The sequence below is a fragment of the Platichthys flesus genome, chromosome 14, assembly GCF_949316205.1.
Source record: "Platichthys flesus chromosome 14, fPlaFle2.1, whole genome shotgun sequence".
Lineage (NCBI taxonomy): Eukaryota > Metazoa > Chordata > Actinopteri > Pleuronectiformes > Pleuronectidae > Platichthys > Platichthys flesus.
Genome location: NC_084958.1, coordinates 11476791 through 11614515, shown reverse-complemented (window position 1 = coordinate 11614515; position 137725 = coordinate 11476791). Strand labels below are relative to the sequence as shown.

Genomic DNA, 137725 nt, shown 5'->3' with positions numbered 1-137725 from the left:
GCGTGTGACTGCAGCGCCATCTGTTGGTGGTTGTGGGGGGAGGAGAAACCCTTAGGAATGATCAGGGATGTTTATTCCATTACAGGCTGTTGGATATCTTAAGGATGAGGATCTTCAATATCCCTCCACCATCTGTCAAGAAGAGTTTTGAATATTTCTATTTCTAAACCCTGGAAGGACACCGGGAGACGCAGGAGTGTGTTCCTGTGTGGAAGCGTGTTGAAGCAAACAAAGAGGAGGCTCATGACCCGTCCTCCTACACGCTCCCTCTCTCTCAAAGACGCTGGTGAACAATCAAGCTTGAAATCGCAAATACACTCATCTCCATTGATCCAGTGGGGTTCTCCCTCTCTAACTATTAAAGTTGAAGCATGAGACGTCCTCCATTTTCTGTTCTTTTTTAGGTTCTGGTAAACCTTTGTTGATAAAAGACCAACAAGGAGCACTAAATATGACGTGCTTGGCTTGTTGGTTGCTGTATGTGTGTGCGCCTGCATTTGCATGTATGTGCTTGTGTGATTCTCCGACCAGGGCCTGTCTCCATCTCGCTTTGTGTCTTCGCAGTTGCTATGCCGAAACCATCTCGATCCCCTCTAAGGCAATATAATGGACCCAGGAAGAGCATCTGGCGCTTTGAAACGCCAAAGCGATCTCTCTTGCTTCGACCTGCCACTCTTCCCCCATCGACCATAATACGTTTTTCACGTTTCATTCTCCCCCAGTGCCACGACAGACTGCGCAATCACAAAGACCCAATTAGCCGAGAAGGGGATCACGATTTCGCCCGGGGACCGACAGGCCAATCGCGTTGGGTTTCCTGCGGCGAGGGCCTATGGGCCAGTAGCACAGGTGGGTGGGACATGGCTGCGGGGCGGAGGTTACGTGGTGACATGGATGAAGAGCGGTCCGTTGTTTCTGGTCATTTGTGTCAGTGAAGTTTTGATTGATGATCTTCGGGATGTTTTTCCCACTCTCCCCTGAGATTCCCAGCTCTCTAGAGGGGGTTTCCACAACGGGCCCCAGGCGTCAAACCCCTACTTTCAGTTTGGCCCTTAGCCCTACTCCACACACACACACACACACACTTCTTTTTTGTTTGGTTTGGGGCCCCAGATGGCTGCTGCCCACACATCTGTATTGTAAAGCAGTAAATATCCGGCCTTGCGTGTGTTTAAGTTAACATATGCCCAAACGTGAACCTGTATTCATAGAGGCACTGTACCTCCAAGATTGTAATAGTGAGGAGGAAAATAGAAAGTACATACAAAGTAGCCAATGCATGTGAGCGAGAGTGTAAAGATAAAGCCCGAGGGACGGTAGGTGTGTGGGCGGCTGAGAGAGATGAACAAAAGAAGCAGAGAAGAGAGATGAGGAGCGGCGCATTGCCAGGGAGGATTTGATTGGGTGGGTGCATGGTGGTCGTGTAGGGTGGGGGGAGTGTTGGGTGTTGCAAAAGGATATTCCCTTAAAGCCTCGCTAAGATATTCCTGGAGCGAGTTAGGCTTTCATTTGGCTCGCAGTCTTCGCTTGCATCGCAGCAGCAGCTCGAATCTCTTAATATTCGTAACGAACAGGTTGATATTCTTCAGGTTGTGTGACAGATAATAGTCTTACTTGCTAAATCTGTACAGTGTGAGTGTGTGTGGTCGAGCTCCTCGGGTCCACAAAGCGTCATTAGCATGTCAGAGGCGTTCGGTTGGGACCCGACTCTCCTCATAACAGCTGCTCGTCTGGAGAATCACTCGATTTGTGTGTGCGTATGCATGTGGACGTGCGTCTGTGTTGATGCACACATGTGCCCGGTATAAACAAAGGAAGAAGCGAACAGAAGGTTTCATCAATGACACCAAAACACCAAAAGTGTGTGTGTACGTGTGTGTCCTATTCGTGTCACTGATGATTGAAGAAATCTCCATCAACATCTTGCCTGTGTGTGAGTGTGTTTGGTCCCGGTATTTATCATGTTGTGGGGACCTAAGTCTGTTTACAAAGACAAAAAACAGGTCCCCAAAACGTACATCAATCAAGTTTTAAGGTGGCAACATGTTTGCAGGTTAAGTTTAGGTTTAGTACAAGGTTAGGGTGAGACAAGTTGTAACTATGGTTGGGTTATTGTAAGTCTCCATCAGTGTTAGTCAATATAATGTCCTCTGAAGCCATGGAAACATGACTGCTTGTTTGTGTGTATGTGTGTGTGTGTGTGTGTGCCATGCGTGTCACTTTGATGACTGAAGAAATCTCCATCAACATCTTGCCTCAGAGTGTGTATGTGTGTATATATGTGTGTTTGTGTGGTGTGCTACTGCATAAACATGGTGTCGGAGTGTTGAGATGCTCCCTCCATCCATCTGTTCTGCTGGCATTTACACCTTCGCAGGGCTACAATAGAGGAGAGACGGACGGAGAGAGAGAGAAAGAGAGAGAGAGAGAGAGAGAGAGAGAGGACGAGGAAGACAGAGATAAACAGCCGACTGATATTGTCAGTTTTGTCAGTCAGAAACTTGGAGGAATGAAAACTGTCTCAGGTCACCTGTTGAGCTCCGATGCTCTGTTCTCATGTGATCTTTGAACTCTACCGAGGGTTTCTTAGTATCTATGAGCGGATGTGTGAGCGTGAAGCTGCTTTGTGTCTTCCTGTGGATGTGGTTGCGAGTTTTCTCAGTTTATGTTTGTGTCTTGGTGGACATACTTGTGTGTGTGTGCGTGTGTGTGTGTGTATGTGTGTGTTTGTGCGTGTGTGTTTCAGAGAGCTGTCAGAGAGAGAACTCATTGTTCTCTTCTTCCTTATCTAGCGTCTCGGCAGACAGCCCGTGCTGTTTCCCCCTCAGCGATGTGACCTGGCTGTGATACCGCCCTCGTCTCTGCAGATAACAGACCACCCTAAAAATACTCCTCTTTCTACCACTTTACTATCTTCCCCTCTGTTCTCCTCACCTCTCCTGGCTCACTGTATCCTCAGGAGTCTCCCTGGGCCAGGAGTTAGCTCTGCCAGACTAAAATACCTCTGGGCGCCTCCGAATGTCACAGGGGTCTTTCAATTCTCCATTTCCCCCCTCTCTACTTTTTATTGTTTTTCAGTTCTCGATGTGTTGGCAGCCGTGGATGCTACTGTGTCGGCTTGAACAGCAGAAGTGCAACTTGGACTGTTACATCACAAGTTTTCTTATGATTTTCCACAATCATTCCTCATCCCCCCCGCAGCTACTTCAGTCACCCACACTCTGGACACACAGGGCAGATGGGATGTAGGAGGATACGGTGAGGACAGAATCTGCCGGGCTCACATAATCGTACATCAAGTAATTCACCGAAGCTCCTCAATAAAATATTAAAGAGTGCATTGTTTTCTGTGCCTCGTGGGCCTGACAGTCTGGAACAATGCTAATTATGATAAACTAGGTATTATTTTGTAGATCAGGGTACAGCCAAGTGCTCTGAGAGCTTTTCCCGTCTCCCTCGCGGCCTGAACCCTGCTCTGCGGTGAAATGCTCACTGACAAAACCCCTTTCCGAAGTTTGGAGGAAGTCTCTTGCAAATTTTAAACCGCTTTTATTCCAAGCTTCTCTGCCACGTTTGACATCTGGGGGTCAGAAAGCTGTCGTTTATATTCTTTTCTTGATGTGCGCGCTTGCATCCATGCCTATGTCCTAACCCCAAACCCACGCAGGTGACCGGAGGGGGCCATGTGTGTGGGTGGACAACTCAATGGTGAGCCCCTCTCTTTACCCTCACCCACCCCCCCTCCCCTTCCCTCTTTTCTTGGTCCCTGTCCACCAGTGTGAGTGCAAAAAGGAGCGAAGGGGGGCCGATGAAGACAAAAACACCCACTCTCAGCCAAACACACTGGCCGAGATTTTGCAGCTGCCAGTATACAAACTAAGTGAGACAATAGAATAGATGAAGAAGTAGCTTCTGAAAGATAATTAAATGGATTATCAGTAGAGAGAGTGTCACGCTTTAAGGGATTGACTGTTTAACCTGCTCTAATCAAAATGTTATATTAACAACAGCTCAGATGACGCATGATGATGATGCAGCAGTTTTAAAAGTAGTCATTAGAAGTGAAATAAATTCCCCTCAGCTAGAAGGCGCGTTTTAGTCTCTTTCAGCTTGTTGTTTTGGTTTCACAAAAGTGAAGCCAAAGCACCTCAATCGCCCCCTGGTGGCTTGTGGCAGTGCATGTCATAAACCCAGCCTCCTCCATGTTATTGGAAGGGAAATCAGTCAAAGTACATGTCAAATAAATAATTCTCAAACATTGTTTCTGTCATGTTAGATAGTTCTACACTGATGTTTGTTTTGCTCACGATTGGTTGAGTCTCTGCATCGGCAGGACCTTGATACCGCAGCTCCGCCCCCTGATTGCTACTGCGCACCCCCGGCTCCACGTGACGTATCTGCTCAAGAAGGCAGCATTTGCATCCGGGCTGTTTTGTCTTCTTTTCAGGGGAATGGGAGAAAAAGGACACAAATTATTTATCTTTACATACGGTCTGTGCTTCAGTTTCTCCACTCTCATCAACTCTATTTTTGAAGCAGCAGGCAGCCATTTCTAGTTTTAAAAGCTTTGATAAACACATTTTAAAGCCATTTACCAAGGTAACTAGTGATATGACACAGAGAATATCTGTGAGGCTTCCTATTTGTGAAGCTGAAACCGTTCAAAAAAAATTAAATGACAGATTATCGAAATGATTTCTGATTATTTTTCTGTTGACATACAATAATAATGATAGTAAAATAGGCCTGATTAAAACAGTATAGGTCTGCAACCTCACATGAAGATGGGAGTGTGTCCCTGTGTCTCTGTGCATCATTGATTAGATGGTGTTTTAGATGAAGTCTTCAACCCAGATCATTACCTTTGTCTTCATCAGTACAAGCAGTAAGTCACACAAACATGAGCACAAACACATGCAGAGAGGATGAAGCAGAAGCCACCAGTCATCTTAAGAGCACATTATCCATTACTGTTTTTCTGTTTGCTGTGTGGGTGAAGGTTTAGGTGACTGCTACACTGTCACTGTTAAAACTCAAGCGTCTCTGTCACTGAATGACATTGTACATCAGTGTGATAAACTTATTTCACACGTTGTGATATAAATAGTCTGGTTTGCAATATCACATATAACCGTAGCTGTCCCTATTGTTAAGGCGTCAAATAATCAGTTTGATGCGGGACATTTGCTTGGCGTCCACATCCATTCCAACACTGCCACCCTGAGGGAGAAGGTGGCAGCGGCTGCTGTAGGACATCATCAGACGAGGCATGAGTTTGTGTGATGTGCTAAATTGAGTTGTGTGGGCCTGACTGACACGTGGGAGGACAGAGGATCTCTCAAGGACGAGACAAGCTGGGCAAGTCATAACGAGAACATAATGAGTGATGATCTCACACTCTCACAAAATGACAAAGCACCAAAGCGTCAAAACTCATTTAAGCGTGTGGATGAGACAAGGTGACGTTCAGGCTGTGACACACAGTAACAACACTGACGTGTAACTGTATCAGCTCAATCTCTTGTAGACACAATGGAAATGCTCTAATTAATCAGCACAGAAAGGATTTGAACAATTATTACAGGGTTTGTTCTTGTACGACTGTTATGGCCATAGTGAGGCATATGATGATGAACATAAACAAACTAGCAGCAGTAAGTTGTTATTATTATTTCATTTTAATTTGATTCATTGCATTATTTATTTCCTTCCTGATTAGTTATATTTTATTATAATGTAAATAAAGATCCATTCATTGAAAGTTGGTTAAGTGTTAAAAGCAAACCCTTTTAATCTGTTTATTTTTTGTAAATCTTGTATCACTCTTAATTCCACTTGCATCCTCACATACTTAAGGGATATAATATAATATTTGATCTGATTTATATTGAGCTCTATTTTATTTAACTTATTCTTCTTATTTTTTATTTTCTGTGACCTTGCTCTTATTGCCAAGCTGACTTGTTCTTCTGGTCCAACACTTTTCATTGTTCCATTCACCCTTTGTTAACTAACGTTTAAAAATTTGAACTAGAATTAGTTTAGCTTGAGCAACACTGAGAAAAAAAAATCTAAAGTGTCAACAGAAATGGGAAGACAAAATAATCAATGGAAACAGATGAGAAAACAACTCACCAGGTGATACACGGTACCAGTTTGGGCCCCTGTAAGGAGACTGATCTGCTCATGTATCAATGGACTGACATCATCTCCAATTCTGTGTAGAGAGACAGTAGTTTCCCCTCTTTCAGTACATAACATGTTAATATCAAATTAACTTACAGACGTGATTTACCCATCATCCAAACCATTTTGTCATTTTATTTGATACGTCTATTGTGGAAAAACAACTGAAATATTGAAAGAGAAGGCATTTATTCAAACTACATATTTTCTCAACATCATAATGAGAACCACACTTGGCACATTAACCCACGAGCTTAACCCCTAAAATGTGTCAAATTAGGTCAAACGATTTAAATTTAATGTTGGGTTGCAGGAAATAAAAAACACATTTCTGGCATGTTCAAACATGTTGCTCTTTTCTATAAAGCAGGTTCCAGCAGGACTTCTCACCTCTCACCCCTCTTAGGACTCAGTTAAAGCTGCTTGTCTTCATATAGAGAGCCTGCATGTCTAGTGCAGATATCTCTGTCCCACTGACCACCTGTATATATCTCTGACCTCCTGACAGCACCAGTAGTTCACATGGGTCTTCTGAACAGGGCTCACTGGTTGTCCACTCGTGCCTGACACGAGGTGATGGTTCCTACGAAGTTGTGGCTCCAACTCGATGAAAAACTAATCCTCCATTAACCGTTGTTCAGTGTAATGTTTGCGGTTCTGCTTGTTTTTCTGTTACATTTATAACTCTTGTGCTCATGGTTTTATTTAATAATTGTACTTTTGTGAAGCAATTTCAGACTTTGCCATATGAAACTTTCTTTACTAAACAAACTGTACTTCCTGATCTACTCATCAGCCCTGTCCCCAGTCGTCTCCACACTTTGACGACAAGCATCTGTGTCCCTGAGGGTCCTTGAGCAAGACACTGAATCCCTATCAGTGGCCCTCGTCTGTGGCTGCCCTTCACACTTTCAATTTCCCTCTGAAAAGGGCAAACCGAAAAATAGATTTCTCCTTCAGGGATTATTTGAGTATCGCTCAGAACGGTGTGTGACGAAGAGGCACAGGCGGATTCCTCTCCTCCATAACCAGCCACTTTGCAAGAATATCAATCTGCAATCGCGCACTGTATGTAGTGCGTCTGCGGTACCAGGAGTCCCACGGCGCCTGTGCAGCACCATGAATGAGGCAGAAGCTTTCAATGCACTTCACTCTGCACGAGGTTTTGATGTTTATAACCACTGCCACTTACATCTTGTGTAGTTTTTGATGTATACATATATCACACGCTTTACATTTACAATTTAAGCTCACGTGCCTATCTGGGTCAGCTGAGCAACTTTTGGAGTCAGCTTTCTGCAGCCTAAGTAGGTCAGGCTAACAAGGAAGGGGGGGTTTGACAAGCCTCTCATACGCCATCAGTTCACACCACAAAACAATCTCAAGACTGCTGATTATGTGAAACACCATGACTACAGCTTTAAGCTACATGACAATGGACATCACCGTGACTTTTTGATACCTCTGGAAACACTAATACACCCACCCCCCCTCCAGATAAATGCAACATTCCGTGCCATTAATTCAATTCAAGCATTGTGTTGCAGGAAAATTGCTTGAGTGCTAAATACACCACAACTTACCGTAGCTGTGGAGGAATCTAAATTAAGAATGCATGACGATTGGAATCTGTTGTGCATGTGCAAAGAACTAAACAGTGAGTTTATTAACCCAAAAAGCATACATATAGCTGAGGGCCCACAGACATTGTGTTAACCAACTGCATCGTTGCACCAGTTTCACAGCCGTACTCTCGATGGCCCACATAAACAAATCTTCATGTCGAGCCTGGATTTGTAATCAAAGTGCAACTTCTGCACCTATGGTTGCGATGATGTAATAGTGGGTTTCCTGTCCTCGATTTAGGGGCCACATCTTATGAAACATGGGTAGTGTCACATTGGGGTGTGTATATATAAATGTGGGGTCATGTATTCAGTAAGTTGTTCTGCTGTGACTCTGCACCGTCAACATGGCTCCCAGAGGGACGATCACCATGACAATGGCTCTCCTCTGCTTCATACTGGGTTTACTCAGTCCAGCTCCAGCTACCTGTGAGTCCATTTCATCACATTTGACTGCAACCGATCAGATTAGAACACAGTTTATATATTTTTCTGTAGGATGCAATAAACTGAACTCCGTTGTTAATGATGTGTTTTGTGTGTTTGTGTGTGGCGGTGTTCCCAAATGAATAAAGCCTGTTGCACAAGCTACAACAGGAAGCCGGTGCCGTTCCAGCGTATCAAGGGCTACAAAGAACAGACCATCAAGGAGAACTGCAACATGGAGGCAATCATGTAAGACTCCAAACCTTTTCATCTCCAGCCATGCAAACACCAAAATCTGGCGAGTAGCACGGCACAGAGCCAAAGCCGTCTCCGGTGAATTTTGCACCTTAAAAATGAAATAGTTAGATATGATAATCGCAACTTTTTATCATCATTTGTTCCAAATCTTTTGCTTTATCTAGGATTAACAAAATCCAATTACTCAATTTTTCAATAGGTCTCAGCATCAACCCCTTTTGGGGTACTTATAGAAACGTGTCAATATTACCAACCATTGTCGTAATATTTAAAAGTCCCACACAACATGAAATATTTACCTCGTGCATTTGAGAAATTTGGCTCACTTGGGTGAACAGAAAATAAGATTTTGTAATGACATTTTTTTTAATTCTTCCAAATAAGTTGATAAATATAGTGTCTGTGTCTCTATTTTGAACCATCAAAATAAAGCATTTAATCGTGTTTATAATAGTATACATAAATTCATAACTTTAAAGGGGAAGATGTTTGATCTTCTGCAAATCTCAATAAATCATGTTTACAAATCATTTGCTCCTAATCTGTCTAGTCTCTATCTAACATCGGCAAAATCCAATCACACAATTATTCAATAAGTCTGACCATCAAACCGGAATATGGATCAAAATGTGTCAATATTTTCGTCATAATAAGATATGCAAATTGACAAAACATTATTTTTAGTAATTTTATCGAAAGTTTCTTTAACACTGCAACCACAAAGTAAATCACTGACTCATTTCAGAAAGTTGGTTTCCTTAGATCGACAGGATACGTGTTTTTGTGGTGAAACCTTTGTGGTTTAACTCTTCAGAATAGTTGAATAAAACCGTTTTTTGTATCTGGATTGAAAGTAGAATATAAAGAACAAAATACAGCTCTAAAGTATAAAAACTCTGTCTCTCTGTTGCAGTTTCTACACCATAAAGAACGCGATTTGTGTGACTCGGAGAGATGCGTGGGTGAAGAAAAATCTGAAATTACTCAGGTATGAGATTCTTATCCTAGTGTACATTCCAGCTGCGACAAGTTTCTCTGAGGGTGAGGAGTTTTCTGTTGTTTCTATGTTGCAGCTCCAAACTGAAGAGCATGTCCAAGCCCAACTCAGCTGCAACTCTGAGGAAGAAGAAGACAAATAATGACGGAAGCGGCTCTTTCTTCAGCAGCACAGAAACATTCCTGAACAGCACTGAGAGTTTCTACTAGGACCAAAGAAAAAAGGATTGTGGCCTCCGGGGTGTTTGAGAGAAATTGAAGCCACTGTAATCAAATCCTGTTGACGATAGAATCTCTGAAAAAGAGATGTTAATTACTTTTGCTTGGCTGAACATGTGCGGGATCAGAAATGAAACTTCATTATCATGACTTGAGAACCTGAGAGGAACAGCTTTGAGGCAGCTGGTGTAGATTAAGTTCTTCTGCCATTTAATCATGTTGAAGGGAGCATTTCTTCTTCTTTTTTTAATCATGCCTTTTCTGAATATTCATTTCCTTCCTATATGCGAATCTGCTTAACGCTTTTATTCCTATAAACAAATAAACCTTTGTGAGAGTTCTCCATTGTCGTCCACATTTGTTCATTCAAACAACGTCTCACTGAAATGTGCCCTGTAACTTTGAATGTCGCCAAAACATTATTTTACAACAGAATCAATTAGATGTTTCAAGCCATCATATGACATCTTGGCAGAAGACAACTCTTGACGTTAGGCCCATGACCGAGTCGATTGCTGCTCTGCATCATGCGTGTTTCATGGCGTGACTTGTGTGCCTGGATGCTGCCGGCATGTGTGCTAGAAGGTGTGTGAGAGTTTTTTCCGATGAGCTGTCCTGCCCTCGGAGCCCAACACATGCTAATGCACGACATGACTGACAGGGAGGCAGCATCTTGTGCTATTTCAGATCAGCTCCCCAAGGGGTTTGGTGCTCCAGACAAGGTGACCCCACTCAATGACACTCTCCTTTCAAGGAAGCTGCACTGCAGTACCTTAAAGTCTCCACCAGATGGGAGTCCTGATCTGTGCCTTCCAATGGCTACATTATGACGATGAGCACAGTTACTGCTGATTTCCCCAATTATCCAACACTGACAACGTGTGTGAAGGTGAAAATAAACATTTATTGTGTTTGCAGCAAACAGAAGAAACATTTGACCGTAAAACACAGACTTGATTTGTATCTCATAGAATGAAGAGACATTTAAATAATGCTAATTATAAATATTAAATACCATTTGCAGAGTGACACTAGCAAACATTTTTAATATGTTAAATTAATTGTAAATAAATTGTCTATAGATAATTCTAATGGTGAGTAGTGCTTGTCCTTGGGCTGGAGTCTGGTGTGACAGCAGTGATCTTCTTTGCTCTGCGGGCCTGACTGTAAAACACACCATGAAGAGATAACAGTTAAAAAGCTGTTTGACATGTTCCACAAACATCCAGATGTGGTAACTCATGACTGAGCAGCATTAAGAGTTGATATTGTAGATGGACTCAGATGTTCGACTCACTCTAGCTCCCTGATCTTCTCAGCCACCCAGTCCTGTTTCCAGTGGCTGCAGATGTCTCCCTCTGTCGTCTCGAATCTGGGAGATGGAACAAGAAATGATTAGTTTCGATCGCCAAACCTGCTTTAGTTCAAGACATTGCATCAACTGTATTAGGTTTTAATTATTACTCTCTGTATGATAAACCTAAGAGGTGGTTCTTACATGACAGCGCGGACGCAGGGCAGGTTCCTCCGCTGGATCCTGAAGCCGATGATGGGAGCGGAGACGTTCGCAGTACTGACCTTGGTGCAGCACTTGCTAAACTTCATTTGTGCTTTTGAGGAAAACAAAAAAAAGAAAATGTTGAGTCTATACAGTTTGATTTTCCTCAGAATATAAACATTTTTTTTGATGACCAGCAGAGTAGATACGGTGCAGGATCTCCAAAAGTCAACTCACCAGAAACTGTAGTAGCCATGGCAAGGATCCCAACGAGGACGGCCAGGCACGCAAGTCTGTTGTTGCAAAGCTGCATGGTCAATGTGAGACGTTCCAGAGGTTCTTAGCAGGAGATGCAGTGCGATGGATTTAGCAGAAAGAGACTGATCTTCTCAAACTCGTCCTCCAGGTTTTAAACCATAAAAAGAGGAACCAAGGCCTGCTAACAGGATGCATTTTCTCTCTTGGCTTTCTGCGATGTGTGTGTGTGTGTGTGTGTGTGTGTGTGTGTGTGTGTGTGTGTGTGTGTGTGTGTATGTGTGTGTGTGTGTATTTGCGTATGTGTGTGTGTGCGCGCATCAGGATGGGGGCATAGAACTCAGTTGCTGGAAATCTAGTTGTTCATTTCCTTTTTTGAAATTTGATCATGAAATGGATATAAATGGAAAAGAAATGTAACTTTAACTGTGGATCCAGTACAGATATATATTTCACTTATTCATTCAGAAAACCTAAAAAGCTGTTCAAATAAACATATTCACGTAGAAATAACACCACGTTGTAATCCACTAATACAGGTAATCGATTACAGCAGGTATAGACTACTTGCATATGTTTACTGGGACTGTGTTCAAATTATCATACTTTACTGGTGAATTGGGAAAGTAGGCTGCCTGTACAGGGCAACGTGAGATAATATAATACAAATCTATTTTATTTCATGTGTTTGACCTGTGAAAGAAATCGCTGGAGGAATGGTTATATTTTAAACAGTTGTGTTAATGTATTGTTTATTATAACTATCAATTACTTTTTAAACAATTTATACTACTAATATAATCTACAATCTCAATAGCGGTAAAACAGTACATTTAGGTTTGAATCCTGCTGATCTCAGCAATAATATAAAGGCCCTAATCATGTGCTAGTCACTCTACCCAGTGTGTCATCTCTCTCTCCGGACATCCCTGATCTTTCTCTGGTGTTGACCTTGCCGGTCAGGACAGCAGCAAGAAAAGGGGAAGGAAGGAGATCCCAAAGCTTTCCGGTGCAAACCACAAGTTTCTGAGCATCCTCCTCCCAGATTTGGTGATTTGTCACTGCAGTCACAAGTCTCAACTTGTTCCGCTGTGATTCAACCACACCGAAAACGCCTATAATGATATTGCAAGAATAACCTTTTCCTTAACACAGCACTGATTTCGAATTAGAATAGAGCTTCAGGTTCATTGCAGTGGTGCATTAGTAAGTAGCCGCCTTCACCCCCCAAACTGGGTTTGAAACACCAGACAGCTCTGCCTTTTCAACATTTTCAATCAATTGTATTACATAGAAATACTGTGGTGATGCTTCCCATCAAATTGTTCTGTCACTGTCGTCCAGGTTCTGTTAGTTCAAAAAGTTGCGGAGCTAATGCCGAGACTCTGGGGATTGTGTCACTGAGTCGTTTTGCAACCAGGTTCCTAAAGAAACGGAACTTATGATCTCAGACTTTTCCCCAGTAGCCGTGGGTGATGTCCAATGCAAAATTTCAAAAGAAAGTTATCTCAGTGACCTCTGATCCTCTCGGGAAGATACCAAACCACGTTTGCTTCATGTCACAGAAATGAGCAGATCATGTTGAGAAGATCAGCTGATAGCCAATGGGAAAGAGGAGATGAACATCACTGCATAGTTTACATGGTTTTAGATTTCTCACATATATGTTTACTTCAGCTTATGTTTCTTGATAATAAAGCAAACCTTCATATTAGTTTTATTGGAATAATCCTGTACTTTTTACCCATGCTACTAGAGAAACTATTAACGTACTTGAATAGATTCAGTGTAGCACAAAAACTGGTTAACACACTGAATATTACGGTAAAAAATAGATTTAACATTCATGAATAACCTTGAGAGGAAATTACCGTCCTTATCAATGGAAAATCCTTAAATATACAGAATTATGCTATTTAAACAAGAAGGTCTCAGAAACGTGTTCACCTTCGTCTTTGTAGTTTATATTTTACTAGATATTTTTCCCAACATTCTGTCAATTTTCATTTTTATGTGACGATTTAGATTATTTGTTTGCAGTAAATACATTTGATGATAATCTAATATAAGATGGAACACAACTTGCATTAAAATATGCAAAAAAATGACATTATATTCATCTGTTTTCAAATATTCTGGAAGACGACACTGTAATATAATCTGAATTAATGCATTTCAAAACAAACAGCTGTGAAACTACCAGCCTCTGTTGCCAGACGTGTGTCGGATTATAGTGAATAGATGGTGATAGAATACATAGTGAATTACACAGACATGACTTTACTGGTTTTGCTTATTCCTCTCTTTTCTAAATGGAACAAAAAAAAATCCTTGGTAGTGAAAAGCAGAAATGACAACTTCAAATGAGGAAGGAAGCAGGACCAGTGTGATCGGCTTCACTGTGCTAATGAGGATTATGACGATGGCAATATTGTGAAACCTGGTTTACTGTTACAGGATCTTGTCTCTCTGGATGTGTGCTGCCGGCTGGGCGTCGCCTCCGGCTCCTTCTCCTCTCGGCAGCCTGACTCCCATCATGGTGCTCACACCTCGGACAAACTTTGCTTGACTCTATTTGATATTTAAAAGTCTTTATTTTTGTGTCCGTCCGCCTGCACTCCTCAGCCTCACGTTACTGGTGCAGCTTCCCTTCGCTCTGTGTGGAAACACCGACCTGTTCCCTGGACTCTGATTCGACAAACAGCTCGTTTTGAGTTTTCTTTGTTATCCGTCAGCCTCTCCCTTTACATTATCTATTCAAGCACAACAATGACTGTGCTATTAATAATTGGTGTACACCTTCAACTAGTAGAAACCAATATTCTGATATAAAGACAATAGTCTGAAAAAGACACTGCCATCTACACAGCATCTTCTGATAAATTGAACCTAAATACAGTCAGAGTCAGAACAAGCAAATTAATGTGTAGTATTTGGATCATTGTCGCATCATGTAGAAATGTTCAAACGCATCATAATGTCTCTTTTGTTTGAGTTTTCAAATCATTTTGCGATATTGACAGTCATCACTTACCAACAGGTTCCAATATAAGGACGTGATTTTGGCGTGAGACATTAATCAGACAATGCTCTGTATGTAAATGGTATATGAATGGAGCACTCGATTAGCAACTCATGTAAACATTATACTCTGAATAATTCAAACAGTCAGGATATGGCTGTCCATGTCCGTGTCTCTGCAAAGTTTTAGTTTACACTTTCTGATCTGTGACAATCGAACCATTTTGATTTTTATTTGTTATTGAGTCCAGTCAGGGTTGCTCCACTGCATCATCATCATCTCCTATAGCATCATCCTGACTGGCTGCAAACTGATGGAGCAATAGGCCACTCGACTTGGAAGAACCATCCTACCTCAGCACTCTGCGGCACAACTAAGGGATATCAGTGATTTAATCCTGACTCATAATAATGGGCTGTCACAGGTTAGAGTCAATTAAACATAATGGACCATCTAGAAAATTCCACTTACACTGTCAGATTTAAAAGCCCCAGAACAACTGCTTTATCAGTGAGGGCTGTGAGATAACTTCCACAGTGACATGGTGGCTACAGGAGAGTCAATTCCTGATTGAACTCCACCTTTTACTGAACTTTTCTCTATGTTATGTCATTTCAACATTCACTTTTACTAAAGGATTGGTTCTTGTATGTGATGATCCACCCTGTGAACCTCAAATGGCCCATGATGGCCAATGTGTGAACGGGTTTCATGAGTGTTAGACAAAGTGTGAGATTTAGCATCGCTGTATGTACATTGTAAATGTCAACTGTAGTACAAGCTCTTTGAGTGTTCATGAAGAGGAGGAGAGTGCTGAATAATTACAGCCCATTTACCACTCATCTGAATAAGAGAGACTCATTCACACAACCAGCCTCCCACTCCTTGTTAGCTCTGTTGGACGCTGATGGAACTACATGACTAGAGCCTCTATAAGGGACAAACACAAAGTACAGCTGAACATAACATTATATCACATGGCTCACTTTTAACCTAATGAAACATTTCAATAATTTGCACCTAGTTTGACATTAAGAAATTCCCAGTCTGTAAACAAGTCTCTTCTGATCTGCTGCTTCTTACATCCCAATAACATTAGTCAATGTGTATTTGCCCTCAAAGAGAGGTACTCATACAAACCAGTGGCACACATTAGAGAGCATATATCCGCCGAAGGCAGAGCAGTCACCTAAAGGTCAATCAAGCTGATCAAACCAAATTTCAATGTGCACGGCCGGAGAATTTTTTTCATAATAAACAGGAGATGGCCTCTGACGACTTTCATCGTCCTGCTTCTTCAATCGAATCACAACATTGACAATGCTGGACTCCACAGGTTGCATCTGTTAATATAACTTCTGTCTAAGTGAAGCCATCAAGAAGGTTGACTGCACAACCAGGAAGTCACCAACAAACCTTCTACACGTGGAAATGTCTCTGCTGTCAGCCTCTTCCTCTAAACAGGTGACCACAAACAATGTGGTTAGTGCAGCAGCTTATGTTGTGCACTGTTTGTGTGTGTGTAGCCTCGCATATGCATGCCTGCAAATGCCATGAAACCAAAAATGTGGTATGTTTGCTCTGCCTGTAAGCTCTATGTACACAGGTATACACAAGCGTCGGAGGCTAAACCTCAGAAGCACAAGGAAGCTTCCATGTTCGAAAGTGAGATTTATTTCTCGAGTGTAGGAACACACCTTTACCTTTGCACAAAAGGTCTTCGAAGATTCTTTCGAGATGTTTTAATTGTCAGAGGACAGCACAGTTTCTACTTTATTGAAATCATTGGCTATTTTACTGACAAAACTGGAATGTGGGGGAAAGTGTCACTAAATATAAACTGATCCCTTTAAAAAAACATAAATCTATTGAGACAGTAATACCATACAGATTAATCATCAAGTCGCAGGTTATAGGAAATTAATACATTATTATTTTGAATTTTAAATACTAGTACAGGTGCAAAGCCTATAATCCCTCCACATTGGAAATGCATTGACTCACACAGACCACAACTTTTTGAGTAGAGGGCTCAGGACCACTCCACTGTGGGAGGAAATATGTTCTCTACTTTCCAGGCGTGTGCACATCTGTGGGCGCAGCACACTAGACGGTTTTAAACTGATGTGTGTCGGTGGGTTTAAAAAGGACTTGCAGAGCAAACTACACACCATATCTTTTTTTAGCCCGACAGACACAATGTCTCTTCTCAACTTTGTCTCACTTGTACTTATAGCCACCATGCTGTCCACAGCCTCAGCTCAAGGTAAGGCCAATTATCATGCTTTTATCCATGTGAGTTTTCATGCAGTTTTTTATAATATGGTTCAATGTTCTTGTTAATGTCAGATTATGACGATTCATTTTTTGTGTCATGTACACAGGTGGGATCGCCAGCTGTTGTCGCAAAGCTTTAAGCACTCAAATCCACAGAGACCTTCTGAAGAATTACTATGTACAAGAACAGCCAGCGTGTGCTCTACATATAGTTGTGTAAGTCAGCAAATCTATCGAGCGTTGGATTAGTGAGCAAACTTTGTCTTCACATAGTCCCAAAATGTTAAATGTAGAATATTTACATGCAGTTGTCTTTATTTCAGGCTTAGGGTTGAAATCTTTGAAACAATCACCCCCCTCAAGAAATGTTACAACCTGTCACTGACTGGATGTTTTTCTGTGATGTGATTTTCAATAGCTTCACCACGCTGAAAGGCAGAAAGATCTGCTCTGACCCAACCAATCTGTGGACAGAGACAAGCATGGCCTACCTGGATGGCAAGAATTGGCAGAGGCAGAATTTGACCTCACACCGCCGCCGCCGACGCCACTGACCCAGCGTCCACCCTCATGCTGAGAAAAAGGCCACTGAGTTATTTCAGAAAAAGTAGTTGAATTAATTTGAATATGATACTATATATGCCTATCTATCTAATTTTAAATTCTATGATGAATATCTGACCTTGATGTAAATATGTAAATAATTTGTCACATTGTTCATGGTACAGTGATACTGAGAATCATTAAAATCGTCAAAGTGCAATGGCTGTTCTCTTCTCATGTTTGGAAAGGCTGGGTGAGGTGAGGGGAAGTCAATTCTACACATGGAACCTTTAAGTGGGGTTGTATGAAAAGGAGACGGGAGCCAGTGGAAGAAGTATGATGAGGCCTCAGCTAAGAGGGGATACCACACTGAGAAATAATCCTACACTGAAAAGCATCAGCAGAATGAACTTCAATTATTAAAAGTAAAAGTGACTGGAGTCTTGTAGACTAATGAGTGTTGCATCATTCTATAATGTCTAATTAGGATTTCACTACGGCAAATAAAAGCTCATTTTAAATGAATTTAAAAGTATTTTGGTGAAGTTTAATCTATAAAAATGCATTTTATCTTCAAAGTTCAACGGGGCTTCTGGCAATGGTATTGAATATAAACCGGTTCTCACAAAATTGCTGTTGCCATGGACTAAAGTAATAAGCCAATCTCCATTATACCCCCTATATTCTAAACTTGGTATTGCGACTTTATCAGAGTGTTCTTATCTTAAACTGTGTTTGTTTGTTATTTCGCAGACTTATACAAAAACTACTGCATAGAATACCACAAAACTTAGTGGAAGGATGTGGTATGGGTCAGGGACGTCCCTGTTAAATATGTGGCTATGGATCTGTGGGCGGATCCGGGGGGGGCATTTAAAATATTTTCATTGTTTTGTCAGAGAATAATTCATTGATCTTCATGATACAATCTGGCATGTTTAGTGTTATATAATTATAGTATATTTGTATAATGTGTTGTATAATAGTCTAACAGGATGTGAGGTTACTCACTGCAGAGCTTGCTCTCTAACCGCAGACACAACGTGTTAATTCCACCCTCATTAAAGCCACTAAATAGAAACGAAAAGTACACACTCTATAGACCATGGCTGAGTCATTCACAGTGTAGTCAGTTACATGTGTTCCACCTCTGCTAATGGCCTCAATGTTCCACCGCCCCTCACTGCGATGGTGTGAGGGGCGGCATGGTGGGCTCCAGGCTGGAAGATGGACGTTGTTGGGGCTTTCACTTCACATGTTTCCATAATTTGTTGGCGCTAAAAAAAGCTGCTAACATTGTGTGGGTTGTCAGTGAGCTACAGCTGGGGACGATTTGACGGTGGAAGGTTTGAGGTTGATGCACAGTTTGCTCAAACCACAGTGTGATGGGTTTTCCCCACGGCTTGCCTAGACCTTGGAGGCACATCATTGCCTCTTGTGTGACGAATATAAATGTTATTCAATGTTAATATGAGTGTGAACACACTGCAAATGGGATATAAACCTGTGGGTATAACATTATCAGAACAACAACATATATTTCGCATTGACCAAACTTATGATAATATGTTATCATTCCACTTTATCTAATGTGGTATAGTTATTAATCTTATGTAGGTTTCATGCATATTCATGGCTTTGTATTGTATATGAGAGTTGTGTTGTATTTTTTGATTATTATAATGTATTTTAATGATGAGTTATTAACTTGTTATTATTGGATAATCATGAGTTTTTTGTACAGATAGGTTTTATGTCAGGTTGCCTTGTAGGATCTGGCTAATGAGCTTATACAGGTAACTTTGGCTTATTAACAATATTTTGTCTCTTGAATAGTGAACACTGTCTCTCAAATAACTAGTAACTATGGTAAATGGTAAATGGATTTGTATTTATATAGCGCTTTTCTAGTCTTGATGACCACTCAAAGCGCTTTACACTACAGTTTCACATTCACCCATTCACACACACATTCATACAGTGCATCTATCCCAGCACTTTGTTATTCTATTGGGGCCATTCAGGGTTCAGCATCTTGCTCAAGGACACTTCGGCATGCAGATTGTTCAGACTGGGGATCGAACCACCGACCTTCAGGTTGGAGGACGACCACTCTACCCCACAGCCACAGGGCTGAACTATGAGTAAATTGTCATTATAAGTGTCAAATATTCTGTCCAAAAAAGTGTCATGATAGTGACATTATTTTACCACTATATTAAAGTACACAATGAGGAGTATAGTACATGACCTACCTGAACATGAATAATTCATACAATCCATGTGAAACCTGTGGTGTGGGAGTATGAGGAGTAATCATTACTATGATTGTGTGTGTGTGTGTGTGTGTGTGTGTGTTTGTGTGTGTGTGTGTGTGTGTGTGTGTGTGAGTGTGTGTGTGCGTATGTGTGCCCCAGTGATATGTTCAGTCAGATGTGTGGAGTTGAGAGAGGGGGGCGGGAGATTCATTGTCCTGAAGCTAAGAGCAGATCTCCAGTGTACACATGCTGTACATACATCTCCATACGTGTCACTTCCTGTCTGTATACATGCAGGTGTATGTCGGACCCTGACGTGGGTTTATTTGTAAGTCACAGTGGCTCCTCTAATTCATTTAATGTTGTAAAATCTTCCTTTAAAATCCTTATGAGTAGTTTGACTGTCAATTTCCTCCATGATCTTCAGATTCTATTCAGATGAAACGTTGCAGCTGAGATTGTTTGCTCATTTAAAAGAGTCTGTTTCATTTCTTTTAGAGCAACAACCTCAATTAATCTTAAAGGTGAGTCTAAAGCAACACTAATTAATTTCTTGGCAGCATGAGAATATCCCAACAGGCCGTAAACACAACATTAATATATTATCTCCCAGTTAATTTGCCAAAGAGGTGAGCAAAGGGCTTATGATTTAACCATCCACCAGACATGGAGCAACATTAGCATTCATTTGGAGTCATGTTTATGGCCACTTGATGAATGTACGCCTAATATTAACTCTATTATGGTTCTGTTCTGGTTTCAGCCGACTCCTGAGGGAATATGTGGGTCTAGAGCAAATGTTCACCAGCCGATGTCTCCCGTTTAATTCTGAGCAGGTTAAAAGTGGTGTTTGTTTGTTTTGTTTGTTCAGAAATCTGATTTCTAATGTGGCTTGAGATACAGATATGAGAGATACAGCGAGAGTGATGCAAAGTGAAACGTTGAGCTAAAAGAAGATAAAACTGTCACTTTATGTTGAAGGGAACTACCTAACTACCTTTCGCCTCAACAAGGTATTTCTCTATATTCTTTAAATAAATCTATCGATTGGTGCGTCAGTAGTCCTGTATTGTGCATCACCTGGTTTCCCCCCACACTCGTATTAGACAGTCCTGTAATGTTTCATGGTCACTGACGCATAACGGAACGATTTTCTCAGAAGAGAGGACACAGTTCTGCTAACTCTCTTCTGCCGGATTAGCCACAGACACATACATGATAATGCTCGATCAAACAACGCAGGATGTGCTGCTGGTACGGCAGACTCTGTTTCAAAGAAAACCACACACTGAGACACAAGGGCATTAATAAAGCACACACAGAATATCTCACGCATCCCTCAATACATCACTATACTGAACTTTGAAAGTGTAATGGACATTTTTTTTTGTTTTGGCTGAAAATGTTATCTTCATCTTCCACCAGTAAAAAGTAGATTGATTTATCGAGACGGAAAGATGGAAAGACAGACAGACGGACAGACAGATAGATAGATAGCAGGGACTGGTTCCAGCCTTTGTGTTAGTTTCTGTTACGCTGGACATCTTTATGAGTTTCCTTCCCGTACACTTTGTACATATTTGTTGCATATTGACGCCAATTTAGAGTCAAATAATCTTCCATAAACACAACAAACTATTTGCTCAGAAAGATTTTATTGAGAAGTGACAGTCAAAAATATTTTGACGGGCATACGCACACGTTTACATAAGGAACAGTCAACACAAACTTACATAGGATAAGATAAAACTTTATTAATCCACACACCTAGGAAATGCAGTAAAATCGGTGTGGGGTTGGCATCTGGAATCCAACTAGAGACCAGAGTCCTGACATCACAACTATATATTCTGTATGTTTAATCATGATAATAATAGATTTTAGTTCTCTTTGCTGTTAATGTTACAAGCAGGTTTGAAAGACGCCATCAGAAACATTTCCCCCTTCTCCCACTGGACTTCAGCCGCCACCTCCGCCTCCTTCTTTTCCTGCCTTGCTTCACTGGTGCTTTTGTTGTAGTGGGGACTGTTGATGCGAAGTCACTTGTGGATGCCTCTGTATTCGGTTGCATCTCAAGAAACCCCTTTGCCTCATCCATCTTCACTGTGACTATTTTTGTCCAATCGCTCTGGGGGTCGGAGGCGGATCCCTGTGTATTCTGCTCTATCTCAAGCGACCCTTTGGCCTCCTCATCCACCTTCACCGTGACTTTTTTTGTGGTAGTGGGGACTGTTGATGCAAAGTCACTTGTGGATGCCTCTTTATTCTGTTCCATCTCAAGCAACCGTTTGGCCTCATCCACCTTCACAGTGACTTTTTTTGCCCAGTCGCTCTGGGGGTCGGAGGTGGATGCCTGTGTATTCTGTTCCATCTCAAGCGACCCTTTGGCCTCCTCATCCACCTTCACCGTGACTTTTTTTGTTGTACTGGGGACTGTTGATGCGAAGTCACTTGTGGATGCCTTTTTATTCTGTTCCATCTCAAGCAACCGTTTGGCCTCATCCACCTTCACCTTGGCTTTTTTTGCCCAGTCGCTCTGGGGGTCGGAGCAAATTCTACTTCCAAGCTCTGTCTGGAACCTGCAAAGGATAGTGTGAGATATTAATGCAGTTGTATTGCTTTATTCATGTTGATTTTAGTTTAATACTAACTTATGATTTATTTAAAAGTTCAACAAAAAATATGGGTTTTTTGCACGCACTTGCAGTTCCTGTTGTTCTGGTTAATGCACAGTAAACTGTTTTCCAAGGGCCTATTTTCCATTAGAAAGTAGACCCAATGAACTGCGGACACTATTGAGATTATCCAAAACTACAGCGACACCTTCTAGAAAGTGGTGTTGCTATTGCAATTTATAAATATAATCTATAATATCTGAAAACCTGGAAACTTGGTATGAAAACCAAAACTGACATTGTGTGTGTGTGCGTGTGTGTGTGTGTGTGTGTGTGTGTGAAACTTACACTATGGCTGTGACAGGACAGACACCTTCCAACTGAATTGTGTAATTCTTAATTTTCCTTACAGGGACTCTGGTGTTGGACACACCAGGACAACAGTCGGACATGGGTCCATGCACTGCGCGGGACACACACACAGAAAGAAAGATTAATTTCCCACTGACAAACTTTCAGATCATTCACTCGATTACAGTTTACAGATTACACTTTTTTCAGTACTTACTTGCATGGGCCGAGCTCATCCATGTGATGAAGCTGAGAATTGGCAACACCACGATCCGTCTCATCTTCAAATTGGCACCGTGGCTTTGTCCTTCAGTGGCCGAATGAATATCGCTCAGCGCAAATATTTACAACCTGACTAAAACCCCAAAAATGTCTCTGCTCTTATACACCACCAGCCCATCCGCCTCTCTCCCCCCACCTCACTTCCAACCCGTCACCACTGAGGTTCGTCACATGGCCACACAGTGGGGAGAGGAAACAGTGAGTTTTGCCTTTCACTCGCTGAAGGTGAGAAAAAGACCATTCAACCACAGTCCTGCCCACGATGCAACACTTACGACTGGCGCTCACTCAAAGTACTACCTCCGAGGTGTTAGTAACCCTATAGACATACATACAGAAACTTGTCCGTTTCCCACACTCACTCTGAAAGCCACAAGCTGCCTCCACTTTAACACTCTCTGACACACCATACAAGGTTTGGCACCTGAGACATGAACTTATCAAACATGTTTGTAGGTTTAACTCGAAATAATTCAGTAGTCAGCATAATCCTTATTGTCTCACCAGCCACAGGATACTGTGTTTGACAGTCCTACAAATAAGTTGTTTAACGTTATTTTAATTGAAATGTGCAGATATATATTGTGATGTGAACACTGGGGCGATCCATCTTTGTATTGGTGCTTCCAGACATGCACTGTACTGCGGACATTTTCCTGAAATTATGAACCAGACAGTTGCTCTGGACATTCTCTGACACCTATTCTGCCAGCTCCCCATGCAAAGTGTGCCCATGTGAGAATACAGTTGGAAATGTCCAGAGAATTCATAGCGAGTGAGTGAGTGTGATGATGTTTCTGTGACGGATTCCAAAATGATGGAATACAAATAGCTAGGGATAAAAAAAGGAGTTGCCATACACGTAGAAGACACAGACGCAGATCTCAATTTGGAAAAACATAACATACTATGGGAGGTTTTCGCTTTCACTGTGTGAACACAACATTAGCAGATGTGTATCAGCCATAATGAGTGAAACCACCACATGACGGTGTGTATGGCCTTTACTGAGAGAGATGGCAGACTTTGATTGTGATGAGACAGTTTCCGTTTTTCACCACACTAGAATTTTCAAGTAAAAAGAGTTCAGGTTAGATTAGATTTATATAGTTGGTTAGGGGCACATGCCGAGGAAAGAAGAGCCAAGCATAGGGGATTCAGAAGGTTTAACACAGCATTTAACCAACTGTAAAGCTGCAGGCAAACTGACAGTTGAATGCACTCATAGAGCTTAAACTGCTTAAGAAAGAGAGGATGGATTAAATGAGAAATGGAGAAGAAGAGTGAAATCAAACAACGCAGGAGGTGCTGTCAGTATGGCAGACTCTGTTTCAAAGAAATCCACACACTGAGAAACAAGGGCATTAATATAACACACACAAAATATCCCACGCATCCCTCAATACATCACTATACTCAACTTTGAAAGTGTAATAGATGTTTTTTTTTGTTTTGTCTGAAAATGTTATATTCATCTTCCACCAGTAAAAAGTAGATTGATCGATCGAGATGGACAGAGGGATCGACAGTTAGATAGATAGCAGGGACTGGTTCCAGCCTTTGTGTTAGTTTCTGTTACGACATCTTTATGAGTTTCCTTCCTGTACACTTTGTACATATTTGTTGCATATCGACGCCAATTTAGAGTCAGATAATCTTCCATAAACACAACAAACTATTTGCTCAGAAAGATTTTATTGAGAAGTGACAGTGAAAAATATTTTGACGGGCATACGCACACGTTTACATAAGGTACGGTCGACACAAACTTACATAGGATAAGATAAAACTTTATTAAACCACACACCTAGGAAATGCAGTAAAATCGGTGTGGGGTTGGCATCTGGAATCCAACTAGAGACCAGAGTCCTGACATCACAACTATATATTCTGGATGTTTAATCATGATAATAATACATTTCAGTTCTCTTTGCTGTTAATGTTACAAGCAGGCGCCATCAGAAACATTTCCCCTTTCTCCCACTGGACTTCAGCCACCACCGCCGCCTCCTGAATTTCCTGTTTGCTTCACTGGTGCTTTTGTTGTACTGGGGACTGTTGATGCAAAGTCACTTGTGGATGCCTCTGTATTCTGTTCCATCTCAAGCAACCGTTTTGCCTCATCCACCATCACCTTGGCTTTTTTTGCCCAGTCGCTCTGGGGGTCGGAGCAAATTCTACTTCCAAGCTCTGTCTGGAACCTGCAAATGATAGTGTGAGATGTTAATGCAGTTGTATGGTTTTATTCATGTTGATTTTCATTAAATCCTAACTTATAATTTATTTAAAAGTTCAACAAAAAGTATGTTTTCTTTGCACACTCATAGTCCCTGTTGTTCTGGTTAATGCAATGTAAACTGTTTGCCAAGGGCCTATTTTCCATTAGAAAGTAGATCCAATGAACTGCGGACACTATTGAGATTATCCAGAACTAGAGGGACACTGTCTAGAAAGTGATGTTGCTATTGCAATTTATAAATATGATCTATGATATCTGAAAACTTGGAAATTGGGTATGAAAACCAAAACTGACTGTAGGTGTGTGTGTGTGTGTGTGTGTGTGTGTGTGTGTGTGTGTATGTGACACTTACACTATGGCTGTGACAGGACATTCATCTCCAAACTGAATTGTGTAAGTCTTAATTTTCCTTACAGGGACTCTGGTGTTGGACACAACAGGACAACAGTCGGACATGGGTCCATGCACTGAGCGGGACACACATACACAGAGAAGATTAATTTCCAACTGAAAAACTTTCAGATAATTCACTCAATTACAGTTTAGAACTTTTTTCAGTACTCACTTGCATGGACCGAGCTCATCCATGTGATGAAGCTGAGAATCGGCAACACCATGATCCGTCTCATCTTCAAATTGGCACCGTGGCTTTGTCCTTCAGTGGCCGAATGAATATCGCTCAGCGCAAATATTTACAACCTGACTAAAACCCCAAAAATGTCTCTGCTCTTATACACCACCAGCCCATCCGCCTCTCTCCCCCCACCTCACTTCCAACCCGTCATCACTGAGGATAGTCACATGTCCACACAATGGAAAGAGGAAATGAGCTTTGCATTTCACTCGCTGAAGTTGAGAAAAAAGACCATTCAACCACAGTCCTACCTACAATGCAACACTTACAACTGGAGCTCACTGAAATACAACCCTCGAGGTGTTAGTAACCCTATAGACAAACATACAGAAACTTGAAAGTTTCCCACACTCACTCTGAGTGCTGCCTCCACTTTAACACTCTCTGACACACCATACAAGGTTTGGCACCTGAGACATGAACTTATCAAACATGTTTGTAGGTTTAACTCGAAATAATTCAGTAGTCAGCATAATCCTGATTGTCTCGCCAGCCACAGGATACTGTGTTTGACAGTCCTACAAATAAGTTGTTTAACGTTATTTTAATGTAAATGTGCAGATATATATTGTGATGTGAACACTGGGGCGATCCATCTTTGTATTGGTGCTTCCAGACATGCACTGTACTGCGGACATTTTCCTGAAATGTTTGTAGGTTTAACCCAAAATAATTCGGTAGCTATTGAGCTCAAACTAAACGCTGAGCAATAAAAACATCATTCATAACTCTATTTTAAAGATGTATGGAATGCAGCACACGCTGCACGTTGAATTTCAACCCTGCACTGTGCATTTCTCCATCACTTTTGCAGATAATAGCAGGGCTATTGAGGCCTGCTGTAGTGTGCAGGAATAGTCAGGTAAGTTTTGATGATATTACTGGGGAGTTATATTAGCATGCTGATTGAGGATTGTTCATCTGTCCATCTAGCCTCTTTCTATTCATTTATTCATCAATTGTAAAACATTTTTAAAGACGATTCCAATTGTTTGGCTAATTATTTATATCTCTGGCATTGCATTAGTGTTTTTTTACAAGCTTTTTTCTCATCTTATTCTACAGAACAATGCCACATGCACTATCTCATGTGTGGAGACATTTCACCCCAGCCACTGTAGAAGGAAAGGCTGTGTACATTTGCAAATACTGTTGAAAGACCTATGTTAAGAATGACACAAATTTCCAGAAGCATATATTCAATTGCCCAAAGTTTCCTCAGGGCTTAAATCCGCCTGTGACAAAACAAAATGTTTTTATTTATGTCTGTATATGACGAGGTAAATCCAGTTAGTATAAATTACCCACACAATTTCCAGTTTATTCCTGTTAATTCCCGGTAATTCCCGTAAATTCCAAGGAATTACCAAGGAAAGTTTCCAACTTTGAATATTCCCGGAATTTTGCAACCCTACTCACCAGCCACAGGATACTTTGTTTGACAGTCCTACAAATACGTTTTTTACTGGGGCTATCCATCTCGGTAGTGGTGTTATTAGACATGCACGATACTGCGGACATTTTTTCCTGAAATTATGTCCAAGACAGTTGCTCTGGACATTCTCTGACACCTATTCTGCCAGCCCCCAGGTAAAGTGTGCCCATGTGAGAATACATACAGTTTCCGTTTTACACCACACTAGAATTTCCAAGTAAAAAGAGTTAAGGTTAGATAAGATTTAGATAATGTCGAAATCAGATTTATATAGTTGGTTAGGGGCACATGCCGAGGAGAGAAGAGCCAAGCATAGGGGATTCAGAAGGTTTAACACAGCAGTCAACCAACTGTAAAGCTGCAGGCAAAATGGCAGTTTAATGCACTCATAGAGCTTAAAACGTTAAAGAAAGAGAGGATGGATTAATGAGAAATAGAGAAGAAGAATGAAATTAATATTTTTTAGAAGGGGTGAGGGCACTGGACACACAAAGAGGCAGAGAGATAAGCAGGAGCACGATTGAAATTAAATAATTAAGAAAAGACAGACTCAACAGGTGTTGGGCAGCGCAGTGGTTCGACCCGTCAACTAACAGCAAGAAAATAGCACCTGATTGGCCATCCACCTGCTGTCAGTGTGGAAAATAAATGGTACTTTTATGGCCTTGACTCCCTCATTCAACAACAACAAATCCCACACGTCCAGCCATTAACACCAGTGAAAACCTGGCTGGTGTATTCCTGAATAGAAAACACACAGATACATAAACTGACGACCATACACACACACACAGGTATATGCAGGCACATGCAAGCAAGCACACACATGACCTATGCCTGGACTAATGTTCTCAGGCACGAACGCACACACATTTCTCCACACCCAACATCCCAGTCTCATCATTTTCATCCCTGTGGCTTGTCGGAGGAGAAAATACCTCGGTGGATTATTCGTTCCTCTCTTATTCATTAGTTGTTGTCCTGGGCAGGAGCCAGGGCCGCTGGTCCGCTGACAGCGTGGCTGATTGGAATTAGTCTCCTGATAAAGCAAGAGAGTGGAACGTAGCGTCGCAGGAAATTACAATCAATACTGACTCTCATATCCTCATCCGACATTGACTGCAACTGGGAATGAGAAGCACATTGTCCGGCCTCTGCACGTGGACAGGAGGACGTGCACAGGGACTGTTTTACGGCACACAGACTTTCACAGAGGCCCTCGTCATTACTACGCACAGAGAAAAGAAATGAACAGAAACCCCCCAAACCGCAGCTTTCTAACAACGCTGTGTGCATTAACACCCACTCGCGCACACGCCCTACATCATGCTTGTGCCCTTTGTTACTTTAGAAATGGGGACAGACTGTGGCAGAGAAGAGAGCTTCCTAAAACGACTCATAGCAATCACCCACATACACACACACGCACACACACACACACACACACACACATGCAAGCAGGCACCCATTCACACACACACACGCACCTTAATGTGATTGGCATATCACAAATGAGACCATTAATTAAAGGAATGTCTCATCAGATGAATATATTTGTCCGTCTCTGTTTAATAAAGAATCAGATACAGACAGATCAAGGTTTAATTTAATCCTTTATACAAAACTGAGGAATTGTATTGATTCATTTGGGAAGATAAGGATATGTGATTCTGTCTTTTTCTTCTTCTTTTTTTTGGTAGAATTATAACCATCAGACAGTCTGATTAACTTTCTCCCTCTCCTTACTCTCTGTGTACAACTTCTGATAAGTTCCACACCAAAAAGGAAAAAAACTTCTATAAAGGCCAGGTATGCTGTTCAGAGAGCCATGTGTCTGGGCTTTGAGTCAGAAAGACGCCGGTGCCTGAGTGTGACGGGCCGAGCGTCTGTCTGCTGGACGGACTTTTGTAAAGAACACCGCACTACGGGGTCATTCTCAGAACTGGAGAAGTGTTGGGAAGAGCAGAGATGTTTTTGATATGTAACAGTGGAGCCATACAGGCCGATCAATACACCGACCTTTCTCAGACAGATTGCATGATGTTCTGCCCGGGCCCCCAGCACCATGCAGCCACCAGAGGTCCATCAGACATCAACACAGCCGTGTGGGCTGTATGGCCAGCTCTCTTTTACGTTACCTGGGGGCTTTCGTTGTGCTGTGTTCGTTTTATCTCTCTCTCTTTCTGTCACACACGCAGAGACACACTGCTTATGCAAACCTGTGAAAACAGATACGCTTGAATGAATCCAGTGAGAGGTGATCCTCAACAAATGAGGGTCTCTGACCTGTTCCCCAGGGCCTCTATAGATAGATCTAGCGTATTTCTGTTCAATAACAGGAGATGAACAGAAATCCCTCCTGGAGTTGAGAAATGTCATTTGCTTTCCAATTAATACTTCAATTAACTAAGTCATTTCCAATTCATTTCCTGAAACCGGTGGAGTTGAAATGAAGCTGACCTCCTGGCCCTGTATCAATCTCTTTGCTATTGACCCCTTCGTAAAAAGCCTCAATTGTGGATCAACCGTCCATTTAGGAGAGGCGTCAATAATCGACTTTAAAACGTGGGCCGTATTAACATAGACATTAGCATAGACATTGCTCTCATGGCTCTGGGGTGATTTGAATGTCTGTGAGAGTCAGTGACCCGCCCCTGTGCCTCCGGCTCACGGTCCACAGGCCGCAGAAGCGCGTAAAGTCTAATCAATAAGCGCTTTAATTATAGCGGCTCTCCGCCTGCAGTTCTTCACGGTTGGGAGACGCACAGTGCCACAGCTGATCCAGCACCATCATTTCAGACGGAGTTGGTTTTCACCGCCTCAGTAATCTGTCTCTTTTGGCCAATGCTATTATAGACAGCAAATTGTCCAGCCCTCTCCTTAGATTTGGAAAAAATGTGCCGATTAGTTGGGAGGCGGGGGTCATTTTGTTTCTATTCTGTTACTGCTTTGTGTTGCTCCTGTGGACCGGACCTACTTTCTCAAGCAAAAAGTCGCACAGACGAAATTGTGAAATCAAGTTTGTCACAGTTCATTTACCTTAAAGTGTATTTCAAAAGATGAAAATATTAAACACTGCATATTAAAACCATAACATTGTGAAGCGTGCAATGGCGTGTATCAGAAATGTTAGGTCCCCATCACAAAAATGAGAATGAAAACAGAAACAAAATGGGAGCAGCTCCACTGCCAAGTCTTGAGACAGTCAGACTCCACAACGGTTATGTTCTTTTTATTATTCTAACAAAGTGTCACTTCTTTTCAATAAATGATTTAAACACGAAAAAATCTGCTGCTCCAGACTTTGGGAGCCCTAATGCTGCTCGTGCACTAGATGGCGTACTTCCCCTGTAGTGAGTGACGGGGGAAGCCTGCGCTTGACAAGCTCTGGGAGAGTCACCCAAAATTAGCCCAGCAGTCTGGAGTGGCAAAAATACAACCACTGCATCCCCCAGGCTACAGCTGACATTATTCTGCTCTTCATGGTAATACAGTAAGTTGTGAGGCTAAAGAGATAAACTGTCAGCTGTCCTTGAATTATTGAGGTTTCCCATTCTAGACACTACATCGCTTGAACGTGGGCCGCCAGTTTGATCTTGTGGGCAAGTGACAGAACGACTATTGTGTCTGGACGTCAGTCTTTCACTGGCGGTGGCATCTCACACGAGGATGTGCCAGAGGGACATTTTATGTAGACGTTCAAAGAGGATGTTTCCCTTTTACTCTTCATCTCTCCATCTCTCTTTTAATTTGTCTGCTTTGATCAGCCAGTCCGTTCAGTCCACCTCACCCTGTTGCTTCTTGTCACATGTCCCATGATCGCCCTTTTCATCCCCACCACTCCCCCCACCTCTTTGTCATTAGGCCCACGTAGACCCCACACTCTTTGAAACTTTCTTCCTTCTTCCCTCTGTGACACCCTGCTTTTTCGTTTCTCTAATGGGTTAAGCAGGGTCATATCAAAGCCCTAATCCCTAAATGTGTGTTTGAGTGTGTGTTTGTGTGTGTGTGTGTATGAGAAAAGCATGGCCTTCCCTGCTTTAGCTAGATTATTCAAAGTTCCTGACCTCTGGGTGGTGAGAGGGGCCCGTGTTTGGAAACACAGGCACTTGTCTTTGTCTCCCGAGCCCAGCGGGGGAGCTCGACGAGGGGCCTCTCTTGTCAGGCGAGTCCAGGGCTGCACTCGGCCTGCTCTGGGCTTGAGCGTCCGTCCTCTGATCCTTGCCACCACCATCTTAATATTAATATGTCGTGAATAAGCAGACAGCTGGCTTGGCAGGCAAGTGCTCCCTGGATGCACACACTCAAACACACACATCTACACACACTCACACACACACACACACACAAACAAACAAACACACAAGCAGAGGATGAGTTTGGCCTACGAGAAAAAACATTGATTCTGAGCCCCCTCACTGTGAGTCAATCTGCCCCCAATAGACATTCAAGTGTATCTGCTTGATCTGATGTTTCCCGATAAGAGAGATTCCTCCCAGGGTGTGTGTACGTGTGTGTGTGTGAGTGTGTGTAAGAGATATTGATTCCAGTCTGACATGGCACGATAGATCCCGGGCAGCTGCTAAGAGTTTAAATGAGCCAATGGCATATCATTAAAGCTCATGATAATGTCAAAGGAGACTTCGGAGAAGCGTCTTTCGACCTAAAGAGAGTGTGTGTTGCATTGCTGGTTGTTTTCTCTCCTGGCTAACCTCTAACTGTTAAAACATCCATATAAAGGTCAGAGGTCGCAGGGCCAGAGGTAAAGAAGCCCTGCTTTAATTGAAGACTACTTGATCGATCACCCTCCATTTGATCGGGGTACAGTGGAGTCGACCCTATGGCTGCAGAGGTCCAGCTCTCTCTGAACTCGCCTACATTTCACTACACATCAGCACATGTAAACAGGGAAACCTGCTAACAGATGAATGGGCAGGGGTGAAAACATAACCTCTATGCCAGACGTAATAATAAGTGAGACAGACCGAGGGAGAGAGGATGACACACACACAGATGACCAGTAACCTCAAAAGTTCCATTTGAAAAAAAAGCAACAAGAGAGTCAGAGATTATTATAGCACAGGAATACTTCTATAACCTTCAGATGCTACATGATATTTCTCTATTGATGCAGCATGTCAGCACAGAAGAGCATCAACTTAACCTCTCACACACAACTCCGTGTGACCATCGTAAATCCAGAGAAAGGATTCAAGGCCACGACAGCACAGCCACCACTGAGCTGAAAGTCCGCTTCTGTTTCAATTAAATTTGACCACACTGGGCAGGATTTTACATACACACAAACAAACACAAACACACCCACACACCCACACACCCACACACACACACACACACACACACAAACACACACACAGGTTTGCGCAACTAACCTTATTACGATTGCATTGATTGCCTTCATTGAGGGCAGCCTAACCCAAACCTGACCAACTTTTGCCCAACCCTAACCACAATTCACACCATGCCACTAACCTTACAGTTTTTTTCGATTGCTTAAGCACGATTTTCAAAACAGGGCCTTGTGTTTCAAACACTAAACACAATCAGCACAACCACACACCCAATCAGCAGAACACCTCAGATCCTTTGCAAAACAAAACACTCTTGTAAAAACTATACACTTATTTATCAAAACCATATTTTTTTGCCATATGAACAACACACGCTTCATATGACTTAATTCTGCTTGAGCCAGTTACACACTGCTGTTGCTAACCTAAAACACTTTTAGCAATTCCAGTTCTCAGTGATTAGAGTTCTATAAGTGAAGTGCTCTGAGAAAGTACAAATATACAATAAATTCACCAGACACTACACAAGACCAATGCTGTAGACTCATGAAAATATAATTTATTTCTCTCCATATCCCCAAATCAGTCAACATGTCAACATGGAGAATCACAACAAAACATGTCCTAGTTTTCATGCTACTACAGGAGGGTGCATAACACTGTAAGCTCGACAAATATCAGACAAGCAGAACATTCTGTGTCCAGTACAGGTTTCAATGAGGGGTACCTGAGCCTGGGGCCGGAGATCGTAAACCCTCCACCGCCATGCCGAGAAAAACTCTTTGATTGGGTTTAGAGACGGAGAGTGTGGTGGAAGGTATGGTACTGTAAACTGTGGATGGTGTTGAAACCAGTTCTGGACCAGAGCAGAGCGGTGGAATGACTCATTGTCCCAGATGACAATGGATTGCATCTGGCGCATGTGGTTTACTGCTGTGACGATGTTGTGAAATCGGTCCAAACATTTGAGAATGTGAGGTGTGTTGTAAGGGCCCATGTTGTCATGACGGAGGAGGACCCCATTCTGTGTAGTGGCAGCACAAAAGGTGATGTTACCCCCATGTTGCCCTGGGACATTGATTATAGCCCCCTGGCCAATGACATTTCTGCCTCTCCTTTTTGATTTTGTCAGGTTGAACCCGGCCTCATCTATGTAAATGAATTCATGCGATTTCCTCAGCATCCATCTGTAAAACTCTCAAAAATACAGTGAAAGACAAGATTGTGTAGTTCAGCATAGGTCTGGAATACAGTACATCACACACAACATCATTACCAATGCCACAGACGCAGCCTTCTCCTCCTCCGTGGATTCCCCCTCTCACCCTCACTCTTCTTCTTTTTTTAGCACAAGCTCCATTTTGGTTGAAAACAGGTGAACTCAGCTGCTGCATTGCTATCGTGCTTAAACCTGATTGGTGTGTCTACAATTAAGCAACCATGTGTTTGAACACCTGATGGCTGCGTTAAACCAATTGGCCCATAGGGGTGGTCATTTGACAGGCAGTGCTTAGGAATTGCAAGGAAGTGACATCTTGATATACTTCTGTGTTTAATGTACACAAGTGTGTTTAGTGTTTTGCAGATCACTGTGTGTATTGTTTTGCAAAAAGTGTGAAGCTGACATTGTGCTTATAGTGGTGCAGATCTGGGCCCATGTTTTGCTCCTTGAGTGTCAAGTTTGATAATTGTGTTATACTTTTGATTTTAGTGTTTATGCAATCGAAAAAAAACTGTAAAGCTGGGGTCGGTTATCCTGGATACGTGAAAAAAAGCAGGCTACGCTTCGGAAAAAATGATACAGAGGCGCTCCACTCCCTCCAATCGTCCCTCTCGTCAAAGCTTCGCCCCGAGACACATGAACGTGCACTTTACCTGACAACTGCTGGAAGCAGACTTTCCATGACTTGCTCCCTTACTTCTGGATATCGTTGCTGCTTCAGCAGTGCATGTCTTCCCTGCCGAGGACTTGCCAAGTCATGCACAGTGAGAGCAGGGGCAGCCAATCATTTAATACCGTCCATATGTCTGTTATATTCCTGATTGCTATCGGGATGATTTCATCGTATAAATTAAACAGTGTTTCAGAGACGGCTTACCTACCCTGCCTTGAGTCAGGACCGAAGTAGTGACGCTTGCCTCATAAGGACCGGGCTTTGGTCCTGACAAGGTTTGGGTTAGGCTGGAAAAAGTCCCAAAGAGGGAACAAAAATGAGTTCACACACACACACACACACACACGCTTCCAGATGGCGGAGGTGTGTGGTTATGAGTGGCGTTACCACAGGTAATGTGATCACAGCTCAGACGGAATGATGTGTTTATATCATCCAGACTGAGACAGGATGGAGGGAGAGTGGAGAGGAGGAGAAGGAGGTGAAGGCAAACAGGACGTTGGAGGGAGAAGTGGACGGGACGAGGTGAGAGGGTGTAAAAGGATCAGAGAAATGCATACAACCGGGGGGGGGGCGAGAAAGAGAGTGAAATGGATGACAAATGAGGGGAAAGAAGGGAGAAGACAGAAGAGGAGGGAGAATGCCTGTCAATCAGATTATGAACCAATCATTTGACAGAGAATTGCTTTGACCTGAAACCTGGCGGATCACATTCGCTGGTGCACACACAAACACACACACACACACACACACACACACACACACACACAAACACACACACACGCTCACAGATGCACTCAGCATCGTTTCACAGTTGCATGGAGATAAATGTGTCTCGCTGGCATCCAGTCTGGTGTTAAGTGCACGTATTAGGGCCTATCAGCATTCATGTATGTGCGCCATGTGTGTTTGTGTGTGTGCGTGTGTGTCTGAGAGAGTAAGTAAGTGAATGAGTAACGAGTGAGTGATGGATGGACGATAATGCACATTTACTCCTTCCCACAAGGGCTCGAAGCGCTTTCGATGTCTCGTCTGGTTCACACAGACACACTGACACAGAATGACGCTCCGCACAACGACTCTTCTCCTATAAGCTCGATGAATCTCTCCGTCGCTCCTCTCTCTCTCTCTCTCTCTCTTTGCGTTTGCATTTCTATATCCCTTATCTACAACCTTTGCGTCTCCCTCCCTCTATCTGCCTCTCTCACCCCCGCCGTGTGTCTCATAGTAATGGAGCTAATTTGTTTAGCACACAAAGAGTGTCCGTCCATTAGCGCGGGCCTGTCCGTGCCGGGAGAGATGGTGACAAATCACATCTGCTCTGTGCAAGTCATTTTGTCAACACACACTGAGGCTGAGGCTTTTTTTTTTTTATTGTTAACTTTGAATCCAATTGCGTCACGTGACAGGGTCTGTGCGGCCTTCAGCCACTTTGAGAGCAGCGGTTCTCCTCCGCCAGGCGCTGACAGACATTCACCGAGGCCACACCTGCCTCTCCCTCCACTGAATGAAGTCAGCGCAGCAGGAGCTCCGGCTGCCTTTGTGCTACCTTTAAATGGAGTCGTTCTGTTTAGACGACTGCTGCTGCTATTTGACGCCCTGAAATGGGTAAAAAAAGGGGTAATTTAATGCAATTTTCTGGTTTGGTTTGGTTTTCTTTTGTCTTGGTTTAATTTATTTTACTTTACAAAATGATTCATTTCGACTGAGCTCTAATGTGGGATGAAAGACTTTCTATCAGCGACAATCTACTCCTCTACCCACGATGCCTTGCAAACTTCTGACCACTGTTACAAATAGGATTAGCGGCCTGTGAGGCAGCAGCGACTGCAGGTCATAATAAGACTCAGTAGTGTGTAGTGTGTGATCCATATGACAGTGACGCCTAAATCCCCATTCAGATTCTCCTTGATCTGAGCCAGCCCATTTAAAGCACTGAACAAGCAGGAAATGATTGAGCTCTGAGCCGGGCATCTCTCCGTCCTCGCTCTGCCAGCAGACTGTCACCGTTTGGGCAAACTCCAGTTACTCATGATGACTCCATTCTTCCCTTCATCCATCTCCCCTTCTTTCTTTTAGCACTTTTTGATATGATGTGACATCGGCTGAATAAAATGACATAAATTCCCTGACTTTGCTCCCACTTGTCTCAACCAGCCTCAGGACGATTCATAAAGATACTTTCCTGCTGTTGTTCACCTTGCCGCCGGTGAATCTGCGTGCCTTCTCGTCATTGGCTAATGGGGCGGCTCCGGCAGGAATGTGATACGGGAAGACAAGGTCAGTTTTCATTGATTGTTAAATCACTCCTCTGTTTGAGAAGGACAGGACTGAGATGGTAAGACACGGACCGCTCTCCCCCAGCAGGCTTACAGTAAATAACCCTCGGCTGGGCTCAGCTGTGCCAGACAACATTCACTTTGCCTACGAGTCAGCAGTTTGTCTAAATACATATATATATATAGTATATGTGTGTGCATGTCTGTGTGTGTGTGTGTGTGTGTGTGTGTGTTGGTGAGTGTGTTTATATTTTGGTTCCTATAGATGAGCAGACATTTTGGAACAGTGTGAGCATCCTCCTCTCTCAGCTTGTCTTTCTGTCAGTCTCTCTGTTTGTTTGTTTGTTTGTTTGTTTGTTTGTTTGTTTGCCTCTCTGTCTGCGTAGCGGGCCTCAGTCTCAAGGAGATCACCCTTCACTTTTTCCACTCTTTTCTTTGAAGGGAGCGCTGGCTGAGTTTCCTCTTTGAATAGCTGTGTTTACCCTCTTCCTCCCGCCCTCTATCCCTCCGTCTCTTCCTCCCTCCATCTCCCCGGATGAATGGCTGTCTGGACTGAGTTAAAGGGTTTCTGGAAGGCTTCAGAGGACTGATGTTGAGATATTTTGCGAACGCTCTCTATGAACTCATTGCATTTTAAGATTGGTGGCCACTGTAGAAAACCGTAGCCTCGCTTTCTTTGGCTGTGTTGGCGCCCTGAGCTGCACCACAAAATCAACAAGTTCACGCGGGAAATCGAAGTATATGTATATGTGTGGAGAGGTCGGTTGTGTTTTTGCAGATGGTGGCCTTGGAGACTACTGGGTGGGGGGGATGCTGAAGGGGCTCTCGGCCCGCGTGTGCAACCGAGACAGGGAGACTGACGGGGGCAGGGAGGGCTTTGTGCACCAGCCCTTTCCCACACTCCCTTTCACCTTTTTTGTATGGCAGCACCGGGGCTCTCTGACATGACGAATCGCTCTGCCTGCTTAGCTGAGACCATGGCAGTAAAGGAAAGTGAGAGTGGAGAGGAAGGATGGTTGAGTGTGTGTGTGTGTGTGTGTGTGTGTGTGTGTATGTGCACGTCTTTGTGTGTGTGTTTGTGTGTGTATGTGCGTGCGTGTTTGTCTTTTAATCTTCGGGCCTGAAACTGCCTCCGCCTCGCGTCCTCTATCCTGCAACTCTGCTCTCCTGTCACCAGTCTGGAGCCGAGCAGTCGAGGCTTCAACACTCCACAGCGGATGGGCCAAACGCAGGCACACACACTAACACACAATAACGCACATGCTCATATACACACTAATGCCTCTGCCCAAATGCCAGCACCAAGCTGTTGCCCATAAAGCCTTCAGTCTGTCACAATGGAGACATTACTACATGAGTGAGTGGCTTTGAATGGGGCTAAGGGTGTGTGTGTGTATTTAGAGTGTGGTGGCTTCGGGGGGTGTTCCTGGCAAGGCAGACGACCCTGTCATCACCTCTGCCCCTCGTCAAACAAGCAAACGGTGCATGTGCCCCGACACAAAACACTTGCACACACTCCCGTTGCGCCGCCTGTTGCACTTATCCAAGTTTGTAACTGTCCTCGGTTTTTCTCATATAGGGAGGAGCTCCGGGTATATATATTCACTGTGGTTGTGTGTTTGCGAGGGAATAAGAACGAGAAGTGTACTGTGGCATGGTTAGCAGACCGACACAAAGACTCGCTGACCCAGCCATAGGCCAAGCAGGGTGAGGGCTGAGAATGTAGAGGTCGAAAAGAGGAGGGGAAAGGAATGAAAGGGAGAGTCTTCCTAAAATGAGTGAAAGGCTATGGGAGGAGATCACTTCCAAGTGGAAATGCATTTGTAAAGTAAAGTGAGGAGGGGGAACGGCGCAAAACCACAGCGGCAGATGCAGACAAAGTTATGCACACGAGGGCACCGGGAAACACGTTTCAAAATATTTGTTGGGGGCGACTGTAACTCAGCTCAGTGTCGTCGAGCCTTGAAATGTCTTTATGCAAAAGCAGTGTTTTACACCGCCGAAATCACCCCTCCACGAGGCATGAGGGATGTGTGTGTATGTGGGGGGGTTGTGTGCTGGAGGGAGTGACACAGGCTTAGGGGGCCATGTCATGCTGTCACTGCTGGAATGCATGACAGCAATGTTTTTGTCGCCCGTACGGATGAATGCAGCGTCATGGCAGCAGAAGAAGAAGGAGAGGAAGGGCTGAGGAGGAGGAGGAGAGGAAAACAGACTAGTACTTCCCCCCCCCCAACACACACACACACACACACAAAACTGACACACACTGAATGAGGAAAATTAGGTCATCCAAGTAAAGCCATTGCAGGGAACAAATCATCATCATAATTGGACCCTTAACAAATCTGTGGAGGTGGCTGCTTCACACACATGCAAGAAGGAACACAAAAAAGCCGATACACACTTCTATCGCTGCACACATGGCCGGGGGGGGGGGGTGGGGGGGTCTAAAACTGAATTTCAGCATAAATCTGAGTATGTTTGACAGTTTTATGGCTCTTTCAGGAGCTTCATTTGGGACAGACGTGTGATAGAAGAGCGTTGCCCGTGGTAAATATAATTGTGGTCACGATCTTTCCATAAATCATGGCGCGCGTTGCATCACAGTTGCCGGCGGCCTGTTGGGAAATAAAACCCCCCAGTGCATCAGGTGACCTCTGGGATCTCTTTATCCCGTTCTCTCAGGTGGGCCGGCAAGATAAATACTGATTTAGATCCGACAATGGGCTCTAATTTACCCCAATTTCTATCCAGAGAATGTACACGTAGGTGTTAGGATTAAATGAGAAGCTTAACATTACGGGAACGACGCTCATTTGCTTTTTCGCCAAAGCTCCCCTGAGAAGAATGATACCCCTCTAATGCCTGTACTGCCGGGGATTGGCCACAGGAGCACTGTCTCGTGTGGCTGTGTTTAAGAAGTGAAAGATTGAAAGGTTGACCTTGCACCCTCACAGCTTTTCCTCACACATTTCACATGACAGGCTGTGCGCATTACTTATTCATGTTTTAAGACAAGTCCGCGCGAGACACACCAACAGCCACGTTCACATTCCCGACGTCCCAGCTGCAGTCAAATACATGTAGTGTAGGCTGAATAAATCTCCATAAAGGGTTTGATTGGGAGCCGTTGTGCGTGTCAGCGTTGCTTACTGCCGGTCACATCTGCAGGAACCATATCCACAACTGGGTGAAGACAGAGCGAGGCGAGCCGGAGCTGACACTAATGCTGTAATTGGCTCGTGCCCATGTCGCTTATCAAAATAATTGACAGTATTTTCTACAGTGAGATGGAAGTGTTTGGACTGGCGCCTCCCACTGTTGACTGCCGATCCAAACAGCACGAGAGGCCTGGTTTTTGTTGTGGTTTCCAGAGAATGTGGTTCTGAGTGAAACTAAATAAAACACAGTGGAACTCTCTTAACCGCACGGCCTGTTGTAAAGGAGTTTAACACAGAACACTGTGAATACAGCTTAAGTGTGGATGCCATGGTTAGATTTTCAGTGATTAGAGTCATGTCAAACAGTGTGTCTGTTCCTTATGCGTTGATGGAAACACAACTACTTCATGCCCTCGTTATGAATCCATCTAATGATTCCAGAGACCACTGTTTGTCGGACTGTAGCTCTTGTGCCTTGGGAACTGTTTTAATGGCTTCACACTTGGTTTGTGTATTGTTAAGAAAGCGCAGTGTCACATTTGCTCTCTTTTTTTGCTATATCCGTATTTCTTTTTAAATGAATGGGCTTTACAGAATTACAGAATTAGAATCCTATAATCCCATAAGAGGTTTGATTTTGCTGTGACATATATACTTTATGAATTTGAGGCTCCACTGTGCTTTCAGGATGGCTCTGAAAGAGATTACAGCATTTTCATTGAGTCCTTGAAGCCCTGACCATTGAAATTCGCTGTTGTTTTCTAAATTGGAGGGCAAATTATACTTTCAAACTTAAAATCACTTGTTCAGATGCTTTTCTTTCTCCTTCTTTTTTTGCAGTGTAACCCGTTGCAAGGAGTCTCCAAAGACCAGGCGGCTGATTGACAGACCTTGGCTGACTGTGGACCCTCCTTCCCAGCGTCTCCTCCTCCACCTCCTCTCGCTCTCTCCTTTCCTCACGCTCCCCCTCTCTTTCTCTCTCTCCCCACTCTCTCTCCTCAATCGCAGGGCTGCGCTCACCGACTCGACACCGCCGACAGGGATGCAGCGAGGGCGCAGCGCAGCCTGAAAAATGGCACCACCACCACGCGTCCTGTGGATCTATCCATCCGCTCTCCTCCTGTACTCCCTGCTCCTCTTTCTGTCGCCGTGCCGAGCCTTACGGAATTACCCGGAGAATGAAGGTGGGTGTCCTGGACCTGGGAGGTTGTGTGAGTGTGCGTGTGAGCGTGTACACATAGATGACTTTGGGGCTGTTGTGCGCTGCGTTGGCTGACGAGGAGCCCCGATCCCCGCGGCTCCACTTGCCGGGGAGAGCGCGGCGCGGAGCGGCGCAGAAAGTGCTCGGCTCCGGTTATGAATGATGCATAAAGAAAAAGCGGAGATGGAGGGAAGCAGAGGAGGGGGGAAAACTGTTGGTCACGTTTTTTCTTTCCCGGGAATATTGGAATTAAATTTGCATGGCGTATATACACACATGCATCACTGACATGCTGAGGATGGAGAGGGCTGATGTGGACAATTTTACTTTCTGACATCTGGAAAAAGCTCCACATCTGTCTCGCTCTTCTTTGTTTTTCTTGCATTAAAGCAGCCTAACTTATAATGATTATGCCAAAGCAATATTGACCTCTGTGTCACAATGCTTCTAAATTATAGATATCTTCATTATAACCCACTGATAGATGCTCTTCCCCTCTGCTGCCGTCTACAAATGAGGAGCAGCAATTACATTAAATTTGTCACACGCTGCTGCTGAGCCTCTCCTGGTTATTGTATTAACATCGATGCTGTGCCTGAAATTAGCCAATGCATTTACTCACTAACTACTCCTGACTGCCTGCTGGACTGAGACATGGGAGCTGGCTCCAGATGGGCACTTCTAAGTGGAGAAAGGAGCACAGCAGTGCATATTCAAAATGTAACTGGTCTAAGGAGCGGTGGGTCTTTTGTGAGTGCTTGTTTGTTGCTTCTCGTGCTGTCAGGCGGTCTGACTGGAGGTGATCCCAGCTTGACTTGACTGTCATCCTGTGAAGCGTTTTCATTCACAGCTCCAGTCGTGTCCCTTTGTGCGGCTCAACAAGGCTGCATCCCCTGTCATGAGCTGCACGGTCGCTACCTTTCTCCTACTTTCACAGTACATTAAACAGTCAAATGATTTCACATCAACCCCCCACGCGCACACGGGACAGCACAGGCCAGGCCACACTCAGGTTGGAGGGGACCTCCTGTCTGCCTCTGGCTGACTCAACTGTGTGTGAGCTGAGTGTATGTCACAGCCCGGAGGAGGTCACAGAGAACAAAAGCTCTGGAGGTTAGGTAGGCAGCGAGCGGAGAAGGAGGAGCAGTGCGCTAACAGCAGGAGACACTGCATGTGAGGGAGACACTAACACACCGATGAAATATTCATTCGAACGAGCATGAATGATGTAACCCCCTGGAAGCCAAAGGAAACTCCTGTTGATAGGGATAAACGCACAGGGGGCCTCTGTGAGCTGCTGTGCACGTGTGTGTCTGATGTTCAACTTGAGCATTTTTGAGGTGACTGACAGGTCAACAGAGTTTTCAATGTACACTTTTTATATTGTGTGTCCAGTGTCTTTGTCCTCCCCCCTCTGGTCATTTATCTGTCCTGCTGCTTCAGCCTATTGGTCTAATTGGCACTTTTTTAGCCAAGCCCCTGACTTGTGTGTGTGTGTGTGTGTGTGTGTGTGTGTGTGTGTGTGAATTAGTGTTGTGTGTGTGCCCCAGTGGGACAGTAATCCAATGAAGCCATTTTTGTCCGCCGCTCTACGCTCTGCTTTTACCTCTCAGCCTGCCAGTTTTCCTGCTGTGACTGCACGCTTAGCTGAGGGACTGCTTTTCTTTTGTGCCAGTTTGGGTGTGTGTGTGTGTGTGTGTGTGTGTGTGTGTGTACCTTGTGTTAGTCTATGAGTGTGCATATTCCCCACCCACGCATTTCGGCAGTCATGTTATTCCAGGAAATCCTCCCTCTGAGTCTGTCTCGTATAGCGAAAAGTGTCATAAACGGAGAAATACGACTCAAAAAGCTAAATTAAGAGCACAGTGCCTTTGATAGAGCTGATAGTGTTAGCAGCAAAATAGTGTTAAGCTGTCAACAAGCTTAGTTTACTACATGGGCTTATTGATCTGCTCCGAAATTGTTGGCGTTTACAAGAAACACAGTTATGAGGGTGGGCTGGAACACTGGAGAGAATTGCTCCGAATTGCTGCTAACTGTTGACTTTGGGAACACGATCTGTGGAGGAAATGGGCTCATTCATAAGTTGTTGTGATGAAGAGCATCCTCTGAAGGTCTTTGTTGCCAGCAGAACAGGGAGGAAGAGGAGTGGGGTGAGTTTCTGTGAGCCAGCAGAGGGAGCCCCACACACAACGAGCCCCGGCCCTGGGGGCAGACTGATGTAACAGCTGGGTGGACGCTCACAGGTCTCTGCTCGGTTCCCGTTTGTCCCGCTGTCCTCATCCCTGCTTTACCCTCCTGATAACCCAGTGGAACGACAATTGTCTCCTCTTTCTCTGGGCCTACTTTTTTTCCTGCTCCCCCTCCGGTGCAGAATCATGCTGGGGAATAGAGCAGATTACTTCCTTCTATTTATCTGTATCTAAATATACCTCCTCAAGCCTAGAAAAACACAGAAGCATGATCGGGGCTCTGCGCTTCCTTCAGCTGCAACGGGATGTTGACTATGAGGGATGCAAATGAATGTTTTAATTCCTTCCTCTGCCCAGGGTGAGGGATGGGGGTGAAACAACAGAGCAGGGAATATATTTAGGGTTCGGTATCGTTGGGGGTTTTTTCCGATAAGGGATGCTAAAAAGATGCTTTTAAAATGGTACTGGTGCTTAAACGGTGACAGATGCAATACTGTTTTCTTTAAAACCCTCTATATAATAAGAGCGGCTTTTTTGTTACCGATGCAAATTGGAAAGTTGGGACGACCGCCCAGCCAGCTGATGGCTCCTACAAGCGAACAATCATAAAATCCCACTGCTTTCGAAAGTGTCCCATGTGTCGCCAGGTGCTTCATTCAGTTTGTCACGTTCCTCCCTTTTCAAACTTTTGCCCCACGTCCCAGTGTGTGTATTATTTTTTAGGGAAATAAACCCACATCTCTGACCGTTTAGCTTTAGGATTTTTGTTGTTGTGTCATCTGGAGTTTGAGGTAGCTGCTAGATAACTGTAGGTTAATGTTACGTGCTTCCAGAGCCGTGTTGCCACCAGTTAAGTGTAATGTAACTAGGCCTGTGTGGGGGTGTTAATTTTGCCTGTATGGGTTGCAGCTCATAGCTCAGGCACCGAAATAAGGCACCGAAATCTGCGTTGTGATTCTGCCCTATAGGAACCGGCAGTGAGGGATTGGGGTTCCCTGGCCTATTTCAGTTTTATTACAGTTTTGAGATTTAATGTAATCTTGCAACCAGACATGTATTTTTATTGGACTGGCCTCAGGATGATAGGTTGGAAAAGGCTGTATTGCTTCGTAAGGTGAACATGAGGGTGAGCAGCCAGCAAGCATATGTAAAGCATGTCCTCTACACACACACACACACTCTCATACACACGCACATCTTATGATTCACACAAGATCCTGACTGTGGCATAATGTTCGGTTAAAGGTCGCTTCCAGTTTAATTGCTTTAATCTATAATGGTTGCTTGTAGTTATCGGCAGAGCCATATCTCACGTATAGTGTCTGTGTGTGTGTGTGTGTGTGTGTGTGTGTGGGTCCGAGATATTGCTTTGCTCCCATGTAACAACCGTGACCTTGGACAGAAGAGGATATAGATCTCCGCTCTCATCAGAGAGCAGCAGAGAAGACAGCAAGCGCAAGCACCCTCCTGTTTTCTTTACTACCGCCACTACTCCATCTCCAATCCGGCTTTTTTCCCATTTCTGCCCTTCTCTATTTTCCATCTGCCTCCCCCCCGCCCTCCATCTCCCTCTCCTTGGTTGGTTTCCCTCTTGTCGTCTTCGTTTCTTTCCCTCTCTCACGCTGGTTCCTCCGCTGATCGCCAAACAGTTGGACAGGAGTTGTGAGCTGCTGTGTGTTTTCTGTAATGGGGTTGGGCTCTGATATCTGCTTAACACAGGCCCCGTGCACAAGCACAAATGGGCATATGAGCACATGCACACACGCACAAATGCCCACATGAACCGATCCTACTCTAATACACGGCTGGGGGGCAGTTTGGTGGTCTTGGTCCTGAGAAGAGTGTCACGTATTCCCGGGGCCGGCTGATAGATGGGGTTATAAATACAGCTCAGTGACAGAGAAGGATTCTGCTGCGAGGGCTTCACCTCACGGATTGATTGCGTGTGCGTGTGTGAGAGAGAGAGAGAGAGAGACCGAGAGAGAGCGACACAGTCTCAAATGATAAATAAAAGACAAAAAGACAGATGCACCAGAGAGAATCTGTGAGACAAAGTGAGAAAGGAAAATGAGAACAAAGACAGAGGAGCAGATCAAGACAAACTGAATAACCCAGCCATCTCTCCGTGCCCTGCTGAACAGAGCACCAATAAGAGCGCCCTCAGAGCCATTGCGTTGTACATGACGGTAGTCAGTGGTTGCTAAACATGGCTTCGTAGTTTCTCGTATTTTTGCTTTCCTCTTTCTCGCAGAGAGAGATTCCATACAACTCTCATGTTTGTCTTTGAGGTAGTTCTGATCAAGTCATCTGTTCAAGTGTTTTTCAGACTTTAGCTTTAATCAGTTATTTGATGCTATAGAAACGGGCTAACACGTCGTAAATGACTTTGTTGCTTTGGCTGACTCGCGATTGGTCGAGCACGTGTGTTGATGGGACCTCGCCGCTGTGGCTCCATCCCACGATCACTACTGAACAGACTCTGGCTCCAAATGCACAGGACGCCGGTGTTCATATCTGACATATTGTGGCTTTTATTCTGGACAGTGGGAGGAAGTGGAGACATGTTGCCCATCTTCAGATACAGTCAACGGCCAAAGGGTGAAGACTTATTCTTACTTGTTATCTGTTTTACCAGTTTTTTGTAGTGTACTTAGATTAATATGCAGACCTTTTTAATGTTATGTAGTCAGTGTGTACTGTAATTCAATTATCTTCATTCAACAAGCTGCCATGACAGAAAGTAACTCAACACAATGTTTTCTGTTCCTTTGTTAGAGTGGATGTACGTGTGTGTGAGTGTGTGTGAGTGTGTGTCAGTGTGTCAGTGTGTTAACTAGCTTGAATAGAAGTTGGAACAGTTTTTAGGCTCGGCTGATTCCCGTCAGATGCCGAGCTCATTAATGTCAGAGAATTCTTCTCTCAGTGTGTGCTGTCTGAAGTGAAGTTTGGATGTAAGTGGGTTTCCCCCCCACCCACCGCCATGTCCGCTGACCCCTTCCCCCTCTGAACAAGCCCTTAACTGCTGGTCCAGTCACTGATCACTGGGCCTTGGCCACTGTTAAACACACACACACACACACACACACACATGCACACACAAACACACACATTCCTCTTTTCCTGGTTTCCTCTCACCCCTGCACCTCCTGACCTTTAATTTGGCTAAATTGAATTTGGTTGTTTCCTTACCTCACTCCCCTCCTCTTTCACTCCCTCGCTTTCTGTTTTCCTTTTGTTGTTAGGCAGCTTCACAAACAAACAGCCGAGGATTCGGGTCAGCTGTAGATGGGTTTGCTGACCAGCGCTCCAATATTCTCTCCGCTGCTGCTGAAAGGCAGTGAAGGTATTACGAGAACAAAATACATACAAATTTTTAAAAGCAGATTTACCTGAAATATCCATGCAGTTAGGCTAGCCGTTGATTTTAATTTTCAGAATGCTTCAGAGGTTCTCCTGACAAAAGAGCAGTGGCACCTTAATGTTGTAGCACTGCAGCAGCTGGTGCATCCAGAGACCTCTGTTCACATCTTTTAAACACGGCCAAGATCTTTTCCAAATTCTTATTAAAGCAATTGCATAAAGTTAAACACTATAGAGGGGGTGGATTAGCATACAACCTCAATTAATAATTTAAGAGACATTCTTAAAGATGCAATAAATAACAATTCGTCCTGTCATTCCTTCAAGACCATCAATGTTCAAACCCAGATAAATCCCAGAGTTTATTCAAAGTAACAGGACGTTTCATTTAAGTTCACTTTTTGCTGCGTCACACTGTTCCACTGTTTGTATTGATCACAAATTTTCATTGACGTTAGCTGCGTAACGTGAGTAAAACTTAAATACATTACCTCATCCGTGAACATGATTTGTGTGAGGTCAATTTTCATCGACACACTACTGATGTTGAAAACAACTCCCATTATAGTCATCAAACTTGATCGTTATTGTTTTTGACTGAGCGACCCCTTTTGGCTGAAGTTACATATTGTATGTGTAACAGTCCAAAGCATTTTGAGTGACGGTCTCCCCCATCCTTTTACACTCCCATGTTTTACCAGTTTAACTCGTCTATTTACTACTTGATGCCGTCCACATCACTGCAAATTGGTTTAAGTTTGATTTTATGGATGCAGCAGGGCAGTCGGACAAAATTGCTGGACGGGCCATTACTGTAGGTGTGGTATCGACAGGCACTGAGCTGTTTGTGTGTGACTGCGTATATATTATGTGTGTGTATCGACAGTAGCAGCCTGCACACCTTTATCTGACACGTGATTTCCTATCCGTCTCCATTGCCATGGCACACTCCAGAGATTCCAGGCCAATTTACCCTCATGTGACCAACCACTGTGTGACAGCCATACGTCTGTGTGTCTGTGTGTGTGTGTGTGTGTGTGTGTGTGTGTGTGTGTGTGTGTGTGCGAGTGTGTGTTCTTGTCCCATCAGAAAGATTGTCTTAAGAACTAACGGAGCACAAAGGAGTGGGGAAAAGCCCATGGTCAGAAAAACATAGCTGTTCCTTGTCTTACTGAGAAAAACTAAATCTTTATCTGTCATTGCTCATTTACTCTTATCAGTCCTCACCTTCTACTTTAAGTCACTTCTTTGGAGCGATGCATCACAGTTTAGAGAGGATGTACAGACTGGGAGCTGTGGTTTCATTTCTATCAGGTCATTTCTGAACTCTAATGTGTGTGTACTCGTTTTTGGTTCCTTCTTTAGGACTTTTTCCAGCGTAAACACTGACCTTGTCAGGATCAGTAGACCTTGTGGGGACCAATTTGTGTGTGTGTGTCTTTTTGCCCTTCATGAGTTGTTGGTGCACTGGTGGAAGGAGCTTATTAAAAAAAAAAAAAAAACAAGTGTCTGGATCTGACTGGATGTCACAGTCCAACACTGTAAGCATTCAACCAGCATGCACAGACAAACCCCCCCCACACACACACATGCACGCGCGCATGCACACGAGCACTCCGGAGCCTCTTCAAGCGACAAACTAGGGCAGCCCTCTTGTCATAGTCTTCTGTCAGAAAGGCATCTTCACTCCTCTGCACGTGTTATATGAAAAAGCAGAGTAGGCTTGTACCCTCTTCCACAGTGGAAGGAGGAGGGGCTGGGTTCTCATTGAGGTACAGTTCGTCACATACATGAATGTTTTCGCGCTCAGTCTGCCTCTTGGGTCGACATAACTTTTTTTTTTCAAGGCTGAAGGGAATACCATTTTCAATAAACCATGGCACATTCTTTAAAAAATTCTCTAAAGCAGCAGCATTGAAAAAGTGCGTCATCGAATTGTTTTCCCTCTTGGACAGCAGCATAGTCTCTCTCTAAATAAGTCTATGACTGTAGGTGTGTAAGTGTGTGTTACGCAGAGTAAATAAAAACAAGAGTGAACTGATGACAGCTGGTTTGTAAATGTCTTCTGATACTGAAGACGTGATCTAGTAAATGTCCGTATCGTAAGTTATCTAGATGATTGATGAACCGAATCCAGGTATCTTGATTGTGTGTTTTTTTGACTTTCCAATATTCCCACCACTCTTTGTTTTTTCACCAGTTGATGATTAACCCTCTCTGGTTTCTAGTTTCCTGGAGGCTGCTGCATTTATTTCTTTGATCTATTTAAAATGTTCCATCATTATCATACGTGATGAAAGAGGAAAGCAGCAAATAATTTATCTTCTGCATTCATCAAATTCAGCTTGACGTTGTTTAGGAAAATATTGATTCCTTATTTCATTAATCAATGAAAATGTAATTTTTTAAACTTTGGTTTTCAGTCTTAAGACAAATGACATTCTTTTTTTTTAATCTTTGTTTATTGTTTTATACTTTATTTATCATACATCATCATGCTTTCTTCACTTGTTTCACAAAACCAGGTTTTTATACCATGTAATAATGCAGATTTAGTATATTTAAAACTTTATATTTCATTTAAATATATGTAATTTAGTCTGGCTTGATGTGGAATTTATGTTGTCTTTGTCAAACTGTAAAGGATCAATATAATATTTCTCTGATCAGAATACTTAAAATAGTAAAAAGCAGGAGCAGTAGAACAGAATCAAAGAATAATTTCTATTAAAATTAAATAATCGTAGACAGCAGACAATTTGCCGACAGCGATCACACTTGAAGAAGTATATTATTTTCACTCTTAAATCGTGAACCTCATCCCACCCAAAAAAATCTCACTGTGAGAGGAAATTGAAAACATTGCATATTGGGATTTGCCAATGGCAGGAGAAACACACCCGACATTCACATACTGAGGAAATAAGTGAATATTTTACATCTGCAGTTCCATTCATTAAATTATGACAAAGGATGTATCTCATATCTACGATGTGAAACAGGCCATGAGGTAGGACAGGAAGGATATACAGCAGCACAGAACTTCAATGAAATGAACAGCGGACGAGAGCGCCGGTGGAGAGAGAAAACTGGAGGAAAAAAGATGGACTGAGAGCCTCTGGTGGTTTGTGGATGAGTGGAGAGAGGACTGATGGAAAGACAGCATGAGAGAAAATGTTGCGAGTCTCCGTTCGACACCAGTTTGCTCCCAAAGTTCAGAGCTCAACTCTTCTCACTTCTTCATCCTGCTCTCCGTCGGCCTGTTGTGTTGCCCTGACAACACTCTCCCTCGTTGAACTGCAATCTCAGTGGAGTGGAGGCAGAAGAGGCTAGTGAGTGTGTGTGTGTGTGTGCGTGTGTGTGTGTGTGTGTGTGTGTGTGTGTGTGTGTGTCTGTACAGTTGTATATTTGACCAGAGTAAGTTATCTTCACTGAAGCCGGCTATTTTTTCTAAAGAGGTGATTTCAGTCTCCGTAGTAATGTCAACCTTTTGGGAAATACACTCAACTTTCTTTCAGCAAATTAGATGAGGAGATCGATACCACTCTCGTGTCTGTGCACTAAATATGAAGCTTTTAACAGGATACGGTTAGCCGAGCTTAGCATATAGGCAGCATGGGAAACAGCTAGCCTGGCTCCATCCCAAGGACATAACCTCTTTTAACTGCAACTTTAAAGCTTACTAATCCATTATCTAGTTTGTTTAATCCATAGAAAGGCAGACTAGCTACCCACACTCTCCAGTCTGGAGCTGTGTCCCTATTCAGGGGCCTCCTCCGGTCTACGCAGCTCACGAAGGAGGCGGCCTTAGACCCACAGTGTGGTTTATGGTCTATATTTCCTATTTGCTTCACCAACTTTGACATTACATAAATAGCTACACTAGCGACTGTTCTTTCTGCAGCTCAGCTTCATCACCATTCATTGCGTTATGAAACCTGGGATATGTTGAACTCAGAAGGGTCCAACCATTGGAGCCTTGGTTGCTTGGGAATGGAAGGATGCATTTGTTGGCCGCAATTGAAGGACCCTTCGAAACCTTTACTCCAAAGCAGGCGCTTCTGAAATGAGACACTGCTTCATGCTAAGCTAACTAGCAGTGGGCTGAAGTTTAACTCAGCATACAGATGCGAGAGTAGTATTAACTGTGCTGTCCAGCTTTTTATTCCCAGAATTGAGGTTCATTTTCTCTTCTGATGCTAGAAATACTGTGCTCATAGTTTATGTATATTGTTGCCCTTTGTATTTACGTCCAACATTATTACCTATTATTTTGACTACTTGGTACCATTATGTCCCTTTGAATGTGTAGAATTTAAGTGAATCAGTGGTTTTAATTTTGAAAAGTAATTACAAAAAGATGTAAATAACAATCTTTAAAAACTCACAAATAAAAAAAATCTGGCTAATCTGAAACACCATCTACAAGATACCATGATCAGCATCCCATCTGCATTTCCCCAATTTTCTCTTCACGTTCATTTACTGGATTACTTTCTGTCACAAGAGGATCAGTAAGCTGAATTACTGATTTAAATTTAATATTTTCTGCTCTAAGCAGAAAAGATCTTACGAACTCATTATGTAGTCTCATATTGTTCTCTATATTGAGTCTGCGTGGTGGTCTTATTGTGCAGCCCTTTCTCTTCCTGGCCCTGGCACCATCCTAAATTGTGTGTTTGTCAGTTTTGTGTGCGAGTGCGAGTGTGTGTAAGCATCCCGGTCTCTTTGTGCGCCAGTCTGGTTGTTGGCAGCGGCGTTTGATTCTTGGCAGGTGGATCACAGCTTCTTGCAGCCCAGCTGAAGCAGTGAGAGAGAGGGAGAGAGAGAGAGAGAGAGAGAGAAACAAGGGAGGAATACAGGGAGAGACAGACACCCCAGGGGGAGGAATCAGGAGTGAGAAGAAAAGCAGACAGACACAGAGAGGAGATGGAGAGACAAAGAGATTGAGGAAATGTTTTGTGTTTCTGTCTTTAGCTCTGGGCGCAGTAGAAGGTGCCGGTTCAGCATATTGCTGCTTCCCGTACAGGAATTTCTTTCATTCTCATAATGTAAACCTCACAGTTTGGTGCTGAAGATCGATACGACAGCGTGTCCATCAGGAACCAAACAGCTCTCGCACTAATCAGGCCACATGTGCACGTGTATGGATCGGTGCATTGATGTCCCTTGTTAGAAGCTTAGGAAATATTATGAGCACGAGGGCCCATGTGTGAACTCGTTTGTGTGAATGTGTTATTTTAAGATAGAGTAGATAGATAGATTTTCTTTTTGGTTTCTATTGTTGTCTCTAAGTGTTCAATTTTGGAATGTGCTCCACTGTGAGTATGAGATATCATTTTTAGCTGCTCATCATATGTGTGTGTGTGTGTGTGTGTGTGTAAGAGAGAGAGAGACTTGTCATTACATCGAACATGAGCCAGGCTTGAGTGAGTGAATGATCAGCTTGGTGTTTTTGTTACGGGCCGAAGCAGGCCTGGCCCAGGCTTAGATTTCTCTCTCTCTCTCTCAAACACACACACACACACACACACACACACACACACACACACACACACACACATATTTCCCCTGAAAAGGAAAGAGAGAGGGTAAGAACTTTAAATTTAGATGGATGGATGGAAAGTTACAACTTCAGCACTAAATAGAGTCAAAGAGATTCATGTCTGTTTAAGTAAGAATGCTTTGTATTTTGTTTTTGTCAGACACAAACAAACAAACAAACACATACACAGACACACCCACACATGTTTATATATAACCTATATGCATTCTCGCTGTGTCAGCAGACAGGAAGCTATAGCTTATACATAATTGATGTGTCCAGTCATTGATTAGTGATAGTCAAGTGATAAGTGGTATTGACAGGAGGTGTGAGGAGAAGAGAGAAAGTGTCAATGTGTAGTTTTATGTATGTGTGCGTTTGTGTGTTTTCCCAGTGGACTGCAAAATGGTTTGAGAACATGTAATGGCCCCCGTCACACTTTGGCTTACAAGGCAGTTCTGTTAGGCCCGTACATTTTCTACACAATGAGAAACTACACAAGCAAAAAAGTCACTGTAGATGTGTCTGTTTGCCTGGTGGATATGTGGTGCTCCGTCCATTGAGTCCATAAGATATTAAAATCACGGCAAAAGTTGCAGTGACACACATGGTCAGTGAGTACAAAGTTAACCAGGGTCCAATGAAAACAACAGCAGTGAGGCCTGTGTGTTACCTTGAATCGTAATTTCGCTGAAGACAAACAAAATAAAGCTCCAGAAATAATATTTACCTAATTTGTATTCAAATATCCTAAAATCTGCATGGATACAATCAAAACTATCGGGGAGCCTAGATACTATTGTCATTTGTGTAAACAATAAAATGAAAAAACTATCAAGCTTGTACTTATCCATAGCCTACTCTGTGAAAAAAACATTTATAACAGTAATTGACTCACAAAGGCAATAACTGTTATGATTGAGTGTATGTGAAACAGACGATTTGACCTAATACCTGTTTATAAGAAGCTTTTACCGACACAAATAGGAGTGTGTGTTTTGTGCACCTTTGGGCCCTGAAATCACATATTATTATACTATTATGCCCAATTTCCGTACGCCACTCCAAATGCACATGAGCTGGTGAAAAAGTCTTAATGGTCTTTAGTTTGTCTGTATACACGCGCGGACTGGAGGCTGCCGCTGACCTTTCCCTGCTCAGCATCTCTCCTCCGCTGTTTCTGTCTCATCCCTCTCATTTAATCTATCGCTCTCTCACCTCGGCTCCGCCACGCAGCCTCTCTCCCTGCTTCATTACACCGAGTGCACTATTTTCTGGCTGTTTTCTCACGCGGCCGCTGCTGTGTGCGAGATCGCCAGGACACGAGCAGTTATGTGGGCTGTTACACGCGCATACGCACGTATACACTAATGCAGCATGACGTGCCTCCCTGCTGCCATGGTGTGCTGAGCTGAGGAGAATGGCTGGGATTCAGTTAGGGCTGATGAACAGCGTGAGTGCGAGAGGAAAAAGAGGGATAGATAGGAAAAGAGGAGGATGGACCAATTTTACAGTTCTTTGTTATACCTACAGGCAGTATGGATACACAGAGGGGCTTGTAAACAGCCATTCTCTCCCTCTCTCAATTGAGCGATTAGTCTCATTTATATGCAGGACGGCAAACTGTTTTCTTTTTATTCAAGTAGTTTTTTCCAGGTCACTGCTGCATTGGTCCCTCATGAAATTGGAGGGAATATGCACGTGTCTGAATTTAAAACTGATGCCGTCACGTTGCATCGTGTCAGGTCAGTGGCCCAGGTGGCTGATCTGTGATCTGTGCCTTGAAACCATAGGTTCAAAGATTCCAATGGCGAGAGGATAACCTGGGAGAGCTAGAGGGAGAGAGAGAAGAAAGAGATAAGCAGCCGTCTCTGCAGATGGATACTGATTAAATATTGATGGTCAGCGGTGTTGAAGACTTGATTAGGACCTGACTGAGCCAAGCCTCAACAAGCGCGCAAGCACACACACAAACACACACAAACACACACACAGCTGCTTTCAGACATGAACGGGACTCTGCAGATCCTATTTTCTCTGGAGGGCGTGCATGTGTGAAACCAAATGTCAGAGTTGGCGCTCCGTAGTTTCTACGCACTTGATCCACCTGACCTCCCAGTATTAAGTCTGTAGAAATCCAGTAGAGGTCGATGTGTGAACACACAGCCCACGAGCGAGTGAGGGGGGGGTTGATGATGCTTATAACACGCGACAGACGCAAAAATTAAAACAAATATCTCCCGTTGAAAACACGTTGAAGACAGAGACGAAGATGTCAAAGGAGTTTGTGGTGATAAGAGCAGACGATGGTCTAGGGTGCTGGAAACCAGTTCACATGCGCTCAGCAGCCGAGTTTACGCGTCACTTCCTGTCTCTGTCTGCTGCACCCGGCTGCTTCACCTCTCGTCTGAATAATGTGGAGGATTTTATGCTGTTGTAAAAGTAGCTATGCCGAAAACCTCACGCTAAACTCTGAAGCCGATTCTCTGGATTTTACCAATAGGTAAAAACAGCTTATGTCTAGTAAAGAAAGAGCAGAAAAAAGGTATATACTTAAATAAGAATGTTAAAATATCATTGTGACGTCAGTAACTTGTGTATCAAAGTTTCACCGACTGTCCGGGTTGATATTCCAACTTGAGATGGCGTTCATGTGAAATGTCCTGTTTGGGAACTCAATTTTCTGATTATTCCAATACCACACAATTCTACTGCTAACTTTTATCAACCTAAAACTAACCTGAAAATATGTCCTCATGTTATAAGGACATGCTTTTTGTTCCCATACTGCGACTTTATAAAGTTTAGGTCCCCACAGCGTCAGTCATACTTAGACCACACACACACAAGCAGGCACGCACGCACATACATACACACACGCTGGTCCTCACAAAGCTGTATAAGAGCACACACACACGCAGGTGGAGAACCGCACACCAGCGTCTGAGCAGGTTTTTATTATGCCTCCCGCTGGTCAACCTGCCACCTTCTCTCTCACGTTTCATTCTCACCTTCCTGCATCCTTCTTCCACTTCCACCTCCTGTCACTCAGCAGATCACACACAGGAAACGGGTGTAATCTGGATCATATGTGCACATACACCCCCACCTCTGCACATGGTGCTGGGTGACAGTCTCCTATTTAAGTGGTATTTCAACAAAATCTTTTTTCGCAGTTGTAATAATCCATTTGTAGGTGTGTACATTGTTGTAAAATGTGTGTTAAGAGGGTTACTGTGTGTTTTATTAGTAACATGAATTGTTACTGACCGATTACTACATGTGGTCTTGCTGATACATTTTGTTTACAAACAGTGTCTGGATAATCCACACAGTTGGGTGAAGTGTTCACAAAATGCACAGTAGATTTTCTGTTTTATAGCCAATGATTGATTAATAAAATGGATTCTGACCATTGTAACAGCTTGATGTGTTCAGTCCAACGCATGTGTCTGCTCATTGGCCTGAAAGGGTGAGGAGAATGAGACAAAAGCACTGTTTTAAGCCTCACCTGGAAAAGGAATATGATTGTATTGAAAATGTTAAATATAAAAATACAGGCAGAATTATTAAACCCTGAATGTGTTTTAATAATTATCTGGTATGTTTTATTCATTCTGAGGCCATATCAGCACTGGAATCCATTGTTTTAATGGACGTTTCATGAAAAAAACGGTTTTTCAGGCTCGCGGTGGTCGAGAGGTTGATGGTGAAAAGAGAGAGCGAGGTTTTGGGCGGGAGTCACTTTATGTAAATGCGTGTGAATGCACCTTTTAAATAAACTCTGGCCTTGGTGCCTTGATGCGGCTTCAGCGACGGACTCCGTGTCCCCTTGAACCACAGCAGCTGCAGCACGACTCTAGTTATCTGAAAGCTGAAATTATAGGTTCACCAGTGTTTGTGATTCTGCTGCTGTTTTGACTCAATGCAACAAAACACGCCCCTTGTATGAAAGATGGAAACATCTTGGAGTTTTACATGGGAGGTTTACACCCTAAGGTTTTATGATGCAGTGGAGACAGACGCATGTTATTGTAATGTATGAGTTTCTTTTCACTATGTTAACATGCTGGCTCTCTCTCTTCCGTGTGTTTTGCAGTTACGTTGCTGGACTCCATGTCAGCTCTGGCCGACCTGGGCTGGGAGGCTTACCCTAATGAGGGGGTGAGTGTTCGCTGCACAACACAAACACAAACACAAAAACAAACACAAACACACACAAAAAAAAAAACCTCCTCTCTCTATGTTGGAGCTGGCATCAGAAGCATACATCTGATCAAAGCTTGCAGGTTGTGTTGACTCGTTGTATTTTCAGGGAACAGGCAGCAGCACTGGAGTGTGTGTTTTAGAGAGCACTGGGTTCTTGAGCGCGCCTTGCTAAATCGGGAGTCTGCAGGGGGAATTTACAAATTATTTCTGCTGCGCTGAGAACGCCGTGGCACCGGAGCCTCCATTTATTACGGGTTGTGATTTCTCGGGGATGGAGTGAAGGGACGGGGTGGAAGGCTAGATATTCTTACACGAGAGGACATGACGTGTACATGTTGTGTCGCTTAAGTATGTGTATGAGTGTGTGTGTGTGTGTGTTTGTGTGCGCGAGGGAGGTTATGTAACTAGCCTTTTGCAGGTATGGGGACCAAGGGAGTGCAGCCAGCATGAATCGGAAGATAAAAACAGAGAAGTGAGAGGAGAGGGAGGGTGGAGAGTGGAGAGTGGAGAGTGGAGAGTGGAGAGAGGGAGAGCGACAAAGTTTATTCAATAAAGAAATAAGAGCGGGATCTGAATGTCACTCTAGCACTAGAGCTGTTGAATGGCACTGAATTAATTCTATTTCCCCTTGAGTCACACTTCCTTCGCCACTATTCAGCGTCAGTGTGTCAAATTGCAGGATGCCACACGCAGTTTCATGGCTGTGCGCAGCGGAGAAGAGGCAGCTGAAGCTAAGCGAGGTTTCGTTTTCTCAGGCAATCAAGGGTATCAAGTTCACCCGGTTGAAATGCGCTGATTGTGGAGCCATGCCGTGGATGTTGGTGTATGTGTTTCTTTTTCTTCCTCACTGAGGCAGAATGTGTTCCATCTGTGTCTGAGCGAAAAGGTTCAGTCTAAATTTTTGACAAGTGGATTACCCAAGTTAGTCTTATAGAAAATATGGTTACGGTCGGGGTGGATTAATCATGGCTCGGAAAAGGCACATGTGTTGTTAGTTTACCCCTCAAAGATGTGTGTTGGCTAGAAAAGTTGAATATATGAAATGAAGCCCATCCTGTATATCTTTATTCATGAACTGTTAGCATGGAGGGGATCTGGCGTCTCCTTCCTGAGGGTGTAGAGAACCTGAGAGGAGACACAAACATACACACACACACACACACACACACACACACATACGCACACGCACATGCACACGCGCACGCATACACACAACTCGTCTGTTAAATAAACTCCACCAGCATCGACTGAGACATAAGAAATAGTTTAGTTTTAGTGTCTTTACTTTGGGTTGAGGCTCTATCAGCTGTTTAATCGCACAGAGGAAATTATTTAATTGGTTAAAGCTGTTTTTTTTTCCCTCTATCATGGTTGCTCTCAATTTGTGTGTGCATTATGGAAACCGGAGCTGATGTTATCTTCCGCCAATAATAATGATCCTACCGCTTTGTTTGTGTTCGTTCGCTGCCAGTTTAAAGGAGACAAATGCAGAAGGCTAAATTGTCCGAGATAACCAGCTGCTCCTGTCTCTTCGCCTCACCATGACTTTTCCTGAAAATAAAAAGTTGTGTCACTCAGAAACAGCCAGAAGGGAGACAGGCCTAAAGCAACTGTCAAATAGGAAAAGATGAGAAAGCAATGAAAAAAAAAACGGTTTTATATGAACCCAAGTTTTATCATCACTAAAATATTTTATTTTTGTCAAACTAAAGATGATCCCTCTACTCGTGATTTCTGAACAGACATCCCATCTGATAAACCAATAAACCCCTTGTACTTTTGGCTCCTTAAAGGAAAAAAAACTTATCAAAATGCAGAAATCACAGACTAATTGAGGCCAAACCTGTTGCACGATTTTTTAAGACTGTGATATATTAAATGTAAGACCAATGTCAAGTGAGACAGATATTAAGGAATATCAGAGTCCCAGAATAATTTACAATCCCGATAGTTGAGGTGAAGTAACATAGGTATCCACCGTCTCAGCCAAGCTTAGTCTACTGAAGTAGATTCTGACCAAGGTATTTGTAGACTTATCATTTCCTTGGAGTCTTGTTTGTAGTTTTATTAAAGAGTGCAAATATCTACAATTGAGAAAGAACTACAACACAGTGAGCCAGACTATGCTCGTCACTAAAACATTCCTCTTTGTACTTTTTAAATTAAATATATTGATACTGCAGGTCAGAAAATGAATGTTGTTGTCATCAAATGCTCCTTGGATCAAATGTAAAGGAGGAGAAAAGCGATGAGAAAGTGATGCACTGAGAGTTGGTAGGTGCAGAGGCTGTGAGAAGGTCTTATGTTTCATATCAAGGGGATTATCTAGTTGACCTTTGGCCCCTAAACCTGTGGATTGGACCCATCGAAAGGCAATTCCCACCAATTCCAGACCAGTGTCTACGTGAATTAGTCGCAAACCCCACTTGACCCCTGAAGGTCACGTTTAATCCACACTGTGCAGGGTCGGATGTGCCTGAGAGTGGAGCGACCCACTTCTGTCACCGGGCAGGGGTGTTCCTCATTGGGGACACAAAACAGACCATCTTAATGATCTTTGAAAACAGGAGGCCCCCACAGCATCTCTGCTCCCCCACTGACCACCCCCACCCCTCTTCCCCTTGTGGTTCTTCACCTTCCATCTCTGTTTTCCCCTCCACTCGTTCTGTCCGCCAGCCTCACCGGGCCAGAGATCGGAGGCCAATTATGGCCTGGTGGGTGTGCCCATCAGATGATTGCAGGAGGAGGGATATTATGTTAAGCTGGTGAATGGTTGAACCTAACCCCAATCTGACGTCTCTGCTTCACTTCAAAGCGCTCAAGCCGGCCCCGTGCTGATTGGCTGAGGTGATTGAGGGTTCAGAGAGGAGGGTTTTCGTTCTGAATGTTAATTAGCGTTCAGCCTGAACCAACACAGGCAACAGTTTTCTTTGTGTATTTGTGCGTATACGGAGGAGAGCTTAAACTCTTCAGCCTATCTAAACATCTTCCCACTTGTGTTTTTGGTGGGCCTGCTCTCAAGCGGCCGGTGTATTATGTGCAAACAGACGGGCCAGCAGGTTGTTTTCATGATCATAAACACACCTGTGCTTTATACCAGGCAGAAGTGACAGTGAACAGACCCGCCGACACGGGAAATAAGTCACTCACCAGGAAGTGGCAGTAATCCAGCCACTCCAAACTCTGCCTACAAAGAAATAAACAAAGACATCATAAAGCCCTCTTTATCCCTCAATGACTATTCCCATAAATGCTTTAATCACCAGTCCCTGGGGACTCAGCTTTGTGTGTCTGTGTGTGTGTGTGCAACGGTCCTGTGATGTCCGACTGGTCCCAGCTCTGCACAGATGGGTCTATTTAGCTGCCAGGCGCGCCTGTAATTTACCAACATTCATTCATCTCTCCCTTCTTCTCTCTCTCTCTCGCTTTCTCCCTCCGTCTGGTGTTTTGTTCTTTTAATTGAATCGAGTGTGGTTGATCTAAATGACTCACAGTCGCTGTGTGTGCACAATGTCAAGCAAGACTCTAGTGATATGCCGCGTATATGTAATCTTCAAACTCTGAACTGGCTGTCAGGGACATTTGTGTCAGCTGAGTGCAGCAGCTTAAACAACTTCCCCCTCCGCCTCCTTTTCCTTGTTCTTCTTCGTCTTCCCTTGTTTTTTTTTCCTCTTTCTTGTCTGTGTTTGTTTTTGAGGGACTTTTGGGTCAGAGCTGGCTTTGTTCAAGCTCCAGTTCATACACAGTAGACGTTTCGTCGAAGGTGGTAGAGTTTAAAAGCATCTCAGAGTGTCAGCGAGATTCTACATGAGAAGGTGTGTTTTTTTTATGCGGATCTATTTTAGTGCTCAGGATGTAGAGTTGAAATGCATCAAGCTTTTGCTGGGTTGTGGGGCCGTCACATCAGATTAACCTTGAGAATCCTACCTTAGCTTGGACTTGTCTTAAAGTTTTCCTTTTCCCCTTTTTTCGCTGCTATCTTTGCATTTTATTAGCCTGTCTTCTCCCTTTTCATTCTTTTCTTTATTTCTTTCTCTTTGTCTGGTTTCATTTGAATTTTAGGACGCATTAGGGAGGACAGGTAGATTCCTCTGTGGGTCCTTTGCATGTATCTGGTTTGCGTGTGTGCATGCTTCAATGCATGCAACTGTGTATGCACAATGTGTTCATACTATTGGGAAGTATGAACTGGTATTATGTATTTACATGATTTGACTCCTGTCAGATCACATGTGCTCATCACTGGGGAGATTAAAGTTTCAGTATTAAGACGATGACAGGAGCTCAGAACAAAGATGGTGGTCCTCTCGACCCTCACCACAACTTCATCTAGTTTGTTTCTGTGGGTTGTGTGTGTGTATGTGTGCGCGTGTGTGTGTGTGTGTGAATCCAGTTAGCTTAGATCAGATATCTTGAGAAACTGAAACCACACTGGTTTATTTTCCGTTTCTTTAAGGAATAGAAATGTTCTCTTTTTGGTATGTTGATACATGTGTGTGTGGTTTCATATGTGTGTGTGTGTGTGTGTGTGTGTATGTGTGTGTGTGTGTGTGTGTGTGTGTGTGTGTGTGTGTGTGTGCAGATAGAAATGTTTTCCTGCTCATGCGAGAAGTGTTCTCAATTACTGCCTTAGCCAGAAGTGGAAACAGATGGTAGCAGATGACGGGAGACAAAGTAGCTCTGTCCTACCTACTCCCTCTTTCTCTCTCTCTGTGTGTGTGTGTGTGTGTGTGTGTGTGTGTGTGTGTGTGTGTGTGTGTGTGCGTGTGTGTCTGATACACACATATACACACACACATACACACACACACACTTAAGCACTAAATCACCCATTCACTTTAGGAAAACATGCTCACTCTATGCACACGTGCAACATAGACAAAGACGGTCCTTCAGTCATCTTGACACAGATCATCACTCATATTCACCCAGACATGAAAACAGAACATGCAGGCTCAGTGTTGGTTTCCACTAAACCACAGTTCAGTGAACTTGGGCCCAGTTTCTCATAAGCAGTACTTGGACTGGGATATCCTTTGTCTATTGACTACCTGAAGTGAAATGATCTTTCAGCTGAGTGCTGCTGTTTTCAACTTGAATGTCTGTCTACCTAAAGCTGGACTTAGACTACAGGAGAGAACCATCTAGAGCCCATCTAGAGTCTGTTCCGATTGGTGCAGACTATCTGGTAGGGTGAAGGATTACAGAGCTGAATCATCAGGGCCACCCCGATAATTATCAAAGAAGGAGGTTATGTTTTCTTCTGTGTTTGTTTGTTTTTAGCTAGATTAGAAAAATACTTGGGGGATTTCCTTGTACTTTGTGGAGGGATGGAACATGACCTATGGGGAGGATCAAGGACTTCCTCTTTCTTTAACATTGAAGATCTCCCAACAAATTGAATCTACCAAATATATTTGAGATCAGAGTGAAGAATATCTACAAATACTCCCTATAGTGTGTGATGCAGCCCGATTTCAGATTCGGTCAGGATTCTTAACCTCTTGGGGACTGAGCGCAGATTTAGTTTGCATCTACTCACATTTTTATCTTTCTCTCTCTCTTTCAGCATTCTCCATTTATATCTGTTTTAGAATTACCCTCCAGGGACAAATAAAGTTGTTTTGAATTTTAATTAACACTGTCTCCTCCCTTCATCCTTTTTATTCATTCCACACTTCCTCTTTGCACTCCCTCAAAATATGGCATCCGCTAAAAGTGGAGGACTCAGTAGCATCATGTTAACAACAGTCAGCCAACAATATTACATCTAATCGACTTGCTTTGCTTGTCTCCCTCTCTCCCTCCACCCCTCACCCTCAGTGGGAGGAGATCAGCGTGATGGACGAGAGGAACACCCCGATGAGGACGTATCAGGTGTGTAACGTCATGGAGGCCAACCAGAACAACTGGCTGAGGACGCGCCACATCAGCCGGGAAGGAGCGCAGCGGGTCTACATCGAGATCAAGTTCACCCTGAGGGACTGTAATAGCCTGCCCGGGGTCCCTGGTACCTGCAAAGAGGTCTGCATCACACACATTGAATTTTCCCTTTACCTCCATGGGGGCTGTTGTGTGGCCGTCTGCTCTCTGAATTCATTCTGAGGGGCAGTAGGTAGCAGTTCTTTCCTATTTATTTCACATCTATAGTAGAGTCCAGTGGAATAAATTCAATATGGAGGAAGACAGTGAAGGTAGAAAGACGAATTCTGCAGCTTGTCGCATAAATATCACTTCTCTGACAGAGTGCAGTTCTCTAAGCCTTTGGAATCAAATTGAGTTGAATAATGCAATCAGTCTTTTCTTCACTTCTCAAATATATAATTTAGGAGATACATATTGTATTTATTATGAAAATTATAAACTAATTAGACCACACATTTACAAATTATAACAAATTCATCCTGCAGAACCTGCACTGTCTACATTTGTTTAGGGTGCTTAGCTAATCAGCTAAACCAGCAAATTATCTTTAATGACAAATCTCTGCTTTTTCAATTAAACCTTCCCCATTTTCAATCCGATACAATTACACTGTATTGTTCGCTTTTGCTGCACCAGAAAATGCAGACACTCAAGAGACAAAAAACAAGAGAAGAAAGCAAATCAACATTTTATCACTGATGAAACGGGAAAGACAGCATTTTGCAGTTTTAGGTAACATATCCTGTAAGGCCCAACATGCCAATATGAAGCCACATTTAAATTCAATATAGATGCACATTTTCATTTGAATTAGAAACAAATTGCAGGCACTTATCCATCAATTTATATTTGAGGAATCAATAAAAATTTGATGTACATATATTTAAATATATTGTATAAACGCTTCACATCTTACAAGGTCAACATAAGTGAAAAGAAATCCTGGATTTGCTATTTGATCGAAATCTATACTGAGCCATACTTTTCATGATAATTCATCCTGTAGTTTTTGTGTAATCCTGCTTACAATCAAACAAGCAGGCATAATCTGCTTGGTGGAGTTAATAGGACATAAGGTGGTTGTTTTAATTATCGCTTTATACGATATAAATGCCTGGTAGTCCACATTACGACACTGCAAAGCATCTAAACTGCATTTTTTATATATATTTTTTACTATTTTATCTATGTCTTTTTCGTACAAACCAGACACTTTGATGGCTGATCAATAGATACGTAAACAAGACGAAAAGAGGGAAAGAACTTCACAAGAGAATAACTGCAGAATGAAACAGACGACACCCCAGAGGCATCTTTTCTGGCTCCTCATACATTTTAACCGGCGCTATATATTTTTTACAGTTCCCCCATTGTCTCATATCAGCCCACTGTCACTGCTCCTCTGTATTCATTTCTCTCTCGCTGCACCCCTTCACTCTCATTACATCTCCAGAATGAGCAGTGGAGATAATAGGAGACGATATAGAGCTGCGCTTTCATCAAGCTGCAGACACTCAGTGATGCTGACCAGCCATTGAGACTCAGAGGGGAAGGACATTTTCAGATTGGAAGAAAACCTTTTTTGAAGTGTCTATGTCTGTTTTACAGTGTGTTATTGACATTTCTAGATTTCTAAAAGGTGATGGACGTTGTGTTTGTCTTGCAGACATTCAACATGTACTACTATGAGTCCAACAATGCCAACCTGTGGTTCATCAAGGAAAGCCAGTATGTCAAGATTGATACCATTGCTGCAGATGAGAGCTTTACACAGGTATGACCCCAAACAAAAGTACATGTACTGTGTATATGATATGCAAACATACACTCTGACATGTACATTGAATATAGGGCATCAATAATAATGAAACTGTGAATTGAGATTGTGGTGTATGTGATGATATGATCCTAGTAACAGAGCTACGTTTCACAAATGTGATATGCGTCATTTACCATAAACCCTTGAAAAATGTATCAAGGTTTGAATATGGGTTGTAGTCAAATATTGTTACCTTATTCTATTTGCCCGTAAAATTGTCATCTTGGGAATACCATCTCTGAGTTTCAAGCAACATTTATCGTACAGCAACTTTTTGGACTGACAATAAATCAAAAAGTAAAAGTGCTTAGGTTGAGTGCTCACATTTACCTAAGACGTGTACAATTTTGCCCACAGGTGGATGTTGGTGACCGCGTCATGAAGCTGAACACGGAGGTGCGCGACATCAGCAACCTGAGCAAAAAGGGCTTTTACCTGGCCTTCCAGGACCTGGGCGCCTGCATCGCTCTGGTCTCTGTCAGGGTCTTCTACAAGAAGTGTCCCCTCACTGTGCTCAACTTGGCCCAGTTCCCCGACACGATTACGGGCGGAGACACGGCGCTGGTAGAGGTCCACGGTGCGTGCGTCAATGCCTCGGAGGAGTTTGAGGCTCCCAAGATGTACTGCAGCGCCGACGGAGGCTGGCTGGTTCCCATCGGGAGATGTGTGTGCAAACCGGGCTTTGAGGAGAACAAGGACGTCTGCCAACGTGAGTCATGTGTGGGATGTAGTTGGAAGTGTGGGAATGTTTTTGTGTTTGAAGGAGAGGTAGAGAGAAGGACAACATTAGAGGCAAATATGTTCAGTGCTTTCAAGTACATGCTTCAAGGCCCTCTGTATGTGAAGGAACTTTATTATTGCATCACTTGATGAATTTTGTTGAGAAACGATGGATGCTATGATTGTATTCAGGTTGATGATGCACTGTCTTTGTAAGAGTCTGTGTGTGTGTTTGTTGTGTGAGACTCCGTGTGTGTCATCATGGGTGTCATAACTCCAAGTGACTTTTGCCCAGCTCCCAACACAGCCAGGACAGGTCTCTCAGAGGAAAGGGTAGGAGTTGCTTTGAGGCATCTCCTCTTCTTTTTCCCGTGTGTATATGTGTGTGTGTGTGTGTGTGTGTGTCAGAACTGAATATTTCATTTTCCCTGCTGAGTGGGGGAAAGCGGTGAGTGTGTGTGTGTGTGTGTGTGTGAGAAAGTGCTCATTGACGTGTGTTAGTGTTGTAGCAGGAGAGGAAAAGGTATGCCTTAGGAAGCAGATTATTGAGTCGTAAAACTCCACAGATGGTGTTCGCTGTGTCTGTGTGTGTATACTGTGTGTGTGCACGCATTTGAGTGAGCAAGCTGTATTAGACTCCCAGTGTCACCTGCCCCTACGGGTTCCCTTCCTCCCCGAAAAGAAAATGGAATCATAGATATTCATCACTGCAAACTTGGAATCGAAGCACATAATGCAATTTCAGTTGTTTGGGAGGAGCAGCAGCCAAGATACCCAGAGATCTTGGCAGTTGGGCCTTGGAGACAAGTGAATAAGAACAAGCTGTACTCTGCAGTTTGCAGACTGGTAATGTGCACAGATTGTGGCAGAACTCCGGCTGCATCTCAATCGTGGAACACAGACTGTGGAGCTACACGTCTGTCTTGTAAAACGACACGCTGCCTCTATATGAGCGGTGATCTCACATGATTCCACGAGTGTGTCGGTCGATGTCCCGCTCCCTCTACTGAAACTTTATTTAAAGTGGGTCTGACGCAGCAAAGCGGTTGACCTCAGTGATCTCCATGACCTCATCAGTCTGCTCCTCGAGTCTTATCACTCCGCGGAGAATGAATACAGCGATGTAAGCGTGTTTCACGAGCCCGCTTTAGCTCAATAACACCGTGCCAGTGTGTGTGCATGTGCGCCATGGCCCTGTGGAGAAGTAACGATGAAGTCTTATTGTCAGTCTGAGGTCAGGGGTCAGGAGATATATGTGTCCCTTGTCTAACGAGTTATGGCCACTACAGATGTGTGCGTGTGTGTGTAAAACTGGTGTCTTCGACAAGGGGGGGGAGCCAAGATTTGGAATTCACTTCATTTCAAGGCAGATTTTTCTGGCGCTGCAATTTACTCTGGAAACAATCGAAAAGCATTTAATTCCTTTGTGGGGAACTGAAGCTTCTCTGCCGCGGGGTGCTATGCGCCACCTCCTCAATATTAGGAAAAAAACATTTCTGAGGGGTCTTGGGAGAGATTTGCATAGCAATGAGATGGAGAATGTGAAAACATATCTGATATTTGGTTGTTTTATATGAAATAATGCCAAACTAACGCCTTTGGAAAGCTTTCTTATGATACCTCCACCAGGGAGGTTGTTTTCGCCCCTGTCCATTTGTTTGTTGGTTTGTTTGTTTAATTGTGACCAAGATTAAGCAGCAACTGCAGGACGGATTACTACGGAAATTGGTGGAGGGATGTGGTTTGGGTCAGGGAAGAACCCATTCAATTTGGTCGTGGATCCAAGAATCCCTTTCGGAGACACTGCGGCATTTTTCAACATTTCCATATATTTTCAGGGGTAACATTTATTCATCTTGATGAAAAAATTATTAAGGGGACACATTTCTATGCATGTGTGCTATTTGGTGCACCTTGATTGGATTCAAGGGAACTGTTGAGCTCTGCCAGTTAACACAAACTCCTGCACGTGCCTCTGCTCCCATACTCCTCCCTTCCCTTGTCAAAATTTCCCTCAGCCAACCTGAGAAACTGCATCTGTAGTCAGCCTGCTGTTAACAAAGACATGAGAGGACACGGAGACGTGCAGCAACCCGGTGCGTTGCGCTTTAATGTGTCCCAGAGAGAACAAGGGCCGGGCTTTTAAAGAGTCTCCTCAGCGCTCTGCGTCGGCTCCAAACAAAAGGTTCCTGCCCTGACACAGGCGCTGGGTCTTCCATAGGGAAAACACACACCGCTAATGCATTTAAATCACGTTTGCTGTCACACAAAGAGATGGAGGGGTGAGGTGGGGGAGAGAGCTGGAGCAAGGACTGTGGAGGGCATTTGTAATTATTACCATTGTGCAGGTGAACAAGCCTTTCAAGGGATGCCTTGAATTCTCTCTTGTCTCTTGTTCTTTTTGTGCGCGCCTGTTTCCCTCTTTCCTACCGTTTAGCTGCTCTGGCGCTCATTGTTTTCCACGTATAATGCTCTCTGTGAATCTTTTGACAGTGTTTTGGCCTCTCTAGCCTTTTTTTTGTCTCCGTGTCGCTCTCCCTCTTTCGTTCCCTCTCTCTCTCTCTCTCTCTCTCGGTGTGAGGCGCTAATGGAATCATTACTAGCTCTCTGTGTTAGACAAACACCAGACACCTCCAATTACAGCCTTTTTTTCCCCGATCTCTGGCTCTCAGTCCCCCCTCCTCGCTGCTATTTTCTAACCTTGCTCTGGTGTCTGCTTCTATAATGGGACTGTTCTCCACCTCTCTCCCTCCGCGGGCCCCACTATTTTTCTCCTCACCCATCTCTTCTGATATTGTCGTTCCTTTTTCACCTCACCATTTTTCCTTCTGTCCCCCCCCCCCCCCCCCCCCCTCCCCGCCGGCACAGCACTCATCTACTCTGTCCGCTCTCGTTAAACATTTATGGGTCACGGGTTCATCTTTCTCTTTTCTCTTTTCCCACCCGTGCTTGCTTCTTGTCCCCTAAAGTGACGGGCTCATTGTGTTTATATATGTGTTGATGTACACAGAGAAAGCAGTGGGAGAGGATGTGATCGGACATAAGTGAACAGGAAACGTGGTCTTGATATATTGAAACACGATCAACAACAAACCACTGGTTGGGGCAGAAGCTACCGGTTGTTTTGGCAAGTTGATATTTTGTTCTTCATTGGAGATAAGGTGGAATTTTCTGTATGTTTCTCTTATCGTCAGCATATTTCAATTGAGTTCCTGAAAAATCCTTCTAAAGAACTACGTAGATCTGATTGCAGAAATGGCACATCCATGTAAATCCTTAAAGAATCACAATTAAAATTATACAAATAGAAAAAAGGGGCAACTATACAATGAAAAAATAAAAAATAGCTTCAAAGAAGTATAAAATAGAGCTCTTCATTAAATTATAAGTTAACGCAAGTCGAGGTAAGAGGAGGTGAAGCGCATACACTAGCAGCAGAGTAAAGTGACTGATATATATAAGTATGATGAATAATATCACTAATATGAATAAATAATATGAATTATATGAATATTGCACCGTTTTTTTGTGACTTGACAAACACGATAATAATTATACAGTGTCGACATGACATGATGAACAAGATTAATAAATATTGCACAAGATACATGTGATAATATTGCACAGTGGAGACTTGTCAGTCTTGCCAAACAATATTTATTTTTATTTAGCATTATTTATAAGAAAGTTTATAGCTAAACAAGCCTATAAATATGAAGCCTTCATTACATGTCTTTGTCTTAAAGGACGAAGACATGTAGCAGCCCCCAAAAGGACCCATACTTGCTTTTGGAGCGACACATTGGCTTTGGTCCTTTCATGTAATTTATTGACAAAATAAAAGGTGAAGCCTCATCCTTTAATATTTAAAACGGCAGCGACTTTAAAACCCCTTATTATTCCTTTTTTTTTTTTTTTCGAGCTGTGGCTTCTATGTGTCTTGAGGTGATCTCCAAACACAACGCCGCTCCGATGACTGTGACTCTGCTGCTAAATCACACAAAATCATACTCATCTGCTTTGTCACTGCTGGAGTTGCGTAATCTCTCCCTCTCCCTCATGGCTATTCCAACACATACTCTCTCCCTCTCTGTCACGTACATTTGCACACCCTTGTCACTTCTCCTCCATATCTCTCTTCCCTCCAAGCGGAGGCCTCTGTCTGCGCAGCCAAAGCCCTCCCGCATCGTAAGCTCTTTTGCTTTCTTCCCTCTCTGTGTCTCGGTCTCTTGTGCATTCTGTTTCTGTTCTCCCTCTCTGTCTCCGTCCGCCACTGTTCCTTCTGCCCCCTCCATTTCCACACTGCTCTCCCTTGCCCTCTCCCGCTGTCTCTCTGTCTCACAGCTGGTGGAGGATGTAGTGAATTCTTCTCTCAAACCTCTCCTGCTTTAAGCCCCAGAGGTACATGTTGAAGGGCAGGAGTGTGTGTTGGGTGTGTGTGTGTGTGTGTGTGTATGGCTGTGACTAAGTATGTGGTTGTGTGTGCGTTCTGTCCTTCGCTGTGTGTCTGACAGCACCAATTACTGCCTCAGATGCCGGAGAGCTGGAGGAGACGGAGTGGAGAAGGACAGACACCTGTCACCTTAACACAAGTTCTCTTGCTCTCATCTCCTCTCTCTCTCCTTCTCAAGGATATAGGTCAGCATGACATGTCTGTCCGTCTGTCTGTCTGCCGGCTCTACCTGTCTAATGGTCTCCTTCTTTTCTTTTCTTCTTATACATTTGTCTGTTTGATGCCGCCAGTATGAAGCAAGAACTTGTTTTTACGAGAGGAACTTTTCATACGTTGCCCGAACTGATTCGCTTACTCTGCTGCTGCTCTTTTCACTTATTAAATTGGAGTAAAACCAAAGTGTCAATCATTAAGTAGGAAAAACTCCAATGGGCCTCCAATCCGGTGGGAACTGCATTGTCAGATATGTGTTTATTTACAGACACTATTGTTTGTTTACTTTTAGACATGAACTGAACTCTGGAGATTCTCCTGAATTTATCCAGGGTGTTTGTGAGAGCCCAAATGTCCAAATGAGTTGCTCCCGACAATATGAGGCGTTTATCTTGACCCACGAGAATGTCCAAATGAGCCCATGTGAGATCACAGCAGGAGATTCCCTGGAGGATCCCGAAGTGTGTAGATGTTCACTGTGTTGATGACATTTCTACTGGTAAAAAAGGGGAGCCGTACACGTATACGACTCGAAAAGACAATAAGATTCGAGAGAGAAAAACGACTTATTTCTGCAGTGGAATTTATACATTATGTCCTGCCCCCTGCAAGCTCTGCCAAGATTACCCCTCACCAGAGTTTGTCCTGTTGTTGTGAACAACGTGTCTGGCCTGGGACTTCTCCAGCTGCGTGGTTCATATGTGAGAGGACAACTCCGGGGAAAGTTCAGACCCATTATCCAAATCTGTTCATGTCTGAAAGCGACTGCACAGAGACAAACAACCATTCACACCTCCAGACAATTTACACTTTCAGAAATGTTCTTGCTGAGAAGCGACAGTGCTTATTACTGGATCACTGCCGTCCACTTGAACAGTGTAGTTTTCTCTTTCCGAGACAGCTGGCCCATTTACTAACTATTCTTGATATTACTAAATCAATTTATATTATAAAGTAAAACAGATTGCACTCTAAAGGGAGGTTTGTGTCAGACTGCTTGGCTGGGCACAGTAACGTTTTGGTCTGGTTGCCAGGTTTGGGATCGTTGTGCCTTTGCAGAGATCAAAACCAAATCTGTGCTCATTCTCAAAGCAAAAAGACCTGGCGTCTGCCACAGAATAGCTCCAGTGATGAACTATTTCTTTGAAGCAAAGCCAAGTAACCTTTAAGCCAGGCAAACATCACTTCACACCGCTTCACAGAATTGTACCTTCTCCAAACCTTTTGACTACGACTATAAGATAATTACTTTTGGGAGGGATAGATAAAGCCTGTACGTTCTCATTTTAAGAGAGAAAAAAAAACTGTAGCTTGATATTAACAACCTGTAAAGGGTTCAGTTCAGCTTTCTGTATGCCCAGAGACAAACAGCTATCTGAGGCCTCCTGCTCGACCATTCAGCCGATCAAACCTGGCTCTGACCACGGCACTAAGATAAAAACCTTACCTCGCTTTCACTTGTACAGATATGTGCCAGTTGAAAGATACATGTATTATAAGGCTCAAGATCGTAGATATGGACTAGGAAGAATATAATGAAACAAAGAATATGACCTCACAAAAGACTGCATATACACACACACACACACCTAGAAACAATACACTTTATAGCTCATAAGAGGATTGCAGTCCCTGTTCATAATGATAGGCTTGAGCTGGAAACAGATGTAGAAAAGGCTAATCTTTGCACCTGTGAAAGAGCTTTACTCATTTACAGTGTGTGTGTGTGTGTTCGTGTGTGTTTGTATGTGTGTGTGTGTGTCTGTGTGTGATGCTGAAAGCTCAGTAGGGAGGCTGCCTTTCTTTATTGCCTCTCCAACACAGAGCTTGAGCTCTGCCTCTCTCCTTTCAACAAAGGTGTGTGTGTGTGTGTGTGTGTGTGTGTGTGTGTGTTCGGTGGAGGCAGCAGGTAAAGTGAGCATTTTTATGTTGATCACATACAGACTTCTGAAGGTCAAGGGCTCCTTCCTGCATTTAGTATGTTCTCTCTCTCTCTCTCTCTCTCTCTCTCTCACACACACACACATACACACACTCTCTCCTTTCTTTGCTCTTCTCTTGGTGGCAGCTCGGGGAGCTTGAGAGCACAAAGGTGTGGGTAAGAAGGAGTGGGCGGTGAACAGAAGGGTTTAGACAGCAAGTAAAGAGACTTGTGTGTGTATACGGTCCTCATCTCGTGTGTGTATGTGTGTGTGAGTGTGCCGGTCCAATGCTGCAGGCATAAGGGCAATAAGCTGTGGAAGTGTTAGGCAGCGGGATGTTATTACTAGACAGATGTTCTTAAAGGACAAACGGATAAATGGGCCCAGTAAAGGCCAGTCATCTGTCCCTCTACCTGTGTGTGTCTGTCGTTCTGCTGCTCTGCTTGTCCGACTTCTTCATTCATTTGGATAATGACAGCCACCTTTGCCTTCATTTCTCCTTTATTCGCCTTTATCTCCACTCTCTCATACTCCATCCATTTCCCTCTCCCTCCTTCTCATCTCCTCTCCTTTGTGTTTGAATAAATGACACACAAAATCACAAAGGCTTAGGCTATATCCTCAGCACACCATAGTCCCCGTCTACATACCCACACAGCGCTGACCCAGATAATGTCTATTCACGCAAAGCCTCCCAGCAGCTCCCCTCTCACTGTGGCCGATCACTCGCCAGACATAACCTGAGTTGCCAAAAGCCACCTTTGGAGTTTGCACCACTGAAGCATTGGCCACCGTGAAACCCACGGACATTAAGACGGTTTGGGAGGACGGGACCTCGTGCAGCTCGGTGGAGTCTGGTGCAGTGGGTTGGGCTGTGTGAACAAACCCGCAGAGAAAACCAGGAAAAAGCAGGCCAAGGACTGAGTAACTGTTAACGCATGTTTCGACTCTTCCACATCTTTATTTAGCACTATTCCCCACAGACAGACGCAGGAGAGAGCTAGGAGCGAGGTGGAGAGGGCAGAGTGTGTGTCTCCTCTGGGTACAGTTGTCATTAATTGGCTGCGTTTCAGATGCTGTTGTGTTCCAGTTAGTGATAAACACGTGTGCACACCTGGGAAAGTCGGTATAATCTCAACATTTAGAGTTGGATTCGTGTTGGGTTTTTGCTCCGTTCAGGATCAGGAGAGGTGAGTGCGTGAGCCGGACGAGCGGAGGAGGCGTGCAGGCACAGGAACAGGAAAGCAGCCATTGACCCCTTCCCCTCCGGCCCCTCCCTCTCTTTCTTTCTGGATTATGGATGGCTTCCAGATGTACGATCGGCCTGTCAGACTGATTGGGCCGCTGTTGCATACTTATTATGTTACTGCTCAGCTACAAACACGATGCACGGATATAGCCACGGTCAAAGTCCACTTTGTTGCTCCTTCCATTTGCCGACCCGCTGCACTATTATTCTAAAGCAAAGCGGAACGTTTCAGAACATGTGAAGAAATGAGGTTACATGGAGCCTGATGAGTAATGCTACACATATTATTTTTTTATATATTGATTTAGACCAGTTGCTGCAGTAGTACAGGTGTAAATTGAATACTTGTATTATCGCTGCAGAGACATGAGGCAAAGATGAGATGAAAGAGACAGGAGCAGGTCGGGGGTCTGCACATTACAGGAATTTAGATATTGTATACTCGCCTGTTTAGTTAGTAAACCACATGATCAGCAGGTGAAGCTGACTGCAGAGGCAATTACAGCACTTTAGTACCCTTGGCATTCAACTGATTCAATATGTGTAGAAAAAAAAGAAATCCTCTGTCTCACAATCATAAATATCACATATTACAATCAGGCATCAAGCGCAGATCTTTACATCCTGTTTGACTTTCAAAAGATGTAATTATCTGCAAATTCCTTTGAGAAGAAAAACAAATGTGGGTTTATAGTGAAATAAATTAAATATAAATCAGCTCAGAACTGGCCGAAAAAGATGCTATTTATAACTCCTGACCTCCTGAGATTATTCAAATGTCAAATGAGGACAAAGATAACATGTCACAGACGACTAACATCTTCACTGAGGTCCCTGCCTCTTAAAGCTGCTTCATGTGAACATCTGCCCATAGATTCTAATTGTTTGGTCGATATTTATTTGATGAAAAGCTTGTGTGGTCCCAAGCTTTTTTATGGAGAGCACAAAAGGAAAACAAAAGGAACCTGCAGTGACAATTTTCCCAAGAGGGGTCCCCTTTGTATGTGACATCCTTGATTTCCTACATTACGCTGAATGGGCTCTGTATCTGTCAGGTGGGAGATGGCACTTGAGGACATCTACTGAGGAACGCATGCAGATCTGTTTTGACATGACGCTGAGCGGGGCAGCGATCTCCAGCATTCTCTTTCTTAAGGTTTCCTTTGTGGGTTGTGTGTTTGTTCTTTATAAACGGACTACGACGCGGCGTTGCTCCTCTCCTGCGGACTCACAACACAATGATGAAGTTGATCACTGTACGCTGAGATTAATGACAACGCAAATCGACAAAATCTGTGTGCATGTGTGTAGTGACATAGAGAGAAAAGGCATGGGACTCTCCTTTCCAACTCCGCCTGTGAGAATGAATTATTGAGAGTGATGAACTGAAAATAACGTGGCTGAGGAGAGGCGGTGCAGCGCTCCTCCTACACACAGTTTGTTGGTCACGGGGCCGGCCGATGTGGGCACGTTTACTGGTGTGTGCTGCACAAAGTGTGTATATGTGTGTGTGGGCTGTATGTGTGTGCTGGAGTGTATCTGGGGACAGACACGGATCTGAGGAGAGGGTGATTACAGTGTCTTAAAACTCTGCAGATTGAGTTTTAAGGAAGCTGTTTAGGATATATGTGTCTAGAGAGAGTGACAGTGTAGGTGTACAAATAGAGAAAGATACAAATATGTGTGTGTTTGTGTGTGTATGCTTTTGCTTTGTGTGTGGTTGGTTATATTCAAAAGTACATGGTGAATCTTTGTATTCTTTTGGCCTTTTGTCCTGATGGCAAAATAGACAGAAGAATTAGTTATTCAGTCTGTGCAGCTAACTCCCTACAGACTCCTTCTATAGGCCTGTCATGGTATTTCTCTCTCTCTGTCTGTCTTTCTGTCCCTCGCCCATGACCCCGTTCACACACAGAACACACACATGCACCTGGTATCTATTTAATCTGTTTTTAGACTGCAGTATAACAACACTGGCTCAAAATTAGTGAGCCATCAACTTGAATTACCCCTATAGAGAAGTGTGTGTCTGTGTAAATGTGTATTTCCTTTAATTCCACTGAAATTGAGAAATCTATCCCTGTGAGTTTGGAGGGGTTTGTGTATGTGTGTGTGTGTGTGCCTGTCAGCGAGAGAGTAAATATTTGTGCAGGGGCTCTGCAGAAGGTCAGGGTCAAGGTATGACAGACAGCCTACTGGGAAATAAGACACACACACAAAGACAGACTCTCTCTCTCTCTCTCTCTCTCTCTCTCTCTCTCTCTCTCTCTCTCTCTCTCTCTCTCACACACACAGACACAGACACACACACACACAAATAAAGTAGGGATGCTCAGAGAGAGAACGAGAGAGATACAAACAGAAAGAGGACAGAGTCAGAAAAATAGAACTAGACAGATGGGGGGGGGACGGAGACAGACAGAGAGAAAAACTGGAAGAAAGAGTAAGACAGATATGGACAGAATGAGTTAAAAGGGGGGGGGGGGCAACGTCCCATAGTTCTCCTTGGCTGATCTCAGTAATTGGCTGGTATCCTGAGAACAGAGAGTAGATCAGAGAGCAGCCAGAGTGTACTCATGTGCTTCATGTACTGGACATCACAAACCAGTTCATATCCGGTATGACCGTGCGTGTGTGTGTGTGTGTGTGTGTGTGTGTGTGTGTGTGTGTGTGTGTGTGTGCCGGTCAGAGAAGTCATAAGATACCATAAACACAGCGAGCTCCTGTCCTGAGATGTCAATCACGGAGGCCTACGTCTTCCTTGTGGACACAGCTCGTGTCTCTCATCCACTCTGCAGCCGAGTGATCCTGCTTCTCACTCCCTACAATAAGGCTCTTTCAGGCACAAGTCTTTCCAGGGTCGGTCTTTACAGAATACATCACAGTTTTTGATACTGTCAAAAATTGCTTTGGATTTGAAAGATTGCACATTTATGGGCTTATCTGAAAAGCTGGTGCTGTAAACTCAACTTTGAAATAACAAGACGGGAGTTCAGGTGTGCAGCCGCAAAGTTTTAAAATAAATATCCGCTCTTTCGATGCTCTAGTTTCAACATTTCAGAACTTTTTTCCAACTTAGGTGCTCCAGTTTTCAAATGACAATTTACAAGGTTCCAAACCTGGAAAACAAACTGAGGCACAGCGGAAGAGCAGTGAGGAATTTGAACAGTGCTGCAGTTTGGAAGAAGAAAGACTCAAGTAAAAATATTTTTTGCAGAGATTTACAATTGTTGTCTTCCTGTTAAAACATTAGTTTCAATAATACAAAACCTTGTTTATTATTTCAAGCTTCCAAACGCAGAGTTTCAACCTTTCATGACATTTTTTCAGTTTCAGAATATGTTGGGATATTTATCCCACAGATATCATTGTTTCTTGCTTAACCTCTAATTTACATGACTTTGGCAATGAGTGAAACATCATATTATTCATCACTGTCTCTGATGGTCAACCATGTATTTAATAATATGTAAAACATTTTTGTATATATATATTATGAAGGTACTGAAAATGTTTTTTTCTAATCATTTAATCTTTGACGCTCTCATTTCATGTTAGATCATGATAATGACTTTGTAATGTCTGTTGCTGTATTTCATAATAATCAATCCTCTGGGCAATAAGCAATGGAAATAATTATGTAACAGATATGATTGGTTGACTTTTATGTCAAGTGGCCCCTAAATATGTGCAAAAAAAAATGATTGACTTGATTTACTTCAGAGTTTTGTTGATGATTTCAGTTTGTTGTGTATTGGTCGGATGGTTGCAGCATCAACACTATTTTTACAGGATAGAAGGTGTGTGTGTGTGTGTGTGTGCGTCTGTGTGCGCGTCACAGGATTAGTAGTTATGGTGAATATTATAGTGTTAAAGGTTGTTATGAACTCCGATTAGGGATTAGAGGATCTCAGCAGGGGGCTGAAGCCCGGTGCTGACATCTCTATTCCTCACACATGCATTCGCACATGCACGCACACACACACACAGTCACGCACACACACACATAAGCACACAAACACACACACACAAATGCATTTCATACTCTGCTTTCTACAAAAAGATCCTCACCACACACACAACACCACATTACTTCCACTTAATAACACGAGAAATTGTTGGCGACACAAACACTCTCAGTTGATAAAGTCTCATGTCCTGTTCACACACCAATATTCAGTATAGCACCATATATCACATGACTTGTTCGTACCTAGATGTGTGTTTTCTTTTACTAGGCACATACGTTTGTTCAGCATGAAGACATGTCAATTCGACCAAAAGCATGTTTCACGGGCATGTACACACAAGTACAAACACACAAGTACAAACACACACACACATACGTTGTGCGTATGCGACCCCGGTGGCCGTAAAGGACGTCACATTCAATCTCGTCAGATTTCTCCAGTGACGCTTGATGTATCAATTTTTAAGTAGTTGGCCTCAACTAACACTAAAACACACACACACACGCACACACACACGCGCACACACATGCTCACACTCAAACAAGCCGCTCTGTGCTCCTGGAGCTGTGGCACTCGAGGGGTACTAGAAGGGTTCCATCTTGAAAGCCTGTTGCCATGGTGACCATTATGGAGCTCCTCTCCCCTGGGCCAGCAAGCTTTACACAACTTCCCTCTAAGAAGGACACACACGTGCAAACACACACAAACTTTCACCCTCATGGTATACCACCCGCACCCATCCACAAATATAAACACACACACGCACACACACACACACACACGTGAGTTGTCTCCTCTTTCTGCCCTTTATGGTAAAGCCGAAGGGGAGCCAATGTTTGACTTGGACCAAGTGTGGCAGAAAGCAAGGGAAAAAAACAATTGGTAGAAGATCCAGAAAGAACGTTTTAAAGACATGTGGAGCCGAAGACGAAGTTCACAGGGAAAGTCCAAGGAAATGTTGGTTTCAGAGAAGTGCAGCTGCTGCAGATGTTGTGTAAGCATGCAGCTGTCTGGCTGAATATATTTAAAACGTCAACTGAGAATGTGATGTTTGTGTTTCTGTGTGTGTGAGAATCTGCACTGGCCTTTTCTCATGCAAATGAAAAAAAAAATGCATTCCCTGAGCTGAACCCTGTACAGTCAGCAGCTTCCGTCATTCACACAAGCAGCTCCAAAATGTTTTTTGGTGTGATGTAACCTTTCAGTCACACGTACACGCAGCTCATCACCGGACACGCTACAGGTTTCACAACAGCGTGGTTTCATAGTGTACGCCAATATGAAACATCACACTCTTTTCGTACCGTACCTGTAGATGACCCCTTATTTGAATTAGCGTAAAGGCTGCATTTGTAAGTAGTGTGTGTGTGTGTATGTGTGTACCCATGTGTGTAGGAGACATTGTGTTCCTCCCATTGCAGTTAATTTTGGCCCACTTCTCTGGAGAGGTTTGTTCTAACACATCACATTCATTTCATGCTATGTAATTAATCCTAGCCGATGAAAGAAAGTGAGAAGGAGAAGTGCGCATAACAATCTGTCAGGCATTTTCGGGAACATTGGAGGAGTCGACCATAATTTTGATCATCGTCAAACTAATCAAATATGGAAAAAAATTCAGCGGTTCCAGTTTCAGAAATGTGACGAGATGCCGCTCTCAAAAGCCCTCGGCTTTGCAGTGTTGGTGGATATAATATAACCAGAAGCAGCACTGAGAATAGCAATTAGGCAGAAGATGCATATGAACCAAAAATCTGATGAGAATTCCTTCTGTTGATCATCAGTACAACGTACCCCTTACATAACAGTTGACCCACTGTTATTATACATATAGGGATTCGTAGTGCTTTACGCAGATATCCTTGTACTTTGGGAAATGATCATTGGCTTATTTAATTATTGTGAGTCATTTTATAAATGGTTAAAGAATAGATGTAATTGCGACACTGAACACAACAGAAAAGAGCCGCAGTCAGTCGTCTCCGAGTGTACAGCGTTTCCCCAGAGGAGACAGTTGGGCTGTTCCCTTCTCAATCAGTGCGTGGTGACTGAGGGTGTGTCCTGAGTAGCAGTACTATATCATATCTAAGAGCTATCGATTGGCATAAATACACAGAGTCTCTCTGGTGACCGGATGAATATTTAATAAGACACTGGATCTGAGGCCACTCTTTGTCTTTAGAAGAAACACGTGCACTCACATCTCACACATTCACACACACACACACACACCCTACACAGTCAACTGTTACATTGAAGATGATGCAAATTTAGAGTTAGTTCACAGTCTTACAACGTACAGGAGGTTTTTGTGACAAAACTTTTCCTCTCCTGTGTGAGTGTATGTTTATGTGAGCACTGTCTCACTTCCTCAGCCTTCTAGTCCCTTTTTCATATCTACGGTAAATCATTAATCATGAGGGAACCAAGTCAAGTAACACATTTCCCATGGGCCAGACACTGGGAGAAGCTCGAGAGAGAAAAAAGGGCTAGAAAAGTGGGAGAGAGAGCGAAGGAGAGAGGGGGGAAAGGGGGGACTTTGAGAGAGAAAGAAAAACTGGAGTGAGAACGAGGTGGAAAAGCAGAGTGGAAAACAGAAGAATAAGAGAAGGAAGCTCCACTCGGGGAGGCCAAGCTCCCATTCTTGAACAAAGTTTTTTGATCGGGCAGTTGTTCGGACGCCAGGCCTGGCATGGGGCGTCCTGTCTGTCCTCTCAGCACCGGGGTCCTTTGTGCCTCTGTGGCAGGCCTGCACCCAGAGCCAGGACTCTCCGGATGAAATGTCTCCGGAGAAAACCTGCTTTTTTTCCCCCCTGCTCGCACAACCCAGCCAAGAGGAACACACACACACACACACTAACATACACACACACCAGCACAACACATTGGCACCCATTACCTTGGAAGTTGACAGCAAGGAGGAAAGAGAGCACAAACCCTTTGAGAATTATCACTCCCTTTTCTTTCTTCCTTTCTTTCCTTCCTTTCTTTCTTTCTCTCTATTTCACACCTACTCACACACACACACACTCATTCCTTTTCCAGTGTTCTCTCGAGTCTTTTGGGGATTGTGCTAGTGGACTTTGCTCCCCGATGATGAATGATTTGCCTAAAAATACTGTCTGCATGCAAGCGAGTGAGCACAGCGTCCAGGTGGAGCAACTTACCTCCATAGTGAGAAATCACACTACTTTTAGGCCACTTTTAAAATTCCTCTATCCGCAGGTTAACCACAGCGTTGAGAAAGTGTGTGTTAATGTGTGTGTGTGTGTGTGTGTGTGTGTGCGCGAGTGTAATAATTTACAGCCTTTCTGGGACGAGTGACATGTAGCTTGATTAAATCCGTGACCTTCACCACCCGCGCAAGCAATCAGCAAGCAAACACACACGCGTTCACTCAAAAACACACGTTCACTCAGTCACACACACACACACGCCGCATACTTAACACCTCCTCACACACGGGAGCTCAGCATACCAACATGCAATCAGCACCTGGTGGATTGCAGCGCATCATTGATCCAATCGATTCACACACACACACACACACACAAACAGACCCACACACACACTCACACACACACACACAAAGCCATCGGATTGTAGTTGAGACACCCTCATTTCCCTTACATGGGGTTTGTGCACTGCAATACTATTTACCACTGTGGCAGAGAAGGCTTGCGAGGATGGGAATACCAGGCAGCCTATGAATGTATAAATAAATACTCGTGTAATCTATATTCAGATTACTAAAGGGAAAGTCAGGAATTCCATTTCACTGCCTTGGATTCAAAAGGGAAATCATTCAAGTCCCCAGTCTATTTCCACATGCTGCTGCTTGTGAGCACTTGAGGCACGGTTTTCCCTCCCCAGTTTTATGACTCCACATAATGACTAATATTCAGCCCGTGAAACAGCCATAGCAATACTCATATTATGCCACTGTGGCTATTGGGGTGAGTGCAGCTGTGTATTGTTTTGTTCCCCTGGTTGCCCGAGGATCTGAGTCTTATATAACAGAACTGGCAGTTGATCTGCTGCTGCACTTTGTTATTACACTGTACGACCCTGTGGTTATACGGGCCTTCAGCCTGATGTATCTCTAATGTCACGATATATCAAATCAGACTATGTTTTCTTCTACTTTGCCATCGGTGCTGCACGGCACATCCTATGACCTATCAGTATCTGTTGTGTGCCTGTTGTGTCATAACTCCTCGTGTCGTTGTGTACCTTTTTCAAGTTTCTGTTTTCCCTTGTACTCTTCTGAATCCTCTATCTTAAGGAACAACTGTTTTTAAACCTTCATCGTCCTTATCAGTTCTGACAACGTGGAAAAATCGAGACAATGCTCAAACAAAGTCAGCTGGGCCCCAAAAAAAAACAGACCAGTGAGATGATCAAAGTATTATTAAGGGCGGTAAAAGATAATTGAACCCTCTGAGATGTCTGTATGCACAACTACAGGGGTTACGCTGTGTAGGAGTTGAAGAAGGAACTCTGTCTGAAACCTGTGATGGCTGTTTTAAACAGTCTGCGTAGTAATTCCCCCCTTTGCCCTCTTTCAGTGTAGTCTGGAAAACCCTGAGCATTTGTTTAAATCCTCTCAGATTATGTGATTTCCTGTGTTTCTTGTCTCCTGACATTGTTTTTGGCAATGCTGCTGTGTTCCAAACACTCAATGATTACTTTGGCAAATGTAATGTCATGGGACCCAACCTAAATGATGGCCCAAACTACAAAAACAAGAACCGACTTGTAATACACTGGAATTATCCCTAAAAGCATTTGTGACCATGTGGGGATTTCTGGCACAACTTCACTTCTCCTCTTATAAGGTGTATAGAGAGGGGGGGAAGTATTAAGGAAAACTTTTGCTATCAGCTTCTGGCCTTCATCATCCTCATGTTTTACATTAAAAAGGACATTTAGATGGTATTTTACATGTGTAACCCTTGAGAGCATTAAGCAGCACTTGACTCTGTCTGGAACATTTAAAAACTTTGGAAAGAAGTGTTGATGATTATGCCGTGGCACGTGCGGCTGCATTATCACATCGTCTAACCTCTCGATTGTCTGTCCTCTTTGTTCAGCATGCAGACCTGGCACCTACAAAGCATCAGCCACGGACGCCTACTGCACCAAATGCCCTCCTCACAGCTCGTCCCCGCAGGAACAAGCAGGGGAGTGTGTTTGTGAGAAAAGCTTCTACCGCGCTGAGACCGACCCACGCTCCATGGCCTGCACACGTGAGTTGGACAGAATGAGACACACAGGCAATAACTCAGACACATGTAAATGGTGTGGGCCCCAAACGCAGCAATTAAAAAAGATGGAGACAGATTTCCGGCCCACATGCTGCATACACAGTTAAATATTTGCATTTAGATGTTTACATTTCATGTTGTACAATGGCTTACAGTTACAATGATTGGATTGCATTTCATTTGATTAGTTTGTTCCTCGAAGAATTTACATTGCGTGGCTGTTTTTCATTTATTTATTTATAAACCTTCCATGTGCTGCTTCGTCTGCTATTGGATTACTAAGCACTAGATATACAGACATATTAATGAGTGACACACACACACACATCCATGTCTGCCAGTTGTGTGGTTATGGCACACAGATATGTCAGATGGGGAAACTGATATGGGTGATTCTCATTCTCTGTCTTCCTCTCGTGCACACACATACACACACACACACAACACCAATGACTGTATATAAAGATTGACATAACATAACAAAACATCTCAATCATCGCTTGTTTGGCTGGCTGCAGTAAATGCCATATAACCTGCCCGCTCCATGTTCAAATTACCAAGTACAAACTTACACAAACAGAGAGCCAGAGGGATCAGAGCACATCCTCTCAAACGTAGACGAAGGAGAATAGAAAAGGAGTAGGAGGAGAGACGAAGCAAAAGGCAGAGGCAGAAAGAGATGGATCTAGGTAGACTGAGAGGGATGGGGGGGGGGGGCAGTGACAGGTGGGAGAGAGAGAGAGGCAGACTGAACTGAAAAAATACAGAAGACCTCTCACACACACACATATATACACACACGTACCCTAATCCATTATCAGGTTATGGTAGATTACACGCATTAATCAGTGCAGCAGGTGAGATGTGACAGGTATTTTCAGCTGGAAATGAATAAGGGTTTTTTTCAAATATGTATGGGCGCACACGCACCCACCTGCTCTCCTGACTGGTGAAGAGCACAGAGCGGGATGGAGGGGAGAAAATGAGGGGAGCGGGTGAAAGACATGGAGAATGACACTTAAGACCCAGTCAGTGAATAGAACAGTGGGGGTAAATAGTGGACTATCGGAGGGATATAATTTAAATGTCATAAAAGGGCCGATCAGTAGAAACGATGATGATGGACAGTTGGGTGTGGCCCAGGGCAGTGGGAGGGTATGGTTTAGAAGAAAGACAGAATTAGCAGCCCAGTCAGCACATCCTTTCAGCTGATTTATGACCGACAGCCTCAATTATCCCGAGCGTGGCCTCGATCCCTGATGCCCACGCTCAGCCATCCCCCATCACTACCCGCTCTTCAGACGCGTTTTGCCGCTGGGAGGGCTAATCAGAAAAGTCCCAGGCCCTGCCGGCAGGCCCCCTGGGGCCCACTGCTTAGCCAAGGCCTGATGAGATGTCAGGCTGAATGGGCAACTATACGGCCAAATTTCCATATGGTTGAGATGTCTGCACCCTTACTGCACTGTGAGCGACCACAATCAGCCATTTCCTTGCCTCACACAATAAGAAGGAGGTGGTAAACACTTACCTCAATGGTGTGTGGCAGGTTTGTGGATTGCTCAAGCTGACAATCTTGGTAATATGTCAAACTGATCTGCCAATGAAAAAGCACAGAGAAGGCCCCTATGTGGACTTACACAGTGCTGTGAATCTACAGCACTGTGTAAACTAAAACAAAATGCACACACACAGGCCACTAATTCATTTGAACAGGATCTTTGTTGTTGCCAGCGTAGAGTGTCCACGGCAAGAAAAACGCAGCGTGATCCTCTTTGATTCATGTTAACACACGCACGCTACCCTATGATCTGTCCTATTTCAGTTATTCTAGAGTCTTTTATTTTGAAATACGCACAATAAAATAACACATACTTGCATTCATATCCACGAGGGTGAGCATGAGGCTTAGAATTGAGTGTTCACATAAAAGAGTAGAATTCAAACTCTCAGCTTTAATTGGAGATGAACTGCTTCTTTAGTCCTATTTTTAACACTAGACTTTTTAAATGTATGTATCAATGGAAACAGACCTCATCTGAATGTCTAATATACGTAAAATAAAAGAACATTTGTGAACTTGCCTGAAAATGATAACTGACGCACTTTTTGGTCTCCAACTCTCAACTACACTAATCATTCCAGCGGAGGTGGAGAGCTATATTAACTACTCTAAATCATAAAATGTACCTGACTCATGAGAAAAACGACTCGGAGCACTTTCAATAGATCATTGTCCACTCGCCAGTTATTGTCTGCAGTGCAGCGCCCAACGAGTATCAGTTACATTCACATGGCGAAAAAGAAACCTGCAGTCTGGAGTCTGCAGTTTAACGTCACATGAAGTCTCTCTGAAGATGAATTCAAAGTTTGGTTGTGTAAGATATCGTCATAGTGTCACGTTTACAATCAGCCACACTCTTCTAATCACTGTCTTTTCCATTAATCAAGCACTAAGTGTCCACCCTCTGGCTGGAGTCTGTTCATTTATTTCTAATTCAATTAATGTGCATTCTGTTTTAAAGAGAAACTGCTATTAAATCGCTTACGGACATGAAGACAATGCACGTTTAGAGAATGTATATTTTGGCCAAATTATTTATTGAGCTGGCACTGGTAAGGGTTAGTGAAAGGAGAAAGGAGTGGTGTAGTAGCTACGGTTGTTCAAGATGCATGCTGGGACAGCTTTGTTTTACCGGGCTATATGTTCCTATCACTTTCAAATAAGCAACTATTTTATTTTGCAGCATTAAAGGTACCATCTGGAGTTTTTGACTAGTAGTCGTGCTGTTGAGCAATTTAAGGGTGGAAAAAAAATTGTATTAAGTCTTTTGTGGCTCCAGGGAAAGCTGCACGGAATCTGACAAATGGCCTGAAGCAGTGTCGCTTGAGTCAGCATAGATTTGGCCTGAAACTGACCTCTTACCATACCTCTGTGGCCTGCTCTTCATCTCTGCCTGAGGCGAGTGGCTCAAGGCTACAAAACACACCTGACTCTGAGCTAACTGTCAGCACTCAAGCTGCAGCATGTCAAATAATAAAAAAAAAAATCGCTGGTTCTCTGATTGCGTCAGCTTTTTATCCTTTTTCAATATTTTTCTTTCTAACGTGAGTCTGAACGTGTTATAGAGCTGAACTGCTGAATCGGTGGACTACACTTTTTAAATATGTTTTATTATGAATATGCACAACAGCTTATTTAGTTAATTAGTTCATTTTATCAGAAAATAACAAAATTACAAATTCAGAGCAATAAACCTTTGCTGTGTTTCTTACCTCAGGTCCCCCGTCTGCTCCAGAGAACCCAATCTCCACGGTGAACGAGACCTGCGTGACTCTGGAGTGGTCGCCGCCCAGAGAGACAGGAGGCCGAGGGGACATCACCTACAGCCTGCACTGCAGGAAGTGCTCTGGCGATGGCAAAAAGTGTGCTCCCTGTGGTAGCAGCGTCCATTTTGTCCCCAGGCAGTTTGGTCTCTCCTCCGCCATGGTGCTGGTCACTGACCTGCAGCCGGACTCTAACTACAGCTTTACTGTTGAGAGCCAGAATGGAGTGTCAGATTTAAGTCCAACGCCAAGAGGAATAGTCGTCATCAATGTCACCACGTCCCAAACAGGTGAGAACACACACAAAAATATACTGGGGTATTGGGTCTCCCAAAAAATTGTATTTTCCTTCAGGGTTTCAGTGATATCTGTCTTTGAAGGCTGATAAGAAAATCCTCTGGGGAAGGACATACTCATCAGCTTGAACTGGGAATTTGGGGGGAAAGGGAATGGTTTGTTTTTAAAAAATTGCATCCTGATTGCAGTGTCCTGATAGATCAGGCTTTTACATGGCAACTGTAAAATTACTGCTGTGCTGCATCACTCACAGTATGGACGTGTAGGAAATTGGTACAAGAGAAGTGCATATGACAGGGTGGTGGTAGCTAATAGGCGTCTCACTACGAATGTGTGTGTGCAATCATTAGAAGGGGGGAGGTGAAAGAGGTGTAGGAGGTTGTTAACCTCATTAAGATCCCCACATGTCCCAAGTGCTGCTCTCCACCACAGCACAACATACACATACAGTTACACAAACACATGACAGACGCACAATTTCATCCCACCCGAGCATGTGCTCCGATGTGGGAGGCTTGGGGAGGAAGTCACAGGGCTTTGGATTTGCGCATTAATAACACGAGCAGATCACACACAAGGCACATGCATGTCACACCTACACACATCATAGAAATACTGTAATCACACATGTCTAAAACACCTCGTGAGCGCCCTCATTAGCGAGATGACGCATTTCAAATATGAGCCGTTTGTCTCATTATAGCACAGAGGGTATCCATCGCTCCCCTCGCCCTCACAGCCTGTGCTCTCTCGCTCTCTTTCTCTCCCTCTATTCAGGCTTTTTCCTTCACATCTCGTTGAACTTTCCGTTCTCTCTTTGTCGCGCATGTTTTCACCCTCTTTTACCTTTTGTTTCCCTTCAGTGAGCGTAGTGCTGAAGGAGAGGCGGAGCAAGGACAGCGTGACTTTGGCCTGGCAGGGGCCAGAGAGGCCCAACGGAGCAATAGTGGAGTATGAGGTCATCTATTACGAGAAGGTGAGAAAGACCCACGCACAGTCACACCCACACACGTTTAAAGAGGCACTCCAATAATTTCAAGCATGATACGATCAAAGTGAACAGAGAGCCGGCATTACAGACCTGAGGTGAGGATGGGTGTTTAACAGGCACGAAGCTGTTACCCTTCGGAAAGATGTGATCAGTTTGGGTTATGGGAATTGCAGGATCCATCATTTCTGCAGCTTGAACTTCACACTGAATAAAGGCAATGTGAAGGTTATTTAAAATGCTTTCCTTCCTCTCATCTAGATGTCATATTGGATATTGGTTTAGTCTAAGGGTGTGTCCCGTGTCTCTCTCTCTCTCTCTCTCTCTCTCTCTCTCTCTCTCGCTTTTCTCCAATCTCTTTATCTCCATCACCTTCTCCCTCGCATGTCCCCTACTGCTCACACCAAGCCAATTAACCACACATCTGTCGAACCAGCCTCGTAAAACACGGCCAGGATGATGAAATTAAGCGTGTGTGTGCTTGTGTTAGCAGGCATTAGCCGTAAAATAGTGTTAATCCGTGTTGTAGAGTGTCTTCCATTAGGTAGAGTATCAGCCTCTCTGCAGGGGATCAGCTTACCGACAGACCCACTTTTTCTTTATTCATCCTCCTACCTACGCACACATATTTTGTAAATGCATGCACAGGCACCTACAAGGTAATCGAGGAATGCAGCATAGTGGGACTTGAGTAACTGCACATTGGCCCCCAAGAGGATCAGATTTGGGACTTGGCAGATGCTCATGTGTAAATGAGACCAAATGGTCCAGTGATGAACAAATGAAAACTTGTGAGGTGTATTTGGCCTCGGGAGACATTTAGATTCGACAGTTTGAAGTTTCTATTATTTCCCGACAGCACGGTCTCTGGATACCACAGTCCATTCCTCTTTTTATAACCCTTCAGAGTATATCTATAATCTGACCCCCTTTTCACCCAGGAACGTTTTATTTCTCAGACACTAAATATTATCTATGAAACTAAGTATTTAATTATCTCCTCCATTTGCTCTTTTCTCTGCTTCAGAATCAGCGGGAGCAGAACTATACGGTTTTGAAGACGCGCTCCAACATGATGACAGTGGACGGGCTGAAGCCAGGCACCACCTACGTGTTCAGGGTCAGGGCTCGAACCGACGGAGGCTACGGGAGCTACGGTGGAGAGATCGAGTTGGAAACCAGCCACGAAGGTAAGGGGATGAATCACATATTTCTCTTTGGTTTAATATATCAATTTATTGTTTTGGCGAAGAGTATAACCATGTTACATCAACTGCAGTCAGAGCCTGATTCATCGTCCTGCAATTTAAATCAATCCTCTGCTGGGTTGTGAAATAGCAATCCTATCTGAATGCTGAAAAGCTTCCATGAATACATATCAGGTAAAAGGAGACAACCCAATTTCATAACAAAGGAAAAAATAATCTGTCTGCACCCGTCACAAATCATGGTCACAGACAACCGATATATTCTGCTGCCATTTGGTGGATTGGTTTTAACTTGACTGGTTTGCCAGAGCGACTTCCATTTTGAGACTATTGTCTATGCCTGCAACTACACTGTAACACCATGATCTGTGTAGAGCAACATTCGTCTTAATGATGAAGGACACTGGACACTTACATACACATTTGAGTTCAGTTAACCGACCCAAGCCATGTTGTCAGGACCTGAGGAGTCAGGTCAGGTTTGGGCACATCTTCTTGGGTTTTGTTAAACTGCACATGCCTGAAAACCTTGTGCTTCGGTTTGGACACAATAAGCAAAATGTCTGTTTGGATAGTTTTGTATTTGGCTCGATTGGACAAAAACAAAGTGCAACCTGAGAATGTATTCTGTAATCACACTTTGGGAAAAGGGGGGAGCAGAGAACAAAAAGAGAAATCCATGCTGAGTTTGATTCGGCCCAGTGGGGACAGACAGCTTCAGGCATGCTGTGTGGTACATGTTTTCAAGTTCTCTGTCACTTCTCCTTTTAGTCCTTTGTTTGCCGTCATCCACTTTCATTATCGCTTCATTATCTACTCCGGGATTTTCTGCTTTACAGGCCTCATAATGTGCTCTTCAATGTAAGCATTGATTCCCGCACAGGCAGGCAGAGGGGGATAAATCAGTTAATGTATAGAGCTGCACTATAGATTGTCTGTGAAGCATACAGCAGGCACACATTAACCTACTAATCATTCAATAATCAATAAAAGTTGGGCTGCGTTTCTATTCCCATCTAGCAACAAGTACAGGGAATGTGACTATGAAACTGATTTGGACTGTACCAACAACCCTCTGCTTGGAGATCACGATCCAGGTCGAGTATCATTGTACACAGAGCTGCTGCTGAACCTTCATACAAGAGGGTCACAGTCAAGTTCAGTGCTGTAAAATACAGGATCTGGCAGATTCAGCCGACCCCCTGGCAATCATCTCAAGGTTATCTAATCAGATCGATTCCATTGATTGTTATGGAAGGCTCGTGTATGGGTACACCAGTAAATGTAATAGGAGATCAATGCTTCTCTGTGGCTGCCGTGGGGCATTCATTTACCTCCAACACACACGTATTCATATATACAGGGCACTCACACAGACACACACGTACCCACTCATGCTTAGCTAAGCCAGATAAATGGGGTATTTGTTTTGAGTAATGGCTCGATAGGTGTGGCGTAAAAATCGATGCGTCTTTGCAGAAAGTTCTCGGCGGTAGCCTCGTTACATGCAGTGTTAACATATCCATTTGGACAGCGCGGCCGACCGGGAATGGTTTTCACGTCCACTCTCATACCCTCATAGGCAATGCGGCGAGGGAGAGCGCTTTTCATCAAGGACCTTACTGACTATTCCACCCACCCACCTCCCTTGCTCTCTTTTACCAGTTTGCCCGCTCTCTCTTTTCCCCCCCTCCCCTTCAACCACGGTCTTTTATCTCCTTTTCTATTGCTATCATATTTCATTTCATTCTCTTTGCCACCGCCACACTCACCGTCTCCCTTGGTGTCTTTTTTAACTCTCAGCCTCTCTTAGTCTTTTCATCTCTCACTTTACTAGCGCACAAAAAACATCCCCAGCCTATTTTCATGCTCCTTTATGCTGGTTATAGTAAAACACTGTATGCTCTTTGTCCCTGTCTAGATGTGTTGGCTATCGGGGACCCCAACCAGTCCACCATCCTGGCCGTGTCCATCGCTGGAGGAATCATCCTCCTCATCTTCCTGGTGACTTGCTTCATTGTCAGCGGCAGGTAGGGTCAACACTGAAGAGACACTGAGGCCCTCTACATATGATTGAGCTGCACCACAGGATCAGGCAGAGAGCTGAGGGTGTAGTGCAGGTTTATATTACCTACATGTCGCTGGCAGCTGTTAAGTGCATCTCCTGTGACAACTTGTGTTCAGATCTCTCTTCCCGTGCAACATGCAAATAAACATGTCTGTCATTTGGGTTCACAAAGATCAAAATATGATGTTTTTACCCAGTGTGAGTTTACAGATGTGTCCGTTGTGTTTGTGTGTGTGTGTGTGTCTGTGTGTTGGCTGACAGTGATGGCTGCTGAGCAGATGGTCCTTCATGTTTGGCTCGGGACACATTTGAACACACACAGTGAAAATAATGTGGCCACATGCATCCCAGATCATCTCCTACTGTGGTCTGAGTGCTCAGATCACAGGACACGTAGTGGACACATTTGGGTGCATCCAGACCTGTACTTAGCGCTGTCTACTTGTGATTGGATCACCCAGGTCTGAACGGGGACGTACATTCACAGTCTATCTCTAAAGATTTGTGTTTAAAGTAGGAAACAGTGGGATTGGGGCTGACAGTTACAGACAAGCCGGTGAAGCGGAAAGTATTGAGAGACATATTAACGCTTTGTCAGGTTTGGTATTTTTGTGGGATTTGCTGAAAATAACAAGGCAGCATAATACTCACAGCTCTGAGCTGGTGTTGGACGGCTTATATACACATTGTGAGCTTTTTTGTCGATAACAGCCAATGCTACTGACAGCTGTAATCAGCATAGGGTCACCAAGAAAAATGGTACTTTCTTATTAGTGCTGACATATTTGCATTCACACTCTCCCGTTAGGAAAACAATAGTTCATGAAGGTGCCAAGCTAAACTGCCACTTATATGTAAAAAGGTTTTGTGGGTACTGTTCATTTAGACACAATGGTTAACCCACACACACACACATATACACGCACACACACACACACACACACATCCATACACGACTGGAGATCCCCAACTTGGTCTAGTCCTCTGCCTCTTGCTGAGGGATGTGGGTGTACCAAAGCAGGGCCTTCAACTTTGACATTTATCCTGCTGCCGAAGCCCAAGTAAAGGCTACGTATAAGAGCAGAGCCTCTCTATGATCACTCTCTTTGAAGGTCAGGCTGCTGTTAATGCTCTGTCTCAAAGAAGGCCAAAAAGGAGAGGAAGATGAGAGGGAGAAAGGAAAATACAAGAATGCCGATTGGTAAAAGGTGAGGAGATGAAAGAATTGGAGTGAAAAAGCTCTTTGGATCAGTAGAAGAGGAACAATGGGAGAGGAGAGGAGAGGAGAGGAGAGGAGAGAAAGGGATGACAGGCATCTGTGATTTACTGTGACCATAACTAAATGTTTATCCTCTATGAGCTCCGACTAGATTAGCGACATGTTAGGGACGGCACACACAAAAAAACACACACACAAAAAAAACACACACACACACACACACACACCACCATGCACACACTAATGCACACATGCTAAAAACGTTAGTATTGATTCAGGTGATTGCTTATCAGGCTGAGTGCTCTATTCACTATTGACTAAGAGGGATGTAATTAGTGGAGACTGTCCTGTGTGGTGTGTGCACAAACACACACACACACACACACAAACACAAACACAAACACACACACACACACACACACACACACACACACACACATATTGCAGGTGAACAGGAGCACATCAACATCTTTATAATCAGAGGGGAATTGTGAGACTAAAAGAAAACGGTACACTGTGTTATGCACTCACATGATGACAAACACACACTCGACTTATCAGGCTTCACAGGCTGAAGGGGTGTTAACTAGGTATTACAGAGGGGTCGATGCACTGCCATCAATTCCAGGTCCTCCTCTTCCTCTCTGTCTCTGTTTCTGTCTTTTTTTAATTTAGAGGTGGGAACGCTTGGGAGGAAATAGTGTTGATTACTGCTTTCTATTAAACAACATGTGCACATCAGTCAAACTGTGTGCGTGAGTGTAGCGGCGGAGTGCGTACAGCGTTTGTAACTGAGGGATGAAGCGAGGATCAAAGCTGCATCACTAGAGACACAGGAGAGATGGCAAAAGTGAGAGGGAGAGAACTCCGGGGGGTAAAACATCGGGACGGAAGTGAAGTAAAGGAGAGACACAAGTGGAGGATGAAATAAGAATGTATCAGAAAGGCACTGGGAATGACAGACTCCAGTGAGGAGAGCCGAGGAAGTGCCTCTGAAGCATGTTTGCGCCGCTAGAGAGCTACATTTTGAGATGGTGTGAAAGATATAGAGAGAGAAGAGGACAGCTTGAGAGGGATGGAGAGAGAACAGGGCAGATTGATGGAGGGAGAAGCAGAGCCAGCGGGGGGAAAGAGAGCGGGGCAACGAGTGAAAGATGAAAAGGTAGATTAGAAGTGCGTTTGAAAGAGGTGGGGGGGCAAGAAGGGTAGGAGAGATGATGGGTGGGTGATTGCACTGTTGGGTGCAATAGGAGTTTCATGCTTCAGGTCTGAAAATAATGATTGGCCGGCCTCTTCTTGTGTTGTCCATACCTCATGCTTTTTCATCTCTTCCATCTTATCTGTCAATCAGTCCATTTCTCTCTCTCTCTCTCTCGCTCTATCTCTCTCTCTCTCTCTCTCTCTCTCTCTCTCTCTCTGCTTCTGCTTTTCTCTTCATTTCGTTCGTCTTTTGGCGCTGCAGCTTTCATTTCCTGTTCCGTTCCCCAAATTTACATCCGGATGAAAAAAAAAAGCCTCTGATGTATCGAGAATCTGATGTATGTGCTGAGACCAGTTCAATGTGGACACTGATTAAATTGGGATTGAAATTGACACCGGGAGGCAGCCAGGGTTGAAATGATTTCCCGACATTTCGTAAGGGCCCTTTTCCCCCCTAAATGCCAGCTGTTTAAATCATTCCCCCAATGTTCACTAGACTGGATAGAAGTGCTGGAGCCTTTAACACCTGGTAGAGCATATTTCGAACAGGCCGATTGAACGTTTTTTTTTAATCACTGAACTATAATATAACAATGTACAGTGCGCCCACACAGTCTCTCTGTCTTCCTCGCTCTAATATACCCACACATACACGCTCCCGGCACTTCCTGCCGCCTTCGCTGGCAGCGTGCTGAACAGCCATGCCTCATAAACGGGCTGATTTGCAGGCCATTCTGTTCTGTCCTGTTCTCGTTTAATAAAGTGCTGTTATGCTATTGTTACCGCAGGAGGGAAAACATGGGGGGGAAAAAAGCTGAAAGCTCCTCAGACGCGGCACGGCGCTGACAAATCACATCAGTTATTGCTGTGCTCTGCGATTATTGCTCCGCTGCGCGTATATGCCTGCGTGCGTGTTTGTGTGTGTGAAGTCGGTGCTTTTTGTCCTCCTGAGGGTGCTTTGGGAAGCTGGCGAGCGATGGGAAGCTGTAGCTGTCGACTGGCATGGCCACGGAATCAGCAGATGGCCTTTCACTCAAAAAGCACTTTCTCCTTTGGTCCTCACTTTTTCTCTCTCCTTGTTAAACATGTTACAGCTCCTGGCTGCCAGCATACACGTATGTTGCCAGGTGTGTGTGTGTGTGTCTAATGATTTCCCCCCTGATGCCCATGATCCCCTCCTCTGAATCGCTGCAGACTTTGGTTGATCACCAGATTCCTGTGTGTTTTTCTTGATTTTGACGTGGGAGTCTTGGTGAGCCGTCAACATAAAGTTGTTCCATCCATGTTTTTTTTTTTCTACCATCATCTGCTGTGTGTGTCTTAAAAAGCTGCGTTCACATCACCAACCCTGATCTTTTCTAGACATTCCTCGGAGGAGCTGTAAATGTGAAGGCAAGCGTCTGATTCACATGGACCAGACACTGGGCAGACTTTACCCTGCCAGCCCGATAGCATAGAGTTTGTGTAATGTCCAATTGAGCCCATGTGTGAATAGAGCAGGTAATTGTCTGAATTCGCAGCGGGCGAGGGGGCGAGTGTTGATGACTTTTTTCTCACCTGCCTCATGCACGAAACTCTGCGCTGAAACCAAACAGATTATTTCCAGTATGAGGGAACGTGTCTCACATGGACAATCTCTGGTTATGCTCTTCATGTGTTACAAAGTTCATATGTGAGAAAAGCTATAGTCTGCCTTCATGGATTACATCTGCCTGAAAATGTCCAAATTAGGAGTAATTCATTAGATACTTAGTGTAATATCAGATGTATAATTGACTAAATCCGGCTTTAAATCTTCATTGATTACTCTGCTCCAGGTTCAGTTTTTTTTCAGAGATTGAAAAAAGGAGAAGAGAAAAAATTTGAGATCTCTCTAGTTTGAGAAAAACAACAAATTCTGAGCGAGTGAAAGGTTGTATGAGAAAGGCACAAAGGAAAGTGAGATGTCATTACGGGGCTGATTCTAGCCGAAAGACTCACTAATAGAGAGCGGCAACAGCTCTACCTTCCTAACACAATAGCACGTCCTGTTGATGTGCATGTTTGTGCGCGTAAGCTCTTTCACCTCCGCAGCATCTGCTGTGCAGCCCAGGGTTATTCTTAAAAACTTAATGACAGAAAAGGGGGAGAGGAAGCCTGATTGAAAATAAATTAAAAGGGACGGGAAAGCAGGCGCTGATGAAAACATGCTGTTGAGAGAGCAGAAAGCGGAGTGAAGAGGTAGTGAGAGAAAGAGACCGAGGAACACTGATTGAGTGTGAAACAGCTCGAAATGTTCCGAGCGTGCCTGGTTGTTTGGTTTTCAAAGAAGACGTGAGAAAACAGCAAAGACTGAAAGTAAGAGGAATAAGACAGGGTTTTCTTTTTATTTTGGATGTGAGAGAGAATTAAACAAAAATCTTAAAATGCTTTGTTGTGATCCACGAAATAACATAAAAAAACGCGAGAAATAAAGGATCAGGAACAAAAGCCCTATAATAAAGTTGTGATTCCCAAATATGGTGAATTTGGTGGGGGCAGTAATCAGCTAATGCGATCTCATCCCTGTGGGTGGTGTTGGTCTGTTTGCTTGATAATGGCGCTAATAATGATTTGGCAGCCAAAAGGATTTTGTGCATACCAACCGGATACAGAGCCGGCCAGTGAGCGGAGGTGTGTGTGGGCAGATATTCAATGATGATGGTGGTGATAATGTCCGTTATGTCATAAGACAGATTTCTATGTGATGCTTGGATGCCGGTGCTTTCAATTACTGCTGCTACACTTTCTAACATGTCGCCAAATACAGCTTCGTCTGCAGAACGTCTAGAAGGTGGCTCACAAACAGTGCGGCCATCGCAGTGAGTTGCCGCAGGTGCAAAAACCATTTCACAGAGGCTTCATGCAAATGAGCAGACGTTGCAGCAAGAAATTGATCAAATGTCCCACAAATACAAGACAAGGCTGTTTTAGGCTGGAGTTGTCAACTTTACAGAACATTTAAATCCATTTATATGACACACACACACACACACACTCACACACACACACACATATGAACATATGTGGAAGTGTAATAGGATCATGACCTAATCAAGTTGCGTCAGTGTAGTAACATCATTAGGGGAATTAGTTTCACGCTGATCTACACGCGGATGTGTGTATGCAAATATAAATAAACACTTCTCTTAATGATACAGATGACGTGCACCTCTGCCCGCCCCCCATCAACCCCAATTCATCCTCTCTCATTTGACCTTCTCACCGGGTTGTTAAAAATTCTGCTACATTACATCAATTACTGCAGCCCAGCTCCAGAACCCCCCCCCCCCACACACACACACACACACACACACATACACCCCACCACCACCCTTCTCCTTTCCTTTCCTCTGCTCTCCTACCTTTCCTCTCCTCTCCTTTCCTTTCATTACCACTCTCTTTAATGAGCAGCAGCCGAATGAAATGCTTCCAAACAGGGTGTTAATGAAACATAGACAGATTTATTAGTCATAACTCTTCAGCTAATTATTTCCCCTTCCTAATAATTAGCCCGGGCTGAGTAAATCTTTTTACACTGTGGTCAGAAAGTGCTGAGCCAGAGCCAGACACGGCCGAGTTGAAGAGAGGGAAAGCGAGCGAGCCAGATGGAGAAATCTTACTCACTTGTTTTTCCCGAACACTCCGTTACATCACACGCACAGTTTGTTTGTTTTTTCATGCCGTTTTGACTCTTAATTAATTATCCACAATCAGCTTTCATGAACCTCATTGTTTATTAGCAACCGAGCAGCGACTGCATTTCGTTTTTTTTCCACGTTGGAGACCGAGGCTTCATTTTGCTCTGAAATAATGAGTGAAATTAATCTATTGATTTCATTCCCAGTAATTATTTTTTATTTAATAGCTTGATATTAAATGGAATCAGCCATTATCATGAGTAATGATTACAGCAAGATACCCACAGCAGGGTGCGTGAGGTGGGGAGGACCGGGGGTGGAGGGGATAGATGTGTCATTTTATTGTGTCATGCCGAAGGGGGTGACTAATGATTTACTGATTTCATTTTTCTAGTCATTCTGATTAGCCATGGGGAATATAATGCGGGGAGACGGGAAATGAAAGAGAAGAGGAAAGCAGGGAGTGAAGAGGAAAGGAAATGAGAGGAAAGGAAAGAAAGAGAAAACAGCGTACCATTCCTTCTGACTCGGTCTTGTATCTGAGTGTATCAATATCCACTTTCGTCTTCCAGCCGGCAGCCGGCCTCTAATCCTATAAAAGGCAGCCGCTCATTGAAAGCAAACTGGGCGATACCAGCAGCTCAGAACGGCCCACACTTTATTAGCTCCCTCCATGTCTCAGGTCAGCATTAGTCCAAGGTTATTCACTTACATGGAGATAAACCGTGTCTCTGACTTTAGCTGTTTTCTGACATGCACTGAACATCTTCTAGAGAAGTTGTACTTGAGAACGCAAATGTCTCAGTCGGTTGCTCAGGACTTTCTTAAGAACCCTTGGTCTATGTCTGGAAATCTGAGTGAGCCCAAGTGAGAATACCGCAGAAAGATGTGAGAACAATATTCACAGTGAGCAAGCAGGCGCCTGGACGAGGTTTCTATCATGCGACTAATGCAAAACTAAAAAAATAAAGAAAACAAATACCACAGGATGAAAAGGTGATGTGCTGTAAAAAAAAAACAACAAGATGCGATGTCCGTAAGAGAATTCTGTGTCACGTCCTGCCTCCTGCATGCTCTACCAACCCCCCCCCCCCCCCCTCCTGAAAGGCATTTCCTGTTGGAGTGAACACGTCTGACCCGGACGATCTCCTGCTTCCTTCTTCATATGTCAAAGTCAAACTCTGGAAATGATCCAGACTCTTTTTTTGAAAAGGGCTGTGTGTCTGTGCCACTTTGTCACCCGCACATAAACATCCACACAACTCTGTTTGTCTCATACCAGATTTAAAGTCTGGGTTCTGTCCCACTTAGTTTCAAGGTTATCCCAGCTCTCATATTTACCCTACAGCTCTCTCCTCTCCCACCTCTCTCTTCTTCAGTGCATGATCAAGCTTTTTATTCTGTCCTGCCAAAGCTTCCCTTTGTTTGATCTCCTCTGTAGTCACTGTCGTCTCCCTGCCTTCCTTTGCTCTACTCTTTCACCTTGTCTCTTCCTCTCCGGCTCAGATATAGGGACTCCAGCGGCTCACCTGACATTTCTGATGAGATAACCTTTTTTGTAAGCTTCGGGCTGTTAACAGCTTTTACAACCCTGTGTCTGACAGAGGTCGTTCTCTTAATTACACAGCACGCTGTCGAGCGGCAGACACCCCGGCAAACTAAAATAGCAGAGGGAACGCTGGTTTTAATTATCAGAGGAAGAACAAATCAGCTCAACTCAGTGCAGTCAATGTTGTCTCCCTCTCTGTAGCCCAGAGTCAGGCTGAAGGGGGAATGGAAGCAGCAATCTTGCCTGAGGCTAATAAGCCAATAAATGAAGACTTGGCATAACACTGACGATATCAGGAGAAGTGGAAGGCCTGCTTAGTCACACATTTTGTAAAACTTTTAGAAGATTACACAATCAGGATGGATCACAGTGTGTTGTCATACTGGACGCAGACCAACTGCATGACCACAGGGTTAAAGTGTTTGCATTGAAAAGCAGGGTGGAAAACCAAAAAGTGCAGAGTAACAAAATGAATACTACAATTATAAAGGATATAAATTAAAGAAGGTTTTATAATGAAACAGTGCATATTGTATAGGTTTGCAGTCGGTCAGTTCTACCTACTCCAAAAAAGTAATAACCTCGATCAAGGACTTTTGTTTCATCATTTGTTTGATAGTTGTTAATTAGCAAAAAAACACTGAACTGATTTATGTGAAATGTTGTTGAGGGGTTGTACACGACCCATGAGAGAACCCATTCAATTTTGGAGTGGATGAATTCTTTTCACTTTCTTCAATGTGGTGCGATAGGGGATTCGCTTTGGGGGAGGTATGTGCTGTCTGACCAGCCTTCTAGTGTTTTCTTTGCTGTTTGTCTGACTGTTAGCACGATTATACCAAAGTAATCGTGCAATTGTGTCTGCCTAAAATATAGTCAGGGAAAGAGGTTGTAGAAGTGATTCAATTCATTCTGAACTGAATATTTTGGCAGCTGTGACTGTAATGTTTGTGGTCGGAGCTATCACCTGACAGGAAGACAGACTGTAGTTCAGTATCGAGTGGACTGAATATTCCAGTTTGGCTGAATTTGAGCGTATTGATCTGTCGTGGGTTAGCTCTGTGATGGAACGCCGACCTGTTGAAGGTGTTTCCTTGGTCAAGACCGTGTACACACCATTCTTTTTCTCTCCCTCAGCAACACTGTTGACTGACTCTTCTCTGTGTCTATCGAGTCTTCCTTTTCTTACTCTCCTTCAGTTTGACCTCTGTGCTGATCCAGTATTCAACATTCCATCCCTCCTTCTTCTACACAGATTTTCTACGTAGAGCTGCTTCTTATTCCATCACTTCTTTATCTTTAGCTTCTTTTGCCGCAGCACAAACACCCTCTCACCCCTTTTCTGTCGCCCATTCTGTACATTAACCTTTCCATCCCTATACTTCCCTTCTCTCCCCACACACCCCCTCCAGCTGATTGCTTGTTATTTGGTATGCAGGCTTGGACCCCCATTGTGTGTTCTTGCCTGTCAGCACTCTCTTTTTTCCATCTCCCTCTCCCGCTCTCCGTTTCTTTACTTTTCTCTCCAGTGCCTGATGTCCATTCCCTCTTTCAAAAAAAAAGAAGAGCTAAGACAAAGAGTGGAAGACAGGGCCTGCTTGGGGATAGATAAATGGATGGAAACAGCAGGAAGACTAAAAAGAAAAGGATATGTGGGTTATTTGATAAGGGAATGTTTTCACTAAAAGGAAGAATTAAGAAAAGAATAAACCACCCCCGAGATAAAGGGCAGCAGGGGAGAGGGAGAGAGGGGGAAACTGGGGGAGGGGCTACGGTGATAATAATATATGGATGGAGTTCTGTGAAGGTGGAAGCTTGCTAGCAGAATGACAAATGGGTCTCGAGTGACAGAGCATTATATTAAAAAGTAAATTGATATGCAAATGTGGAGTGTGTGGCTTTGGAGGACAGGGATAGCCTGTTGTCCTCAGTGAGGTGGAACAGAGAGAGAAGTGTGAGGCCGGGTGTGATACTGATACCGCACTCCATTAATGTGTGTGTTTTTGCGTGATTGGTGCATGTGTGTGTGCGCTTTAAATCTGCATGAGCGTGAATCTGTGTGGGTGGGATGTGTGTATTCACTGTATGAACCAGCAGCAGTGCATAGTGCAGCTGGATGGCTGCTAAATGGAACAATGGTTTCCCCCTGCAGTGATGGGGAGTGCTAACTCCACACTGAAGACGAGCAGGATAAAGAAGCAGCGAGTGGCGATTGTCTCTCTTTACAAAACCTGTTCCGGCTCAAGGACCTATGAACGGTCATAACGTAAAGTAAATACCTGTGGAATACAAATCCATAGCAGAGAGCTAGACACTCACAAAGACTGTTTTATAGAACCATCTTATCTGCAGCCGCCCTAAAGCCTGAAAGGGAAAAGCTTTATGGAACATGTCATGGTTGCAGCCTTGTCAGCAGCAAAATACATTAACCAATTTTCCATGACAAATAAAAGACACAACCAGGAGTTCACTCTGCGACTCATATGATGTTATAGGTTAAAGCTACTCTGGCGTTTCTAATTAAAGTAAAAAACTCCCGATCCAACCCATGTTGCTCTTCAAATCATTGACTTTGCGATTACTTAACCACAACTGTAAACTATAAAAATCTCACCATCACCTTCAGCCTTCAATCATATCAAACAATCGTCCTCGTCAGATGGAGTTTTAGAACTCGTCATAGAATTCTTTCATCTTCCTGACCTCTCCCAACTCTCGCCCATTCTGAATTATATATTCATTTTTGTTTCATGAACCTGCAGCTGCCGTCACCACAATCTTTTCATTAACCTTTGAAACCCTTTGACGTTGCCTCAACATACACACAAAAACATAATTCACATTTTAAATGCCACGAGTGAAGAGGATTTTGCTTGGCATTGACCAGTTTGCTCATCATTTCTATGATAATGAATTTGGTCAACGTAACTTTTCCTAAGCACTATTTTCTGTGTAAATTGAACATTAATGTAATTTCCATTTACATTGGAACACTGAAGATCACACATGTCAGCTGAACTCAAGGATTGAAAAGTTTTTAAAATATACTTTTCACACACACACACACAAACGCACACACAAACACAAACACACACTGCCGACGCAGCTGGCGAGGGGAAACAAAAGCCACAGCCATGTCAGGTTTTGTACCATGCTTTAGACTGCAGCGCTAATGATTCATGACACTTCTAACTGGAGAGGAGAAATCAGTCGCTCTGTAATTACTATGGAAATGTGTTCATCTCCCATCAGACACACACACACACACACACACAGCAGTGATGGGGAAGTGTTTCAACCATCGGTCTTGATGTTTCGCAGAGGTGCAAGCGTGTGTGCATATGTGTGTGTGTGTGTGTCCATCCCCACAGGATTATCACACATGGAGCAGAGGTGTGACCCATGTCCCCATTCCCCATATGCTCTAAACACATGCCCCAAAGCATTGTGTGTCAAGGGGGTTATGATGGTCCCTTGGTGTTTGACTGGCTCCAGCCCAGCTGATAACCAGGTGGGGCCCAGCTCCCCTTTCATTAGAATAGTATGCCCCCTCCTTTTTATCCCCAAACACCAGCAATGAGTCTATCCCATGTGTGTATTCCCAAAACAGCCTATTGATGTCTGGGTTATACCAAGCGTTCAGCTGTGTAAAATCAACAGAAGGATTAAACACCAAACTACTGCGATTTGCTGAGCCTGCTGAGGCCCCCACCCTATCTCCCTTTCTTCTGAGTGCCTCTTATTCTTGGCCATAAGACAATCCTCTGTTTGTGGCCTCACTATTCTTCTCTCCTATTATTTTTTGTCTATATTTCATTTCTCCTCGCCCTTTTCTTTATCTTTCTTTCAGTCTATCCTTTCCTGCCCTGTGGTGCTTCCCCAAATCAGATTCCCAGTTACTCCTGGCTCTTAGCCCAAATCAATTTGTCTTCATAATGGACAGACATACTGACTGGTTAGTGCTTTACCTGTGCAGCAGTCAAGGAGGAGAGGAGAGGAGGCCATAGTATTCATGTCATGTTTAGTACCTTATAATATAAAACCGCTGTTACATTTTATGTTTTTTGGCCTCAAATTATTCATCCAAATTTAAGAGAGCTGTAAATCTCAGAGACAGAGTTAGCCGCGGGTGATCAGAGCTGTTAAACACTGTTTAAGACTGGAGCACAACAAAGTGGAGAGAAAATACACTGACACAAACATAGGGCACCACAGCATCCAGCAAGACACACACTCATACACACAAACACACACACACACACACACACACACACACACACACACACACACACACACACACACACACACACACACACACAGGCAGCAAACCCCCTGTGAGGTCTGTAAAACAGAATAAGTCTACCACTTCCTCGCGGCTGGACGCCAGGATTGAATTGATCAATTCGTCAATATTCTGCTGTGGCTGTTGAACTGACCCACGCTGCAGGGTGTGTGCACAGGGGGGTTGGGAGAGGGCATAAAAGGCTGTGTTTGTGACCCATGATAATGTGAGAGGCATTGGTTAAAGGCCAGAGGGGAGATAAAAAAAAAGAGAGGGGTGTTTTAATGCAGGGGTCTGCCTCTATGGGGACATCTGTGACGCACAACACTTACACCCACACACACACACAAACACACACACACACATTTATTCACTCAATAACTCACTCACTCATCCTCAGGCATAACAGCTCAGAGGGAAGTGTGGAATCGACAGAGAAAAAGAGGAATAGTTTGTTTTTGTTTTTGTCTCCTCCAGGCTTGTCTTAGATAGAGGAGTGGGGCGTGCAGAGAAGAGGGAACTATCTAGTTGTTCACACAAACCGCTGTCGGCTGAGCACGGAGTAGTTTGGGGACTTTCCTGGAAGTGTTACACAGTAGCTTTTTAATATAGAAAACACATGCAGCCAAGATTACGTGATCCTTCATATGGGAGGGAAATATTGTTGTGCAGTATGTGTGCTTGAAGAATAGGATAATCGTTTACCTTTGTGTTTCTTCTCAGGCACTGTGGATATATCAAAGCCAAGCAGGACCCCGATGAGGAGAAGATGCAGTTCCAGCACGGCCGAGGTGAAGACACATGCATTCATACAAATGGAAACCCAAGCATTCACACATACACACACATGGTCCAATACAAGGTTTGTGTCTTTGTATTAGTGTTCACATTTAATCCAGGTAGTTTTAGTTTCCCAAAGCAATTAGGTGAGAGCACTAAAGACTTTTCATTACATACGTGGTTTGTAGAGAGACGTGCATCGGACGTGTCTCAACTTCCTGCAACTAGGCCGAAGGTCTGATCACAAGAAACAAACCATGCTTCGATTTGATGCAGACCAAACCACCTCTCTCAGTCAGACTGTAGGTGTGAAAGCATCATTAAATACTGTCATTTCCTTAGGACCGAAGTTGTGTATTTAGTTTTTCAAACTTTGTCATATTTGCAAATCTAAGTTTATGCTTATGCAAGCCCCCCCCCCCCACACACACACACACACACACACACACTCACATAACATGTCTTTAGCCAAACCTAACACCCGCCTGCACTGAATCACAGCACTGACTGTATTTATGGCCGTAAACGACAGACACAAGGATGAATATTTTATCATTTTGAACTCAGCTGAACCATTCAGGAGCAGAGGCACTCTGAAATGGCAGCACTCTTAAAAAAGACTGTTCACACACAACACCTATACTTCGTTTACACACATTCCTATGTATCATATGTATCAACACAGTTGCAGTGTATATCATATCACGGTTCTCTATCTCTGTATCACTATGGTTAACCACACTGTTTCACACTTTCATGCACAAATGTTTGCTGGCAGAGTGAAGCTCCTTATGGGTTCCTGTTAAAATTATGAGTCATTTTAACACCATTGCTAACATAGTGGTTATGTGTTTTATTATGTTATGATTTGTAATGTCACTCAAACACAGCGCCCACACTCAAGCTCACATTTTAACGGGCGCAAGCATAAAGGAAGAATTAGCGTCAGCTCCCTGAGAATACTCACTTTTTTCTTTTTCTTTAGTATTAAGTATTAACTTTTTCATTCTTTAATTATTTAATACTCTGTCAAAGCTGAAAATGATATAATTCATTTAGCATTAACCGATCATCTCCTTATTTCTCCACTCCTGAAGTTAAGCTTCCAGGCAGCAGGACCTACATCCATCCTCACACCTACGAAGACCCAAACCAGGCTGTAAGAGACTTTGCCAAAGAGATCGATGCTTCCAATATCCGCATAGAGAGAGTCATCGGAGCTGGTGAGTTGGCAGTAAAACAGCAGTGGGCTGTATTAATAACTCAAAAGAGTATAAAAAATGCAACTTGTGAATTCAAAGAACTTAAACTGTGGTTCATTTCAGGGATCCCTTTCAGTTGTATTTAAATGCTCAGACAGTCTACCTTATTTCTGGAAACTGATAAACAAATATCTAAGAAGCACCTGTTTTAGTCATGTAAAATAATTTCTCATAAATACAAGCTTGTATCTTCTCCCTGTGTGTGTGTGTGTGCAGGAGAGTTTGGGGAGGTGTGCAGTGGTCGGCTGCGTGTGCAGGGAAAGAGGGAAATCTACGTGGCCATCAAGAGTCTGAAGGCGGGATACTCTGACAAACAGAGGAAGGACTTCCTGTCCGAGGCCTCCATCATGGGACAGTTTGACCATCCGAACATCATCAGGCTGGAAGGCGTCGTGACGAGATGTGAGTCTTATTAAACCACGTCGTCCTGCATGGGTGGGCGGGAAGTGTGATTGAAGGAGGTGTGTGGTCTGTGTACTTTCCCTTTTCTCTTCTCTGTATGTGTGGTGTAATAATGGTGTGCAAGTGTGTGTGCGATGGCGATGTTGGCAGGGATCCTTGATCAGATAAAAGCTCCATTACCATGGTAACAAACTGATGACGCATGGCTGTGTACATGTGAGTGGCGTCCATCCGCAACACAAACAGCCACTTGTGTACTTCACATGATTGTGTTAGGCAATTAGAGCGGGTTTTTGTTCATGTAGGTGAGATACACATCCTGGTTCAACAAAAGAGCTGATTTGTTATCGTTGGGTCTCGCTCTCTCGATCTCACAGGCACACGCACACACACTCACACATTATCCTGCTTTACTCTATTCTCTCTCTCTCTCTCTCTCTCTCTCTCTCTCTCTCTCTCTCAGACAGTGTCCATCTAATCTCCTTGTTCTTCTCTTCTCTGCCTCAATTGCTTTCTGTTAATCTCAAAGAACATCAACACTAAGCCACATAAACACATCCTTTTCACCTTTTCTGCTGGTTTTCATCTCACATCCGCACTAACACAGCACACAAAGCTCGCTCTGCTTGCTTTGACCACTTTTGTTGATCCAATCTCCAAGAACACCGGAGCTTTTACAAAATTGAACAAAGAAATACGGAGGAAAGCTGAATCCTTGCTCTATCCAGACATCCCTGGGTTCACGGCCAAACAACAGACAGTCACTATGAGACCAAAATGCAAAGCTTGGTTTGTTATTAGTTTACAGATAGCAGCAGAGATAGATTTTGAACACAGATTGGACAAAATACATGTTGCATTATAATCATCATCATCAACCCATGGTTCAAGTTTTCACGATGAAAAACAATGGGCATCACCCACTTCTTAGGTGATCCACACTGAAAGAATCTTGATTTAGTTCCATACCAGATGATGTTTTGCTTCTACTGCTAGAAATCGAGTTGTGACTGATAAAAACCCAACGTGTCAGTATCCTCATTTCCAAATGCCTCTGTTTTTACCCATGCATGTTGTCGCGCTGCCCTGGACATTTCAAACCAAAACTGGCCCAGCAGTGCTTCCAAAAACTCCCCAGTAGTGTTGATGCCAGGTGTAAATGAAACAACGTTACATTTTGAAATCAAAACATAGTTGTGTGGATGAAGCCTTTGTGTCCAGACAACATGGTTTGATTCAGCCTCCATTGGAATTAATTGGAATTAATTCAAGGCATGTAACAAGGCCTAGTATTTAACATGTTGCACAACTCTGGATTATTCCCTCATTGAAAATAGTATATCATTTAAGAGTCAGAGCTTTTGGAAAAAGGTTATGTGAGGCTGGATGTTCACGGGCTGCATGGCAATTCATTTAAGTAATTCATTCTTCCATCCCTAATTTTAAGTGTCAAAACAAGAGATCGCTTAGAACAGGTGTTGTCACTCACCACAGCTGCATTGCAGCGCAGTAGCTCCTCGTTAACACGTGTTTAACATTTAATACCTTCGATCAAAACCCGGCTTCCTGCTCAGTCTGACGCGGGAGAGACGCCTGTGTGGACGTGTAACCTTTTCATGCATAAAATGTGTTTTCACATCAGCTGGCCTCCCTCCTCCCTCGTATTCACCTTCCTCACTGCCACTGGTCCGACACCTTGCTATGCACTTGTTTGTCAGGAGATCTACCTTGAGCAAAAAGGACAGAGAGAGTTTGTACAGAGAAATAGAAACGTAAAACATGCAGGTAGAGAAGTAAACCTCTGCCTCCCTGCTTTCTCCCTCTGTCACACGTGCACGCACACACACGCGCGCACACACACACACACACATGCTAAGATTTGTAGTCCCTAACACGGTGGTTCTCAGTGGCACTTAGGCCAACAACAAAAGAGCAAATGCATATGCATGGGCTTTTATCATGAATATTAATAATTCATAAAGTTAATTGGATGTGTTTTTTAGCCTCATGAATATTCAGCAGCAGGCATATTAACAATGAGACCCCTCTGCATTTCTTATTCATTTCCTTTCCTCCGTCATCCTCTCTCTCTCACTCTCACTCTCTCTCTCATTGTGGAAATGATGCTTGATGCTTAATGATTGTGACCTTTGGTTCGCAGGATTCAGGCAGTTTGCAAAAGTAATGCAGCAACAAACAAATGGGTTTCTTTTATTCTGACAGGTTAACACGTAATTATGGCACTTTCTTCTCTACTTTTTTTTTAAACACTATATTCTGATTCAAAATAGCCCAATAAATTGCTACAAAATACAATATCTGAAAAGGGACAATAGCACAGCTAAATTGCAGAACCCTGGCTTGACAAGCACATTTATTCCATAAAACAAGGAGCTCTTAACTTCTCTGTTTGTCCGTGTTGTGTTTATGGCATATGCATGTAATGAGTGGCTGTGTCTACTTCCACATGCGTTTTCTTTCTGTGCCTCTCCTCTCACCTGTCTTCACGGCACATTGAGAAGCTGATAGAGCTCCTCAGAAACAAATCTCACTAGCGGAGCAGTAATTTCACAGGTCACAGCCCAGGGTGCGTATGTGTGAGCGAGGGGGTGAGAGTTGAGATGGGTCAATAATTCCTTCAGGCTTTTTTTTTTTCTCCCGAGCACCAGCTGGTCCCTTCACACCGCCCTCAGTCTAATCAGGCCGACTGACCCTGACTTCTCTGGGCTCAGGTGTTGGACTGGTTTGTGCGAGTGGGAGCAGCAGTATGATCAGCAATGGCGGAAATAACCCTTGTAGTAAAATCAGCCCTAGTAGTACTAGTAGTAGGGTTTCGTGTGATGATTAATCCAAAACCTAAAGATGATTAGTTGAGTAACACTTAAGTAGAGAATTTCTGATACAGATTCTGTAAAATGCCGGGTCGGGCATAGAAAGCTAAGTGATTCTATTGATCTAAAACCACGTCTTTAAAGAATATTAGTTTCAGCCAGATAAAACTGCAGTAGTGAGCAATTGCAACACTAATACGAATATGAAGAACCATCAAATGAAAGAGCACTAGGAGTTCACCGGAGGCAGGCCAACAATGATAGAACTCATCACGTCCATACAGAGTTAGTAACAAACAGCTGTTAACTTAAGTTATACAAGTTCCTATGTTCTTAAAAGGACTGGTATTGGACCGGTATTCTGTTTTGGCTGATGCTCAAAGTCCAAGTATTAGATTTGGTATCTGGAAGCAAAACATGGTATTGGAAGATCTCCATAAATAAGAGAAAGAAAAGAAGCAGATTTTCACATTTGAAGTACTGGAAAAATACCTCAGGTCAAACAGTACAGGAAAACACTAGTAAAACAGTGACCACATCTGAGTACATTTCTGGATGCCAATTGCAAACTGAATGCGTGTAAGAACTCATTCATCCCATCTTCCATCTGTACCACTGTCTCATAGCTTTTAGTTGTCCCCAAATGTATGATATATTTATTTGACGTGCTCTATGTTGTATGAAGCGGTGACTTGGAGCCCATGACAGGTTTCTCTTTGGGACTTAATCAAATTTACCTTAAGTAAAATAAAGTAAGATAAAAGATTAAAGGAGCAAGAAATGACCGACCACAATAGTACAACAACATATCGCTAGTTCAAAAAGGTTGCCTTATCTTGCAAGGACATATTCGGATTAGTCAAAACTAAAGTCAGTGGCATGAAAAGGTCCAAATGGTCTGTGGGGTTTCCTGCAGATTCCCCAGTGAGATCTGTCTGTTTTCAAGCTGTGCAATTATCCAAACAGTCAATTAATTAGAATAATCATTTAGGCTCTGAAGCAGAACAGTGCAGGAAGCAGTAATGCTAGTGGCCGGTTGTGGTTCTTGTTCAAGAGGGGACTTCAATGTTAACACTAACTTACCCATCAGGACTCATGACACTGTGGGGACAGACATTGAAATTGTCCCCAAACGTCTAGACAGTTGTTTTAGAGGAAAGACTCTGCTTTATGGAGTTAGGGTTTAATTGTGATAGTTAAGGTTAGTAAGTAGTAAGTGAGTGAGTGAGTGAGTGAGTGAGTGAGTGACGAGCGAGCAAGCGAGCGTTCTAGACCTCATAAGCCTCAAGCACCCGCCATGTTCCACTCTAATAACCGACTCCGTTGTCTGTCACCTGATTGTTGCTATTGTCATGCTAATTGGAGTGCCACATGCAGGAAAGGAGGGGAGAAAAAAATAGATCTCTTTTCTTTATCTGTCTCTCTACACATCAGGAGAGTGCAGCAATCTGCCCGCTTTTTCCTCTCACCCTCCCCTTTCCCCTCCTCCATCCCCTTATCGTCTCTTCATCTCCCCCTTCCCTCATTTTATCCATCCGTCCTTTATGTGTTTTACAATCACTGCAACAATCAGCTCGTTTGGAAAACCCTCAATTACCAAGCTCCGACTCATCTGCCCCCACTGAACACACACTCACACAGCCACACACACTCACACACACGTGGAGTCACACATATGCCCAACGATTCCGATTTTGAATATGTATGCAGATCTTGAGACAAATGAGCAAGAGGAGTAACATGAGGGGAAAGTGGAGAAAAGGTGACGATGGTAGCTGGAGGTAGGGGGACAAGGGGGAGATGGATGAGATAGGATACAAGAGTGAGGAAATGAGAGAAGATGAGGCTTGAGAACAAATGAGGCCGAGAGGGGGGAAAGATGTGTGCGAAGATTTGAGGCAAAGAGGGGCGGATGAATGAGGGGAGAGACGACGAAGAGACAAACGTGAGGAAATGAGCGGAGAAGAAGAAGCGAGGGGGTGGAGTGTGCGGTGGTGCCCAGGATAAGGTTATTGAGTTTCTGTCTCCCTGTCTCTACGCACCCCTGCATCCTCACATGGCACTTCCCAGAAAAGAGATCTGTACTGTGTTAAAAGCATTGTATCATTTAGTTCAGACCTTTAACATTAATCAATACAGCAGTTATTTCATTTTCTCATTTGTACCTCGGGTTGCCTCATTCAATAATGGGGTAATGTGGCCTACCAGTGCGCCAGCTCACACACACACACACATACAGACACACACAAACACGCAGTGATGGCCACATGATGTAATTGTCCAGATGTATATACAGAGTCTACCACTAAGTTATACATCCACACCAACACACAACCAAACATCCTCTCATAATGAAATGTTCAAGATATACTAGAAGTGTTTGATATCACTTTCATGCACACACACAGTAATTTACACACACGTTTGTACTTCTATCCTTGGGAGGACACTCATGGACATAATATAATCCGTAGCCCCATACCCTAAACATCCAAATTAAATGCCTAGCCAAATCTAAACCTAATTCTAACCCTAAAACCAAGTCTTGGGGTCTATGTTTGAAATGGTCCTCACAAAGATATATGTACAGAAACACACACACACACACACACACACACACACACACACACACACACACACACACACACACACACACACAGGAGAACCGAAATGATCCGAGCTTTATCCTGGATAAAGCAGAGGCATCACTTTCTACCTTCACTTAATGAAGAGCTGTAAAAGGGAGCAAACTCCTCTCTGATCCATTCCATAACACACTCCACCTGGCAGAACATCAATACCCAATCTGCGGGCACACACACACACAGAGTTGGTGGTTTTAGCGGGCTGTGTGTTATTCCTGAAGGCGATGAGAGGCAATACATTGCAATGAATGCGAATGTGATTAGTTAATTATGCGCTTTCAGGAGGAAATTGAGGAGCGCTCTTCTGAATGTTTGAGCTCCACGATGAGCCAGAGAGGCTTCATCTTGCCAGTGAGTGTGTGTCTGGATTGGGGGTAACGTGTGAAGAAGTCCTAACAAGGAGTGAAAGGGGTTTATTGTGTTGTTGAGTGTGTGTGTGTGTGTGTGTGTTTGCACTGGCACCTGACATCGAGACAGAATTAGCTAATATACAGCATGAGTGCATGTGGTCTGGTATATTGGGTAACTTCTGTTATCTTTCACAGTTGCAGGGATAATCTTGTATGGCAGGTGTCTAGATGGTGGCTGGTGATAGTCTGTGTGTGTGCGTGTGTGTATGTGTGTGTGTGTATGTGTGTGTATGTATATGTGTGTGTGTGTGTGTGACTACATGCCAGGCTCACATGCTCCTCCAAGCCAAGACAACAGGATGAATGTGTTTCATCATTGTGCTTCTCTCTTGGCTGCATGCAACACTGAAGTTAATATTCTCCGTCCTTGATAACATACATAGGCATACATACACATGTAGGGCACACACACGACACACACACTCTCACACACATAATTTTATTATAATAGGTTTTCTGAGGTAGCTTTTTTTATACCTCTTTTTCCATATCATGGTTGTCTACTTTGTACAATATGACATTTATGCCTGGCTGTTCTGTATGGATACACACAGACACACATAGAACCACAATGTGCATGGGTCCTACAAGCTGAAACACAATTAAGCATACACACAAACACACACACACTCTCTCTCTCTCTTTCTCTCTGTCCGTGGATGAGGCTGTGAAGACTCAGCCCTCCTTTCACTCAGGCCTGACAGCTGTTAAATCTGCTGTGACAAACACACACACACAAAGCATACACGTGTTCTCCACCTCTGGACAGAGTGGAAATCAGGCAGTTATCATGGCGCCGTCCCTCTCCACCTTCAATGCCCCGACACCAGCCGTCTCTCTATCACACACACACACAATCACACACACTGACACACAACACAGGCCCCTTGTGGAGATAAATGTGACCGGCAGTCTTCACCCCTGGCAGAGGAAAATCCAATTCTCTTTCACTTTTATCCCTGAGACTAATGTTACTGTCATAGAAGACGCCGCCACCAGAGACCAGCCCACTCTGTGTGTGTGTGTGTGTGTGTGTGTGTGTGTGTGTGTATGTGTGTGTGTGTGTGTGCTGCAGTGAGATAGTGAATTCATTTAAGGTGATGTATTGCTGTCTTTACCTACAATTTCACTGTAGGCCTTGGTGGCGTTGTTCCTGCCTTCCTGTGACAAGCTTTTGACCTTTCCTCCTCTTCTCTGATCAGAATTCCTTTGTCCACCCTCATCTCATAACCCCTCGGCTTATGTTATTTAAATTCACATGTACACTATCTATTTATATTTATGGTCCTTTCACTTCTTTATGTATATTTACATTTGCTTGCATGTGTCCCTTTCTTTTTCTGTCTAACTAAATACAGCTAAATGGTGTTTTACATTATACATATTAAATACACCGTGTACTCCACAAATAAAGATAGGAAGAATGAAAGCATCTTATTTTATAGAAAGCTGCTGAATAAGGAGACTTTGAATTAAAGTACAATTTCCAGTCTGTCTTCCCCTCTTGTGTGCGCTGCCTTTATCTCTCCCCCAGGTTTTTTCCCAGGATCTCTGAGGTCTGATTGGGGAAATGTGACCTATTCATCACAGCTGACATAGACTGTGTGTTTACAGGCCACAGCCACAGCCACACACACACACACATAACATGTAGCCTGTTGGTTTGTTATTGGTAAAGCTCAGCTGTAGGGGGTGGTACTTATAAGAAAACTGTAAACTAGGGATAACTGCTGTTTTGGGGGTTTTGGTGTGTGTGTGTGTGTGTGTGCGTGTGTGCGTGGATGTTTGATTGCAGGTACTTTGTTAATCATTTGTAAAGCCCCACCAGATGCCATGCAGGGGACCATAGTGCACAGGGCCCGTCAGTCAAACACCCCTTCATCGCACACGTGCACACACACACACACACACTCATGCAGGTGCAGGTGCACTGCGCTCTGACCACAACCCCCTTCCCCTTGAGGCTGATTAGTATTCATGAGATCTCAGGAGGCCCCCTTATACACACGCACACACCAACTCACCCACACACATATTCTAGTGGATTGGTCCATTCTAATTATCTCCTGGCATTTATGGAGAGCGCTGATTAGAAGCTGTCAGTGTGACTGATGACGACATGCCATGTAATCCCCCAGAGAGTCGCAGGGAGACAGAAAGGAAGGCTGGTGACAGCTGTGGACTCCACTTCTTCTCTGGTCCTCTTCTCTTAGTTTTGTGTCTCTTTTCTTGTAATTAAGCTCCAGCTAACAGCCGCCCTGCTCTGTGTCTCTGTAGGTAAACCAGTGATGATCATAACAGAGTTCATGGAAAACGGATCCCTGGACACTTTCCTCAAGGTGAGTCAATGCTCAGATGGAAGGAAAAAAGCGCACTGATGTGCCCCAAAGTTCAGGGCCGCGAGTCTTCAGTCAAGCCCTGTGGCGAAATATGCCACAGCTGTAAAGTGTTTAAAATAGTTGAGTTAATACCCCCAAATATCTGTACTTACAGTCTCATTCTTTTTAGAATATGTTAAAACACCAAGGCCTTAAGTTCAGTCTTTCAAGGACTTCATTTAACAAGTATTCTTCAAAAGAAACCACACTATTTTGAGGTGGTTAAATCAAGTTTGTATATGTATTCTTCACATCAAGAGAGTAAAATATTTCATTGCTGAGGGGTGATTATTGCTTAAAAGATAAACTGTGTGCCGCTGGGAACAACAGGTCAGACTCTTTCACATTAAGAAAAAAACATCTTCATGAGATGGATCAACAAAAGTAGTAGACTAAAGATGCATTTCCATGAAGGAACTAAGAACCTTTGGTATAAATTAAGCTCTTGCTACATGTTTTACATCCTATAGAGTCCCTGCATGCAGCCCTGAGGATTCATGGTTTTCCAGCGTTTTATTTCAGATGGTCAATCTCCGCAAGAGCGCATAATATTTATTTAAGTCAAGCATTAAACATGTTTTGAATACGCTTAGTTTTATGTACTAATCTTTTTTCCTATTGACAGCAGCGCAATTTGAATCTCCTTCATGTTTATTGTTGCTGCAGTTGAAACAGAGCTTCCAGGTACTTTTGTTCGAAATTGCAGCTTGATTCAGGAATATATGGGTGTAGTTTCTTGCTCATGCCAATATTCTCCACTACAAGGAGTCATTCACAATCACACACACTACACTTTTCTTTTGTTAGTTTGGACTGAGGGGAGGTGAGAAATTTTCAGTCAGATGCATATCCTCCAAACACTTGATACCAGGTAAGCCAGAGCACAAAACAGCAGCAGCAGACTGCTGACAAACAGCCTATTAAACAAAGAAAGTGTATTGCTTTGTGTGCAATATATGCACCGTCAGGGGACCTGGAAATTAACAGTTCAATTCAAATGAAATTGAATACCTCTGCAGTCATATTGTTAAGTGTCAAGGTAGCAAATCAAATAAAAACACCACTTCTACAATGAGATTCAAAATATATCAACACTATCGTGAATAAACAGAGGAATATTGTCAGCAAGGATATTCCCGTAGAGACCCATACAGAGTCTGAAAACAAAGAGACTGGTTGACATAAATGTTTTGGAAAGCAGGTTATGGAACATGGTTTAAATTCTCGAAAGAGTTTCACAAAATTAAGTCAGAAGAAGTAGCTTTTGCTCAAGATTACTGCCGAAACTCGTGTCAGTGAATAGATTCAAGAAAGTCTGTAGATGTCCTTTTCTTATTGTAGACAACATCATAGAAGAGGCTGTCACTTCATGCGTCATAATCATGAGGTGATGTTTTTACAGAATAAATTCATCAAAAAAATATTCTCTCAATCTCTTAAATTGTCCATTTTGTACATAAGAATGACTCATGCATTTAATGTGAGATGCATCAAAACAAGGATACGACACTGTGGAATGTGACAAAAGTGTGATTTATGAAGCTCGGACGAAACACGAACCACAGGTGACAGTAACACTGTGAAATGAGATTTGCATACACCTGGATGAGTATATGGTTACAACCCTTGCATGTTTAAAGTCCCCCTGATTCCTGTTCAGTTTTTATCAGCCACTAAAATCACTGCAGAGCTCCGAAGCTGTTAAACCTGCGATGATAGGCCCATCGCTAAATAGACCCCAATCCCATCAGCAACACCGAATCAAAATTAAATTAAACCTGACAAATGAAAAATGGCTGAAGCGTGTCTTGAAACACACACACACACAAACAACCCTTGTATATAGACGCATGCATGTTAGGTACTACAGTATGCATTATAATGAGGCTAATAGAGAGCGTCCACAGTGGCTCAATACAATTATAGACTCACTTTTATGGGTTTTACAGCTCATCCGTGCTTCAGGCATCCATATGTCTTTAATTATGCCATCCATTTATCAAGCAGCTCTCCCTTAGAAATAACAAAACCACTGCTCTGTCAAAGAAAAATCTTCTCTTAGTCTCCCAGTCACTGGCTTGATCTAACCTCTCTATCTTTTCCACCTCAGTTTTGAGGGAATAACTTTGCTAATATGCCAAAAATTTGCCAAAAAAAGTCAACATTTTCTCATTTGTCTCTATATCAAACCTCTTTGTCCCACATTTGTCTCTTCCCCTGCCCTGCAAACCCTCCCTCCTCCTTCCTGGCAAGGTGGTGTGGTGGGTAGATTGATAGAGGAAGTCTGTAGGTTTGTTAGACAGTCCAATCAATCAGCATCTCACAAAACCACCGGCTAATTAACTTACTCCACAGCTGCCGAGGGAGAGACAGCAAAAGAACGATAGAGGAGGGGGGTTCAGGGGCCGCACAGATGCAGAAAGATGATGGGAGATAGATAGAGTGAATCAACGTAATACAGAGTTCTCTCTGTCTGAGACATAGATTGAGGAGAGAGATGGAGAGAACAAAGAGACAGAGAGAAGGAGAGATGATATAAAGAAGAGAAGGTGAGTGATAACATTTCAATGGGGACCGTTGGCCCAGGGCAGAAATAATTGGCAGGAGAAGGTGAGTTGGACCACCATCGATCAACAGGTCCTGCTCTTTGCCAAAGACAGCTCAAATCTGAAATCCAGTGAGCGCTGCTTGGGCACATGGTCAGAGTTAGAGAGGAGAGTTCTGTCTCTGTCACATACGATCCTCTGCTAGCAGGATTTTGTTGTGATCTGCGATTGATCCCTGGAAGGACTAATTCATCTTTTGCTCGCCATCCTCCAGAGAGAGGTCAAAGTGCAGAGTTAGCAGGGGCTGGAAGGGATTCAGACTCCTGCTCGGGGAGTCTTAAGAGGCATGGAGTCCTGCCATCGCAGGCACTTGAATCCTGGCTTGAACTTTCCCCTCCAGCTGAGGTTGCTGAAGGACCTTGCACTAATCACCATGCCACCCATACTGCAGCTTCATGTCAGCATTTACATTGTGCAGTCTGTATTAATTCATCTTTCTCCTTGTCTCTCTGCAGAAACATGACGGCCAGTTCACGGTGATCCAGCTGGTCGGCATGCTGCGCGGTATCGCCTCCGGTATGAAGTACCTGTCAGACATGAGCTACGTTCACAGAGACCTGGCAGCTCGGAACATTCTGGTCAACAGCAACCTGGTGTGTAAGGTGTCGGACTTTGGCCTCAGTCGGGTTCTGGAGGACGACCCAGAAGCTGCCTACACTACAAGGGTGAGACACTTTTTCACAGGCTGCTTCTGTCGCATTGTTTCTGATTACAGATACCAAATGACCTCTACGTTACTGTGCCTGAACCCAAATGAAATCCATATGTGTATACATTAAAATCTTTAAATTAAGAGACCTACTCCAATGGGGGCTCGAAAACAGGCAGTGATGAAAATTGGTGTGATATTGGTCATGCAGTCTCCTGCAGAATAGATTCCGTCTGTGGAGATAATGCAGATGCACAATTACGCAGTTGGAGTTTGACCAGTAAATAATCTAGGGAGCCAAATAAGTTCTCGCTTGTTGGAGTTTTTTCAGGTGAAAAAAGAACCATCTAGATATTAAAATATATTGTTGATTTACTACTATAATGCTTATGGAGGATCCACTTGCCAGGTTATACCAACCTGTCATCTTGGCAGCGAACAGGCCCGACCCCTGAGATGACAGGTGATCAACATCCATGCTCATTTCGACATTAAATCAAACAATTCATGTTGTACTACAGCACTGCCTCTGTTATGACAGTACATTTTAGTAAAAAAATGATATATGCACATGGATAAATAATGGTAATAGTGTATTGCAATAAATGACAGAATAAAAACTCTGCATATTGTAAATATCTACAATAGCAGTGAGGATGTCATGTTGTATAGAAAAAAGTTAATGAGTTAAGTCAGTTAAGTGGATCACAGAGTTAAAGTAATTTAAAGATGCAGTATGTCACAGTGCAAGTACCAGAGGAAGCCGGACGTTCATACAACTTGTCAAGTTTCAACTACAACAGATATGAACTCCTAATTTTATAAGTAGAGCAATGTTCATTAATGACTCCACAAAGATAAAAGGTAGTTTTTACAGTTGTGTGTATGTGCAGTATAGTCGTACCGAAGAAGTATTTTATAGCATCACCCTCCTCTCACAGAGTTCTGAGAGAATGAACAAACTCAAACGTCAGTGACTTAAACCACTGCGGAGTAACTCATCTAAAATGCCCACAAGGAGATGGCATTATTCATATTCATAGGAAGTGTTGGGATGTTATTTTTAATATGGCATTAGCATTGCCCTGGGAGGAGTGTATCTGCCGCTGACTGCTCTATTGCAATCGCACACAGCCTCCGACTGATGTCAGGAGACCTAGATGGAGAGCTGCAGGCAAGGAGGAGGAGGGGGAGAGAAAAGGGAGAGGCCGAGGTGGAGATGAGGAAGAGACGAGGAGAAAGGCGTGGATATCAAATAAGACCGAGATCTAGGGAGGCTGGGAGTGAGAGAGAGAATAAGGGAAGGCAGGGTAAGAATCCATAGAGAGCAGTTCAGAGAAAAGAGAAGATGGTGTAGGGGTGGACAGGGGGCGGCGGAAACAAAAGTACAGTGCTGAGTGACTTGGCTGCTTTGTCTTTTATTTGACTTTGACCGAGCAGAGATGGGGAATGCTAGGTGGTGCAGAGGCAGCTGCCGCATGTTAAAAAGCTGAAGCGGGCCCTATAGAGGTACAGCCTGTGGCTAGACGAGAGAGAGAGAGAGAGAGAGAGACAGAGAGAGGTGGTGCTACATTGCCCATTGTGTCTATACAGTGGGCTCTATGGAATTCTTTTGATCTGTACATCAACAACAAAGGCAGAAGCTGCGTGGAAGTATAAAAAGGAAACTAACGTCAAACGAAATTCAAGTGCGAAAATACACACGGAGACAAAAGTCACCTCATGTTGTGGGTACATCAGAGAGGAGTGCTGTTGTCAAGGTGGTGTATAATCTCACCTCCTCGGTTATGGCACCAGGCGTCCTGGTGGGCACAATCTGGTAATCTGCTTTTTCAGATCCAACTCTTGATTTACCTCAACACTTGGCAAGAAAAATAGCAATATAAAACAACCTTTAAATATTTACACTATTACCAACAGGGTAAGACATCAAGTTCGTAATCAGCATGTCAACATTGTGCCAACTGTGATGTGAACCTTTTACAGGGAGGGAAGATCCCCATCAGATGGACGGCTCCGGAGGCAATAGCGTACAGGAAGTTCACCTCGGCCAGCGATGTGTGGAGTTACGGTATCGTCATGTGGGAGGTGATCTCATATGGAGAGAGACCCTACTGGGAGATGTCCAACCAGGATGTGAGTCACAAACACATGCCTCATGTCTCAGCTTCAGCATTAACAACATATTTTCCCTCAGACCACAACTGTTGCTTTCTCTCTGAATATTATTGTTAGATCTTGATCCTACTACGTGAACGGCCTTGAGACCATACATGTTATAATCTGACGTTACAAATACAACTATATTCAATCAAAATATGATAATCAATTTTCCTGTACATTTTTTTCTCATTCATTTATTGTTTGCAGACCTTAATATCTGCCTCAATCTCCCAATAGGTTATCAAAGCAATAGATGAGGGCTACCGTCTTCCCGCTCCAATGGATTGTCCTGTGGTGCTGCACCAGCTCATGTTGGACTGCTGGGAGAAGGGACGGAGCGACAGGCCAAAGTTTGGACAGATTGTCACAATCCTCGACAAGCTCATCAGAAACCCTGCCAGCCTCAGGGAGCTGGCCAACAGCTCAGAATGGTCAGTGGGAGAAAGCTATGAATATGAAAGCTGACACATACATATAGGCTTGAGATGGACTGGTTAGACTGGAGGATGAGACATGCATTGAAGATGAGATCACTGCCTTACATCTACACTGTAAATCTTTGTCAGTTAAAATTTTTCTTAGGATAAATCACATTCTTTTATTTTTTCTGTCAGTGAAAATATATAAATATAGGTTGGTGACTTGGCATATCCAAAGTCAAAGTCTAACATTCAGTTTCGACACCGTGTCTCCCAAGCTGTACTACTGTTTTATATCCAAACTATCATTATTTTCACATTTACATTTTACATTTCAGGCATTAAGCCGAAGTCCTAAAACAGATCAGAAAACCCTAGATATTTCTGTCAGCTTTAGAGGCAACTGAAGAGAGTTTAAACAGAAAACCTATAAGCAGAATTAATAATGTGACAGGAAGAAGATTTTCATAAACAAGACTTGTAGACATATAGGGCTCTAAATAACACTGTATGTGAGAGCATATTTCATATAAACAAGATGTAATTAGTTCTGTGTATGCACAGAATTAATCAAGTTTCCGCGTGAAAACGAATAAACACAGAGATCATTTATAACAATTTCTAACAAGAGGAAGCAAGCAAAAGGGGGAAGGGGGGGAGGTCATTAATCATACTAACCCACTAATCGGTAGGTTTAAAGTTTAGGGTTTATTTTTTTAATTTTTATTGTGGTTTTGAGTCTTTCATGCTGCGGCTGTAAGAGAATTCAAAACCATTCTGTCCAAATCCACAACCAGCAGCATGAATAAGTATTAACCGTCTACTCAAGTTTTTTCCTGACAATTCTTTTTTTTATTATTGTGAAAACTCTAACAACACTCAGTTTTAATAACAGTTCCAAGGACAAATGACTGACATCAGCACAAGTCGGAAGCTGTTATTCAGCCTCCCAAAAGGCTGAAACGTGATTGAGACAGTGTGGCTTTGTATTCCAGCAGGGAGGACCTGTCCACCCCAGAGTTCAGCGTAAACACAGTGGATGAGTGGTTAGAGGCCATCAAGATGGGCCAGTATAAGGAGAACTTTTCCAGTGCTGGATACGTCAGCTTGGACTCAATCCTCTACATCAGTGTCAGGTAAAAGCAGCTTGAGTCTCATCCTTGTTAAATCAAACACTGAAAAGGTCAAGATTGCCAGTAAAAGATGGTATTATATTCCACTTGAGTGTCATTTACAATTGAAGGATTTGCACAAGTACCTTAGACAGAAAAATTGGATTGCATTTGAAGGACATTGGAGATGAATTTCCCGAAGAATATATAAAGAAACCCTTTTTTTTGTGTCTTCCTTGTAGTGAATTGGCTAAGATGGGCGTGACTCTGGCTGGCCACCAGAAAAAGATATTATCCACTGTCCAGAGTCTGCAGACCCAGGGGCCGCACGTCCAAGTATAACGGTGTCCACATAAACACAATGAGACAGAGCCAAAATGGATGCTCCTGTGACGAGTTTCACACCCCCTGAAATGGAGTTGCAAAGGATACTCTGTGTTTGGGCCGCCATTGATTTTGAGACACACCGAGATGGAGACAACATGGACGCTTGACTCCATCACCTTCTCGCAGTTTTCACCATTCTTCCCATCCTCGATGGGCACTACCAGCTTTAGCACTCAAGAGTCCCAGCAACACAGCCACCATTACGGAGCAACTGAGAGACACGACAACATGTAGAGCATCCCCGATCATTTCACATCATAACAGCTCAAGAAAAGTGACAAAAAAAAGATTTTTAACAAAAGAAATGACAAAAACAAATTAGAATATAATTATCACTGTCTGTGAGGTGTACAGTTGGTTTTATTGTCATTTTGTTTGTTTTGAGTTTTCACCATGAAGAGTTTAAACTGGGTCAGAAGATATGTATATGTGTAGATATATGTTTATATGGGCTGTGTGTCCCACAACCGTAGAGATGGACCTAAAGTTTGTATTGGTGGTGAGGTTTATATCACTCAACCTTAATAGGAGATATTACCTGGTTTATATATGGCCCCTTCTGATGCTCTCTGTACATAGAACGCCAGTGAACGAACCGAGATTCTGAATGGCATGAATGTGTGAGGGGGTGAGGGGGACGAAAAAAGGACCTTTAGAGATAGAGAGAGATGTCGATTCCGCTAGTTCATGTAGGATGGAAGTATTAAAGTATTTGACCAGGACAAGGGCTTCCCTGCCGACTGCTCTCAGACTCACTTCCATAGCAACAAGACCCAGAGCACATTTGCTTGTCTGCTTGCACCTATGATGTAACTCAGTGCAAAGTCAGAGCAGGAACTGCTTAAGGTGAAGATAGCACAGAGAACATTTTTCCCCACTCTTCCATAACTGTCTATTCCAAACAACATTGTCTGTTCAGTCAGCACAGTATGATGTTGCGCGGGATATTTCAGCCTAAGAGTCTGCCTTCCTATGTTTCAGGTATGTGATGAAATATATGGTGTTTTGTGGAGAGCAAAGGTGACACAAAGGTCATGATAGAGTTGACACTGTTAAGAAAGTGTAACTTGTTTTTCCAGTGTTGAGCCATGTACAGTAAATTAACATTGAGATGTCCATCTGGGCAACACACCAACATTCTCCCTATTCTCGTTCCTTTACAACAGCTCCAATGGCTCGATGGTTGCACCAATCACAAGACCAATCACAATTTACAGTATTTTGTCCCGAGTAGTTTGACAGATAAAAAAGAGCGCTGAAACCTTTTAAGCAAGATGGAATATATGCAGTGATCATTTTCAGCCGAGCCACCATAGAGGGTAAAACTTACTTTTAAAAAATTGCGATTTGTTTGTCTTGTATCATCTCAAATTCTTGTTATAATCAACCTATTTAAAGCATCCCTTGTTTGAACCAACACCCTTAAGTCAATTTTGCAAACCACAATGTTTACAGCAAAAAAAGAAATAAATTGGTTTGATGGTTTTTTCCTTGCCGAAGGAAGCAGCTACTTATCACATTAATTACAAGGTTAGATATGATGGGACCCGTTTTGTCTTCACTGCATTAATGGCACTGAACCTGCTTTGAGTGTAATCCCAAACCCATTTTTAATATATGTGGTACTCTATAGGACCAACGGTGACATAAAAGTACAGTATATATGATTGTATTATAGTGTAAAATATGTACAGTGTTTATTTCCAATGTTAGAATGTTTGTAATGATAACGTTGATGATGATGATGATGATGATGATGAACTATGATGAACTATGATGTACTTTTATTGTGAAAAAGAGATTTCTGATGTACTTGTTCAGCGGCAGGTCGTACAGGAGAAGCGTAGGGAGGTTATTTGTTGGTCTGAACAAAGGAATGTAGCATAGTGCGAAGCTTCAGCTTTGATTGACAGGTGACAGTGACAGTGTCTATTCCATAGCGTTAGAATGAGTAGAATGTCCTCTTTTTATTGATACACTGGCATACCCCCCTCAAACCGTAATAACATGTACATTTCCTTCACATACAGCATAATGTTTGAAAATGCCTGGTTGGGTGAGGAGGGAAGGGGCGGAGTGAGGTTGAAATACGATAAATCCTCAGATTTCAGCAGAAATTGAATATTCATGAAACCCCCTCGCCTAAAACAGTGATTTTATTAACTTTAGTTTAAGAACTGTACCCAACCTAGGCATAGCAGACCTGTCATGCTTTGCATTACTTTACAAGCAGAAGTGGTGTGAATGGAGTTGTGGTCAGAGTACAAGCATTCTTAAAGACTTCATTTTTAGTCTTTCCCAAAATATATAGGAACAAAATGTAACTGTATGTTTTTCTTACATAACCTACAATTGCCGTCTGTTTGGCTAACTGGCTAAATATCTACAGCAGCACCCAAGCAATACTCTCAAGGTCAAGAAGCAGCAACCTTGTAGGTCTACGATAGTTTATGGGGTTATACATTATGTAAAAAAAAAGAACGTAGCACCTCTACTATGTTCTATTTCTGTACTTGGTTGGATCCAGTTCTGGATGAGAGAGGGTTAGCAGGAGAGAAACACATTATTAGAATCATTAATTACACCATACTTCAAGTACAATGCAGTTTTTATTTCCATTTTCTCTTTTTGGATTGTCAGTTGGTGAGGATATTAACATATTTCAAGGACATGCAGCTTTAGCCTCAATCTTTTAGTAGAATATCCTGTACAAAACCATCAAGTGCTTATTTAAGTTGGAAATATGAATGAAAGGATAGCTGATCTTAAGCAGTTAGGTCAAATGTGCTAGCAACAGTCATTTCAGTTGAAAATGAGCTGTTATCATCTATAATTTGATGGTAAATCTGTCACCATAATCAGTGTTTATTTCATGTCGTGTGCAAGAATGGAAAGCTTGACAGGCCAAGCAAATGCAACTAAGGGCAGAGGCCAATCAGGAGAAAGAAAAGTGGCCAAAACGTTCACCTCTTCTAGAATGGAAAATGTGTTATGAATATAAGATAGCGTACAGATACATTTACAGCTAAAATCACCTAATTCAAAGATCAAAATCTTCCTGCCAAACCTCTTTGCTGCTTTGTATCATAAATCCCAGACAAATGTACAATTCAGACAGTCTGATATTGTTCATTCTACTCTTGCTAACTCTATGATACCATTCTAGCGGACTACCCTTGACCGCTGGCCATTTAGATGCCTTATTTACTGAGCTATTTTTCTTTTCCGTTGCCCTATAGAGGTGATATTAAGAGTAAAGTGTATGTCCAGGTAGTATTTATCTGTGTTCTTAAGATGACCTCACATCAACACCTTGGTTTTGTAACATCCCATAACCCCTCATCGAGGCACCCTCCAACTGCACCTTCACTCTCTACGCAGATGAAATTCATTTTGTACTGAACTATAATAAATCTAAAAGCTGTTCACCAGTCAAGTTGAAAGAGAAAATGGCAATATTGTCCTTATTTATTTAAGTAACAATATAATCAGTGATAATTGTGATTGGCTTGCATTTCTTTCATTCGCTTAATTGTGTTGATGTACAAAATTCCTCATACAAAGTCAAGATTAGAAAGAGATAAAGTATCGCCAAAACAAAAACAGTTAATCGTGTTTTAGATTTTTTTTCAAGCTTGTTCAACACTTCCAATTTAGAAAAATGAAGAATACAAAAGTCAGACCCACACACTCAAAATCCAAGGTTTGTGCCACTGTTCACCCTATAAATATGTGGGTTGTTTTGCTTGATCTGCAAGACAACATCTGTCCTCCATTTGCCCACCAGGCCTGTAGTGTCAATGTTCATGAGTGATTCTCATTTGGGACTTTTGGCTCTCTGTCTCTTTCTCTACTGCCCTCTCTCTTTCTTTGGCCACCGTACAGTGCTTACTTGTCCCCATGCCGGTCTCCTCTGCGTTGCTTGTTGTAAAGGGTGTAGGCATTCTAATGTCTTTCATGTCGCTGTAATAAATATGCTAATATTTCTAATTTCTCACCTGACGCCTGCAGTGTCCTTTTCTCCTCACACATCCCCTGCGCCTCTTTCTTTCGATCTCTCTCACACACAAACACATAAGAAGTAAATGTATTTCAGTGCACAATTCCACAGAAGAATTACACTGGGACTTATAGAATATTCAGTTTTAAAATTAAAAGCGAAATTTTTGTAATGCCGCCTGTAACAAAGCCTGAGGTCAGCTATCCTTGTTTTGGTGCGCATCTGACCAGTGTTGCAGTCAACCAGTGACTGATTGGAAAATTCAATCATAGTCTCATTTGTCCTCGGCTCTGCCCCAATGCTGGCTCTGGTGGTGAAATTTCTATCATGACATTCTTGAATGGCAAAATATGGCCAGCCTGAAACCACATTTTCATCATTACTGTGTGTGTGTGTCTGTGTGTGTGTGTGTGTGGTGTGTATGTTCCTTACCAAGAGATAATTCTCCCTCAGGGGAGAGGGAAGGTCAATGACTCCTGGCCTTGGTTAACCCCTTAATGCACTGGCCCAGTTGCTGTCACTCTATGTTACTGCCATTACACCTCATTTAGCCCATCATATTAGGTTCCATATTCCCCTATCGCTCGCTACCTCTCCCTCAATTTCTTTCTTTCTCAAACACAAACACACATACAACTCAGGGCTGTTCTCCATTTCCTCGTTATATCTATCTCCTCCCACCGGCCTCATCTTTATCTTTCTGCTGGCCTTGTGCACCCCCATTTTTTCTATCAATCCTGTGCAGACAGAGGTTGTGGCTAGTCCTCTGACCTTGAATACACCATTATCTCCCTCTTTCTAATTTCCCCTACCTCCATCCATCCATCCATCTGTCCATCCATCCATCCGAAGATTTTCTCCACATGCAGCACTCTTTTTAAGGTCCATTGCCTCTTTCTGTCCCACTGCTACCACCACTGGGTCTCGCTTCACTATTAAAGGCCAATCCATAACTTGGGGCTTTTGTCTCCAGGTGTCTCAACAGGGAGAATGTCATCTCACGTATTTCCTCTTGATAACATTGAGGCGACAGAGAGCCAAAGGATTGGGCGATTGATTCATCATGCAGCTGCTAGTGGCATCACGTGAAAAGGTCAGGAGTCTGGAGAACACTTTAAAAGGCCATTGGTGACTGATGAGCCTGTCATGTTTGTATCACATACATGCACAAGCACTCTCTCCCTCTTTTTCCGACGTTCCCTATGTTCCTCTGCTCTCCGCTCTCGCTCTCTCTCTCTCTCTCTCTCTCTCTCCGTGACACACACATTCACACTCCCGTGGGATTGGTAATTGGGCCCCTCCGTCATGCTGTCAGGTGTGGGTTTGAGTGTCCCCTCATGTGTAACAGCAGACATTAAAATAACACAAGAGAGCAAACTGCCACCATGACCTCTGCAGGGGTTAGCCATGTGTGTGTGTGTGTGTGTGTGTTTAAGTGTGTTTGCTCACAGATGTGTGACTGTTACTTTTGTATATATGTAATGCTTGTGGGAGCCAAACTGATGCTCATGGATAAGTGAGTGAGCAGCGAGAGTATTAAATAGGAGACAAATGGAGAGAAGTCGATAAAATCTCAACCAGAGGTAAAATTTCATCAGTCATTGGTTAAATTTGCTGGAGTTCCTGCTTTGTCGCTCTTGATTGCATTGCTTGTCCTTGCTAATCAAATATGGCCAAGTTCAGACAGGCTCAGTGTTTCTGAGTCCACACACACTTACACACGCACATCAGTCCTCTTCTGTCTCATGAGGTTTTAGTTTGCTATCAAAGCGATTTCCTGTCTCAAATTTTCATCAGTAATCAAAGTTCCTGATTGAATTTGAAAAGTGAGCCAGTCTCTATAAATCACATTACATGCCTCACTCCCATCATGCCTGCTCTCATCAGCCACAGGAATGAAACGCCACCCTGGGTGTACGGCTGGGTCTCTGTGTGTGTGTGTGTGTGTTGTGTGTGTGTTGTGTTTGCTGTGGAACTTGAAAATGGATGTTTGTAGAGGTGTGATTTGATCCATGCTGCTTTTCTATAGGGGCAGATGATAGATAAAGGGTAGAGGAATAGTAAAATAACAGTAGAGATAACACATCTGGGTGAGATTGTGGGTGGAAAGTGTTTGTTATTTATTTTAGTTTCAATCGAATATCAATATTAGTTTTGATTTAATCTGTATGATTCAAATCAAGTGAATTTCTTGAAATAAACTGTTGGATGCCTTCAGTGTAGTATGGCTGAAAAAATCAATTGGCACAATGGTTGCAAGTCCGATAGACAAAAGGATTAGGGACCAGGTCCAATCCAACATTTTCCTTTTTCCTTCGTTTTCTACTGCATATGTGAAATAATCTAGCACTTGGTCGATGTATTATTTGCTGTCCACAAGAAGAATCATATTTTTCTTCACAGTATCCGATTTCTTTGCATTGCATTATATCCCACATTGTGTATTTTAAACAGTGTTGATCACGCTGCATCATAATAAGGTGGAATCCTATTGTATAGTATTAGCAGTCACTTCATCTGTATCTTTAATGTTTGAGATCTTTGGAAATGTATTGAGACATTTTTCACATTGGCTTCAGTGGTGGAGATGCACATCCTACTCTCATTATAATACATTAGTGCACTCTGCGCTGTACTAATTCCAAAAATCAAGTTGAAACGAATTTGACATGAGACGCAATTCGTTCAAATGTATTCTTACTTTACTGATCAATCAAGAACACACACAATAGATCAAGCTGATAGTGAGCGCCCTCTGTTGGATCGTGAGAATAACTATGGAGATAGAGACTGACGTAATAATGACTGATAACAGGCTGTGTCCAGGGACCCATTGTCTCATAATCCATTCATAATTTTGGGCACCAGTGGCGCTAAAAACTGTAATATTGCTAAATGTTGTCGTCCCGAGTCAAATATGTAACCAGGCAAAGTGAAAAAGCTGGTGACTGCTGTAATGGACAGCAGTCACCAGCTAGAATCACTCATATATGGGACAATGGAGCAGAAAGCAACAAGAGTATGAACAGACGGGGAGAGAGAGGAGAACAAATACTGTTTTGGGGCTGGGGGCAAAAAAAGGTGAAGAAAAAGTTTTGGAGGAACTGAGATAATATTGACCACATAATCCCTTACAGATGTGGATATCACAGTTTAACGCTTGGCAGACACATGACATGCTGAACTGCTATTGGATGACTCAAGAGGGACTCTGACCAAAGACAAACTCACTCCCAGTCAAGTCTGCTATTGATGGAGAAAAGACGATGAAAATCCAAATTTAGAGCAATCGTAGGATAGCCACATCTGCTGGACTATAAATTACAGACACAGACACACACTGGCTGAACAGCTCCACAAGGCTCAGTAAGTGATAGTTTGAATAGAAGCCTTTTCTTTACTGTGTTTAAGAGTAATAATTTAGCTAATGTCTTCCTATGCAGAATTATGCAGGACGACGTCAACCTTTCTGTGAAATCCCATTTTGAGCGCGGTGTGACAGCTGATTGCAGAAGATTGCATGATTTGCCGTCGCCTGTAGCCTGTGTGTGTACATGTGTACATGCTGTAAGATGGAGAGACATGAGTGTTCCTTTGTACGTGCTGTGTTTATGTGTGTCTTCTTTCCTGTATAATCAAACGCAGCTCTTCAAGTGCCATCAATCAAGCTTTGATGTTTCAGGGGAGAGTCAAGGAACCACAGCAGCCCCCTCCATGCGCTAAGGCCGGGCGGCTCCAGTGGGAAATGCTTTCTAAACCAAGAGTAGGTGCCTGCAACTAACCATGTACATTATGTAGCTCATCAGAAATGTGCTCTGTAATGTCTCGGGTTGGGGAAAATAGATGTTTCTGTGGTTCTCATCTGCACAGTTTTCTGCAACATCAAAGCATCTAAACAATATGCCTGTATTCTACACATCGCTCTCCATACTCACGCTCCTTTCATCATCCTGTTCTTTCTCTTCTTCATTTGCCACAGTACTTAACTATTGCTTTATTTCTCCTCTAAGGAGGACACAGAGCCGTGAGGTTGCATTCACAGCACCAACGTACGTGTGGGAGAGTGTAGAGTATATTAATACAGATCCAGTCTATAAAATACTTTTGTTGGACAGTAGAATAACTGTTAACTAACTCTATTTATGTAGTTTTTAGAAATATGCCTCTGATTACCAGCCACACACACACACACACACACATAAAAATCTATCTTGGTTAGAACACTCATTGGCATAATGCATTCCATAACCCCCAAGCCTAACCCTAGCCATGAGTCCATAACAACTTAATGCACATGCACCAGCACTTATGTTCGTAGTACTTGTATATAAAAATGCACTTGTGTTGTTTGGGTGCTTTAATAATTTGTGTGTTCTTTAATATTCACAAGCACTTAATCCCTAAGAACTTTACCCACCAATAGTGTGTGATTGTGATTGTGTGTGTGCGTGATTAACACTTATCTTAAATATACCTCTCCTGTTGGGAAATTTGTGTTACTATTATTATTTCTGTTATTTATTATAAATATTCATAATAACATGCCTAAAAAAAAATTATTTAACAGCTGGGGAGAGTCTTTCCATGTATGGTGAGTATGTATAAGAAGTGAAAATCCCTTTGTCTCACCTGGGGCTGTTGAACCTTCTCTTATTTTATTATTAATTTACATTTTTATTCATTCCTTCCTTCTATCGTGAGATTTTACACATTCCATGTGTACCTGTGCCCCTTGAAGCACTCATTCAGACCCTAAAAATGGCCTCCCTCCATAAAGTCTATTCTCAAAATGTCCTCATTCAGATATAAGCAACAGTACACACTCACACACTATGACAACAGTGTTCAAATCTGTTCCTGAGAAAGTGCCCAAAAACTTAAGTGTGTGATGGGCGATGTAGAAATATAAGTTAACTTAAAACATCATTGAAATGCATCTGTATCAAACAACTTCAAAAAACCTCACCACCTATTTGTACTCCGTCTTAAAACAATATAAAAGGATACCCATTCAAAAACCGTTTGAACAATTATTATCTTTGAGAGAAAGCCCCGTTCCTTTATCAAAGCTATGAAACCTCAGGAGAAAAGGTTTGGCAGGACACTATCACACCATATTCCAAAGATAATGGCTGAGGTTTTTCCAGGGTTTTGAATGGAAAGCACAGAACATTTTAGTGGTGGGTTGGAGTGACATGAAAAAGGATGGTCTCACTAGAGCATCATTATACCGAGAGAAACTGCCACTGTGGCTTAAAAACTTGAAGATCATCCATATTGTGGTTTCATTCTGGTTATGTCTGGAACCTAGATTGTAAGAAATGAGGGACAGAGATGATCCTCGAATCACATAACAGGCACATGCTGGATTTCTTTGAACGATTAAAAGACCACCTTTACTCTCCTCTAATGCCCTTCGTAGAGGTACGCCTCCGGTTCTTCCAGGCACTTTGTCATTTATGCAGTGGCTGCCATTGACAGGTGGGCATGTCTGTAGTAAATAACCCTCATATAAGAGCAAGTAGCCATCACTGACTTTCCTGTGACTAACATAAGAATTACGAGGACGACAAAAAAGGAGAATCGACAAACCGGTCAATGAGTTGAGGTTGATGACACTTTCTTTTTTATCTATATTCTGTGGTCAAGCATCAAGATCCTATTGAAGACATGAGGCAAACATATGCACAAATACAGTATTTAAGACCCCTCGGGAGAGCTCAATAAAATAAACACTGAGAGCAGACTGGGAGAACCGGCAGGACAAACAGATTATAAGTGGGAGTGAAAAAACTGTTAGTTCGTTTTAGTAGTGTAAAACCACAATAACGTGGTTTGTAAGATTTCATGGAAAGGCATCTTTGAAGGCACACCAACACAAGCACACATGTGCATGCACACACAAACACACACTATCCATAACCACATGTGAGCACACACACACACACACTGATGGCTGATGTTTGACCACACAAGATGTTACTAAAACCATGTGGGCCTCTACTTGTGGTTTAATAAAAAAAAAATCGGATTATATCTTTACGTCACCTCTTAACGTCATGTGTGTGATATGAATGAGTGTTAATTGAGCATTTTGTTTGTGCACGTGTGTGGCTCTGTGCCCACATACAGTGCGAGGCAGTAGAGGCTCTACATCAGAGACACATGCTTACTAACAGAGGTTTGACCCAAATAACAGTGTAATTTATGAAGGCTTTTAGGCTCCCAGGCAGCCATGGAAGTAGAACAGAGAATAATGTGAGTCTGACCGTGCCCATTCACTTCAGTTTATGTCCCAGTCTTTTACTAGGACACATGTCTGGAGCTTTTAATGATACAGAGACAGTAAACACAATGTTAATGGACACTGAGTTTACAGAGATATGCTCAGCTGCTTGTGCGCAAAATTACAGGCGTACGCACAATCAAGCATACTAAACCAGTGCAGGTACTGACGGGCGTGGTTAGAAAAAGAGATCCAATAAAAAACAGAGAGGGGGTGCAATAACTGAGGTGGAAAAGGAGAGACAGACTGAAGCCCAGATATCATTAGTACTCTGCTGTAAGGCGCTGGCCCCAGTCAGGGTTAGAGGCTGAAATGGACAGTTAGCGGCTTCTGGAGGAGATGCCATCTCAGGCAAACCCAAAGGACGAGTTAAGACATCCCAAGCACAGATATAACTGTGTGTGTGTGTGTGTGTGTGTGTGTGTGTGTGTGTGTGTGTGTGTGTGTGTGTGTGTGTGTGTGTGTGTGTGTGTGTGTGTAAGTGGGTGTCTGTCTGCAAGCATGTAATCCTGTGTGCTAGCCTCCCGTACTGTAGCGGGTCATTTGCCTCAGTGTTTGAAGTGGAGATGCGGCTCTGAGGATCAGCCTTGTGTCATGGCTCCACAGATCACAGCACAGAGCGATGGGATGCCATGAGAGAGGAGGAGAGGGCAGAGACAGACAAATGAGATGAAAGAGGACATTCTCCACACAAGGTTCTTTTCCTCGCCCTCTCGTTTTCCTGATTATGTCCACATAGTCAAACTGGAAAACAAAACATCCATATAAGCACTTACAAGTTTTTTTTTGCCAATGATCTCATGTCCTCTCTAAATGACTAGATTAAAGCTGAGCCCCTACTACAGATGGCAAATTACACTGTGCATCACAGCCAACATCTGGTTCGGGCCAGGACAAACACAACTTGCGTCTGGTATGTTACTTATATTCAATGTTTTAACACAACCAATCCTTGCAAATAATCATGATTAATGATTGATGCAAACACTGAAAGAAAAAAACAGCCGACTTCATAACTGTTTCCTTCAGCATACATCCTTCGCCCCATAAGTTATGCAGAAACAGGCAACGCCACAGCTCAAGTGCATGTGATATAATTAAAAAGGCGACCACACTTCAAATTTCCTTGAATATAATTGTGGATTTCCCTGGGTTTCAACATTCTCTGAAACATTCGTTTTTAACAGCCACTAACTCTGTCTGAGCAGACTCACATAATTTCTCTCTCAAAGCTCTGTTTGTCTCCACACTAAATGCAAGGTCATTTATCTCTCTAAGATAATGTACCCAGTCCCGTCTGTGGGCCAAAATGGATGGGAAAAATGTGTATTTTGAATATACACTGATAGAGGCAAACCAGTGCAAATCAGTACAAGAGTCATTCCTCACCTTTTCTCACCCAGCCAGAAAACTAGAGTCCATTGAGGGTGAGCCATGAGAATCCCAGAGATGAGCAGTGCATCAGACATGGCATTACGCTTTTCTTCATCTGATACACAGTCAGATGATTTGCTTAATGCTTTCCGTAGACTCATGACCGACACATACTGAGAGGGGGAAGAGAGGACGGGAAAAGAGGAAAAAAAACAGAGGGATGAAAGGACAGAGAGAGACAATTTGTGCGTTCACGTTTTCATCAGACTTATCATCGCGCAAATTAGGTCCTGCTTTCTGCTGATAAGGTCAGCTGTCAGTCTAGTCATGTTTTAAAAAATGGCTATGCACAAACAGACACTTACAATGCTATATGCACAAACTGATTATTAACATTATTGAGCATCATCACAGCACATAAAAACTAACTAAATCCCATTTTGTGTCTTAAACGTGTTGTTTAATGCGATGCCATCATAGCTAATCATACTTTCAGGGGAGCACTGTGTTAAAAGAGATTCACCTCTTTTCTCTGGTTCTGATTTGGATTGACATAATAGCTGACTATATTCTAACAATCTGCCCCTTGAAATCTACCAGTCATAAGCTCATGAGTCATAAACTGCTTGTTTATTCAATTGCTGTTGCGATTCAGCCCTATTGGGCTCAGCCGTCTGAATTGTTGCAGTGCACAATAACGCTAACAGTGGGGAGCTCTCAGTGGAGAAATGTTCCTCTGTGCAGGTGCCAGGCGCTGTCATTCTGACATATTCATTCTGACTATGGCAAAGAGGGTGCATAAAAGGTATTGCCAAAAGCTGAGTGTTTGTTAAATGAAGATGAATGTGATGGTTTGGAATGAAGGTGATATTTTATTTAGGATCAGACGCTCTCTGTCTGGTGATGCAACAGCCACTCTCACAACAACATGACAGCTGCGGGAAATGGATATTGATTAGAAAAGGTTGATGCGTTTTTTCCCTCCCCCTCACTTCTTGTTTTTTTCTTCTCCACCCCCCCACCCATGCTGTTTTTAATACTCTGCCTTCGTTGTCAGGGCATTATGCGTGATGCACGATAGAGTATGATGGATGGTGAGGTTAGATTTTAGAGCCCCGCACCTGATCAGGTATCAGTCATATTTGTGTAATTTTTTGTGTATGTGTGCATGCATGTGTATGTGTAAGAGGGATTTGTCGGGCTGTATGAGAACAAGGAGCCTTGCAGGAGCAAAGCCTTAAGATGGAATGGTTCTCACCCAAGTTATTCCAATGCAGGAACAGAAGCCTATTATCATCAGCTGGAAACCATGGGAATTAGATAAAACGGATAAAACTACAAGAATACCAGCTATGTTATTTTACCCTAAGGAATGATATCATTTTTCAGCCTATAAGATTAATTCTTTTTGAGACAGCAAGAGACCAGTTGGTTTGTTTGTGTTGCCTCAATCAATAACTAATGGTAAAATGACTGAGAAATCAATGTGTGTACACATTTTGCTCTGCGTATACTGTTTTGTACCTGTATGCAGTCAATGTGCGTCTCTACTGATGCCACAGAGTCGAAAGTGTGAATCTCCAGCTGTTCAGCAGATGTGGGGCTGTATACTATCATACCGTATGGTCCTAGACACTTATATAGGTGTATATAGGTTTATTCCCATGAATCTTCACTGACATTAACCATAGCCACAGAATCCCAACTCTTGTGCGAACCTTGAACTAATTCTAACCCAAAAAATTAAGATATGTTTATTTGTACCAAAAAAACTTATCCCAAAAAATGCTGCTTTACTCAGCAGTTAGTAACCAAATTTGTTCCCTTGGTGCTGGGTAGGTTGCATCCTGTAGCCAGCGACTGTGTACAAAAGGGTGGCGCGGCCCCATTTCCACCCACCATCTAGAAATGAAGCAAAAATATCCTGGATACCAGTCAGCTTCATCAGTCATTCATGACCTATCACCCTGTTTTATAGTTTAAAATAATGTGGCAAGAAATACTGTGAGAGATACTTTTTTGGGAGCTAGTGTGTCATCCATCCGTATATACAGCACATGTTTTTTGCCGAAAACAGCTGCTGGTGCAGGAAACAACAGAGAAGAGACTGATGAAAATGTATCAAACTGTGAAGTCACATTTTAAAGATAAATGTAATATTGTATGCAATATATAAAAGTATTGATTATACAGTCACAAGTAAAGACCTAATGATAAGTTATGTAATGGTTCATCTCATGGGGACCATGTGATCCAATTTGTGCAACCACATTGTGATTTATAACAAGTGCTTAAAAAAATAGAAAAATGAAAAATGAGCAAGTAAACGTATTTAGAAGACGTATTGTGACCGTGAACAATAGTGTATTCTGCAGTAGGTGGTGACATCATTAACATTCCAAACACACAAACACACACAAACCACAGTGTACAAACCACACACACACACACACAAACCACAGTGTACAAACCACACACAAAACCATATGACCCTCTTCCTCACACATGCATGCACACCCACACACACACACACAGGTATTATCTTTTGTAGACATACACCCTCATTAACATTCAGCTCTGATCCCTGATGATAACCTCTCCTGGGCAGACACAGCACCACGGTGACTGGGATTATGGCTTTTGACAAGTCTAATTAATACAGACCTAACAAGAGCAATCAATATCATTGATTAAACATTGTATAGGGAAATTAATAATTGCCTGGAAGTGAAAGGTTAATAGACTTATACAAAACCCTGATAGACCGTTAAATTCATTTGAAGTTCACAATGCTCTCTCTTTTGTCTCTTCAAGGGACATTTGACCCTGAACACAGCACCTGCAATAAGAGCCAGCTCGTGGTTTAAGGCAGTGTTAGTGGTTGCCTAGAATGCAGATTATCAGGGGACGCCACCAGAATGCTGCCAACATATTGTTTTAGCTTGACATTTTATTAAGCTTGGTTAATCCAACAACAGTATCGACAAAAAAAGGGCTTTTTAATTCACCCTGCAAACCCTAAGAGATTCACACGTATGGGTTGAGATCACGCTGGGTGTCAGTGCAATTCTACCTAACGACAATTTCATGCTTGGAACACACAACACAGCTGGCTTTCATGTTAACGTGCCATGCTAGCTATCTATACAATGCTCAATGTGCATGGGGGAAAGAAATCCACAACCAGCTGCCTCTGCCCCCTCTTTCACTTTAATGAGATTTGACTGGCTAGCGCCTGCACTTGAGTGGTTTGTTTAAACTTGATTTTTATTGGCTGGTACCTACATTGCCTCATAAAAAGTTCTGAACTTGAATCTTCTGCCGACGTAATAAATGCTCAATGCAGTTAAGCAACACATGACCCCATGCAAAGTAAATGAGCAGCGATTCGGTTAAAGCCTCCAATGGATATTTGTGAGTCCTGAGTTAAGTGAGTGAGAACCTGACTGAAATGCAATACTTTTTCTATCGTTGAGGCAAACAGGTAGATTTTTCTGAACACTTTTTAAATATAGGACAACCAAGTTTTTGAATCTTAGCTTAAGAGACAAATAATGTTATATATAATAAACATTATAAATATTATGCTATATTAGTGCCATTAAGTTAAAGCTTTCGTTGTCTTACGAAGGTTGTTAAAAGCTTGAAGAAGCTTGATTCATTTCTACGTGCGCTTGCTACATCTACAGTTGCAATCAGAAATATTCAACCCCCCAAAGATTTTAAGGATTTATCAATTAAAGTAGACAGAATCTTGTTCTTTGATCAAAATTGTGCTTCGGATGCCTTCTTTATGAGTTGAGTGATACAGAAAATCAACACGGAAAATGCATGATGTAGTATTTGCGTGTAGCAGTATATTTTGTTAAGATAGCCATGTCACAATTATTCAACCCCTATATAATATTGTTGTTTTTAAGCTGTCTGACAGTTTTTTTTGTCCTAAAGTTGAGTTGAAACATTATTAAGCCTTTGGGAACTCTATACTGATCCTTCATTTGCTTCAGCTGTGATCCATATATAAACCCCACCCATGAAGGTATTCAAGGTGAGTTGCAATCATGGGAAAGACAAAGGAGCTTACACAAAAGCTGAGAGAGGAGATTATTTCATCACACCTGAAAGGCCTTGGGTAGAAGAAGAATTCCCCAAAAAATGATATTCCAAGAGACACAATTGGGAACGTTATAAGGAAGTTTACAACTGATGGAGCAGCTTCAAACATGCCTGGCCGTGGAAGAAAGCCCAGCATTTCATCAAGGACCCTCAGCAACTTAGTCAGAACAACTCAGATAAACCCCTGTGTGAATGCAAGACACCTACAGGATGACCTGATGAAGGCTGGTACAAGTGCTGCAGTGGCTACTATAAGACATGCACTGAATAAATAAGGACTTAATGGCCGGCTCCAAGACGCACTCAGCTCTTGACCACAAGCAACATCAAAAGTCGACTAGAATATGCCAGGAGGAATTTGGATAAGCCTACAGAGTTTTGGGTGACAGTTCTATGGACTGATTGGACGTATGGACCAGCGGTATGTCTGGCATGTGAAAGGACAGGCTTATGACCTGAAGAATTCCATCCCCACAGTCCAGCATGGAGGTTGGTCAAAGATGATGTTGGGCTGTTTTTCTGCGGCAGGAACTAGCAATCTTTATTGTGTACATGGCATCATGGATTCACAGAAATACCAGGCCAATTTAAAGAGGAATGTGATTCCTTCTGTTGACAAATTAAACCTCGGTGATCATTGGACTTTCCAGCAAGACAGTGATCCAAAGCAAAATCTCCATGTCAACCAAAGCTTGGTTGAAAAAAAGTTCCTGGAACGTCCTGGAGTTGCATTCACAGTCACCAGATTCAAATTTGATTGAAAATCTTTGGTGGGATTTAAAGAAGGCAGTTGCAGCATGGAAGTCATCAAACATCACTGATCTAGAGGCTTTTGCACTTGAAAAATGGGCAAAGATTCCAATCGAGAGGTGTAAGAAGCTTGTCCGCATTTACCGAAAACATTTTTTAGAAGTTATAAAAGCTAGAGGATTCGCCACTAAGTACTGAAGCTGGAGGGTTGAATAATACTGCACATGCACATGTGTTGAAAGAGTTACATTTTTCAGTTGAACCTCAAAGTTAAGTCAACTTCTGTTGTCAAAATAACTAAAATACGCATCAATAAATATCTTTTGTTGTTTGATGAGGTTTTTTTGTCATTTATTGTCATTATCTGTCATCCACATCACTATAATGTCTATTGAGGTGAGGGGGTTGAATATTTCTGATTGCAACTGTACACAGGAATTCATCTTTTGATCATGGTTTCGGACTCCGAGGAAAAATACAGAAAATTTAAACAGTTGTTTCTTCACAACCCTCTGGGAAGTTTTTTCTCCGACGTCTAAATCTTTAGTTAAACCACAGTCTGCCACAAGTTCGCTCTCAGCTAAATGTTCCCTCCACAGCTGTCTTGTCTTCTGTACTCTGCTCTGGGCATCCGCTTCACCGCAGAGATGAACAAGATGGAAGGTAAGAAGTAGACTACAGTAAGGGCATGGTGCCCAGCAGCCGGGCTTTGATCAACTCTCTGAGTCAAATACACTTGACTTCCCTGAATAACCAGGGGGTGTCAGCTCAGGTGTACAGTGCCTTCTCTCAACTTACTATTATCAGGAAAAAAGACAGCTGCAAATGCTGAAAGGAAAAGAAAATGGAAAAAATAATAATAAAATCTTGTAAACTGATGTTTTATCTGTAGATCTGCTCTGCTCTCTACTTCAGGGGCACTATCTGACTCGCGCAATAACGATATCTCCCGATTATGCATTTTATTCATTTTGAAAAGAAATTGTGGTGTAATTAGTTTGCATAAATTGAACGAATTGAGATGTGGATTTATCCTTTTAAGTGCTTATTAAATATACAAATCCTGTTATATATTCACCACCTTACTAAAGCGATTCCCCTGCACCTTTATTAACATATCAAAACCTGTAACCAGAACGTTAAAAAAAACAATGTGTTTTTTATCTACTGCTAATATTTCACAGCCTCACAATAACAGCCGCTCTCTTCTTCTTCCCCCGCTCAACATGAGGATCAGAGAACAGGACCTGTTATTTCCTGCTGAGGCGGTGGGAGTTTTTTTTCTGCGTTGTTGCTGCCAGTCTAACATCACAGTATTGCCATTTTCATTTAGTGTTATCGGACTGTGGGCGTTGTTGTAAAGCTCTCCGAGTGGTTGGAGTATAATTAGGAAAAGTTACAGGATATTGAACTTTCCTGAATGTCCATCATTCCTTCCTTTTAGCCCAAACATGTAAGGTAGGTGTGGAATGGTAAAATCCACTTAAAAATGTGTGAGCTTGTTAAACTGAAAAAGCAATTTCCTTAATCATATCCATACAGCACC

General features: G+C 43.1%; 5 protein-coding genes across 5 annotated transcripts; 3 read left to right on the top strand and 2 right to left on the bottom strand.

Moving 5' to 3' along the window:
• Positions 1 to 8112: 8112 nt before the first annotated feature.
• LOC133968989 (C-C motif chemokine 20-like) lies at positions 8113 to 10044 on the top strand. Its single transcript, XM_062405290.1, has 4 exons — positions 8113 to 8240; positions 8387 to 8486; positions 9409 to 9483; positions 9569 to 10044. The coding sequence occupies exons 1-4, from the start codon at positions 8159 to 8161 to the stop codon at positions 9699 to 9701; spliced, it is 390 nt and encodes a 129-aa protein (XP_062261274.1). The 5' UTR covers positions 8113 to 8158; the 3' UTR covers positions 9702 to 10044.
• Positions 10045 to 16571: 6527 nt separating this feature from the next.
• On the top strand, positions 16572 to 17786 carry LOC133968990 (C-C motif chemokine 4-like). The gene is made up of 3 exons (XM_062405291.1): positions 16572 to 16751; positions 16870 to 16978; positions 17181 to 17786. Exons 1-3 carry the CDS (start codon positions 16610 to 16612, stop codon positions 17314 to 17316), a joined length of 387 nt encoding a protein of 128 aa, XP_062261275.1. The 5' UTR covers positions 16572 to 16609; the 3' UTR covers positions 17317 to 17786.
• Positions 17787 to 21199: 3413 nt separating this feature from the next.
• LOC133968260 (uncharacterized) lies at positions 21200 to 22895 on the bottom strand. Its single transcript, XM_062404206.1, has 3 exons — positions 22747 to 22895; positions 22527 to 22641; positions 21200 to 22142 (listed from the first exon to the last, which is right to left on the bottom strand). The coding sequence occupies exons 1-3, from the start codon at positions 22808 to 22810 to the stop codon at positions 21491 to 21493; spliced, it is 831 nt and encodes a 276-aa protein (XP_062260190.1). The 5' UTR covers positions 22811 to 22895; the 3' UTR covers positions 21200 to 21490.
• Positions 22896 to 24487: 1592 nt separating this feature from the next.
• Positions 24488 to 25773, bottom strand: LOC133968261 (eotaxin-like). Its single transcript, XM_062404207.1, has 3 exons — positions 25616 to 25773; positions 25403 to 25517; positions 24488 to 25012 (listed from the first exon to the last, which is right to left on the bottom strand). The coding sequence occupies exons 1-3, from the start codon at positions 25677 to 25679 to the stop codon at positions 24802 to 24804; spliced, it is 390 nt and encodes a 129-aa protein (XP_062260191.1). The 5' UTR covers positions 25680 to 25773; the 3' UTR covers positions 24488 to 24801.
• A 15022-nt stretch (positions 25774 to 40795) lies between these two features.
• epha4b (eph receptor A4b) lies at positions 40796 to 123650 on the top strand. The gene is made up of 19 exons (XM_062404205.1): positions 40796 to 40953; positions 56167 to 56231; positions 62100 to 62300; positions 63868 to 63975; positions 64378 to 64729; positions 81642 to 81797; positions 85094 to 85429; positions 86300 to 86412; positions 87452 to 87614; positions 89554 to 89662; positions 102333 to 102400; positions 103487 to 103612; positions 103868 to 104053; positions 112217 to 112278; positions 115379 to 115588; positions 117559 to 117708; positions 117973 to 118166; positions 119150 to 119290; positions 119509 to 123650. The coding sequence occupies exons 1-19, from the start codon at positions 40842 to 40844 to the stop codon at positions 119606 to 119608; spliced, it is 2952 nt and encodes a 983-aa protein (XP_062260189.1). The 5' UTR covers positions 40796 to 40841; the 3' UTR covers positions 119609 to 123650.
• The last annotated feature ends 14075 nt before the right edge of the window (positions 123651 to 137725 follow it).

Coding starts and splice junctions, on each gene's coding strand:
- LOC133968989 (XM_062405290.1), top strand. CDS start 8,159: ATGGCTCCCAGAGGGACGATCACCATGACAATGGCTCTCCTCTGCTTC. Junction 8,241..8,386: donor CAGTCCAGCTCCAGCTACCT/GTGAGTCCATTT, acceptor AAATGAATAAAG/CCTGTTGCACAAGCTACAAC. Junction 8,487..9,408: donor TGCAACATGGAGGCAATCAT/GTAAGACTCCAA, acceptor TCTCTGTTGCAG/TTTCTACACCATAAAGAACG.
- LOC133968990 (XM_062405291.1), top strand. CDS start 16,610: ATGTGTGTCGGTGGGTTTAAAAAGGACTTGCAGAGCAAACTACACACC. Junction 16,752..16,869: donor GTCCACAGCCTCAGCTCAAG/GTAAGGCCAATT, acceptor TCATGTACACAG/GTGGGATCGCCAGCTGTTGT. Junction 16,979..17,180: donor TGTGCTCTACATATAGTTGT/GTAAGTCAGCAA, acceptor GATTTTCAATAG/CTTCACCACGCTGAAAGGCA.
- LOC133968260 (XM_062404206.1), bottom strand. CDS start 22,810: ATGAGACGGATCGTGGTGTTGCCAATTCTCAGCTTCATCACATGGATG. Junction 22,642..22,746: donor GATGAGCTCGGCCCATGCAA/GTAAGTACTGAA, acceptor TGTCCCGCGCAG/TGCATGGACCCATGTCCGAC. Junction 22,143..22,526: donor TGTCCTGTCACAGCCATAGT/GTAAGTTTCACA, acceptor TATCCTTTGCAG/GTTCCAGACAGAGCTTGGAA.
- LOC133968261 (XM_062404207.1), bottom strand. CDS start 25,679: ATGAGACGGATCATGGTGTTGCCGATTCTCAGCTTCATCACATGGATG. Junction 25,518..25,615: donor GATGAGCTCGGTCCATGCAA/GTGAGTACTGAA, acceptor TGTCCCGCTCAG/TGCATGGACCCATGTCCGAC. Junction 25,013..25,402: donor TGTCCTGTCACAGCCATAGT/GTAAGTGTCACA, acceptor TATCATTTGCAG/GTTCCAGACAGAGCTTGGAA.
- epha4b (XM_062404205.1), top strand. CDS start 40,842: ATGGCACCACCACCACGCGTCCTGTGGATCTATCCATCCGCTCTCCTC. Junction 64,730..81,641: donor GAACAAGGACGTCTGCCAAC/GTGAGTCATGTG, acceptor CTCTTTGTTCAG/CATGCAGACCTGGCACCTAC. Junction 117,709..117,972: donor GGGAGATGTCCAACCAGGAT/GTGAGTCACAAA, acceptor ATCTCCCAATAG/GTTATCAAAGCAATAGATGA.